Source organism: Brassica napus, chromosome A3, assembly GCF_020379485.1.
Source record: "Brassica napus cultivar Da-Ae chromosome A3, Da-Ae, whole genome shotgun sequence".
NCBI classification, from domain to species: domain Eukaryota; kingdom Viridiplantae; phylum Streptophyta; class Magnoliopsida; order Brassicales; family Brassicaceae; genus Brassica; species Brassica napus.
Window position 1 is genome coordinate 34,526,159 of NC_063436.1, and position 144,179 is coordinate 34,670,337.

Here is a 144,179-nt window from a genome sequence, read left to right on the forward strand (position 1 = left end):
TCTTGAGTCAAAGTCTGCTTCCATTGCAGGATCAGTGACCAAGATTGGACAGGCTTCCATGAATCAAAACTTAATGGTGGTTGCCACCAAGTTCTGTTCACTTCTTTTTGACCTATATCCAAGAGTTCTTTGCGAAAGCGAGCCTTGAAGATTGCCGCCTCCAAGTCCCGTTTCGAACTCTTTTATTTGAGTCTTTATGAATCAAGCCTTAATGGTTTTAGCCACCAAGTCCTGTTCAGACTCATCCTAATTAAACAATAGATCTTTCTTATATTTTTTTATTTATTATTATTTATTATTATTATTATTATTATTATTATTTTTTATAACTAATCTAGGGTCGAAATCTAGAGAGAGAAAATGTGATAAATAATCTAAACCAGGCGTTACCTTCCAGACCTATCTGAAGAATCCGATCCCATGTATACCAAGCCCCAAGACAAGCGGTTATGTCAGGTTTAGTGTTGGAAATCAGCTTTGGTTACTCCATACGGTTCAAGGCAAGTGTGTAGTTGATAGGTTGATCTGCTTTAGCATCTTTAGTGCTATCTGCAATCAGTAAATCTAAAATGGTGCTAAAGATTGGTTAGATATTCATGTTTAAACCAATATAAGATTATAGTCCCTATTTTCGATAGCTAAGCATAATTTATTTGAAATTCCTTTTTACGTAAGAATAAAATAAATTATATCAGTAAATCTCCCCCCAGACTTAAATTACACTGTCCCAGTGTAACTCAGCCGGAGTTATGATGAAAAGTGTATGATGTACGAAATGTAACAAGTAGGTAAGATACATCTGACCGGGTTAGATATCGATCGATGGGTAAGTGTTACATCGATCGTCGTGTGGTTGCCTATGTCGAACGATGTCGACGTCTCGTCGTCGGTCGATATTCAGGTCCTCCTACTTGGGTCTCCTAAATCTGAAAGAAATAAAACGAAAGAAATTAAATGCTAGCTAATAAAACCAAAGTAAAATACCTAATAGTGGGTTGCCTCCCACTCAGCGCTTGGTTATAGTCATTTAGCTTGACTGTGGTAGTGATTGGCTATTGGGTGGAGAAGCAGCTGCTTGTTGGAAAGCAAGCATCCACGTCATCTCTGTGCATTCTAGACCAAGATGCAATGAAACTTTTTGTGGCCTCATCATTTCTTGTCCATTTGTCATCCATCTTCCCAAGTACATTGGAGATGTTCTGTAGCCTTTCTTGAATGTTGTCAATGCTGACCTGGTGCCAGCCTATGTTGTCATAGGCGTATGCTGAAAGATCTGTCAGTTCCTTTTGCATTGACTCCACTGTCTTGTGTATCAGCTGCTCGCTGATTGTTGTAGACTCGGCGTCGATCGATGCAATTATGTGTTCGTTGGTAGATCTCGGTATCGATTTTGCCTTTGTCCTGTCGATCGATGCTGATATCTGATGTTGAGCTGCGAGTTGCCTCTAAATGGCTTTGACTTCTTTCCGTAGCCATTCTGCGTGGTTGTCTAGTCCACTGATTTTGTTGTCGAATGGAAAGTAGATGTCATCGCAGCGTTTGTCAAGTCGTTCCTCCATGTTTTCTAGAGCAGTGTAGATCTTGGATGTGATCTTGTCAACTTCTGCTGCTGTGTAAGGAAGTAACTCCACAGGTTTCTTTCCATCGATCCAGGGTCCTCTTAGCCTGTCGATCGATGCTGATTTTTCCTGCAAAAAACTTTGATTAGTAATGTTCTCAATATCCTTTTGGGCATCAAGTAATTGACTAGACAATTTTTTAAATCTATCATGACTGGTGATATAAAACGGTCATGCATATCCTCGTAAGTCCTCAGCCTCTCATTCATTGCTGAGACTTTGGCGTCGAGCGATATGAAGGTGCACATGTCGATCGATGTGGCTGGATGTTGGTCCTTCTTGCGAATGGTGTCCAGGTCTTGCTGTAGTAGCTCGATTTTGGTGCTTAGCCAGTCCACGTTGTTGTTGAGAGGGCAGTAAACGTCGTTTATCCTTGTGTCGATGTATGAGACTTCCCATTCATCCTTGTGTTGTGTTGAGCATCGCGGTTCTGGAAGGGTCTGAGCTGTAGGAAGACTGACGTCGATCGATGTTGCACATGGTGCGTCGATCGATGCTGAGGTCGTAGCTTCCTTCTCAAGTTGCTGACGTAAACTATCAATTTCTGTCCTCATTTCTGCCATACATCTGAAAAGCTCATTGTAGCCTCTATCCAAAGGCTGATGTGTTTCATCTACCAGTGTTTTGAGCTCCTCTCCCAGTTTCTCCTGAGCTCCACAAATACCAAACACCATTTCATCGATTTCTTCTTTGGTGTAGAGTTCTGGTGCCAGTCTTGTGAGTGTGAAGGAAGTGGCATGTTCTGGAAGACAGATGTGGCTCTCTTCAAAAAGAGATGCTCTTTCCAGTATTTTCCTGATGTTGTCCTTTGTGACAGGTATCATCTCACCAGCTGCGCTTCGTGCGTGTCCACGCTCATCTCTGTAGACTCCATATTCGTCCCTTTGTTCCCAAGTGAACTTTCTGGCTCCATACATGTCGAAAACGCGGCTCCCACATTCATAGCGTCTGTCGATCAACGTCGGGTTATCCATATCGATCGACGTTGGTGTTACCATGTCGATCGATGTCTCCATTATACCGTTGATCGATGCTTGCCCTTTTGGTTGGCGTAATAGATCTGGGTTGGTCTCTGTTGTGGTGACTCCTGCGTGGTTATTGGGATTTGTTAGAATGACGTCTGGAGTGCCACGTTGCTGTGAGAACAGGTTTTCAGGTCCATTGGTTACTTGAAGGATGTCTGCTATGTCCTCTCTGGACACTTGTAAAATCCTTCCATCCATTGCACGTGCATTGCCATCTGGATCCCTGAAAATACCAAATTCATCAGGTGTTAGAAAACCGTAATCAATGTTTGCATAATTATTTTTTTTAGAAATAGAGATATTAGGGTTTAGAGTAGTATCGATCGATGTAGATACAGTTACATCGATCGATGGCAGAGTAATTTATGCAGGAACTTGTGTTCTTGAGATGATTGCTCTTCATGGATTTTTCTGTTGATGTAGAAGGAAGAGTGTTCATCTTATTTGCTTGTGTGTTTGCTCTGATGTGTGTAGGTGGTTTCGGAGGTGAAAAACGATTTATATAGGTATCAATATTCTCCTGCTCCTGAATTTTCGCTGCAGCGTGAATATCGATCGATGTTCCTTTTGGTGTGTCGATCGATGTGAGCGGTTGTTTTGCTGGACGAGGGTGGGTATCGACCGATGTGGAGTGCACAGCGTCGAACGATGTTGGAAATGTGTTGGTGAAATTGTGTATTTCAAGTCTTTCATCCTGCAAAGACATTTCTATTGCACGTTCTTTCCAGTAATCCTCATCGTATTCCTCGGTATGTTCCTCATGAGGTGAAGTAATTACATTGTCAACTGCAAAACTTTCATGGAAACCACTGTCTGCCCAACTGCCTATGGAATAATCATCATGTCCTCTCCTGGTTGGAGGTTGGAAGGCAAAATGTTGGTAGCAATGATTAGGTGAAGCGAAATGGTCAAGTGGGTGCATTACGTCGAGTGACGTGTTGTTGTGGTCATCGGTCACCATTGACACATTGGAATCGATCGATGGAAAGGTTGGGGTGTCGATCGATTCCGAGTACTCTGTTTCGTACTCCGATTCATACTCTGCTCCACAATGGCATGCGCCAATGAAGCCAAGTTCTTTCCCATAATCCACAGAATTAATTACCTTTCTCTTAGGTCGGATGGGATCGTAGTGGATGTTTGGGTCTATGAGCGTTAGACACAATTTGTTTTTGTTCATGTCACATACAGCTCCTACTGTAGCTAGGAAGGATCTTCCAAGCAGAAGTGAAGAGTTCCAGTTAAGCTCGATGTCTAAGACATGAAAATCTACAGGGACAAGGGCATTACCAATCAGTACCTCCAGATCTCTTATGATGCCTCCGGATCGTTTCTCTGAAAGATCCACGAAGGTGAAGGATTCTGTTGAGGGTTCGATGGTCAAACCAAGCTGGTCCGCCATGATCCTAGGGAGGATACTAACCGATGCTCCTGTGTCACACATTGAATGGGGAAATTCAACACCCTTGACTATGCATGGTATTGCAAACTTCCCAGGATCACTCTTCTTCGTCAATGTGATCCTGTGTTTCATCTTTCCTCTGACTTGACGAAACATTCTCCTAATGTCCTCCTCAATTACCTTTGTTTCTCTGAAGAACATCCACAACCGGTGTGTGAAGTAAGCTTCATCAAAAGGTTTTTCGATTGGGATTCTGAGGACTCGTTTAGTGAAACCATCCATCTCCTTATCGTTAGCTTCCCTCTTAAGGTTTATAGGAATCTTCTCCTTCCTTTTCCTTAACCTTCTCCCTTCAGATTCTTGTTCTTCTTGAATAGGTTCTGTTGAACTATTTAAAGGTTGTGTGTTGGTTCGGGTGGGTTTGCTAATGGTTTAGGTGGTGGTCTGAGTGCATTGATATAATCATTATCGATTGAGGGTAACCGCACTCGGTATGTCAGAGGTACCTGTCGATCGATGGGAGGTGTGTTGTGACGATCGACGTCGGACTCACTCTGTCGATCGATGGTTGAGTTAACCGATCCGATCGATTTTTTCATAGAAAGGGGAGGGTGGGTGAGGATGCTTAGCTGCAAATTATTCATGAGTTAGAATTCGAACCGTATTGCATTCAGTCGAATCGCCAGATGACGTCGATCGATGTCTGGAGTAATCCGTCCATCGATCTTCATCATGGTCTGTCGATCGATGCGAGTTCATCGACATCGGTCGATACCATTGGGACCCGCCGAGACTCATGGAGCTTTCGATTTCGAAATCTCCTTCCTCAAGGTTTTCATTTCTCACCACTTGCCAGAATTCATCATCTATGATGGCATTTACGTGGTGTTTCCCTTTGTCGGCTCCTGCTTCTCTAGCAAAAGCTTCTTGCCTCTTAATAGTCTCGCCCGTCTGAATTACTTGGGTTTCAAGTTTTCTCACCTGAGTCCCTAAGGTCTCGATTTTGGTGTTCAGATTGTTGTAGGCAGAGTCTATCTTACCGTTGAAATCCACGGTGATTTGTTGTTGTCCCAACAGTACTCGATCAAGCATTTCTTCGATCTTGCTTTCCTGAGTTTGGGGTGGTGGATTTTGATAGTAAGAGTTCGAGTAGCTCTTGCTGTTGTTGAAGGGTTTTTGAAATTGTGAACTTTGGTTACTTCTTTGGCCATTTCCAAAGAAGTTTCTGTTTCCGCCCTGGTTTCCAAATTTTTGGAATCCGGTACCTCCGATGTAGTTCACATCTTCTTCTCCTTCAGTATCTGCTACTTCTCCTTCAGCTGAACATACTTGCTTCCTAAGAAGTTCGTGCACCACATCTAGCTTAGCTCTTACTTCGTCCATCTGTTCCTTCCCGATAGAGGCTACAGACTTCTTCCGTTCAGAGTCAGTGTTTTTGGTGCTGCTGCTGTTAGCAAGGTTTTCGATAAGTCTCACAGCTTCCAATGGATTCGGAGTAGTGAAGTTTCCTTCACTCGCCGTATCAAGAGCCATTTGATACTGTAAGGCGAGACCTCGGAAGAAAGTGCTTAGCAGCTGCACTTCATTAAATCCGTGGTGTGGACAGTCTCGCTGGAAAAACCTAAATCTAATCCACGCATCTTTGAAGGACTCTCCAGCCTTCTGCGAGAATGTGGAAATTTTGTTCTGAAGTTCTTCAGCGCGCGCCTCATCGAAGAAGTTTCGTAGGAAAGCATTTTTGATGTCGCTCCAGGATGTTAAAGATCATGTGGGTTGCTGCCTAAGCCAGTGCATCGCTTCTCCATTCAGCTTGTATCTGAAAAGCTTGCACAACAAGTAATCTTCGGGACTCCTTCCATCCGAATGGCAGCGATTAGATCCTCGAACCATTCCAAATGGTCCATAGGATGCTCGTGCGGTAACCCAGAGTAGGGTATCTGCGACACGAGAGTGTAGTATTGAGGCTTCAGCTCGAAATTCTGCTTCTGGATCTCCGGAAGTCGAATCGCTGATCTGTTGGAATAGTACTCATCTGGGCGATTGTAGTCGGCCAGTGGTTTCGATCGAGCGTCCTCATCTACAGGTTGAGCAGCTCCTGTAGCATCAGCATCAGGGATTACAGTTCCCTGAGCATCTATTTTCTGACCTGTTGCATTACGCATATGACCGGCCTGGTCATACAGGTTTCCGTTCTCATCCCGAGTTAGAATAATAATGTTTATCATTTTTGATGACACGTTATCGATCGACGTACGCGGTGTAGTATCGATCGTTGTCGACCGACTGGGATCGATCGACGATGACCGTCTGGTGTCGGTCGACGGTTGGTTGTGCGTATCGATCGACGACGAAGTGGTTGCGTCGAGCGATGTGGAACGTTGACCTCTACGGATGGTGCGTTCCAAATGAGCAGGATCGTCTGAGAACAGCAAGTCTTTCTCCTTGTTGCTTCTGGTACCGCTGGGCATGCACCTGAAAAGACAAGAAAAAGAAAAATTATTAGAAAAGGGGGTAAAGAAAAGAATAAGAACTAATAAAACTAAATCTAATGGCGATCAAAGCTCCCCGGCAACGGCGCCAAATTTGATACCACTCAAATTACCCTAAGGAGTGTTACTCTCATCAAAAGAGGTTCAGATGTAGTACTTAGGGATCGAATCCACAAGGAGCTAGGGAACAATTAAATCTAGTGTTTATTAATTCTAAAGGTTGTAATGTTTTAAATAAAATAGCAATAGTAACTAGCGAGTAAATGATAAATGTAACTTAGGTTGGAAATGATATTAGATGCAGGGCCACTATTCAGGTGTTGGAGATTATAATTCCTATAGATGCCTAACTGTTGCATGCATGATATATTAGAGCTCATTCGCTTAACTCAGTGATCAGCTGTCGCATGTACCACTGGTTAACAGACTAGATCTTGTGTCTCACCGGTTAGATGCAGACACAAGAGAGTGTCGATCGATAGTCTATTAAGACGTCGACCGATACACTTTTGCCAACATCGATCGATTGTCAGTTGAGGACATCGATCGACGGGTTCTAGCCAGGCCTATGCGCGAGTATGAAAATGCTCTACTAAGATCTAAATTGGCGGTTAGCCCTCTCTAGCAATCCTAATATGATAGATAGATGTCAGGATGGGATAACAAGGGTGCTTGAATATGCAATCCTATGATCATGTTCTAGTTAGCTAGGCTAAAACAAGCAATGAATACAAATCTATCATGAATATCACAACAAGGCAGATCTATAGTTTGGGGCTAATCCCACAAACCTATCTGAACCCTGGATCTAACAGTTGAACTACTCAGACATAGCAAAGCAATTCATATCAATGGATAAATAGAAACTCATAGAATAGATGATAAGAAAATGAAACAAGGAGTTCCAATCACTAGTGATCTTCTCTCCCAAATGAAACTTGTAACACAACTAGGTCTAGAAAAGAAAAAGCTCTTTTTGCCGTCAAAAACTTAGGCAGTATATATTTTACTAGGTTAAAAACTCGTCAGGGCATTTTGGTAATTTGGCTTGGCTTTGGTTTTTAAGTCTGCTGAATCCAAAATGTCGCGTCTGGTGTCTCGACATCGATTGACGGTACTTGTGTACATCGATCGATATTAATCTTCATCTGTCGAGGCATTTCTTGATATCGATCGTCAGCACTGATGCGTATCGATCGATTATTCTTCCTCTCGTCGACCTCTAAGTGGTCAGCTCGGGTGAAATGTCCTATATGCTCCAAAATGCTCCAAAGTCATAGCTTTACTCCGAAATGCACCTGAACCTGAAAACATACCTAGAAGAGTAGAAAACATAGATATATATATATAGTAAAATAATAATATACCATGGATAAAAATGGGTCAAATCCAAGGTATATCAATCTCGTTATTCCTCATAATCTTCATCATACTCCTCTGTATACATGGTGTGTGTTGCCATAGAGGGAATGTAGTAGTCGTTTTCCCATTCTCCTTGACAAATATTGACCGATTTTTCTGCTTCTGCGTCGGTCGATTTTGGTTGGGCACTGTCGATCGATGTTGCAGTGTGAGTTTTGATCGACACTGAGTATTCTGTCTCGTACTCGGCTCCACAGTGGCAAGCTCCAATGATTCCTGGATTATTGATTCTTCTGGAGGTCTTCTGTGGCTTCTTGACTGGGATATGGTCGTAGTGTGCATTAGGATCGATGAGTGTTAGATGCAAACCGGTTGGTTTGCAAGTTGCACACTGCTCCCACTGTTCACAAGAAGGCTCTCCCAAGTAATAGAGAAGAGTTTCATTTCAGCTTGATGTCCAAGACATGGAAATCTAATGGATTTAGGGCATTACAATTCTGCACCTCTAGGTCTCTCACAAGTCATCCTGAGTTCCTCTGGGAACAATCCACAAAAGTGAATAATTCCTGTGAAGGCTCCAGTTGAAGACCCATATGGTCTGCCATAATCCTAGGTGGGATGCAGACTGATGCTCCTGTGTCGCACAAGGCATGTGGGAATTCAATACCCTTCACCATGCAAGGTATTGCAAATTACCTAGGATCTCTCTTCTTCTTCAATGTAATCCTCATCCTCATCTTTTCTCTAGCTTCACAGAACATTCTCCTAATGTCTTCTTCTGTCTCTCTGGTTTCTTTGAAGAACATCCACAATCTGTGGGTAAAATAAGTTTCATCGAATGGCTTATCTAGAGGAATTCTAAAGACTATTTTTTGGAAAATTTCCTTTTCCTTTTCATTACCCCCTCTCTTCAGATGCTTCGCCACTTTTTCCTTTCTTTTCGTTAGGGTTCTTCCCTTAGGAACCCTATCAACTTCCATAGCATCCACTTCATCATCTGAAGGTCCGATGGGTTTTCTGAAGGTTTGGGTTTGGGCCTGAGTGCATTAAGACGTGCAACATCTATCTCTGGCATCTGCACTCGGTACGTAATAGGTGCTCGTCGATCGATAGGTGCTGGAGGTTATCGATCGATGACGGTCTCCTGATGTCGATCGATGGTGGGGTCAGAATGTCGACCGATGTTTACGTAGACATGACAGGGCGGATGTGGGTGTTTTACTGCGAACTTCTCGTGAGTCATGATCCTCACGGCTTTGCAAGATGCGGTTGATTCCGTAGGAAGTAATGAGCAGATGTACTTCATTGAATCCATGGTGTGGACAGTCTCTCTGATAAGACTCGAATCTGATCCAAGAGCTTTTGAATGACTTTGCAGGCTCCTGAGTGAATGTAGCAATCTTTCTTTTCAAGTATTCAGCACGCGCTTCATCGAAGAAGTTGCACAAGAATGCATTCTTGATGGCTCCCCAGGATGTCAGAGATCCTGGTGGTAACTGCTTAAGTCAATGCAAAGCATCTCCAGCAAGTGAGTACTTGAAGAGCTGGTAGTCTTCAGAGACTCCTTCGACTTTAATTGCTGATATAAGATCCTCGAACCTCTCCAGATGGTCCATAGGATGCTCGTGAGATAACCCATAGTAGGGTGTTTGTCCCACGAGTGTATAGTATTGTGGCTTCAACTCGAAATCCCTCTGAATAGTGGGAGAACGAATGGCTGATCGGTTGGTGTAGAACTGATCTGGACGAATGTAGTCAGCCAACGTTATGGTTCGTGCAGCCTCATCTACAGGTAGAGTAGCCTACAGGTAGAGTAGCTCCTGTAGCATCAGTATCGGACTCAGGGATTGCAGCCCCTTGAGCATTTATCCTCTAACCTTCTACATTATGTAGATGACCCTCCTGGTCATACATGTATCCTCTATCATCTCGTACAAGTATCAAAGTGGCAACCATGTCCCACGGCTCAGTATCGATCGATGTTCGGACTGAAGTATCGATCAATGTCGGATGGAAGATGTTAGTCGACGGAAGATGAGTGTCTTTGGTGGATAGTGGTGAGCGACTATCGGTCGACAGGACTAGTGTCTGGGTCGATGGTGGTTGCCAGAAATCGACAGATGAATAGGTGGTGTTATCGATCGTTGAGGAGCGAGCTTCTTTGCGGATTCAACGCTCTAAGCTTGCAGGATCTGGTGAGAAAAGTAGTTGACTTTCCTTGTTGCTTCTAGTACTGTTGGGCATGTACCTGAAAATCCATGAAAAAAAAATTTATGTCAGAAACTTAAACAAAATTAAATCAATATGCGATCCAACCTCCCGGCAACGGCGCCAAATTTGATATCACTCAAATTACCCTAAGGAGTGATTTGTACTCTCTCAAATAAGAGGTCGAGTTGTAGTACTTAGGGATCACATTCACAGGGAGCTCGGGAACCTAATGGATCTAATATGATTTATTAAATAGGAAGTTTTTAAGATTTAAAATGTAAATTTTCAGTTTTGGTTGAGCAAGTAATTGCTCGATTGATTGGTTGAGGTTTTGGTGCTTAAAAGGAAATAACTAGACTTAGGGTTTCTATTCATGAAACTTAGCATTATAATCCTACAAATGCCTAATGAGTTGCATGCATGATAATGTAAAGCTCAACTATCAATTCAACAAGTCCATCAGCTATCGCATGATTGAACTTGTCTATTAACTAGATCTAATAACCCAAACAAATGTGTTCAATCAATCGTAGTATCGATCGATGATCCTAAAGGGATATCGATTGATACACCTTTTGCTCCGTCGATTGATTATCCAATATGAATGTCGATCGACGCGCTTCTAGTTAAGCTTTATGTGCAGGTTGAATAATGCTTATTTAGCTCACTAGATCAGCTCTCGCCTTACTCTTAGCAAGAAACTTAACTCAGTTATAATGTTTTCAGGATGAGAATGAAGCTCTCGCTTTTATCTATCAATCCTAGGACAAGTTCTTGGTAGCTAATCTAGAAACATGCATTAATGAAAAATCCTAATGAAAATTACCACAACTCAGGAATCTATAGTTGGGGCTAATCCTTCATAACCTATTTAAACCCTAAATCGAACAGTGAAACTACTCACACATGGCCAAGCAATTCATGAAAGCAATTAGGTTAGGAAACTTCATAGAATAGTAAAATAGATATTAATAGAGTTTCAATCACAAATTATAACTTTGGATCTTCTCTCCAAGCTATCACAATCCTAAAACCTTTTGCTGAAAGTAATAAAACTAAAAACAAAACACTTTGCCTCTAACATGGTCGCAACACTTATACATTTAGGTTTAAACTCATCAGGGGTAATCTTGTAAATTGGTGGAGACTTGGGCTTCAAGTCGGCTGTGACCAAACGGGCTTTCTGCGCGTTTCGCTGTCAATCGATGTTCAGGTGTGAACATTGATCAATATTCCTCCTCTAATATCGACCGATGGTCGAGCTTGATGGTCATCTCGGGTGCTTACTCTAAATATCTCCAAAATACTCTAAAATCATCACTTATCTCCAAATCACTCCTGATCTTGTAAATATAATAAATAAACTCTATAGTAAAAACACCTATAAACAATGAATGAAAATGGGTGAAATCCATGGTCTATCAACTCCCCCACACTCCATCACCGGAGATTCTTATGGAAAGTTCCAAAACATCCTGAATTTACCCTAGGGATCCCATCTCTCCTTGAGCTGCATGCGACTTTGTCCTATATATTCTGTTCTTCTTTTCTTTTCTTAGCTACGCAATTTTTATTCAGAAAAACGAGACTCTAGAGGATTTCATCTTTGCAATTAGCTACAATGAAAGGGAGAAGGATCAACTCTCTCTCTCTCTCTCTCTCTCTCTCTCTCTCTCTCTCTCTCTCTCTCTCTCTCTCTCTCTCTCTCTCTCTCTCTCTCTCTCTCTCTCTCTCTCTCTCTATTTATTAGAGAAGAATCAATGAATCATATTTGTTATTTTATTGCAATTGTATTTTATGTTTTCTTCATCGATGATATCAGTGGTGCCACTGGAGAGCTTTTCCCTTCATGTGAAGAGAGACCAGACGAACCTTTCATTTTGGTGAATTATTATTGTTGGAGAAGAATTTTTCACATCGGTAACTCCATTCCATACGTATTGTTCCGTCAACATTGGAAACCCGACCTTTGTTAAGTGAGATGATAACACAATGGGAAGAGGCAGGTGGTGTTCTAAATCTGGTGGAGCATTTTTATTTGTCTGGTCCGATGAAGATACGCTTGTTGTGTGCAGAAGATGGGAGGTACCAGTGGATTGACTTTGTTATCCTTGGGGAAGTCGGTGTAATCGGTGAAGTGTTTAGGATTTATGAGATCATCGCTTTGATTTATGCGATTTCTCCACCTAGATCATTTAAGATGTCCCTATGATTGTTGAGATTCCGATGAGTGAAGTTCTTCGAGTTTTTTTGTTCATCTCTTTGATAGCGGTTGTTTGTCTGGTGTCCATGATTCGGTCCTGAGAAAATTGTCACTGCTCTGATACCACTGTGACAGGAAACCTAGATAGATATCAAACACAGACGTACAAGATGATCTCAAATTTTAGAAGGATCTAGTTGAAAGACTTGATTCGTAATGCGAAGCTCTTGTATGAAGTTACCAAAGTAACTCTAAAGAAAAGTAAGAACTTGAAGAAATAGTTTATTGATTGTGTATTCTTAAACTGTCGTATGGCTACATTATATAAGAGAAGAAATATTAAAACTAATTAGGAAAATAAAAGAGACAAAACCAACAAGAAAAAGAAAAATCAAAATAAGTTCAGATAATGATGAATAAGCTTTGTGACTTATCATGTCACACTCTTTGTTAAGTTCAACTTAAAACCAATTGGCGGTAAGTGGAGTGGCCCAAATCTCTTAGATGTTATTCAAATCCGTTACATAATGTGAGATCTTCTCTAATATCCTCTCTTAAGACAATGGTGCGTATAACCATTAATTTCGCATAATCCATCATAGACTCCGAGAAATTGCTTTATTTTCTAACAATCTTTAAGACACCGAGCCTTCTTTATGCCATCAATTTGTGGGATGATCGGACTATTTTCCGGGACGGATTGATGGGTCAGGGTTTGGGTCCACTTTGATACCAATTTAACTTTCAACTTAAAACCAATTGGCGATAAGTAGAATGGCACAGGTCCCTTATATATATTATTCAAATCCCTTACATATTTTCGATGTGGGATTTTATTCTCTCTAACAGTCTCCGCCGGATCTGGCCCTCATCTGCCGTCTTCCTCCACCCTCGGCGCTTCAGCCATTCCCTCAGCCATGTCCTTCGTTGTCACGCTCTACTCATCTGTTGTCCTCCTCCATCTTCTATCTTTTTCAGTTGTCAAACTCTTCCAAATCAGTATATTCTTTCTTGTGAACCAAATCAATATATTAAATGGAAAATGACACTAAATCAGAAAGTTAGACATACCTTTGGAGTAACCCAATCCAGACCCTTCTTGGATACCTTACTACTGTGAAGAAAAATCTGAGAGTGAGAGATAAAAACGAAAAAATTATCTATGAGTCGAGATAAAGAAATATGCGAACAAGAAGGATGAAGAAAAGAATGAAGAAGAAAAGATAGAGGAGAAGATGAAAAATAAAAATAAAAATAAACAAATCAATTAATAGTGACCCTGGGATCAAGCTTAGTCAATGGAATGGTAAGTATGGTCCTTCATGCTTTTCCATATTAGCCAATAAATTTTTTGGATGACTTATTGTTTAGATTTTACAATAATTAATGTTTAAATTTTTAAGTTTATACTTTATGTCAATAACTAGAAGTTCAAATTTTGCAAAGACTAATGGTTAAATATTAAAGTGATATTTAATTTCAAGAATTAGAAGTTTTAATTGCAAAATACCAATTATCATACTAATGGGGTTCGTATATAAATTAAGGTTTGGAAATGAACAATAGGGTTAAGGCTTATATTAAAAATATTGTGATTATTTCAAAAATATTATATTTATACTATTATTTGAGAAGTGAATTTGTTAATTTGTCAAGTTCTGCGTGATTTTAGAAAAATTTATTTGTTAATTTATTTCTGAAGTGAATTTGTTAATTTGTCAAGTTCTGCGTGATTATAGAAAAATTTATTTATTTGTCATGTTCTTAGGATATGATATTGTATTTGGAATCATCAATTTAAATTTATCTTATTAATTGAACTTAATTAAATATGTAGAAAACATAATTATGATATACATCTAACTATTTTGCTCGACTAAATGTTTAAAATCATATTTGCTATAAATATATAACATAATATACATCAATCAATCTGTAAAAGGTTTTAATTAGTGAAACTCTATCACATATAATAAATATACTATATAGTGTTCGAAATTTAATCATTGTGTGTCACTGTTTCTCAAAGAGAAAATATATATACATGATGGATTGGACTTCACTTTATTGATCAAAACTTTAACGAAGCTTTACTTTAACAATAATATTATTATTATCAGAAGTTTTCGGTAATCTGCAGGATTATGGAACAAAATAATAAGTATATGTTCATGATTTCGGTAATCAATTATTTGGCTGAGATCGTTTTAAAATGAAAGATAACTGGAATTAGTAATATAGTAATACAAATCATTAGCCAATATAAATAACGGTTTAATAAAAAAAATTAGGATTAAATGTAGGAGAATTGCATCCTACAACCATCAACCAAATTATAATTAGATCGAGATCCGCGCTGTGCGCGGATAATATTTGAAAAATTTTCGTAATAAGTTTTGAGATTAGATTAAATTATTTTTTTATAATAGAACTTCTTTTATAATTGACTTTTGTTTTGTTTTCGAGTTGTATATAAAGTTTGTAGTTTAATTTTTTTTTTATCAAACACAATTGCGAAGAGATAGATGTTTGGGATCCATATATTTGCAAAATAATTATACTTGGTTCATTTAAAAAGTTAAAGACACGTTAAATTAGTCAAAAAAATGTCTATGGAATTAGCCCATTAGTTAAAAACAATATAGTTTGCTCAATAACAAAATTAAGCCCACATTTTTTTTCCGGGAGGTCAACTACTTTAACGTGTCTAAAATAAATTAACCACTATAATTTATTTTCGTCTTCTCTTTCGGTCGTTCTGTGGAATCAAAACAAAATTGGCATCAATCTTTATCCATCCTTTCGATTTTATCAAGGTTTCGATGATCAAATTTCGGTCGTTCTGTGGAATACAACATCAAATTTGAGCTCTCCATCAAGGGATGCAAACGCCGTTCTGCAAAGTTTCTTCTTCCTTTCTTCTTTTTTTTTTTGCGAATGAAAAATCGACATCAAGGGATCAATTCACCGAATCAAAACCGTTCAATCTATCACCAAAGTCAATCGATCTTCTATTTTGAGGTTAGACTCTTTAGATTTTTGATTGTAAACCTTAATATTCTCCGATCAGTCAAATCTAAAATTCGTTTCTATATATTTCTCGTATTGATAGATCTCTCACCTCTACTTATAGATTCCTTCTGTTTGATGTTTACAAAAAAAGTTTAGACAGTAGATGGATATAAAGTTTGGGTTTTGTAGCCTGAGACAAAATTGCAGTTGTTTGGTAGTCTAAGATGTAACTAAAATTCTATTGAGGTTGTAGTCATCTCAGAGTTCTAATATATTTGTTATTATGTGCCTATGTCATATATTTGAGTGATTGTCAACAGATATCACCGAGGGGAGAAGGGATTGCAATGGAAAAGATAAGTTTACTCGCTTTTATATATATTTTTTTAAAATTAGGTCGTTCTATTAACTTGTATAATCAGCATTGAGAACCCTTTGTTTATGTTATTGAATAATGGAGTTTTTATTTTTTCTGGACAGGTAGCAATAAGTTTAATCTTATAAAGACATAATCAGGGTAGAAAACAAACCTGAGAAAACATAATCAAAAAGTAAAGTGCTTTCACCAAATATGTATACCCTTCCACGTTACATCAATATATTTCTTACAAACACTCATGATTTTCCTCTTGTTCTGTTTTTGTTTTAAATTATGTATTCTTCTCAACTTACGCTAACAGATCAAACTCATATTTCGTAAAATATTGGTTAGGTTATTGCAGAAGATTGGATAAAGGAGATACTGCAAATTATTTATTGGAATAGTACACAAAACCAAGTTCAAAAATTAAGGTTAGTAGTATCTTCAATGTGCATGAATTGAGGAACCGTGAAATAAACAGTAGAATCATTATAGGGTTATTGGTTTAGGTAGGTCCAAATACTTAGATTTAATTATGGAATTGACTGCTTTGATATTAAAAGATAGTGATTGTTGCATATCTGGTGTTGGTTTGATGATTTAGTATTGGATGATTTTTTGAAATCTCTTTGATTAAGGATTAGTTTGAGTTGATGATAAACAATATTTTCTTTGGGATCAAAACATGTCTATCAGAAACATGTTATTTGATTTAAGACATCTATTAGGTTCATAGAATAAAGTAGAGCTGCTTGTGTCCGGTAAAACAAAAAAACAAACTGAATTTATTTAGGCTTCAAGTAGGAAATTACTATGAAAAATAAAATCAAATGTAGTCGAGCCAAAACAAAACAGTAGCACTCTGCAACCTAATGAAACAAAACCAAACTCAAACAAAACAGTAGCACTCTGCAATCTAATGAAACAAAACAAACTCGCTTTAGCACACTTCCATCACTCCTCTCTGTTTTCAAGGTTACTGAAAACTTCTTTGAAAACAACATTAGTACTTTTCCTTTGTGGCTTCCCTCTTAATACGTCCCTAGATTGCTTCTCTGGATAGTATGGGATAGATCCTTGCTAGAACGAATCAAAGACTCAAGCTCTACAAGGTTGTGGATCGATTGGTGACACAAGAGGCTGCGGAAAGGCTCCTTGATACTCCTAAGTGACTAGATCGGATATGACACACCGAGATAGACACTCTTGGGTTGTTGGATAATACACACCAACAAGAACACTCAACAACTCGCGAACAAGCAGTAGAGAGAACAAAAGAAAGGTTTATGATAAAAGATAATTGATTGATAAGAAGGGTTTCAAAGTACACTTATATAGGAGAAGTTGGAACAGGCTCCAAGCTTCTCGAAAACTAGCAAGAGAGTAAAGGCACATGCTCTCTTGGAAATAGAAACAAGTGACAAGTTTGAAAACAAAAACATGAAATGAAATACATAATATAACATAAGGTTGATCCGGGATAAGGTTGGATCGAGATCATCAACTAAGGGATTTGAGAAGCAAATCTATGGCCTCGTTAAAAACCTATCTTTGGAAAACCCATTGGGACAAAACCAAAGATAGGGAAAAAGAGCACGCATAGATTGCTTGCTTAGTTGATGATCAGCTTGATGGTGAAGTAGCTTGAATGGTGATAAGTGTGTCTTGGTTGATCAAGCTTCTACCAAGACATTCCTCTTGCTTCCATGACATCTTAACCAATCCTCCAATAACTTGCGTGAGCTTCCTTGATCTTGATCGAGTCATAGGTCCTTTAGGCAAGGCTAGGACATCTCCATCAGTTGGCTTATCCAGATCCTCATCATCTCCATTAGCTAGTTGGTCCATGATCACATCATCCCCTCCCTCTTGAAAAGGATTTGTCCTCAAATCTGGCTCATCTGCAGCAAAAGGGATCAAGTCAGTAACATTGAAGCTATCACTTATGTCGTACTTACCTTGCAGATCAAGTTTGTAGGCATTGTCATTGATCCTCTTGGTGACTTCAAAAGGGCCATCAATCCTCTGCATTAGCTTAGACTTCCTCTCTTTTGGAAACCTTTCTTTCCTCATGTGAACCCATACTTGATCTCCAACTTCAAAGATCATCTCACGCCTTCCCTTGTTGGCTTGTTTGGCGTATTGCTTAGTTTTCTCTTCTAGATTGCGCTTAGCTTGCTCATGAATCTGCTGCACCATCTCAGCTTTCTTTTTTCCATCCATATTAACTCTTTCACACTCAGGTAAAGGTATTAGATCCAAAGGTGAGATGGGATTGAACCCATAAACAATTTCAAAAGGAGAAAACTTAGAAGCAGAATGCATAGCATGATTGTATGCAAATTCACAATGAGGTAAGTAATCTTCCCATGATTTCAAGTTCTTTTTGATGAATGCACGCAGGAGAGTCCCTAGGGTTCTATTAACTACTTCAGTCTGTCCATCAGTTTGTGGATGACAAGTAGTAGAAAACAATAGCTTAGTTCCTAGTTTAGACCACAATGTTTTCCAAAAGTAGCTAAGGAATTTAGTGTCTCTATCTGAAACTATAGTCCTAGGCATTCCATGCAAACGTACAACTTCTTTAAAGAACAAATTAGCTACATGCAATGCATCATCAGTTTTATTGCAAGCTATGAAATGTGCCATTTTAGAGAATCTATCAACAACCACAAAGATAGAATCCTTTCCAGTCCTAGTTCTAGGCAAACCCATAACAAAATCCATAGATATATCATTCCAAGGATGAGTAGGAATAGGCAAAGGAGTATACAAACCGTGGGGTTGAACTTTAGACTTTGCAAGCTTGCAAGTTGTGCACCTTCCACAGATTCTCTCCACATCTCTTTTCATATGCGGCCAATAGAAGTGATCCTGCAAAACTTTAAGGGTTTTTGCTATACCAAAATGACCCATCAAGCTTCCTCCATGGGATTCTCTGACAAATAGATCTCTCAAAGAGCAATTAGGCACACATAAACGATTGTCATAGAATAAGAATCCATCATGCCTAAAATAATGTCCAGAAGCATACTTAGCACATGATTTATAAGCTTCTTGAAAGTCAGGATCAGATTCATACATTTCTTTAATCTGCTCAAAGCCTAGCAACTTAGCATCAAGAGTAGTTAAGAGGACATACCTTCGGGATAGTGCATCAGCAACTATATTCTCCTTACCTTGTTTGTATTTGATCACATACGGAAAGGTTTCAATGAATTCTACCCATCTAGCATGTCTCTTGCTGAGCTTACTTTGTCCTTTGAGATACTTGAGAGATTCATGGTCGGTGTGAATGACAAACTCCTTTGGCCAGAGATAATGCTGCCAAGTCTGTAGAGCTCTCACCAAGGCGTAGAGTTCTTTGTCATAAGTGGCATAGTTGAGAGTAGCTCCACTGAGTTTCTCACTGAAGTAAGCAATAGGTCTTTTATCCTGCATCAACACAGCACCAATTCCAATTCCTGAGGCATCACATTCTATTTCAAATGTTTTAGAAAAATCAGGAAGTATGAGAAGAGGAGATTGAGTAAGCTTCTCTTTAAGGAGTTGGAATGCGGCTTCTTGAGCTTCTCCCCACTTGAATCCTACATCCTTCTTGATTATCTCAGTTAGGGGAGCTGCTAGAGTGCTGAAATCCTTCACAAAACGCCCATAGAAACCTGCCAGTCCATGAAAACTCCTTACTTCTCCCACTGTAGTTGGACTCGGCCACTCTTGTATTGCTTTGATCTTTTCCTGATCCACCTTTACACCATCTGCACTTACAACAAAACCTAGAAAGACCAAGTTATCTGTGCAAAAAGTGCACTTCTTTAGATTGGCATATAGCTTTTCCTTTCTCAAAACATCCAAAACAGCCCTAAGATGTTCTATATGATCTTCTAAGCATTTGCTGTAAACTAATATATCATCAAAGTACACAACAACAAAGATGCCTATGAAAGACCTCAGAATATGATTCATCAATCTCATGAATGTACTAGGCGCATTGGTTAATCCAAATGGCATAACTAACCATTCATACAAGCCATGTTTAGTTTTAAACGCAGTTTTCCACTCATCTCCTTCTTTCATCCTAATCTGATGATATCCACTTTTCAAGTCTATCTTAGAAAAGATGCAAGAACCATGTAACTCATCAAGCATATCATCTAATCTAGGAATAGGGTGGCGATACTTTACTGTTATGTTGTTGATTGCTCTACAATCAACACACATGCGCCAGTTCCCATCTTTCTTTGGCACAAGGAGCACTGGAACTGCACAAGGACTCAGACTCTCTCGGATATGACCCTTCTCCATCAGCTCCTCTACTTGTTTTTGCAATTCTTTAGTTTCAACTGGATTGGTCCTGTATGCTGGACGGTTGGACAGTGTAAAACCAGGTACAAAGTCTATTTGGTGCTCAATCCCACGCACTGGAGGTAATCCAATGGGGCTATCATCTGGGAACACATCTGCATACTTCTGTAAAAGAGAAACTAGTTCACTCGGATGATCCGGTGTGTGATCAGTAACTGTTAGAAGAGTCTCTTTAAACATAAGCAAGATAATAGAATTTTGAGAGTAGAGAATTCTTTTGATATCTCCCTGTTTGGCATAGAGGCTGTGATGCTTGTCATGATCAGGTTTGAGATCAATCTTTTTCTCTTTATTTTTCTGAAGCTGGAGTTGATCTTCATGAACCTCTTTAGGAGATAAAGGCACCAGAACAGTCTTCTTTCCGTTGAATTCAAATGAGTGTTTGTTGGTGAAGCCATCATGATTCACACGTCTATCATACTGCCAGGGTCTTCCAAGGAGTATATGACTGGCTTCCATTGGCAACACATCACACAAGACTTCATCTTCATATCTACTAATGGCTATAGGAACCAGTACTTGAGTAGAAACTCTCATCTCGCCCTCTTCATTGAGCCGCTGCAATCTGTAGGGTCTTGGGTGTTTCTGAATTTTCAAACCCAATTTCTTCACCATAGTCTCACTAGCTACATTGACACAACTTCCTCCATCAATAATGAGACTGCACACCTTTCCCTGAACCATACACCTTGTGTAGAATAGATTCTCTCGCTGCTCAAGCTCTCCATTCTTGGCTTGCAAATTCAAGAGCCTTCTTATCACCAACAACCTTCCCTTCACGGGTTCTACTTCACTTTCTTCTTCAGACTCCTCATGATCAGACTCAAACTTCTCTTCCTCTGATTCATATTCTCCATTCTCAAGAAGAATCATAACCTTTTTGTTGGTGCACTCATTGGCATAATGCCCACGCCCTTGACATTTGAAACACTTAACATCTCTAGTTCTTGAACTAGTGATTTCAGCTTTGCCTTTGTCTTTGCTGTATGTGCTGCTCGGCTTAGGCTCTTCTTTCTGCTGAGGCTTGCTATCCTTTAGATAGGACGTTTTCTCCTCCTTAGAGTGGTGGAACTTAGTAGATCCATAGCTGCGTGAGTTACCCTTCCTCTTGAGCTGCTGCTCCACCAGAATAGCTTTGTGCAACATCTCTTCTATTTCCACATAGTGCTGCATCTCCACATTGTCTTGTATCTCACGGTTAAGTCCTCCAAGAAACCTTGCCATAGTAGCTTCTCTATCCTCCAAGATACTAGCTCTTAACATCAGCAACTCCATGTCTTGGTAGTATTCTTCAACAGTTCGTGTTCCTTGGGTAAGTCTTCGCAGCTTTTGATGTAGATCGCTGTGATAATGGCTTGGAACAAACCGTTTGCGCATGAGTGACTTCATTTCGTGCCATGAATCAACCAGATTCTCTTGGTTAAGCCGTCTAGTAGTTACAAGCTGATCCCACCAACTCAATGCATAATCATAGAATTCAGTTGCTGCAATCTTGATCCTTTGGGCATTGGAGTAGTGTTGGCAATTGAAGACAAGCTCGATCTTCTTTTCCCATTCCAAATAGGCATCTGGATCAACCTTGCCATGGAAGGATGAAATCTTAAGCTTAAGTCCTGAAAGCTTGTCTTTGCGTGACCCCCTTCCATCATGTTCACGCCTCGATCTTCCTCTGCTCAGTTCAGAAGAAGAACTACTGCGCTCAGTTGGGTTGTGCTCAGTTCTATGGCGCGAGTAGTAGTTGTCGGTCTCTTGTGAACCCGCATGCTCTTGCCGTACTGGAGTAGGTCGGTTTCTTCTAGACTCATTGCTATGTCCCTGGCCAGTAGCTTGCCTCAACTCTTGTCTCATCTCCTCACGTAATTCCTTCATGCTAGCCTTGAGCATATCAGCCATAGTAGAGATCATGGTCTGATTCATTTGCTCGGTCATTTGATCTCTCAGCATCTTGTTCTTCCTTACTAGCTCGGCTTCTTCTTCTGATTCTTTCCCCATTGGTACCTAGAATCAACAGCAAAACTCAACCAGTAAATAATTCAAATTAAACTGATCGTAATCAGTAGATGATCAAGAGATTTTAAACTGAAATAAACTGGCGGTAAAAGAAAACTTGATTATCAAGCAACGAGAATTCAAATCGACAACAAGTAAATCACAATAGAAACGCGATCAGGGTAGGTTTGTTAATCAGATTTCGACGACACACAAGTAGATCTAGTTGTTATAGATGATTTAAAACAGATCACTCAATCAGTCAGATTCAAACAAGAGATTAAAATGAGAATATGAATCGATAATCGATCGGATCTAAAAGCGCGAAACCTAGATCTATCAATTCAAAACTTCTTAACAATTTGATCGACACAAAACGATTAGATCACACAATCAAACAACAATGGTTTACAGATCAATCAATGGATATTGCGAATCAAAGAACAGATCAGTTGAAACAAAACGGATCGATCTAAAACTGATCAAGAAGATGAACAGGTTAAATCGAAACAAAAGAGAAACGAGTACTTCCCTAACCAGAGATGCTCTGATACCACATAATACGTCCCTAGATTGCTTCTCTGGATAGTATGGGATAGATCCTTGCTAGAACGAATCAAAGACTCAAGCTCTACAAGGTTGTGGATCGATTGGTGACACAAGAGGCTGCGGAAAGGCTCCTTGATACTCCTAAGTGACTAGATCGGATATGACACACTGAGATAGACACTCTTGGGTTGTTGGATACTACACACCAACAAGAACACTCAACAACTCGCGAACAAGCAGTAGAGAGAACAAAAGAAAGGTTTATGATAAAAGATAATTGATTGATAAGAAGGGTTTTAAAGTACACTTATATAGGAGAAGTTGGAACAGGCTCCAAGCTTCTCGAAAACTAGCAAGAGAGTAAAGGCACACGCTCTCTTGGAAATAGAAACAAGTGACAAGTTTGAAAACAAAAACATGAAATGAAATACATAATATAACATAAGGTTGATCCGGGATAAGGTTGGATCGAGATCATCAACTAAGGGATTTGAGAAGCAAATCTATGGCCTCGTTAAAAACCTATCTTTGGAAAACCCATTGGGACAAAACCAAAGATAGGGAAAAAGAGCACGCATAGATTGCTTGCTTAGTTGATGATCAGCTTGATGGTGAAGTAGCTTGAATGGTGATAAGTGTGTCTTGGTTGATCAAGCTTCTACCAAGACATTCCTCTTGCTTCCATGACATCTTAACCAATCCTCCAATAACTTGTGTGAGCTTCCTTGATCTTGATTGAGTCATAGGTCCTTTAGGCAAGGCTAGGACATCTCCATCAGTTGGCTTATCCAGATCCTCATCATCTCCATTAGCTTGTTGGTCCATGATCACATCACCTCTTTATCCACAATCAAAACTTTCAAACCTTTCTTCGAGGTAACCCTTGAAATGGCAACATAAAGCTGTCGGTGAGAAAATACTAGCCTTGGAAGAAATAATCCCACCTCAGACAATGATTGTCCTTGACTTTTGTTGATGGTTATTGCAAAAGCCACTGCTAAAGTCAATTTTCTTCTACGCTTCTTAAAATGAAGTCTTTTATCTGTTGGAGTGATCAACAATCTTGGAATATAAGCGATTTCACCAACCTTATTACCAGTTAAGATCCTAGCTTCCACCATAAAATCCATAAGTTGAGTTATTTGCATTATTGTTCCATTCATTAAACCTTCGTTAGGATTAATATTCCTAAGCATCATAACATGACAGCCAGTCTTCAATCTTAGACTATGGTTTGGTAGACCAGAAACTTTAATGATGTTTAGGAAGTCCGAACTGAGGGCCTCTTGTTGACTGAAGCAGTATCAGATGGATCTATACTGTCAGAAGAAGTATAAATCATTTCTTCTCCTGGTGAAAAATAGCGAATTTAGGATGGAATTAGTGTCCATAAAAAAATAATGAACATACATGTAATTAAATAAAACATTTGCCTTACCATCAAGTGTAGATAGCATATGATCGTTAATCATATTCACATCTTCATTAGTTGGACATAAGATTGCTCTCAGTTGGAAAAATTTAGGATCTTTAATTCCTCTTAGTGAATCAGTGTCTCCATAAATGGCATGACAAATAGTTTATGTAGGATCCTTTGGGTCCATAATTAGAAACTCTTCTAGAATATCAATTAAGGCCTCCCTATCATTAGCCTCTGCTATTTTGTCATCTCCAACAGCCAGAATCCAGTCAGAAAACTCTTTCAAATCTTTTGCCTCTTCATCAGTGATGTTGTTTGCAGACAATCGCATATTCTTAGTAAGTTTCAGAACCTTGCAATGTTCCCAGAGATATGATGAATTCATGGCAGCCAACACAATCTCAGCCCTACTACCTCCAGTAATCACAGAAAGAACTTGTCGAAAATCACCATCAAACACAATAACCTTCCCACCAAAAGGCTTATTATGGTGATTCCCCATCAGATCCCTTAAACTTCTGTCCAAAGATTCAAAACAATACTTGCTCATCATTGGTGCTTCATCCCAAATGATTAGAGACGCCTTGATATACCATGATTTTCACATGTTTTTATACATGGTATATAAAGGTTTTAAGATGTATTAATCATGTTTTAGAGTCTTTTCAAAACAAATACATGTTTATTCACCTGATTAAAGGAAATGATACTTTTGGGACATTTTGGAATTCTTTTACGCAAGGAAAATCGATCGACGCTTGAAGAGCAATATCGGTCGATCATAATCACTTACCATCGATCGACATACATATATGTGCATCGATCGATACCCAATCACACGGATGAAATCGCAAATTAAAAGATTTCATTTCCCAGAAGATCTATTATTTACAACTTAAGTCCCTAGCCGCCTGTTAGGCTATATGCACACTAGGGTTTTGTATCATTTCTAGGCAGACACTTGCAAAAGACCTAGTTTTGGATAAGGAGCATTTTGGCTACCATTAGGAGAGCTTAGGATTGGAGAGATAGATCTGAGACTGCAAAACAGAGAAGATCTTGAACTCCTTTATTTCTATTACTCTATCTATTTGTGTTTGATACCACTCAAATTACCCTAAGGAGTGTTACTCTCATTAGAAGAGGTTCAGATGTAGTACTTAGGGATCGAATCCACAAGGAGGTAGAGAACAATTAAATCTAGTGTTTATTAATTCTAAAGGTTGTAATGTTTTAAATAAAATAGCAATAGTAACTAGTGAGTAAATGATAAATGTAACTTAGGTTGGAAATGATATTAGATGCAGAGCCACTATTCAGGTGTTGGAGATTATAATTCCTATAGATGCCTTACTGTTGCATGCATGATATATTAGAGCTCATTCGCTTAACTCAGTGATAAGCTGTCGCATGTACCACTGGTTAACAGACTAGATCTTGTGTCTAACCGGTTAGATGCAGACACAAGAGAGTGTCGATCGATAGCCTATTAAGACGTCGACCGATACACTTTTGCCAACATCGATCGATTGTCAGTTGAGGACATCGATCGATGGGATCTAGCCAGGCCTATGCGCGAGTATGAAAATGCTCTACTAAGATTCTAAATTGGCGGTTAGCCCTCTCTAGCAATCCTAGTATGATTGATAGATGTCAGGATGGGATAACAAGGGTGCTTGAATATGCAATCCTATGATCATGTTCTAGTTAGCTAGGCTAAAACAAGCAATGAGTACAAATCTATCATGAATATCACAACAAGGCAGATCTATAGTTTGGGGCTAATCCCACAAACCTATCTGAACCCTGGATCTAACAGTTGAACTACTCAGACATAGCGAAGCAATTCATATTAATGGGTAAATAGAAACTCATAGAATAGATGATAAAGAAATGAAACAAGGAGTTCCAATCAGAAGTGATCTTCTCTCCCAAATGAAACTTGTAACAAAACTAGGTTTAGAAAAGAAAAAGCTCTCTCTACCGTCAAACACTTAGGCAGTATATGTTCTACTAGGTTAAAAACTTGTCAGGGCATTTTGGTAATTTGGCTTGGCCTTGGTTTTCAAGTCTGCTGAATCCAAAATGTTGCGTCTAGTTTCTCGACATCGATCAACGGTACATGTGTACATCGATCGATATTGATCTTCATCTATCAAGGCATTTCCTGATATCGATCGTCAGCACTGATGCGAATCGATCGATTATTCTTCCTCTCGTCGACCTCTAAGTGGTCAGCTCGGGTGAAATGTCCTTTATGCTCCAAAATGCTCCAAAGTCATAGCTTTACTCCGAAATGCACCTGAACCTGAAAACATACCTAGAAAAGTAGAAAACATAGATATATATATAGTAAAATAGTAATATACCCATGGATAAAAATGGCTCAAATCCAGGGTATATCAACTCCCCCAGACTTACCCTTTTGCTTGTCCTCAAGCAAACATACAAGCAGTCTCTCTGAAAGAGGTTTGAAAATATTTGGGAACTTAAGATTTTAAAAACATAGAAATCTTTCCTCAACAATTTTGCAACCACATTTAAACAGTCCTAATCACAAAAGCACACTATGCAATATCCTAGCTTAGCAACCATTTCTAACATAACACAACTCATCAATTCACGTCTGACATCCCCTCTACTGATTTCATTTCTTAGCATAAATATAAAGTGAATGATTTACCTTGGGAGTATCGATCACAGGATGCAAGGATTTCAGACAGGTTTCTGGAGCTGCAGGTAAAAGTTAGTTCCTAGTTTCTCTCTCTCTAAATTTCTCTCTTGAGTCAAAGTCTGCTTCCATTGCAGGATCAGTGACCAAGATTGGACAGGCTTCCATGAATCAAAACTTAATGGTGGTTGCCACCAAGTTCTGTTCACTTCTTTTTGATCTATATCCAAGAGTTCTTTGCGAAAGCGAGCCTTGAAGATTGCCGCCTCCAAGTCCCGTTTCGAACTCTTTTATTTGAGTCTTTATGAATCAAGCCTTAATGGTTTTAGCCACCAAGTCCTGTTCAGACTCATCCTAATTAAACAATAGATCTTTCTTATATTTTTTTATTATTTATTATTATATATATATATATATATATTTTTTTTAATAATAGAACTAATCTAGGGTCAAAATCTAGAGAGAGAAAATGTGATAAATAATCTAAAACCAGGCGTTACCTTCCAGACCTATCTGAAGAATCCGATCCCTTGTATACCAAGCCCCAAGACAAGCGGTTATGTCAGGTTTAGTGTTGGAAATCAGCTTTGGTTACTTCATACGGTTCAAGGCAAGTGTGTAGTTGATAGGTTGATCTGCTTTAGCATCTTTAGTGCTATCTGCAATCAGTAAATCTAAAATGGTGCTAAAGATTGGTTAGATATTCATGTTTAAACCAGTATAAGATTATAGTCCCTATTTTCGATAGCTAAGCATAATTTATTTGAAATTCCTTTTTACGTAAGAATAAAATAAATTATATCAGTAAATCTCCCCCCAGACTTAAATTACACTGTCCCAGTGTAACTCAGCCGGAGTTATGATGAAAAGTGTATGATGTACGAAATGTAACAAGCAGGTAGGATACATCTGACCGTGTTAGATATCGATCGATGGGTAAGTGTTACATCGATCGTCGTGTGGTTGCCTATGTCGAACGATGTCGACGTCTCGTCGTCGGTCGATATAAAGGTCTTTCTACTTGGGTCTCCTAAATCTGAAAGAAATAAAACGAAAGAAATTAAATGCTAGCTAATAAAGCCAAAGTAAAATACCTAATAGTGGGTTGCCTCCCACTCAGCGCTTGGTTATAGTCATTTAGCTTGACTGTGGTAGTGATTGGCTATTACGTGGAGAAGCAGTTGCTTGTTGGAAAGCAAGCATCCACGTCATCTCTGCGCATTCTGGACCAAGATGCAATGAAACTTCTTGTGGCCTCATCATTTCTCGTCCATTTGTCATCCATCTTCCCAAGTACATTGGAGATGTTCTGTAGCCTTTCTTGAATGTTGTCAATGCTGACCGGGTGCCAGCCTATGTTGTCATAGGCGTAAGCTGAAAGATCTGTCAGTTCCTTTTGCATTGACTCCACTGTCTTGTGTATCAGCTGCTCGCCGATTGTTGTAGACTCGGCGTCGATCGATGCGATTATGTCATTCTCAGTGAGTTGCCGTTGATCAATTTTGCCTTTGTCCTGTCGATCGATGCTGATATCTGATGTTGAGCTGCGAGTTGCCTCTGAATGGCTTTGACTTCTTTCTGTAGCCATTCAGCGTGGTTGTCTAGTCCACTGATTTTGTTGTCGAATGGGAAGTAGATGTCATCGCAGCGTTTGTCAAGTCGTTCCTCCATGTTTTCTAGAGCAGTGTAGATCGTGGATGTGATCTTGTCAACTTCTGCTGCTGTGTAAGGAAGTAACTCCACAGGTTTCCTGCCATCGATCCAGGGTCCTCTTAGCCTGTCGATCGATGTTGATTTTTCCTGCAAAAAAGTTTGATTAGTAATGTTCTCAATATCCTTTTGGGCATCAAGTAATTGACTAGACAATTTGTTTAAATCTATCATGACTGGTGATATAAAACGGTCATGCATATCCTCGTAAGTCCTCAGCCTCTCATTCATTGCTGAGACTTTGGCGTCGAGCGATGTGAAGGTGCACATGTCGATCGATGTGGCTGGATGTTGGTCCTTCTTGCGAATGGTGTCCAGGTCTTGCTGTAGTAGCTCGATTTTGGTGCTTAGCCAGTCCACGTTGTTGTTGAGAGGGCAGTAAACGTCGTTTATCCTTGTGTCGATGTATGAGACTTCCCATTCATCCCTGTGTTGTGTTGAGCATCGCGGTTCTGCAAGGGTTTGAGCTGTAGGAAGACTGACGTCGATCGATTTTGCACATGGTGCGTCGATCGATGCTGAGGTCGTAGCTTCCTTCTCAAATTGCTGACGTAAACTATCAATTTCTGTCCTCATTTCTGCCATACATCTGAAAAGCTCATTGTAGCCTCTATCCAAAGGCTGATGTGTTTCATCTACCAGTGTTTTGAGCTCCTCTCCCAGTTTCTCCTGAGCTCCACAAATACCAAACACCATTTCATCGACTTCTTCTTTGGTGTAGAGTTCTGGTGCTAGTCTTGTGAGTGTGAAGGAAGTGGCATGTTCTGGAAGATAGATGTGGCTCTCTTCAAAAAGAGATGCTCTTTCCAGTATTTTCCTGATGTTGTCCTTTGTGACAGGTATCATCTCACCAGCTGCGCTTCGTGCGTGTCCACGCTCATCTCTGTAGACTCCATATTCGTCCCTTTGTTCCCAAGTGAACTTTCTGGCTCCATACATGTCGAAAGCGCGCCTCCCACATTCATAGCGTCTGTCGATCGACGTCGGATTGTCCATATCGATCGACGTTGGTGTTACCCTGTCGATCGATGTCTCCATGATACCGTCGATCGATGCTTGCCCTTTTGGGTGGCGTGATAGATCTGGGTTGGTTTCTGTTGTGGTGACTCCTGCGTGGTTATTGGGATCTGTTAGAATGACGTCTGGAGTGCCACGTTGCTGTGAGAATAGGTTGTCGGGTCCATTGGTTACTTGAAGGATGTCTGCTATGTCCTCTCTGGACACTTGTAAAATCCTTCCATCCATTGCACGTGCGTTGCCATCTGGATCCCTGAAAATACCAAATTCATCAGGTGTTAGAAAACCGTAATCAATGTTTGCATAATTATTCTTTTTAGAAATAGAGAGATTAGGGTTTAGAGTAGTATCGATCGATGTAGATACAGTTACATCGATCGATGGCAGAGTAATTTCTGCAGAATTTGTGTTCTTGAGATGATTGCTCTTCATGGATTTTTCTGTTGATGTAGAAGGAAGAGTGTTCATCTTATTTGCTTGTGTGTTTGCTCTAATGTGTGTAGGTGGTTTCGGGGGTGCAAAACGATTTATATAGGTATCTGTAAACCTAGTTAGGGAGGGAATATTCTCCTGCTCCTGAATTTTCGCTGCGGCGCGAATATCGATCGATGTTCCTTTACTGGTGTTGATCGATGTGAGCGGTTGTTTTGCTGGACGAGGGTGGGGATCGACCGATGTGGATTGCACAGCGTCGAACGATGTTGGAAACGTGTTGGTGAAGTTGTGTGTTTCAAGTCTTTCATCCTGCAAAGACATTTCTATTGCACGTTCTTTCCAGTAATCCTCATCGTATTCCTCGGTATGTTCCTCATGAGGTGAAGTAATTACAGTGTCAACTGCAAAACTTTCGTGGAAACCACTGTCTGCCCAACTGCCTATGGAATAATCATCATGTCCTCTCCTTGTTGGAGGTTGGAAGGCAAAATGTTGGTAGCAATGATTAGGTGAAGCGAAATGGTCAAGTGGGTGCATTACGTCGAGTGACGTATTGTTGTGGTCATCGGTCACCATTGACACATTGGAATCGATCGATGGAAAGGTTGGGGTGTCGATCGATTCCGAGTACTCTGTTTCGTACTCCGATTCATACTCTGCTCCACAATGGCATGCGCCAATGAAGCCGAGTTCTTTCCCATAATCCACAGAATTAATTACCTTTCTCTTAGGTCGGATGGGATCGTAGTGGATGTTTGGGTCTATGAGCGTTAGACACAATTTGTTTTTGTTCATGTCACATACAGCTCCTACTGTAGCTAGGAAGGATCTTCCAAGCAGAAGTGAAGAGTTCCAGTTAAGCTCGATGTCTAAGACATGAAAATCTACAGGGACAAGGGCATTACCAATCAGTACCTCCAGATCTCTTATGATGCCTCCGGATCGTTTCTCTGAAAGATCCACGAAGGTGAAGGATTCTGTTGAGGGTTCGATGGTCAAACCAAGCTGGTCCCCATGATCCTAGGGAGGATACTAACCGATGCTCCTGTGTCACACATTGAATGGGGAAATTCAACACCCTTGACTATGCATGGTATTGCAAACTTCCCAGGATCACTCTTCTTCGTCAATGTGATCCTGTGTTTCATCTTTCCTCTGACTTGATGAAACATTCTCCTAATGTCCTCCTCAGTTACCTTTGTTTCTCTGAAGAACATCCACAACCGGTGTGTGAAGTAAGCTTCATCAAAAGGTTTTTCGATTGGGATTCTGAGGACTCGTTTAGTGAAACCATCCATCTCCTTATCGTTAGCTTCCCTCTTAAGGTTTTTAGGAATCTTCTCCTTCCTTTTCCTTAACCTTCTCCCTTCAGATTCTTGTTCTTCTTGAACAGGTTCTGTTGAACTATTTAAAGGGTTGGGTGTTGGTTCGGGTGGGTTTGCTAATGGTTTAGGTGGTGGTCTGAGTGCATTGATGTAATCATTATCGATTGAGGGTAACCGCACTCGGTATGTCAGAGGTGCCTGTCGATCGATGGGAGGTGTGTTGTGACGATCGACGTCGGACTCACTCTGTCGATCGATGGTTGAGTTAACCGATCGATCGATTTTTTCATAGAAAGGGGAGGGTGGGTGAGGATGCTTAGCTGCGAATTCTTCATGAGTTAGAATTCGAACCGCATTGCATTCAGTCGAATCGGCAGACGACGTCGATCGATGTCTGGAGTAATCCGTCCATCGATCTTCATCATGGTCTGTCGATCGATGCGAGTTCATCGACATCGGTCGACACCATTGGGATCCGCCGAGACTCATGGAGCTTTCGATTTCGAAATCTCCTTCCTCAAGGTTTTCATTTCTCACCACTTGCCAGAATTCATCATCTATGATGGCATTTACGTGGTGTTTCCCTTTGTCGGCTCCTGCTTCTCTAGCAAAAGCTTCTTGCCTCTTAATAGTCTCGCCCGTCTGAATTACTTGGGTTTCAAGTTTTCTCACCTGAGTCCCTAAGGTCTCGATTTTGGTGTTCAGATTGTTGTAGGCAGAGTCTATCTTACCGTTGAAATCCACGGTGATTTGTTGTTGTCCCAACAGTACTCGATCAAGCATTTCTTCGATCTTGCTTTCCTGAGTTTGGGGTGGTGGATTTTGATAGTAAGAGTTCGAGTAGCTCTTGCTGTTGTTGAAGGGTTTTTGAAATTGTGAACTTTGGTTACTTCTTTGGCCATTTCCAAAGAAGTTTCTGTTTCCGCCCTGGTTTCCAAATTTTTGGAATCCGGTACCTCCGATGTAGTTCACATCTTCTTCTCCTTCGGTATCTGCTACTTCTCCTTCAGCTGAACATACTTGCTTCCTAAGAAGTTCGTGCACCACATCTAACTTAGCTCTTACTTCGTCCATCTGTTCCTTCCCGATAGAGGCTACAGACTTCTTCCGTTCAGAGTCAGTGTTTTTGGTGCTGCTGCTGTTAGCAAGGTTTTCGATAAGTCTCACAGCTTCCAACGGATTCCGAGTAGTGAAGTTTCCTTCACTCGCCGTATCAAGAGCCATTTGATACTGTAAGGCGAGACCTCGGAAGAAAGTGCTTAGCAGCTGCACTTCATTAAATCCGTGGTGTGGACAGTCTCGCTGGAAAAACCTAAATCTAATCCACGCATCTTTGAAGGACTCTCCAGCCTTCTGCGAGAATGTGGAAATTTTGTTCCGAAGTTCTTCAGCGCGCGCCTCATCGAAGAAGTTTCGTAAGAAAGCATTCTTGATGTCGCTCCAGGATGTTAAAGATCATGTGGGTTGCTGCCTAAGCCAGTGCATCGCTTCTCCATTCAGCGTGTATCTGAAGAGCTTGCACAGCAGGTAATCTTCGGGGACTCCTTCCATTCGAATGGCAGCGATTAGATCCTCGAACCGTTCCAAATGGTCCATAGGATGCTCGTGCGGTAACCCAGAGTAGGGTATCTGCGACACGAGAGTGTAGTATTGAGGCTTCAGCTCGAAATTCTGCTTCTGGATCTCCGGAAGTCGAATCGCTGATCTGTTGGAATAGTACTCATCTGGGCGATTGTAGTCGGCCAGTGGTTTCGATCGAGCCTCCTCATCTACAGGTTGAGCAGCTCCTGTAGCATCAGCATCAGGGATTACAGTTCCCTGAGCATCTATTTTATGACCTGTTGCATTACGCAGATGACCGGCCTGGTCATACAGGTTTCCGTTCTCATCCTGAGTTAGAATAATAATGTTTACCATTTTTGACGACACGTTATCGATCGACGTACACGGTGTAGTATCGATCGTTGTCGGATGACTGGGATCGATCGACGATGACGGTCTGGTGTCGGTCGATGGTTGGTTGTGCGTATCGATCGACGACGAAGTGGTTGCGTCGAGCGATGTGGAACATTGACCTCTACGGATGGTGCGTTCCAAATGAGCAGGATCGTCTGAGAACAGCAAGTCTTTCTCCTTGTTGCTTATGGTACCGCTGGGCATGCACCTGAAAAGACAAGGAAAAGAAAGATTACTAGAAAAGGGGGTAAAGAAAGAATAAGAACTAATAAAACTAAATCTAATGGCGATCAAAGCTCCCCGGTAACGGCGCCAAATTTGATACCACTCAAATTACCCTAAGGAGTGTTACTCTCATCAAAAGAGGTTCAGATGTAGTACTTAGGTATCGAATCCACAAGGAGCTAGGGAACAATAAAATCTAGTGTTTATTAATTCTAAAGGTTGTAATGTTTTAAATAAAATAGCAATAGTAACTAGCGAGTAAATGATAAATGTAACTTAGGTTGGAAATGATATTAGATGCAGGGCCACTATTCAAGTGTTGGAGATTATAATTCCTATAGATGCCTAACTGTGGCATGCATGATATATTAGAGCTCATTCGCTTAACTCAGTGATCAGCTGTCGCATGTACCACTGGTTAACAGACTAGATCTTGTGTCTCACCGGTTAGATGCAGACACAAGAGAGTGTCGATTGATAGTCTATTAAGACGTCGACCGATACACTTTTGCCAACATCGATCGATTGTCAGTTGAGGACATCGATCGATGGGTTCTAGCCAGGCCTATGCGCGAGTATGAAAATGCTCTACTAAGATTCTAAATTGGCGGTTAGCCCTCTCTAGCAATCCTAGTATGATAGATAGATGTCAGGATGGGATAACAAGGGTGCTTGAATGCAATCCTATGATCATGTTCTAGTTAGCTAGGCTAAAACAAGCAATGAGTACAAATCTATCATGAATATGACAACAAGGCAGATCTATAGTTTGGGGCTAATCCCACAAACCTATCTGAACCCTGGATCTAACAGTTGAACTACTCAGACATAGCGAATCAATTCATATCAATGGGTAAATAGAAACTCATAGAATAAATGATAAAGAAATGAAACAAGGAGTTCCAATCACAAGTGATCTTCTCTCCCAAATGAAACTTGTAACAAAACTAGGTCTAGAAAAGAAAAAGCTCTCTCTGCCGTCAAACACTTAGGCAGTATATATTCTACTAGGTTAAAAACTCGTCAGGGCATTTTGGTAATTTGGCTTGGCCTTGGTTTTTAAGTCTGCTGAATCCAAAATGTCGCGTCTGGTGTCTCGACATCGATCGACGGTACATGTGTACATCGATCGATATTGATCTTCATCTGTCGAGGCATTTCCTGATATCGATCGTCAGCACTGATGCGAATCGATCGATTATTCTTCCTCTCGTCGACCTCTAAGTGGCCAGCTCGGGTGAAATGTCCTTTATGCTCCAAAATGCTCAAAAGTCATAGCTTTACTCCGAAATGCACCTGAACCTGAAAACATACCTAGAAGAGTAGAAAACATAGATATATATATAGTAAAATAGTAATATACCATGGATAAAAATGGGTCAAATCCAGGGTATATCAGTGTTCTATGTTTCATTTGAGTTTATTTCACACCATCATGACTTTGTCTCTCATGAATATGTTTGAGTAAACCAATTGTTAGATTTAGGTTTCTCACCATGGTTGAAATTATGTACTGCTAATATGACTATTAAAAAGGTGTTTTGATTGTTCTTTCATTGCTTATGAACTTAATGCTAAAATTAAGATTGATCACCTTCATTTTAGATCTTAGGATTAATTGAGTCCAACTAACCGTTTCCCCTCAATACCTGAACCCATTTGCGTGATCTAACTAACTCAGGCGCAACGACAGTTGGTCTGAGAAGGTTAGAGAACAAGTTAAACTCGTTCGCAAAGCTCGCTAGAATAACCGTCGATCGACGCAACTATCGTTATGTCGGTCGATCGTTACAAAGATGTATCGGTCGATGTACATAATGTCACATCGATCGACACTCTCTCGAGATCAAAACACGACAGTTGAGATCCGAGATCTAGCGAAGATAACTTATCCGGTTAAATCAATGTTTAGTTCAAGAACCATTAAACCCTTTAGTCTAAACTAAGTGCATACATTTTATATCCTTGATAATTTCCTGAATCTAGCTGCTTTCCCAATCTTGAAACCACTTCAATTCAATCTACTGAATCACTATTGTTTTCGATTTATCATTTACTGCTTTTAAAACTATTAAAATCTTTTAGTCTATCTTCATTTCTAATTATTTAAGTCTGTTGAGTAATCCTAGAGTCTCTGTGGATTCGATCCCTAATTACTACATCTGAACCTCTTTTGATGAGAGTAACACTCTTTAGGGTAATTTGAGTGATATCACGCCTCCTTTATCAAATTAGCTTTATCTGATCCATGAGGCAATGAACATGTAGTAAACTCATCCGGATTGATTGGAATGCTGAAACGTGAATGAGCAGTCCTACCAACTTGTAACAATAAATAAGCAATTCCACTAGATGTGGTATTAAGAACTATATCTCCCCTACACCTAACCGCAGCTGCTAAAATTTGCCAAAGAAAGGTTTTTACAGGGCCACCAAACCCATAAACAAAGAACATTCCACCTCTATCTTCAGAAATAGCACCAATGATCTCATCATATATTAATCTTTGTTCGACAGTCATCTTTAGAATATCTCTATCATGAGTGGCTTGCAATTCATCAAGATCGTAATTTAGTTCATCCAAGATAAAAACATTTTCAATCGGTTTGAATTTGGGAGGCAGCTTAGGCATAGACTCATATACTGATAGTGAACTCCCATTCCTTTTCATAAGCTTCTTAATCTCTATAAGAGCATATAGTTTCTTGTCACTGTCACTGAGTATAAGTCGTGCAAAAAATTGAACACACAAAACTTTATGTTAATGAATATGAACCATCTACATATACCAGTTTCAAATTACATGTAGATGAAGGAAGAACATAAAGTTAAACTTATAGAAAAAGATATGAATATCACAATGTATATGAATATATGATATTGTACATGGCCTATTCAAAAAGCATACTTCGATTATACTCTATATCTTCAGATAACAGTTCCCAAGTTTGTTTCCAAACAACATCTGGTTGAGACAGACTATCTGACAGAAGCATTAGAACAAAAAGACCACGAACAACAGCTGCAGAACTATCATAACTACGCCTCACTAAGTCATCTATATACTCCTGGTCATCATCTAAAGATTCCTCGGGCATAACATGCCTCTTTGTACGTCTCATAAACCACCCCTTTGTAGGTTTTAATATCATCATAGCTGGTCGGACCTCTGACATAGTTTAACAATACTCTCAGATAATAAGCATTTTCTTGCTTACGTGGGCCATAGTTAATTCTTCCAACGCTGAAGCCTTGTTTCCTTTTAGTGAACTTCTTCTGACTTTTGGAATAGGTGTAATAGTTGGGAATCTGAATATAGGTAAGAGTCCGAGCGAATGCATCAACTTCATTCAGCTTAAACCAAGCCAAAAACATAGTGTTCTCTATTAGTTTTCGACCAACATCCTTCAGTTTGTCCTTCCCTCTGAAGATAATGTTTTGTTTCCCTGGTAGATGCCATTGAAGTATCTCAACTGCTGTGGATCTATAATGTATTGGAAATGTAAAAATCGTCTATGATCCTTCACAAGTAGAAACATATCTACAAAAAACATAGATATAGAAGTTAGGATATCAGAACAAAAGTATAATAATCTATTAATGTCATCACGTTAGACATCATGAATTAGTAATTTACCTGCAATCAAAGAAATCATTTTTTTCATTTTTTTTTTAATCTCTCCATCATTCCCTGTAGCTGAGAATGATGTTGCTGAACTCGGTATTGTATGATTCGCACATATTGAGGCTGAGACTTGTGGGCCTGGTGGTTCAACAACTACCATAACACGGTCCGCTCCTTTATTAATGTATTTAAATAAATACTTAATAGAACCAACTTGGTTGCACCACTCTACATTAATAGAACTACTAATAATCGACTGCTCGCGTCTTCTATAAACCGGAAACCCATCCTTTTTCACTTTAGTATTCTCTGCAAATGGTTTAGGAAACATTTTCGAACACTGCCCATTTTCCATACAGGGAGAGTTCATATTAGCAGTTCCACACAGACCATGAATCATCATATCCTTACAACATTGTAAAGATCTGGATCAGATGATTTACCTGGGATCTCAGCTGATATGATTCTATCAATATCTTCTGTTTTTGGAAATTTGGAGGAAGGATGCATAAAGAGGAGAATGTGAGCATGTGGCAAGCCTCTCTTTTGAAATTCAACAGTATACATAGCTGAAATAAAAAAAACACAATAAGAATATTAATTGTTTGCACATGATCCAATCAATATAAAGTTTATTCTGAAATTCTCATATAACCAGACATACTAAGATTATAACTATATTAAAAATGAGTCGAAATTCAATTTACATGTAGATGTCTTTCCGAGAATATTTTTTTGTCAAATCATTCATCAAAGAATCAAGTTTCATCTTAAAGATTCGACAAATAATTTCCGTTATGTCATATGAATTCAAGCCCCTTTTCTGAAGGAATCTTGTAATTTCTGGCCATTTCGGATTGCATGTAAATGTGATGAAAAGGTCTGGAAAACCAAAATGTCTGAAAATGGCCATAGCATCCAAGTACATATTCTTCATGTATCTTGGACCCCCTGTGAAAGTAGCTGGTAGAACAAATTGTTGTCCTTGTTCATTCATGTCCAAGTTCCCAGCATTCTCAGACTGTTTAATAGAGTCATAACTATCCGAACGCAAACATGTCTGATTAAGCTTCAAATACCTCAGTCTGTTGGACTCGATAGTAGTATAAGCATCCATTATGAATTGTTGAAATAACCTCCTTGAATAAAGTAGAATGTGTGACTCATTTTCACGCTCTTGCATCCGAAAAGCAAAAAACCGCCTCATACTGATAGTATCTTTTTTGAGTTTCTTTGAAGCTTCTGTGACACCTTTTTTATACTAATCCTGAAACCATCCTCACCATAAACAAATATTAGAGGATATTGTAGTGCTAGATAGGAGATGTGAACCTCATCAATCCTGGTAAGTCGTCCAGACTTATGCTGTAGAACAATATCACGCTTATCCATTCCTAAATTAAAATCTCCAGGAATCAATGCAGCAACCTCTGATGTTGTTGCCATTTTATATGTCCTACCATCCTTGTCACTTTTACTGACAATTCGCATATGGAAACTCTGTTCAGGATTCTCCACAAATGTCTCTCTAGCTGATCGAAACTGCAAAACATATGGATTAACATCATTCAACATCTTCATAATAGGTTGAATAATTTCCTTCTTCAACCCATCTTTCTTACTGTCCGAGGAGGTCTTTTTTGATATGCTGGTAGCAGACAAAAAACAACAACCATTTAATCATACATCAGAACTATAGACAAAAAGAACATATATTATTAGCGAAAAATTAGTTACCTCAGAGCATTAAATCTATTTTCAACTTTATTCTCTGTGTCAACAATGTATAGCTATCCAAACTTGGCATAGCCTCCTTCAGGTGGTGTTAAACTTCCCATCAGATGACAGTTTTCACCGTGAAGCTGAAACATTTGTGGTCCTTTTCCCTTGTTTAGAGATTTCTCTACCTTTCCACCAAGAGAAGTGAAAGAAAAAACCATATTGTATGCTCTAGTATTCCTTTGAAAAAGTTTGCTAAGCTTATCACTTCCTGTTAGAAGGTTCGTTAGAAGCTCAAGGGGTTTCTTTAAATATGGCAACTGAACTTGTCTTGGCATGCAACACAAAGTAAATATACGTTTTTGTCTAGATTTACTCTTGTTTATGCGTTCACCATATCACATGATAGATCCACAATGAACACAAGTGTGCTCTGTGTCACCCTCATCAACATAATCTGTTAAATTATAAGAACGTAGGTTAGGAAAACATCTTCCACAGTCAAAATATAACTTCAGTAATTAAACTAACCATCTTCTTTGGGCGGCCTTGTTTTGACTTTTTTCTTCACTTCAGAGAAAGTTTTTCTAAACATGGCTGCCAGTAAACTAACTCGTTCAGATTGGTTGTCTACCTATGGTTCCTCATCAATAGATTGTTTGCCATCTGAATGATCAGTACCAGAGCTTTCCTGACTACTACACTCGATGAATTCTATATCTTCCACTTGCACGAGTAAATCTGCAAAACATATATAAAATAGCCATAGTATCAGACATGAAATTGTGGTTTAAACATATTAGTAGGAAATACCTTCATTAAACGAATCATCATGTGGACCGTTATGTTCTAATTGATCATTTTTGACATTGATGAATCTCTTGGCGTTTCCTTGGTATTTGTGTTTAGTATTTTATGAATTGGTGTTTGTTGTCTTTCAAATGTAAGCTGATTTGGGCATGATTCAATGTAGGTACCCGACATGCCTGCATCGCAAAACAACAGAAGCTCTAAGGGAGATAGAATTGTAGCAGTATATAAGACACGTCATGGTAAAATCACAGACTATTTGGTTAGTATTTTTATCACTATGGCAGTATATAAGATATACATCTATGTTGTCTATCAAAAGTGGACATTTCTGAATCTCTTGGCATATCTCTGTTATTTGAGTTTGGCATATTAGAGATTGGTGTGTGTTGTATTTCAAATGTGAGCTGACTTGGACATGATACAGTGTAGATAGCTGAGATTCCTGCAGAATAAAATGAATTAGTTAATGAAAGTAAAAACGTATAGGCATAGAAGACACTCTTTTGTTTTATCTTTGAATACTCTGGTAGTAAAGAAGATGTACATTTAGTTAACTGACTCCTTTTCTTTTGATTAGGACTATCTTTGCTTTCTTTATAAGGAAACACTACACATTTAACAACGCATATGTGAGTTGAATGGAGTAATAAACTTAGAACATCAACATAGGCATAGTTTAGCATAGATATCTACCTAGCTTGTTTTTAGGTTTAGACATTGTTACTCGTGAGTGAGACATTTATGGGTAGTTTTTACTGGTAACATCATTCAATAGTCTTGCAAAAACTGTACTCAAGGAGACATCTTTAGTATGGGAGGAAACGCGGATTCTTTGTTTAGACCATGATTGTGAAGGTTTCCAACGACCATCAGCTCCAAGTGGAGCAACATGCTTTCTTTTCATAGGTATGCAGAAAACTCTTTGTATTTAACTATACTATACAATAAAATAAGGTTTACGGCTCTGAGAAATTAGTAGATCACCTTAACTTCAATTCTGATAGGTTTACAATTGTTCAGTGACTGCTGCCTATTATGTTTCTAAAATGAAAAATTTCTCTTCGTGGGTTGATAAACGAAATGTTCTGAAGTAAATGTATAGGCGGGATGATGGTAAATTAAAATGAGAATTACTTCAGTTAAGATTCTTTACATAATTGATAATATAATATCTTTTTAGATCGCAAAAACATATAATTGTAGATACAATATTACAGTAAATAATCTATCTTAACAAAATTGTTTACTATTTTTTTTAAATTTTGTAATATTCTTTACGTTTAAAAAATATTTCTATAAATGTTTGTTTAATATTTTATAGTGCTATAAACTTTAAGTTATTTTTTTTCTGTACAGGATATTGGTGTATCATGAAGTAACAAATGCTCGTTGGGTTTCAAAAATGGATTCCAACTACAGCACATGTCAAGTAAGTTTCCACCTCTCTCTCACGCGTTGTATAGTAAACACATTTAAATATGAATAAGAGCTTGATCATTTTGAATACACTTAAGAAATGAATGACATCTCTATAAAGACTCATATTTATTAAAAATCATCTTTATTAGAACTCATGATTATTGAAAAACCACTAAAATCCCAGACTGAAAAGAAACATATAATAGAAAAATAAGAAAACATGCAACCAAATCCATAAACCCACGCATCCTTTAACTACTCCTCCACATTCTTTTCCACTTTGATTATCTTAGAGCATTGTTTCTTTGAAGTAGAAGACAGGTCATCAACTTCATTGTCTCCTTTTCGTTTAGACAGTGGAGTAGAAGATAAACATGTGTTATCTTCACTTTCAATGGTGATGTAAGATACCTGAAACAAAGATCATATAAGAACATTAAGTTCACCAATACAAAAATGCTTAATCTTATATATTAAAAAACAGAAAACAAAAAATTACAAACCTTTCCTGATGAACGATTATATGAAACAACATTAGTCAATGTATCTTCAGTATTCTCTTCGTCAGACTCAGATATTATTTCATCAGCAGACCAAGTCTTGCCAATGCTAAATATATGAGATCCATAGTCAACATTGTCTTTGCTCACATAAACACCAAATTTGAAAATCTTTCCAATTAACTCGTTAATAGAGTCAGGTATATCTTCAGGATCCTCAACCTAAATAGTAATATATATACAACATTATAAAAACAAAAAACAAAAACAATAATATAACAGTGTAAAGATACCTTATTGATACCTCTTCTAGAGAACTATCTAAGAGCACTTCAGCACTTACTCCAACAATAGGTTCAACAATAGTATCAAGCAATATCACCTTAGTTTCACCAGTGTCATCCTTTATTAATGGATGCAGCTGAAACCGAAATCATAAATAAAATAGGTAAGTCAAATAGATTATAAGCATTTTCGGGCTTTTAAGATGTAAGGAATATACTTAGGTGCAACATTGGTAACTTCATGTTTGCATGAATCGCAATACCACAAATATTTCACAGGCAAAATATCCTTCTTAGCAATGTTGGTCACCTTCTTGAAGTGACACTTAACACAACCAAAATAATATCATGCCCAGTATGTATCTATTGCATACAATGTTCCCTTAACAATGCATTTTTCAATCTATAGAAATAATATTAGTGTTAGTAAATGCCTAGACTGGTTTGCTAAATTTAGGGATTAAAAAATGAACCTCAGTTGCCATTATGATATCCAAGACTGTTCTATCTAGATAAACAAACCACTTATCTTGTTGGCGTTTGTTCCCTTTAGGTTTTACAACCTCACCAGTACTAGTTGTGAGAGCAAGCTCATCATTTGGCATCCTAAATCACAAAAAAAAACTTTGCATAAGGACGTTTAAAAAAGGTAGTTATGAGATTAGAATAAAACGTACAGTCTTTGATAATCTTGCACATCAAATCCAGGTGGATTGATCTCCAGAGTTGAAGTTTCAAATGAATTTGTTATCTGAACTTGTCCTACATCAAACCAAATAAATTATCGCAATGAATGAAAATCCTATTTTAAATATATACTTTTCATATGTTTAGTAAATATCTTACCCTTGTAAACATTGATTTTAGCAAACCTCAGTAAGCCGAGAAAATTTTGATTCACTTGACCAACTTTGTATGCATACAAAAGGTGCTCAGCAAAACGACCCCAAAGACAACATGCGATTTGGTGATTACTGATAGTATATGAAAAATATAAAGATTATTACACCATGTTTTGATATATATGAAATGTCTGTATGTGGAGAGGTGATTCAAATAAACTTACTTTGTATCTGTCAAGGTAAGCTCCAGCTTCTTGGTTTCTTTACCTTACACTGGCACGACCTGCATTTCCCCAATATCTATGGCTTGACCAATAACATCTACAAACATATGAACAAAACCCTAAGATTAGTTTATATAAAGAGAAGCATATACATTTTCAACGAAAGCAATTATGAAATACCAATAAGAAAATTGAGTCAAGTGCTCAGGTACTCTTAATGAGGGAAAAAGTGATCTAGCGTACTCTCATGTAATCCGCCATACTCTTATCTGTTTTCCTACTCTTCAACTCGATGGTCAAAGTCGAAAGTGCCCCTCTCTACTTGACCAATGAAAACCCTCTCTACTTGACCAATCAAAACGCTCCTTTACTTGACCAATCAAAAAAAGCGTGGTTTATCTCTCTCTCCTGTCCAGGTGGATTTTCTTAATTAGTTTTAATTTTTCTCTCTCCTCCCTAATTGTCTCTCTTGACGGACGGCGAAGAAAGCGAATGAAAGCTAGAGCGATCATTCGGAGTTTCTATTGTAAGGGAGATTGCGGCGAGCGTGGGTGCTGTAATTGACCCCCAACCCAGGTCAGATAAACTTCAGTTAAAGCATTGTCTTGCTCTGTATTTTATAACTCAATCCCATCATAGTGGACTCGAATGAATGAACTCAATGCGGCTCGTTAGGTTGGGATTTTTAGACAGTAGATTTCGAATATATGGGTCTTTGTGTTGTTAATTGAGAGCTGTATGGTGTGTTTGTAATCAAAGTCAACAAGAAATGTCGGGAATCAAAGCTGAAATCCAGAATTAAAAGGGTGAAACTGGTAGACAATAAAAGTGTAAATAGGTGAAACTTTACTGTTGAGAAAAAGTGTAAACAAGTATAATTTAGTAGGACTTTAATAGCAAAACTGTATAACTAGGATTAACTTTAATTGTATACTTTTATTTGGTACAACAGATAATGGGTTATTCTTCTACAAACATACACTTTGACTATGATGGACAATATGCGAAATCTGGAGATGATTATGAATGGATTCCAAGCGATGGTCGTTTGTATGGTATATCCTTTAAGACATCATCATTGGATGAGATCACTTATTCCTGTTTGAAGGAGAGGATATGCAAGAAGAAGAGCATAGATCCGTGTTTAAAGAGGATGAATCTGAGTTACATTCCACTGGTAGTAGAACCTAAGAGGCAATCATATATTTTGGATGATGAAGATGTGTATGTGTATCTGACATCAGTGGATAAAGAGGGAAGAAGAAGTATTTTGCATGTAGAGGTCATCGAAGATATGGAAATAGTTCTAGTAATGGAGCAACAATCAGTAGTTGAGAAAGAAAGCTCATATGGTGGGAACTATAGTGAGCTTGCGAGTGGATTACCCGAAGTTGAAGGTAATCAGGGTGCACTCACTCTATTTCCTCGCATTGAAGAAGCAGAACTATATCTGCCGGGGGCTGAACGGGTGGAGAATGTTGTTATAAATGGAGAAGCCGACGAAAGGGGCATTAATGTTGTTAATGGAGAAGCCGGCGAAGGGGGCATTAATGTTGTTAATGGACAAGCCGGCGAAGGGGGCGTGGACAGTGAGGGAGACGTGGATAACTCTATGGGTGTTCGTCCTAGTTCGTACTATGTTGAGCTCCCACGTGTTGCAAAAGAAAATCCAGTGGTTAAAGAGTGGGAAGATGGTTTGGGTCTTCAGTTGTTTCAAGAATTTGAGAGTAAAGAAGCTGTGAAAGATATTATTGATAGAGCATCACAGGAGAACTGTTTCGGAATCAGTATTTGCAACTCGGACAGGGGTCGATATGTGGTGAAATGTCGGGGAGCTGATGAAGGTTGTAAATGGAGTGTGTGAGCAACAAAGATAAATAATTCTGAAGCGTTCTCGATTAGAACATACAGGAATATGCATTCATGCTCTCGCGTAACTTTAAGTACTGGAAATAAAAGGAAAGTTACACCAAGATGTGTTGCAGCTATAGTGCACAAGGATTATCCGGGACTATATGAGACACCAACAGCGAAAATCCTGGCCGGTCTGGTGCAAAGGAAAGGCTATTGGATAATGGTGAAAGTTTGGATCCTGAGCCATGGCAATAATTAAACAACCACCTTCAATAGTCTTCAGGAAAGTTGCATCCACAGTGATGACTTTCCTCATGTATTCAAACCCTTCAATGGAGGCTCCCAGCGCAACAAATAGGTATCTGAACCGGTTGTCTTTATCCACTACCAAACTTGTTTTTGTATCCGGGTTCGCCTTCTCTAACATATACAAATAAGCAGGCAATATTCTATATCCCTTCTCGGGATCACCATGAATATCCGCAACAGCTAGTTTTTTTCCTCTCAAACATGTCGTATACGACGCTGAAAACTGTTATACCGGATTCGACGGAATTGGTGTTTGTTTCAGACATAAATCCAAGTCTGATAAAAGCTGTTGCTGAAGTGTATCCGATGTCTAAACATGGGTATTGTATCTGGCATATATCACACAATGTGAAAGGTCATGTCAATCATGGCAGGGACGAGGTTGCACTACTATTCCGAAAGGTTGCATGTCTTTATTCAGAGCCTGAGTTTAAAAAGCAGTATGACGATTTTAGGGAGAGGTATCCATCGTGTGCTAGGTATCTTGATAAAAGTGTCGAAGTCGAACGGTGGGCGAAGTGTCATTTCCCCGGTGCTAGGTACAACATAGACACCTCTAATTGTGCGGAGTCTTTGAATGCGGTATTTGAAAAGGCGCAAAGGATGTCTTTATTGCCTATGATTGATACAGTTATTGAGAAAATGTCTGAGTGGTTCAACAGACATAGGAAGGATGCAGCAGAAGGACCGTCATCTCGAAAATTGGTTCCTTTGGTGGAGAACAAATTGCATAACAAAACACCGAAAGGTTCTAAACTTACAGTGACTCCGCTGAACACTTTTCAGCTTGAATACAGTGTTATTTGAGCAGACGGGAAGACTTATTCCGTGGATTTGCAACATAAAACGTGCAGTTGCAGGAAGTTTGATATAGATAAATACCCATGTAGACATGCAATAGGCGCTATCATTAAGTGTTTGAAGCATGATAGACCATTACAGTTGAGTGACATGTACGATTTCATTTCGAAATATTACTTCATTACACTGTGGGCCAAAGCGTATCGAAGGACTATATATCCACTCCCTCATATAACTCATTGGATGGTTCCAAAAGAAGTCGCGGCGGCGAAGTGTCCTCTACCTCCAGACTACAAGAAAAGAAAGGGAAGACATCAGGAAAAAAGGCATCCTTCGGCGGGAGAAAGTTGGCCCCGTCCCCGTCCTAATAAGTATATCCCGAATAGGGGTCTGGCTAGCTATTTCAACTGCTCGCAGGGAACTGAAGGAACTGAAGGAACTGAAGGAGCTGAAGGAACTGAAGGAGCTGAAGGAACTGAAGGAACTGAAGGAGCTGAAGGAGCTGAAGGAACTGAAGGAACAGAAGGAACTGAAGGACCTGAAGGGACTCAAGGAACACAAAGCACTCAAGGAACTGAAGGACCTGAAGGAACAGAAGGAACTGAAGTGTTATATGAATGTGAACCTTAGTGAAACCTGATTAAAGTGATTTCGTTTTATGTTTGTAAAACTTGGTGAAACTTTCGTTATGTAACCTTTCGTTAGTTGATGATTTATATTACAGTTGCGATGACATAACTTATCCATGTTCTAGGAAGATGACGTGATGTATTCAACATGTTGTGAAATCCGAAAAAACTTCGAGTGAAAAAATTATAATCTGGAACACATTTTCTGTCGAATGGGAAGGGAATACATCATTGTTAGCTATATTTTTTGTATACACTACCTCGTGGGATTAGAAAAGTTACATATGTCACGAAATCAAATTTTATTCTACATGAGCACATCTAAAACGTTGATAGAAAATAGAATATATCAGGTATAACCATAAAATCAATCATCTAAGTACAGTAAAACCAACAAAATCGGAAAAAACAGAAAAGTAAAACTTTAAAGGTTTTTGTATAACTACAAACTAAGTGAAACTATAAGCACGAAAATCCTTCACCAAAAAATCCCGCCCCAATTTTTTGAATTTTCCCACCCATTTTTTCGATTTTTGACTTTCCACAAAATCGATGCGGAGGCGACGTAGACGTGTATTAAACCCGCCATTTACCTCAGCCAATCTCTCTCTCTACTATTCAATCGCTCTCTAGATTTCTCTCTACAATCGGTCCCTCTTCTTTCTAGATTTTTAGGTTACTCAAAATCATGACTCATCCAGACAAGGAGTATAGGCAGATGAAGGCTTGGAAGAGAGACACCAACATGCTTGGCTGCGTGGCGGATGCCGAGTGTGGGATTCCGACCAGATGCCCTTGTGGGGGGACAATCATCAACGAGGTGTCTCGGAACCTGAAGTATCCAACCGATTTTGATACTTTACCGGGGAGAAAATACTTCACTTGCAAAAATTATGAGGTAATCTATGAAAAACGCCCAGATTTTTTATTTATACTTTCGGGTTTTGATACATTCCCGTTTTACGTCTAGAATGATGGCTTCCATTTCCGTTAACCATGGGTCTTCGGAGTCCAGGAAGAGGTTGAAATGTTAAGGAAGCGTGTGGATGCGATGGCTGCAGAGATTGCTGAACTGAAGTATAATCTAACCCGTCAGAATCCCACCACTCCATGAGATGCGTCCGGTCCATGACATTACTCTACTATCTGTTGTTGTTGTTTGCTTGAGATTATGTTCTTATGTTGTTGTTGTTTGCTTGAGATTCTGATTAACTAAGACTCTTCGTATTTACTAAAGTTTCCCTATTCTCCCTCATTCACGATCTACGAAATATCATAAATTAACGAAGTTACACTAAGTTGAAAGTGAAACTTACTAAAGTTTCCCTATTCTCCCTCTTTCACGATCTACGAAATATCATAAATTCACGATGTTACACTAAGTTGAAAGTGAAACTTACTAAAGTTTCCCTATTCTCCCTCATTCACGATCTACGAAATATCATAAATTAACGAAGTTACACTAAGTTGAAAGTGAAACTTACTAAAGTTTCCCTATTCTCCCTCTTTCACGATCTACGAAATATCATAAATTCACGAAGTTACACTAAGTTGAAAGTGAAACTTACTAAAGTTTCCCAATATATAACATAAGTCTTAAATACCAGTCTTCAACATGAATATCCTTCAACATCAAACAAGAAAGTCATACAAACTGAATAGAGTTCATCCACATTAAAACAACCACATACGGAATTCACTCGATCTTCTTACCTACTTTCTTTGTCTTCGGCTTCTTCTGCTTCTTCTTAGCTGGTGCCTTCTTTTTAGCTGCTGCCTTCTTCTTAGCTGCCTCCTTTTCAGCTGCTGCCTCGTTCTCAGCTGCTGCCTCCTTCTCAGCAGCTGCCTTCTTCTTAGCTGCCGCAGCTGCCTTCTTCTTAGCTGCCGCAGCTGCCTTCTTCTCAGCTGCTGCCTCCTTCTCAGCAGCTGCCTTCTGCTGCTTTGCACCTCTGGTCCTCTTCTCTGCTGTCTTCTCCTCTGCTGCCCTGCTTCTTAGCTGAATGGGACTCCTCACATTATCACCACGCTCCACCTTAACCTTTTTTACAGGAACTGCTTCTTTGCCATCATCTTTTCTCGACCTCTATTTTTTCGTGTTTACAGACTCTGCTGCCTTAGTCTTTAATTTTTTCTCGGCCTCCATAGCATGTGCATACTTCTCCGCATCATCACCATCCATGTCAACATCACCATATTCCCTCTGCACATTCTTTGAAATATCGAGAATGGCATCTTCAACATTATTGTCACTACCATCCTCTTCGTCTGGCTCGTTATTGTCACCACCATCGTCTTCCTCCGACTCCTTATCCCCACCCACATCACCATCCTCTTCCTCCGACTCCTTATCCCCACCCACATCACCATCCTCTTCTTCCGACTCGCTATTTTCACTACCATCACCATCATCTTGGACCGCCGGATTGTCACTTCCGGGAATACTCAACCTAAGAATTTTCACCTCCTCTTCTAGAAGACCTAGCTGCGTAGACAATGAAGTGACTTTTTCCTTCACTCCCTTCATAGCATCTCGAACTGCATCTCGGACTGCATTCATAAGCCGACCTTCCATCGCTTTTAAAGCCTCAGCTCCAAGAGTAGCTCCAGTAGCCTCCACCGAATCTGCATGAGCCTGACCAGATTGTGCATTATTCGATGGTCCTCCGATAGGATTGGTGGGACCTTCAATCTGACCTGTGCGAGACTCAAAATCCATGCGGAACTGTTCTTCAAAGAAAACTTGTTTCTTCCCTTTCCGTATTATCTTCGTCCAACGATCAACTGCTGCATCATCGGCGTCATCGGCCCAACAACTCTCCTTGTCCATTCCTATGGTTTCCAGAAGTTCCTCCTCAGCTGCTGTTGCTACCAAGATACTCTCAATATCCTGTGGTAAAAACACAAAAAAGACTAATTACCTTAGTTTCACCAAGTTTTCATAAGTCTCATAAGTCCCTTCTCCTCAATTCGACTACACATAAAATATCAATTACCTTTGTATTATTACCAAGTTTATCGTTCACAGCTTTCAGACTGAATTCCTTGGTTCCACTTTTCCGTTTGTACTGCATCTTGCACATCCGCGGGCAAACCACTGCTTGCACCATTCACATCTTCTCGGAAATGGTTCCTCAAGCATGGAATTGCCTCAAAGGCCAACAACTACCAACACACAACAAAAAGACATTAACATCAATTAAACAACTATGTTGAAGAGAGCTTGAGAATATCTCCAGAGGGATAGGAAAGCTTGTAAAAACTCAACTCGTCGCCGCAACCCCGTCGCATTTCTCCAAAAAGCTAGAGACATCCTTCAAGTTATGTTCGAATGCATACCGCCCCCAAGGAAACGTTACACACGCATCTAGGTCATCAACAACACTCAGGAAGAAACTGTCCACAGGTGATGCTCCCTCACCACTCTTTCGGCCTCCGACAAGGATGCTAGCTAAGAAGAACAGAACTGTCATCTTCTTACGATCCTCAGATGGCTTTGATTTCATTGCCAACAGCTGCTTCTCCAGGTCAGCGTATGTTACCCTTCTCCCTCCAAAATACTTGCTCATGAATGTTGTACCACCCAACCTCTCATGGTTGGGGGGATACTCATGGCAGTATAGACCAGAAATGAGTCCTAATTCTCTAAGAGAATATCGGATTGGGACGCCATTAACAACAAACCATAACTCATGCTTCTTCGCAACACAAGCTGATCGCAAAACGAGAACCCACATTCCCATCCACTTCTGCTTTCGGTTTTTAATATGGAAGAAATGTTGGAATTGTGGGTGCTCTATGAACCATTCCACCTTCTTCTCTTTCAGGATCGTTTGAATAGTTCTTATCGCCGTGTCAATGTAACACTTTCCTGAAAGCTTTAAAGACTTTTGATATTGGCTTGAAGGAAAGTGCAACGTCAGCGGTAGCATGCCCTCTTCTTCGTCATCTACAACCTGCACTCAAGTGAGAACCGGATCACGTACGACATCTTACAACCATCAACATATAGTTTCACAAACTTTGACTTAGTTCAGCAATCACTAACTCTAAATTCCACTTAGTTTTCCACACTTATCTAATCTTTCAAATCATCTACGTAAAAGTTTTCAATTTCAATACTTACCGAATCTGCATGCGACTCAGTTTCATGTTGTCGTCCAAATGGAATTATCGCCCTTTCATCAGCTTCTTCGTCGTTTCTTCGGGGCTCTATTTCGTCTCCGACTTCCTTCTCTTTTTCTCCTTCGTCTCCGACTTCCTTCTCTTTTTCTCCTTCGTCTCCGCCTTCCTTCTCTTTTTCTCCTTCGTCTACTTTTCTTGATTCCTCCCCTTCATTTTTCTTACTTGATTCTTCCTCTTCACCTTTTCCACTTGCATTTTCTTCGCTTTCATTTGCATCTCGGGGACTTTGGTCGGTTCCTGGGGCGACAAATTTGTCGATAATCCTTGGGTTTGCTTCATCTCCGGAGAATGAACCCATTGCCATTTCATCTCCTACTACACTACTCGAGCCGTCTTCTTTTGCCTTCGTATCGTCTCGATTCATCATGATTTGGGTTTTTGATTGTCGATTGAGGATTCGAATTGAGTAGGGTTTTCAGAGAACTCGAAATTAAATTCTACAGCTATTCACTTAGTGGAGTACTTAGTGAGAGGAGGGGAAACGTTTTCGGGAATTCAATTTCTGGAAGTGGATATCCGATTTGTTTGGGTCGGTTCTGGGTCCGGGTTTGGATAGTCCTAGGTAGAGTTGTAATTATGGAAGTTTCTCTTAGTTTCGTTGTCTTTTAATAAATTTTCTGATTTAATTAAAGATATATTAAATTCCAAATCCGGTCAGTTTCGGGCAGGAGTATCTCAGCTCTTTTTTTTCCGGGCAGGAGTACCTGCGCGTTTGATTCGAAGCCTTGAATCAAGGCTTCCATTCGTGATTTCTGAAAAAGTAGTTAAAGATAAAAAAAACTATCATCATTTTTCAAGGATGAATTAGTGACGTTGGAGTGACTTGTGATGGAGATTTTGTATTCATGGCTCGTCGGTTTATACTTTCCGCCAGAAGGAGTTACAAAGAAGTTCTCAATGAACCTCCATTGCCCAACCTGAAGCTTCTTAAAACGAGGAAAGAAGATTCTCTTATAGGTATAATGAATCTTAACACCCTACATTAAAATTATAAAGAATAAAATTAGAACAATTAATCACAACCTTTTTAAAACATGAATTTTAACAAATAGACACACTTACTGTCCTATCTGCGAGTATGAACTGAAGAGAGTCTCCACCAGCGTAATTAGATGGTTGTGACCATGAATGCAGAACTTTGACTTCAACGAACCAAGTTGTTTTAAATGGTTTAACATTGTTCAACAAACTTATTTGGCTTGATGTAACCATAGCCATTTGTGTCTCTTTTTTTTGTTTTCGTTAGAGATGAAGAATGTATTAGGCGGAATAAGCTGTTTTATAGTGATTTGGTATTAAAGAATAGGTTTAATGAGTATACCATGAGGATATTCTGATTTCCTTTTTGTATGAGATAGAATATTTTGATTTCCATATATTTTAGGAGCTGTTATATGAAGTTAAGTTATGTAATCTTAAAAATGCTAGATAGAAACTTGATAAATACGGAGCTCGGAATATAAGGAAGGATATCTTCAAAATTAAAAGGAATTAAGTTGTTAGAGATTATAATGTTTGGAGGGCACGTTAGTTAAATTTTTTTGAATCTATTCTTATTGAGGATATAATATAACCTATGATATTAGATTATATGTATATAATTAATAGAAATATAAATAATATAATATTGCAAAATCGATATGAAGTGAAGTATCGCTTCATAGACTTCGGCTTTATGTAATGTCAATGATGATCATGATGTAAGATCTATTTGATTGAAGCTTATATGCAGACAATATTGTGTTCATAATTATAATTTTAAATTTGTTCCAATGTTTCGTATGGCTGAAGATTGAAAAAATGTAAAACGAATTTGATTTCTTTTTGTTGGCAGGTAGTGATCGCAGAAGACAAAAAACAACAATTTATATAAGCATGATCGTCAATCAGAGTTATGGTATTATAGGACTTGTATACTAACATGATCGTCAATGCTGTTATGGTATTATGGGGCTTGTAGTATAAGAAGAGAGGATCATGTATAGTATCATGAAGATAACGTACCGGTTATTATAATAGTAGACAACGTGCCGGTTTAGGTAGTTTAATGAACCAAAGATGATCGATGATAATATTATTACTATGTTGGTTTAAATTAAGTTGTAAGTTAAGTTGATATATCCAAGGAACCAAACACATTTACATGTCCAAACACGTGCTATTCTAAAGGGAGTCCAAAAATAAATGAGTACTTTGAACAGGTAGATTTTTTTTAGGACTCTAAATTACTAGAGTAGATTCACTCGCTACCTAAAAGCTCTCTTTTTTCAATATACACTGTACACATTATAGATTATTGTCATATTGCCCCCATATTCAACCGGTGAAACCTACTACAAAAAAAATTAAATAAATAATTAATTAATGTAACAAGTAAAATATGTGGCCATGTTGTATTCACTCACACCTCTCAAGATAATTAGATAGCTTTCAGGAAGACAGAAGATGAACGTGGTCTTTCATTATGCACACATCTTCTTGTACTGAATTTCTTCTCATGAGAAGAACAACGATGAAGACGTATACGGTGAGCAGACATTAACAACTCTTTCATTTCTTTTCCTCCTTCTCTTAAATCATTGATTCTCACATCATGCTTTTGTTTTCATACTTTGTTTTCGTTTCTTTTATTTTAGTGATCCAATGGTGAAGAATAACAACGGCGGACCGGTAAAAGTGTCGCCATATCAGAAAAAATGAGAAGAGATGAAGATAATCTCTATATGGTAGTGAAGAATAACAACGGTGAACGAAGTGAAGGTGTATCAGCATGTTTGACAAAAGAAGAATTAAAGAAGATGAACTTTTCGTCTATACTATATTCGGGAAAGGAATAGTCTAGTATATATTCTTTAGTGTAGTTATTTATATAAAATTACTATACTATTTGGGATATATCTATACTATTCCTTAAAAATGTAATCATCTTTATATTTACAAATTTGATAGTTTTCTTCTATGTCATTTTGTGTAATTGATTATAATATGAAATTCATACTATATTGGTTTAAGTGTAATGATTAAAACCAATTTTGGATAGATGACAAATAAACTCTTATAATAGTGTACTATACTACATTTCTACACTATAAATAATATTTATATTGTATAAATTAAAATTACATAATTATGTATTATTTTAGATTTTGATATTTGGATTTAGAGTTTATATTTGAGTTTAGGGTTTAGTAATTAGTGATTAAGGTTTAGTATTTAGAGTAATAGCGGTCAGTTTGAGGTCAATATTAGATTTTGAGATTTGGGTTTAGAGTTTAGGGTTTAGGGTGTATACTTGGGTTTAAAGTTTAGTGATTAAGATTTAGGGTTTAGTATTTAGAAGGCCGGGGTTGGGATTTGGGTTTAGTGAACATGTATAGTTTCATTTGTCGATTAATAAAGAGTGTTCTATTTTGCTCACCAATATGTTTTATACTATTTATTTTATTCCATTATATTTGAGTTTAGGGTCTATACTTGGGTTTACGATTTAGTGATTAGTGTTTAGAGTTTAGTATTTGGAAGGTGTGGGGTTAAAGTTTGGGATTAGTGATAGCAGTTTAGGGTTTAGTATTGAAAATGTGCCTTCAAGTGTCCGATATTGGAAATTTTTTTATAGATTGTATTTGAATTTATAGGTTCCTGCCTAGGGTTTAGATTTACTAAGTAAAGGTTTATGTATAGTAAACCATATTATATACATTCTATTTGAGTTTATGCTTCCTTTATTAGGGTTTAGTTTTACTAATCAGTGGCGTATCTTGTATTATTGTATTTTTCGGGTGGGGAGAGCTTATTGTTTGCATTTCATACTATGGATACATCACTAGATAAATTTGATTATTTGGAACATTTGTTTACTATACTGTTTAGACTATATGAAATAGAAGATATGCAACATGCTAACCAAGTAAGTGTGAGTGTCCAATATTAGAAAACAATTTGTAGATTGTATTTGGGTTTATAAGTTTCTGTCTAGGGTTTAGATTTACTAAGTAGAGGTTTGTGTATAGTAAACCATATTATATACATTCTATTTGAGTTTATACATCTCTGATTAGGGTTTAGCTTTATTAATCAGTGGTGTGTCTTGTATAGTTTTCAGTAGAGGTTTGAGTGAGATACAATAGTACATGCGTAACCGAGATAGAATAGTATACACGCAATCTGGTAAGCATTAAATTCTAAATTCTTCATGCATTAATCTTTTTTTATCTGTGTTTATTAATGTGGTAAAAAATACAAAAGTCACATAAATTGTGGGTCACATAAATTTGTGTCAACATCTCTCTTTATTATTTGTCACCGATAAATACACATATTTCACATAGACGACGTGAACTTACCTTTTTTCCTTCACCTGCTACTTGTAAGACAAAGGATTATAACCGGATGAAAGAAAACACATTTGTTACTTCCCTAATTATGTCAAAATCATTTACCTGCACTTAATTAAACTAAACTTACTTAGATATCTCTCAAATTCTCCCTTAGATGTATGGGTGAATTCATATATTATTAGAGAAAGAGATGGGTAAGCCTTGCAAGCGAGCTTCAAAGCAACAATCTTGCTTGTACAGTATTTTCCTATTTCCACAATTTAAAGCATCAACATATTTAAAAAGACATATACAAATACGAACTCTAAATCACAAAAGCCAATTTGAAACAAGAACAGAGGTCTCGTTAATATTTTACTAAGATGAGAATCTCTTTTGTCGTCTTCGTGTTTGTTACCATTTATATACAAAAATCAAACTCCGTTGATTTAAAATATTTGTCTGCTTTTAATTTCGGAGATTCTAATTCCGATACGGGTGATCTCGTCGCTGGCCTTGGCGTTCATCTTGACCTTCCTAACGGCCAAAATTACTTCAAAATTTCTTCCCAAAGATTCTGCGATGGACGTCTTGTCATAGATTATCTAAGTAAGGTTTTTTCAGTTTACTGTCTCCTTTTGATAAATCTTCAACATGTTACGTTTCATATAAACGATAGTATCTATCTTTACACAAATTTCACTAATTACTTTCTGACAATATTCATTACGTAGCACAATTTATATTTTTTATTTGTTAATAGCCAAATCGTAAAGAGTATAGTATATATAGTGTTTCTAAAAGCAAAAAAAAAAAAACAGATTATTACGTTTGGTTTTAACAAAATGATCTTATCGTAAACACATTTTATTACTTCAAACACACGCGGAAAACACAAAACTTAACTACGTTTTTCCATTGGTATCTTCTTGTTCCTAATTTGGAAGAAAGCTTGGCTACATAAAAAGAAACCTTCAATTGATTTCATATAGTTGGCATGTTTCATTGAAATATTTAAGAAGTCTTTACTTTTCTACCTAATATTTCTCATAAAAGTCATGTCCAACTTTCTTCCGTCGGGTACCACCAAACTAATCATCCCCATAAAATAAAATAAAAAACATTTTTGTCAAAAGAAAATAAAGCTTATGATATCTCGATAAGCCTTCATTACGAAGCAACCCGAATCAATCTCGAAGCAACCTAGTATTATATATATATATATATATATATATCTAAAATTAGTTTCGAAAACATATGTGTACAAAAGAAATTTAAAACTTCTATTCTACAATATATTGTTTCTACGAAATAAGGTTTTACAGGTTTGAATACTACAACCCAGTATTTCGAGCGTCTTCTAACGTCGTCATGGTTGTTACAGACACTTTTATATTTTTGTTTTTGTTTTTTAGTTATATTTCTTATTCAATATATTAAAAAGAGCTATAAGTGAACTATTTCTATCGTTCGCTTATATTACTTATATGACTATTGTTTGTTTCCAACCCTATGGCTCCCACTGTAAACAAGCTCTCAGTTGTTCTCTTCATCTTCATCTCCTTTTTGTCGTCAACTCTCTCTATAATCCTAAAATACCCGGCAATCGTCAACTTTGGGGATTCAAATTCCGATACGGGTAATCTTATCTCAGCGGGGATTGAAAATGTTAATCCACCGTATGGCCAGACTTACTTCAAGCTTCCCTCAGGACGATATTGTGACGGGCGCCTTATTGTAGATTTTCTATGTATAAACAATTTTTTACAAATGCTAACAAAACGTTGTTGTTCTTCTGAAACAGCTATTTCGATTTGGAATTCACATCATATCAACTGTTTTGATGTTTTGCAGTGGATGCAATGGACATGCCGTTTCTAAATCCGTATTTGGATTCACTAGGTTTACCGAATTTCAAAAAAGGGTGTAACTTTGCAGCAGCCGGATCCACCATTCTTCCCGCAAACCCGACCTCTGTTTCTCCCTTCTCCTTTGATCTTCAAATCTCTCAATTTATTCGGTTCAAATCTAGGGCACTTGAACTACTTGCTAAAACAGGTGGGGCTAATTTGAAAATGCTGTTGGTGGGATGTTAGGTGTCATACTATATGATGTATAAACAAAGCAGAGTTTTTTTTTTGATAAATTTGACAGGAAGGAGATATGAAAAGTACTTGCCACCATCTGATTATTATGCAAAAGGACTATACCTGATTGACATAGGCCAAAATGATATTGCTGGTGCCTTTTACTCCAAGACTCTTGACCAAGTTCTTGCCTCTATTCCTTCCACTCTTGAAACTTTTGAAGCTGGGCTCAAGGTAAAATCATTATTTCGGGTACAAAAGAAAACTCTGAAATAATTAAGATGAATTTAATTTTGTAAAACGAAATATAAGATATTTCAAAGATGAATTTATTATTACTATATGGAAAACTAAATGTATATTTTTTTCTGATAAAAAAAATCATATGAAGGTAAAGTATGTTTTACAGGAGACTAAAAGTTTAACAAAAAATCATAATATCTAAAATATTATTTGATAAGTCGGTTTCATATGTGTTGCACTCACGTTAGTTCTTATACTGGTTAATTACAGAGATGTCTTTAATAATTTTAAATTTTTACATCTAAATACTATTACAATTTTCTTATTTAGTAATTTTTAATTAAAATTTTAATTTAATAAAAGTTTAAAAGCAAATCACAAAATTAATCAAAATGTTATTCTATTGAGAACAAAAAATATTATAGTTGAATTCAGATAAGTAAATGCAATTCAATATATCTAAGTGATCACAAATACGACTATATATAAATTCACATGTCTAATTAAAATAATATAATATTATAATATAAATTATAAAATAATGTTAAACTAAAAATAAAATATCAATCAATCATTGTAATATATTTATTTTATTAATATATATTCATGCATGAGCACGAAAAAATCATCTAGTTTTAACATAATTTTGATAGAGTATATACACATTTGGTGAAAGTAGATATGTTATATTTATATTACACGATTTTTATATGACAATGTCTTGTTTGATTAAAAATTATGAAAAATCACGTTGTTGTTTCACCTATCCATTTAATAGGCTTTAATAAAATTAAATACTAATTACTTCGGCAGAGGCTGTATGAAGAAGGAGCTAGAAACTTTTGGATACACAACACAGGACCGTTAGGATGTTTGGCTCAAAATATTGCCAAATTTGGGACAGATTCAACAAAGCTTGATCAGTTTGGATGTGTTAGTTCCCATAACCAAGCAGCCAAACTGTTCAATCTTCAACTACATGCCCTCTCGAACAAATTTCAAGCCCAATTCCCTGATTCAAATGTTACTTACGTTGATATTTTCTTGATCAAATCCAATCTCATCGCTAACTATTCTCAATACGGTAAGAATTTCATCGCTATATAATCTCCATATCAAAAAGTTTTGATCTAAAAATCTTGAAATTTTTTGTTAAGTAACACGTTTTGGTTGTTTCAGGTTTTGAAAACCCCATAAAGGTCTGTTGTGGAACTGGTGGAGCACCTCTAAATTATGATAGCCGCATTTCGTGTGGCCAAACTAAAGTCTTAGATGGGACAACAGTAACGGCCAAAGCATGCAATGATAGTTCTGAGTACATAAACTGGGATGGAATTCACTATACCGAAGCTGCAAACCATTTTGTTTCAGATCAGATCTTAACTGGGAAGTATTCTGATCCAGCTTTTTCAGATCAGATGCCATTTCTTCTAAGCATAAAACTTTAAAATGTGTAATAATTTGTTGTTTCATTAATTGTTTTTGTTCTCGGTCATAGTTATACATATACAGTGTTCAAATAAACCGATTTACCAATAAACTTTAACTTAAAAAATCAAGGTATAGCTGGGTTGGTATATAAATATAAGAGAGTGAAAAAGTAAGCTACTTCCTGAAGACATAATCATAGAGTAAAAGAAAATAAGCGACTCCTCTCGAATTTCTGATAGGTTTATCTTTAGGAAACATTTGTTGGAAACTCATAGGAAATTGCCAACCACTGATGTTTGTCGAAAATTCTCGAATTCTTGACGATCATCAGCAATTCCCAACAACTGTCCATCGTCAACAATTGACTGTCTGGAATTTCTGACCACTGTCGATCATTGGAAAATCCTAACAATCGTCGACCATTGGGAATTCCCGACCACCGTGGTCGGTCGGTAATTCCGACAGTAGTCAGGAATTCCGACCACTGTGTTCGGTCGAGAATTCTGAACACCATGGTCCCTCGAGAAATCCCAACCATCGTGTTCGTCGGGAATTACCGACCACTGACCACTGACGTCTTTAATTAAAATATTTGTTTTTACATTAATTATTTTAAAAAATAATAACTAAATGAATTATTTAAATATCAATTAAAACGTAATTAAAATTAATTAAAAGTAGTTTATATAAAAGTTTTTAAATTAAAAACAAAAAAACTGGTCCCCAGAATGCTGCCTCACCTTATACTGCCTCACCTTTTCCATGAATGTTTGGGTTAGAATCTTGTTTTCCTACAGCTAAATATCAACAATTTAACATTATCGGATTTCATAGCATAGGAATCAAAATAAGAAAAATGATTTATTCAAATCATCTTACATTTATCTAAATATTTGATGTGTAAAACCTAAATGGAGATGGTGACAGAGGAGGCTCTTGATGTAGAGGAAGCTCCTCAAGGTGAGGAGGATGTAGAGATAGTAGGGGAGAAAGGGCGTCAGGGCCAAAAAAAGAAGAATGGTAAGATCCATGCTGCTTTGATGGGCGGGAATGCGAAGAAGAGAGTTGTCCAATGTTTTGCATCTCCAAGGAAGAGGGTTATGGCAAAGCATCTTAGCAAGGTGGGAGAGAAGGGTCCAGCTCTCCAAAAGAATGTGCCTACGAAGGCTAAACCAGATCAGGTTTAGGTTTTTTGGCGGGTGTTTTCGTTAATCTAAATTTATGAATAAGTGGTGTGCTTCCTATATTAAGTTGCCTCTGATTATGTCAGAGAGATGGAATAAAACTGTTGGTTTATTTAACCATATTGAAGCTCTGCTCTGTTTTGTTAGTGAGTCTCTGGTCTGTGTTTTTTTTTTTATGGTTTATGCATTAGAATATTGGGGTACTGTGAGTAATATTTCAAATTATTTATGTATATTAAGATGCTGGCGGTTTAAGTTGATAGTTGAATGGACTGGTGTTTGGATTAGCGGTCGGATCTATCTGTGGAACAGTATCTCGGTTTGGTATTAAAACGCTTTTGATGACAGGTTGTTGGAGATAAACATGAAGCTAACTTGGGCTTTAAGTTATACCAATTCTAATGAGTTTAGGATTAGGATAGTTTCCTAATGAGTTTAGGAAATATGATATCTATATAAAGAGTTGCAAGAGTGTTGCATACCTTTGAGAGCTAAGAGAGTTTGTGTTTGAGAAGCTTATGGTTTTTGAGTGTTTCCTTAAGAGAGTTGAATAAAGAGAGTTCTTTATTTGAGTTCATACGCAAACCCTAAAACTATATTTGGTATCAGAGCAAGAAAGCGATCATGGGAGATATAGTAGCGGTCAAGACAAAAGAGGAACGAGGGCCATCGTCGATCTCTTGCCCTATGCTGAACACAACGAACTATACGGTGTGGGCTATGAGGATGAAACTTCTTCTCAAAGTTCATAAAGTATGGGAGGTTGTGGAGAATGAATCAGACGCAGTGGACGAAAACGACATGGCAACGGCGCTTCTGTTTCAGTCTGTTCCAGAAGCCCTAATTCTGCAAGTCGGTGAGCTGGAAAGTGCAAAGAAGGTATGGGATGCCATTAAGGCTCGACACATAGGAGCAGAGAGGGTTAGAGAAGCAAGACTATAGACCCTTATGGCTGAATTTGAACGTCTCAAGATGAAGGAGAACGAAAGCATCGATGACTTTGTTGGGAAGTTATCTGAGATCTCATCAAAATCAGCAGCATTAGGAGAAAACATGGAAGAGAGTAAGCTGGTTAAGAAGTTTTTGACAAGTCTACGAGAAAGAAGTATATACATATCGTTGCATCACTCGAGCAAATCCTTGACCTAAAATCAACTAGCTTTGAAGATATCATAGGACGTTTAAAAACCTATGAAGAACGTATACGAGAAGAAGAAGGAGAGAACGAAGACAACAATCAAAGCAAACTGATGTACGCTAACATGGAAACACAGTCAAATTGTGATTACCATGGTGAGTACAGAGGAAGAGGACGAGGAGGACGAGTATATTACAGAGGACGGGGACGTGGTGGCAGATCATATTGGGATAGCAGGGATCCGACCAAGGTTACATGCTTCAGGTGTGACAAAATAGGTCACTTTGCAGCCACTTGTCCTGACAGATTGCTCAAGTTGCAGGAGACACAAGAAACTAGAGAAGATGAGACACAAGAAGCTGATGGCTTAATGATGCACGAAGTAGTATATCTCAATGAACAAAACGTGCAACCTAAGGTGTTTGAGTCAAAGCATGGATGGGGACAGAATTTGGTATCTCGATAACGGCGCCAGCAATCACATGACAGGAAACAAAAGCTACTTCAAGAGTATTGATGAAACTATTACAGGGAAGGTAAGGTTTGGTGATGATTCAAGAATCAACATCGAAGGCAGGGCTTCTATCTTGTTTGTCACACAAACCGGAGAAAAGAAGCTACTATCTAATGTCTACTACATTCCGATTGTAAAGAGCAATATTATTAGTCTTGGCCAAGATACGGAAGCGGGTTGCGATATAAGGATGAGAGAAGACTATCTAACATTACATGATAAAGGCGGCAATTTGATAGTAAGAGCAAAAAGATCAAGAAATCGCCTCTACAAGGTACTGATGGAGGTAGGCAACACAAAGTGCTTGAAGATGGAGGTGCAGAGTGATTCCGCGAGATGGCATGCGAGGTTAGGTCACATTGGTCTTGAGTCAATGAAGCTGATGATACGAAAGGAACTGGTCCTAGGAATACCTAAAATCGCAGTGGAAAAGGAAACATGCGAATCTTGCTTGTTAGGGAAGCAAACACGTCAAGCCTTTCCCCAAGCAACCACTTATCGAGCAGAGGAAAACCTAGAACTCGTTCATGGAGACCTATGCGGACCAATCTCGCCAGCTACAGCAGCAGGGAATAGGTACATATTCGTACTTGTGGATGATCACTCTCGCTATATGTGGACAATCCTTTTGAAAGAAAAGAGTGATGCCTTTGAAAAATTCAAGAGCTTTAAGGCAATGGTGGAAAAGGAGGCGAAGACAAACATCAAGACGTTTCGAACGGACAGAGGTGGAGAATTCACATCTAAGGATTTCTATGAGTTCTGTGAGGCTGCAGGAATTCAAAGACACTTATACGCTCCTTACACGCCACAGCAAAACGAAGTAGTAGAACGACGCAATAGAACCTTGTTGGAGATGACAAGGAGTATCTTAAAGCACATGAGCATACCTAACTATCTCTAGGGTGAGGCGATAAGGCACGCTACGTATCTCATCAATAGGGTGGCAACACGGACACTGAATTCTCAGACACCATAAGAAGTGTTCAAAGGTCGGAAACCAAGCGTAAAGCATCTGAGAATCTTTGGTTGTATCGGCTATGCAAAGGTTGATGCACCACACCTCCGGAAACTGGACGATAGATCTAGGACTCTTGTTCACCTCGGAACAGAACCCGGTTCCAAAGCTTATAGACTGCTTGATCCAAAGAGTAGAAAAATAGTAGTTAGCAGGGATGTTGTGTTTGACGAGCACAAAACATGGAAGTGGAATAGCTCTGCTACAGAAACAGAGGAACCAGGGGAGTTCAGAGTTGAGTTTGGTGCTTTTGGGAACCAAGGTTTGAGAGACAACGAGGGTGGAAAATAAACAGAGGAACATGGCGATCACAATGAGACAGAAGAGGATGAAGTGGTCGAGGGTACTAATGATCTCGATGAGCTTGAGACTGCGAACAATGAGGACACAAATCTTCGACGATCAACAAGAATCACTAAGCCACCAAGCTATCTGAGCGATTACGTGTATCTAGCGGAAGTTGAAGGAGAACGTCTTATTCTCCTTATAAACGAGGAGCCATACGACTTTGAGGAAGCTATGGAAGAAAAGGTGTGGAGAGATGCTTGTGAAGATGAGATATCATCTATCATCAAGAACAAAACGTGGGAATTGGTGGATCTACCCAAAGGAGTAAAACCAATTGGACTAAAGTGGATATTTAAGATCAAGCGCAACTCAGATGGGACTATAAACAAGCACAAATCGAGATTAGTAGCAAAAGGCTATATTCAGAGACATGGTATAGACTTCGAGGAAGTTTTTGCACCAGTTGCACGCATCGAGACTATTAGACTCATTATCTCTATCGCAGCTAGCAAGGGATGGGAAGTGCATCACTTGGATGTCAAGACGGCCTTTCTCCACGGGGACTTGAAAGAAGATGTATATGTCACGCAACCTGAAGGTTTTGTGGTTAGTGGAAGCGAGACTAAACTATAGAAGCTGAGAAAGGCTCTATATGGATTGAGACAAGCTCCAAGAGCTTGGAACGAGAAGCTAAACAAAGTTCTAGAAGATCTTGGATTCACCAAGTGCTCGAAGGAACCTTCGCTATATCGCAGACGAGGAAAGGATTCTCTTCTATTGGTGGCAGTATACGTGGATGATTTGCTCATAACAGGATCAAACAAGACTCAGATAACCGATTTCAAAAGAGAGATGTCTACTATTTTCGAGATGAGCGACTTAGGGCTATTAACATACTATCTTGGAATCGAGGTCGTACAACATGAAGCAGGAATAACTATACATCAAGGGAGATACGCGATAAGGATACTTCAAGAAACGGGTATGGAGGGGTGCAACTCGACTCAGGTGCCAATGGATATGGGTTTAGTGCTATCAAAAGCACTAGGAGAAGAAAGCGTGGATGAAAAGGAATTTAGGAGAAACATAGGGTGCCTACGGTACCTATTGCATACGCGACCTGACCTTGCGTTCAGTGTCGGTCTTCTCAGCCGGTACATGCACAACCCGAAGACATCACATGCGGCTGCATTAAAACAAGTGCTAAGATATCTGAAGGGAACCACATCTCAAGGACTCACTTTCACCCATGCAAATAAGATGGAACTAGTTGGGTACTGTGACAGTAGCCACAATATAGATGAAGACGATGGAAGGAGCACCGCAGGTCACGTGTTCTACTTGAATAATTGTCCTATCACTTGGTGCTCCCAGAAACAAGAGACAGTAGCTCTATCATCATGTGAAGCTGAGTTTATGGCAGCAACCGAAGCTGCTAAGCAAGCAATATGGCTTCAAGAACTCTTGGATGAGATCATGGAGACATCGAGCAAGAGGGTCATGATCTGCATAGACAATAAGTCAGCAATAGCACTCACGAAGAATCCAATGTTTCATGGACGCATCAAGCAAATTCACAAGCGTTATCACTTCATAAGGGAATGTGTGGAGAACGAACAAGTGGAAGTTCAACATGTACCAGGCGTGGAGCAAAGAGCAGACATTTTAACTAAGGCACTTGGGAGAATCAAGTTCAAGGAGATGAGAGAGTTAGTTGGACTTCGAGACATAGTTAACTTCAAGTTTAAAGGGGAGAATTTTGGAGATAAACATGAAGCTAACTTGGGCTTTAAGTTATACCAATTCTAATGAGTTTAGGATTAGGATAGTTTCCTAATGAGTTTAGGAAATATGATATCTATATAAAGAGTTGCAAGAGTGTTGCATACCTTTGAGAGCTAAGAGAGTTTGTGTTTGAGAAGCTTAAGGTTTTTGAGTGTTTCCTTAAGAGAGTTGAATAAAGAGAATTCTTTATTTGAGTTCATACGCAAACCCTAAAACTATACAGGTTACATGATAACTGTTATGGTATGATGAATGAATTGAGCTATGTTGGTATGAGGCTGCAGCATTTAGATTTATACAGGTTTGTGGGAACCAAAATTCGCACTGTCGATTTCCGTTTAAATAAGGAAACTAGGAAAACACTAATTTCTCAGAGGTCCCGGATATCTGCTAAAGCAATCAGAACACGAGATAACAACGACAAAGTATAAAAATCGTAAAAGAGAGGAAAGTAGATCTTATTCCGAATCTGCGTATGTGCGTTTACAACAAGGTATAAGTCTGGGCTCGAGAGCTGTCGGCGAGATTCCTAGTTCTAGCAACCCTAAGACGGCTAAACCTAATTGAGTCGCAGCTCGAAATAACAAAAACGGAAGGTTGCCTAATTGCTCTAAGTGCTAAGTTTTCTCTGAAAAAGTCCTCTTCCATGCCTCTCGCCTAGGACTCCGTATATACTTGCTCCAAGGTCGGTTTACGCTTTTTACTCTTCTGCCCTTAAGCCGTATAGCATAAAATGGAGATATTCCATTTTTCCGATCTTCGTAATTATCCTCAAAATTTCATATTTATCCGCGGAAACTTGACATTTATACTTCCTTGCGTGCCAAACGTAAACCGTGCTACGGTTTACGGGCTTTTTGGTTAAGAAATCGTAGAGTGGGCCTCGAGTCGTGTTTTAGGTCTCTTTGGGCCGTCTTCCGACTCGAAGCGTTTACTGCGACTTCTTTTGATAAATAACGAACTTTCCGCAGTTTCAATCCGCAAAGTTTGATCGATGATTTAGAATAGCGGAAAACATGAACTGAGTTTGCTACGGTCTTCGGGAGATAGCATCGAAGGTTCGACAAGAATGCATGGACTGGTGTCGTATCGATGTTTCGGAAGAGCTCGGTCGCTTCGTAGCGACCGAGTGGGACGGATGCTCGGTCGCTACGTAGCGACCGAGCGGGACGGATGCTCGGTCGCTACGTAGCGACCGAGCGGGACGGATGCAGCGACCGAGCTTGGCCGAGCTCGTTCGCTATGTAGCGACCGAGCGGGACAGACGCTCGGTCGCTACGTAGCGACCGAGATTTCGCTCGAGCTCGGTCTTTGTTGCTACGTAGCGACTGGATAGCGTGCATGTGCGGTAGTTGCGCAATGACCGAGCTTGGTTTGTCCACTTTGAGCCTTCAAGGATACTTCTTCATAAAAACTTCGTATTGGTTAATTTTTACGAAAATCATATTTTTCTTTTACTATCTTTTCAGAAATACGATTTCCGAGGGTTTTCGGGTGTTAATTCTGTCATGACCGTTTTTGACCCCAACAAGGTTTTACATAATTTATGAGGTTTGTTTCTGGTGGAGAAGAAGGCGTTTTGCCCATCTATCTGGTCTGTGGGTTATAGGTTATCACGTGGCCTCTGTTGGGTGTTCTGATAATGTGGAGAATCTCGCTGAGGTAATGAAGGAAAAGATTATTGTTTTTGATGGTGTTTCCGGAGAGAGACTCACTTGTTACCCTCAGTTTGTGTTTTGTTTAATTATGGTGGTTATGTGTGATGTTTTGGGTAGATTTCGTAATTATTATACAGGTATTTCGACACTGATATCAGTATGGTTGGGACATGTTGTTATGGTTTTTGAACAATGTTTATTAGTTAAGGGGAACCGTGAAAGGGCTATAGATGATACTGTTGTTTGCATTAGTGTCCAGTGCTATGTATTACTTAGGTGGGATTTGGTAACGAAGCGTTGTGGTCTGGCTTTATTTGTTTTGATGCTCTACATAAGGCAGGGTAGGGATTTTTTATTATCGTTTCAAAGGAAATTAATACGGTTAGTCTATGACAAGGTGATGTCAAGAGGCTTTACGTGTTTGAAGGCAATAACATTAATGGTCTATTTCCTCAAGTGTGGGAGTGGTATAGTCATTTGTCAAGGTTATGACTACCGTTACGAGATGGGTAGGATAGAACCGAAAATAAGATTAAAAAGAGGTATGACACTATTATGTTCCGAAGAGCTGGGAACTCTAGATGGTTTGGGTGTAGCGATGAGTATCGTTATTGATGAAGGTTTCTACTCCAGGATTAATTCAATGTTGAGCATGATTATTCTGATTGATGAAATGGAGGCGTATACAAAATAAAATTGTGGGTTTGCATAATAGTGATGGTAATTGGGTAACATCGGAATCTGAGGTAGAAGGAGTCACGATAGATTATTTTAATGACTTGTTTGCAACGATACCACCATCGGGCTTTGAAGATTTTTTAAGCGAGGTACCCACTTTGATTACAGAAGATCAAAATAGGTTTTTAACTTCTTGGGCATCAGAGGAGGAAGTGAGATCAGCTTTATTCATGATGCATCCTGAAAAGGTTCCAGGACCGGATGGAATGACGGCTTTATTTTTTCAACAATCCTGGTCGATTATCAAATCAGATATCACAAGTATGGATAACGAGGTTTTTAGGACTGGATATTTGGATGAGAGGATAAATATGACCAATATTTGCCTCATTCCAAAGACAGTGAGACCAAGTAGAATGACGTAATTGAGATCCATCAGCCTATGTAATGTGGGTTATAAGATTATTTCGAAGGTGCTTTGCCAACGGCTAAAGAGGCTATTACCACAACTTGTATTAGAAACACAATCAGCTTTTGTCTCTGGAAGACTGATTTCAGATAATATTTTAACTGCGCAAGAGATGTTTCATGGATTAAGAACGAATAATTCATGTAAGGAGAAATTTTTGGCTATAAAGACAGATATGAGCAAAGCATATGATAGAGTTGAATGGCCTTTAATTGAGGCGATGCTACTAAAGCTGAGTTTTGCACAAAGGTGGGTATCTCTGATAATGTCTTGTATTACGTTGGTACAATATAAAGTTTTGATTAATGGTCAACCAAAAAGATATATTGTACCAAATCGAGGACTTCGTCCGGGTGACCCGTTATCACCTTATTTGTTTATTTTGTGTACTGAGGCACTAATAGCGAATATACGGAAGAAAGAAGAGAAAATTTTATTAACGGGGCTAAAAATAGTGCGTGGTAGTCCGGCAATTACACACTTATTATTTGCGGATGATAGTCTATTTTTCTGCAAAGCCAATAGGCAAGAATGTGAGATTATTCTACAGATTTTGAAAGACTATGAGAGAGCGTCGGGGCAACAGATTAATTTTCTGAAATCTTCCCTCCAGTTTGGACATAAGGTCCCAGATGCAGCACGTTTAGAGGTACAACAGGTTTTGGGCATTACTACAATTGGTGGTATGGGTACATATTTGGGGATTCCTGAAAGTCTTGGTGGCTCTAAAACACAGGTTTTTGGTTTCCTTAATGAAAGGGTTAATAATAAGGTTTATAATTGGACAGTTCGATTCATAACGAAAGGTGGAAAGGAAGTTTTAATTAAAGCGGTGGCATCTCCTATGCCAACTCATGTTATGTCCTGCTTTCGTTTACCAAAAACGGTTACAAAAAAACTTACCAGTACGGTGTCCCATTTTTGGTTAGGTGGTAGCGGCAATACAAAACGTATGCATTGGTTTGCATGGGATAAAATGTGCAAAGATAAAGCGGATGGTGGTATTGGTTTTCGAGATATTCAAAATTTTAATACGGTTTTATTAGCAAAACAGCTATGGAGGTTAATCGATAAACCTGATTCTCTTTTCGCAAGAGTTTTTAGAGGAAGATACTATAGGAAATCTGATCCTATGGATCCAATCATATCATATTCTCCCTCATATGGGTGGAGAAGTATTACGTCAGCTAGATCTCTGGTTAATAAAGGGCTAATCAAAAGAGTGGGAAATGGTTCAAGCATTTCAATCTGGAATGATCCTTGGATCCCTGCTCCTCGCCCGAGGTCAGCAATACCAAAATGTCCGAATCAATATTTGAATCCATTACTTACGGTGGAAGATTTAATTAATCCAGTCGATCTTTCTTGGAATCTGGATTTGCTCAAAGTATATATTCACCAGGATGATGTGGATATTATACGGAGTTTAGCCATTAGCCATAATCCAAAACCAGATTCATATGGTTGGCATTTTACGGATCACGGTACATATACGGTTAATCAGGTTATCGAACAGATAAATTATTTCCGGATATGGGAACTCAGGATAGAGTTTTGGGGCCAGACACTATACCACTTAGGTCTCATTCTTGGAAGCTTCAATGCTCACCAAAGTTGCAACATTTTGTTTGGCAGATACTTTCAGGTAGTCTACCGGTAACTAAAAATCTTCATTCACGGGGGATAAAATGTGATATGCAATGTCAAATATGTGGCGCTGAGGAAGAATCTATTAATCATGTTCTGCTTGAGTGTCCAATAGCACTACAAACTTGGGCTTTATCCAATATTCCTTCATGCCCAGGATTTTTCCCCACCCTGTCACTTCTCACAAATATGGACTATCATTTCTAGCGGTTACCCAAGAAACCAGATTTGAATTATTTTACATGGATTTTGTGGTATATTTGGAAGAATCGAAACGCTAAAGTTTTTAAGAATCAGACAAGGACCCCTTTTGATATTCTCTGGACGGCGGAGATAGAAGGTCTTTTGTGGGCTGAAGCCCAGACAGATGAGTCTAGAAATCGTGAATCTCTACATATTGCAGAGAACTTTTTTTCACATGGCGTCAACAAGTGTTATATAGATGGAGCATGGAAGGAACATGATCCATACACGGGGCAGGGATGGGTCTACAGAAAAGGTGGATCAACTGATACTATGATGGGTGCAATGTCTATTCACAGGAGTCTATCAGCTTTACATGCTGAATGTGAAGCTTTGATATGGGCGATGGAGTGCATGAAGACCCTACAAATCTCAGAGGTGGTGTTTGCAACTGACTGTTCTCAATTGGTGAAGATGGTGTCTACACCGACAGAATGGCCGGCGTTCACTACACACATGGAGGAGTTTCTGCGATGTAAAGAATTCTTTCTTAAATTTACTATCCAACATATCCCAAGGGTGCAAAATACTCTGGCGGACAAGCTGGCACGAGGTACTAGGACTTCGCTATCTGCTATGGTTTATGTGGACTCAGTCCCCTAAGATGGTTCTCGGATCAGGAATCTTCTTCTTTGTTGTAAAAAAAAAAACTAAATGGTTTAATTGATCTTTATAACAGATTTCACACTAGTCAAAGTTTGTTATAATGGTTATATAATAATAGTAAATTACTATAATACACCTTTCTTTTTAAATATTTCGTATGTTTGGTAGGATATCCCGCAAAATACTGCAATTATAATCAATTTGAGCATAGGAATCTTACAAGGTGGCAGGTACACATCTAAGATAAATTCTCCAAATCGTTACCAAGTACAAAGTATTCGTTTATGAAAGTCAAATTTACAAAAGCCTCAAAAGTGGATAATCTTCAAGTAGCTCCTTTTCTGACAAAGTGTCCTTCTCATTCTGCGGTGTCCATAGTACTTCTACTGCCTGCAACATTTGTTTTTTACACCATTCATTTGCAAGATTAAACTTGTTTGCATGGTTATACAAACTCATAGATAGACTCTTATCACTATTTTGTTCCTAGGTACGAGCCAATTTTCTGTAAGGCTTCCTTTAGATCCGCAGTTCCATTTATTGGCTGCAGTTTATGGATACCCTCTGCAGCTACCAAGATGGTTACATGAACATACATGACAATATATTCGTTTTTGGGGACAGCCTTCTAAATTCAATACCCTATCCTAGTATACACTGTGAATTTTTAAGTGTCCCACAATATATTCATTGCTGAAACAGCTAGCGGTCCAAATTTTTGAGCTTTGTCTCTTTACGCTGTTCACGTTAACAAGCGTCTCCTCATCGAATTTGCCCTGTTATTCAATGGAGATTTGATTAAATTAGTTCTCTCCGCCTTTTATACTCCGTCTCACATCAATCTGAAAATAAATGATACAAAACAGAGTGGTTAAGTTCTGTATCTATGCCCACTAAATGCTCCTAGAGATACTAGCCATGCAAAAACTGGTGAATATATCAATCATGGGAGAACCAGTGGACTTACTGATGAATTACAAGAGATGCAATAGTCCGGGTACCTCAGCAAAGCCAATGTTGCCTCTGTTCGACAAAAATTGTTGAAGAAAAACATTTAGGAATCACACATTTCACAGGTCAATGAGAAGCATCAAAAAGGTAAAAGCAAGAAAGTTAGAAAGAAAAAAATGATATTTATCAGAGATATGTCTTACTCCAGCTTTTACATATATTAAGCACGAGAAAAAGATAGTCCGTAATAAGTCGGATTGACATTTTTCACTAAATATGATAAACACCACAAAGTTAAATAAAGAGAAAAAGACCAAAATAGCACTAAATCAAGTTTTTGTTACCAAACTAGCACTCAAGGCCAAAAGTCACAAAAATAGCACTCAAGGGGTGGAATTTAGAGTTTAGAATTTAGGGTTTAGGGTTTAGAGTTTAGGTTTTAGGGTTTAGAGTGAAAAGTGAGGTTTTGGGGATAAGGTTTCAAATTTTAAAAAATAAAAAAAATTTAAATTTTTCAAAAGATAAAATGCTATTTTGGTCATTTTAGTTTTTGAGTGCTATTTTTGTGATATAAACTTAGAAGGTGCTATTTTGGAGATTTGCCCTTAAATAAATCTCAAATGTTTTAAAAGCCATTGTTATACATTGTTTGTAATCCAGTCAGAGCTGCATTTCTAACATTGTTTGTATATGTTACCGGTTAAAACATAGCTGAGACCCTCCGATGTGGATGTATCATCATTTTCAGCAAGACGATTGAAGGTCCTCCCTAAACCCAGCAACCCCACCTGAAACGATACATAAACAAATTATTACTCACAAACTCCGTATTCGGGTGAAGTGTTAGATCATTCAACTGTAGGTAAATAGTTCCAAAAAAAGGAGTGGAGAGGTGACATGTAGTTTAAGGACACTAGTTTTCTGAGTATCGGTTAAAGTGGAACCTTGTGAATGGTCTGATAGGAATCCAAACACCACAATAAAGGCTGCAAAACCAACCAGAATCAAAGAGAAGCTCGAAAATCCACCAAAACCAAATCCAACATAGAGACCTCCACTGAACGGAGACGGTCTATAGTACGGAGCCGAGTACCTCGCACTAGGATCCGATGTTCTCAGCACAGAATAAGAGGGGTAGGAAGAATAAGCAGAAGAACTTCACGATGGGAAGGAGTTACCGCCGATTTTACCACCAGAGGCAGCAAAGGCCGAATTAGGATCATAAAACAAAAGCAGACCAAGCAAAACCGTGGCCATAGCGGGTTTCTTCAGTGAATCTAACGTTTTCTTGATCTGAATTGCGATTTGGTCAAATGAATTCTTCCATATCTGACAAGGACCCGAATTGGATTGTTTGTATTTGATGGCGATTTGGAAATTAAACAAATTTGATTTGAGGTGAGGTTTTGAGTAGAAAAGAGTGGTATGATTCTGACGCCCTCGCGTATATGTCAAAGGCGGACTCAATCTAAGCAAAGAAGAAGCAGTGGCCATAATTAATTGTTGGATGTGGCCAGGTATGGATTATCTAGCTAGGGTTTTATGTGGTGAGCAGTGAAGAACATTTGGGTCAAAAGAGAACAATCATCCTTTATTCCCTAAATCAAATATGAAAATCCGATATGTCCCTTCTTTTATTAATTTCTGAGTTTATTTATTTTTTAAAAGACGTAAATTATTGCTAAGATTTTAAATTGGGTAAATTTGAAAAATATACCATTTATGATTTAGAATTTGAAAAATACATTTATTTTTTAATTTTTTGATAACTACATTTTCCTACATGTGAAAAGACATTTTTATCTTAATTTTAACTAAAACTAAAAAATTTAAAAATAATTGAAAATTGAAACTACTATGTTTGAGATAGGTATATTCCTCAATCCAATTGAGTCAATCATATGATTCTGTTAGCATTTTATATTAGATCAATATTGATACTTTAATTTGATATACATTCAATCTATGATTGAATTATAGATTATATTTTGATATATTTTCTACAATGATTATTACTTGTTTTTGTTTGTATTTGCCATACCCAGATTAAGGTTTCAAAACCTCATTAATTTTGAAGAGTTCTCTAAGAGTGAAATATTATTGTGTTTTCTTTTCTATTCGTCCATCCTTATAGCGGTGGTTATTATTTAGTTAGTTTAAACTTTAATTTTTTTTTTGAGAAGATTTATGTTATCTTCTACATAGTCGAATTTTTGTTTTGCTTGGCTATTTTTGTTGTGATTGCAGTCCCATATTAAATCAGATCTCCATTTTTGTGGGAACCGAAATTCGCACTGTCGATTTCCGTTTAAATAAGGAAACTAGGAAAACCCTAATTTCCCAGAGTTCCCAGATATCTGCTAATACCACATGCCAAGCAATCAGAACATGACAATAACAACGATAAAGTATAAGAAATCGAAAAGAGAGCAAAATAGATCTTATTCCGAATTTGCGTCTGAGCGTAAAAACAAGGTAAGAGCCTGGGATTCGAGAGCTATCGGCGAGATTCCTAGTTCTAAAACCTTAATACTACAAAAACCTAGTTGAGTCGCAGTTCGAATATCAAAAACGGAAAGTTGCCTAAAATTGTTCTAAGTGCTAAGTTTGCTCTGAAAAGTTTTTCCTCCATGCCTCTCGCCTAGGACTCCTTATATACTCGCTCCTAGGTCGGTTTACGCTTTTACTCTTCTGCCCTTATGCCGTCATAGCATAAAATGGAGATATTCTATTTTTTCCGATCTTCGTAATTATCTTCAAAATTTCGTATTTATCCGCAGAAACTTGACATTTATCTTTCCTTGCGCACCAAGCGTAAACCGTCCTACGGTTTACGGGCTTTTGGTTAAGAAATCGTAAGTTGGGCCTCGAGTCGTGTCTTAGGTCCCTTTGGGCCCTCTTCCGACTCAAAATGTTTATTACGATTTCTTTTCGATAAAGAACGAACTTTCCGTAGTTTTTACTGTAAAGTTTGATTGATGACTTAGAATGGCGGAAAACATGAACTGAGTTCGCTACGGTCTTCGGGAGATAGCATCGAAAGATAGACGAGAATGTATGGACTGGTGTCAAATCGACGTTTCGGAAGAGCTCCGTCGCTACGTAGCAACCGAGCTTGGCTCAAGCTCGGTCGCTACGTAGCGACCGGTTAGTGTGCATGTGTGACACCCCCGATCTGGTCTTAGTATAAGTTGACTCGACCAGCCGTGCAACAATCAAACAAGAACATGCACAACCGATCACTCGTAACTGAAACCAAACCGAGAAGCCACAATGTGTACATAAACGACTAACCCGAAGTTCCCGAAATAAATCTAGGTACCTTAGGCGAACCGCCTAAGTACATATATCCTATTAGGTATAACCCGAGGCTTTACAACCTTAAGAGTAATACCCAATAGTTGGTTCGTCCGGACAAGGACTAATATCATTTTGAATCCGTACTTTAAAAACATTCTTTATACACTGTATACTTATTCATTTAAAAGAATCTTACAAAATCTTATAGATTAACCTTGAGGTTTTCGGTCAACAAACCTTATAGATAAAGTATATCAAAACGACTGCAAGGATAATACCGCTGGCTAATGCCGTTCTTTCCCGTCCTAGAGTAAAGGTCTCCCACCTACTGGTTACCTGCATATCAAATGAGTCATGAGTAACTAGTTTACTCAGTGAGTCTAATCCCACACCCAAACACATATCAATAGTATCCCGAGCAAGCGACACCATTTGAATGCAGTGGAATTATATTCCATAATTAATATAATTATAAGGCCTCTCAATCCATCCATGTGAATCTATCTTAAACATCACCTCCACGATACCCGCCAATCACTCATACTCTTAATATATATATATGCTAAACCCGGAAAACCACCAAGGCTGACAGAGCCTAACGGGGAATAAATATAACCATCATCTCCATCAGATATTCCAAGATAGAACATCCAAAGCTGCATGCAGTTACACAGCCTCCAGGGTGCGACCCCATCATCGTGTCTTCATGACCATGATCCATATCGCATGACCAATTCACGGCAATGCGGGACTTTCGGGAGAGTGAGTATACAATAAGACTTCACATGATTCACACTTATTAATAGAATACTTATAGATTAGTACTTGAGAACAAGTACTAAGGCTCAGGATAACCTCAAAAAATTATTCTTATTAATTCTTAAGTATTTAAACTAGATAAATACTTCATATATAAATATAGATCAAGGGATAATACTTAATCAATCAACCATAATTACTCCTTAATTAATCCATGATTAATCCTTAATTAATCAATGATTATCCTTTAATTAATTCATGATTAATTCTTAATTAATCAACCATATTCAATATGCAATCATACATACTCATTCATAATTCATTCATCATCTATCTAGACTCACCTTTAAATCCATGAGATTAGCTAAGGAAGACTAGACTCGAACTCAAGCTAATCACACTTCACTTCTGGATCACTCTCGGTTCAGAACCATCACAAGGATCCGGCTGATCCGAATACTCTCCTTGGCCATCTGAATTCACAACATAACAGTTGGAACATAAGGTTCACTAGTCTGGTTCAAGAAGAAACTCAACTCAGTTCATAACATTCCAGTTCAGTTCTCTCATATCAGTTCGGACAGATTGATACCATGTTCAGCTCGGTTCAAGCTTTAACAATTTAACTCGGTTCATATCAGCTTAGTTCATGCTCAGCTAACTCCGGTTCTAATCAGTTCCCAACAGCTTAACTCAACTATACTCAGACGACATCAGTTCAAGACAATTTCAGACCATAAACAGCTCGGCTCAGATCAGATCAGAACATACTCAGCTCAATTCAGTTCTAAACAAGATCAAATCAGTTCGGTTTAATTTCCATAATTCTTATCAGTTTGTCTACTGGTTCTATGAGACTGATTAAATCATAAACCAACCAAGACTGAAGAGAACAAGACCTTAGACAACTGATCCTGACAGGTTAACCAACATACAGCAATTGGTTCTCATCAAAACATGGCTGAATCAAGAAGCTGAAGCTTACCGGTTTTACTCAACTAATTAAACTTAACTGGTTGTCTCTCTTCAAGCTAACCACAAATTAACCTGATCAACACCACAAGAATCCATGGTTGGATTTATTCAGAATTTATCTCCAGTGTAGGCAAACCAACAAAACTTCTCACAGAAACTGATCCACAACCATCTTACCGATCAAAATCAAAGGCTGAAGAACATGGGTGATTCTCTACTTCAGGACGCCAAATCTTCAGCTCTTTAAAACTCCAAAACTCACTGATTAAATTCACAGAAGGGTGAGAAAGGGTCGTCCATGCTCACTTCTCTTCTCTGATTTTTTTCTGAATTTTTGCATGAGTTTTTCTCACAGATTTTTCTCTTTTCTTTCTCTCTTTCTCTCTGAAATTTTCCCTGGTTTTTCTTGTGAACAGGACGTCCAGAAGAGAGAAGAAGGTATTTTATAGCATGAGGGGTTGCTTCAGCTGAGGGTTTACTTAAACCAAAGCAAGTTGCTATCCTTTTCCTCCTTTGAAGAAATATTATTTTGTTTTATTAAACAAGCAACCAGCTTGTGACTTTCATGTGACTTTAGTGAAGCAAGTAAGCAGGTAGGTGCATCTCATGTGACTGATTTACTGAGAAAGCAAGCAGAATAGTTGGTGAAGGTATTAGACTGGTTGGAATTTAGTTAAGAAATTTAACGACAATTTCAGACAGTTTTCGACTAAAATTTCTCATCCTTCGAATCTCGTCTTGCTTTCAACTAAGCTTGCCTAGCTTAAATAAAATTCGACCAACATTATTAACACTCTACCAGAACTATCAATGAGAGCCCTTCGACCACAAGACAGTCTCGTCGAGGTATCAATTCACCGGGTTGACTTTATTTTTAAATCTGATCGACCAACTCCAAACTGGTCGAGCGGAGTTTTTCTCGACCAAAAATTACTTGGCTCGTGAGGGTTATTACATTCTTCCCCCCTTAAAAGAATTTGTCCCCGAATTCTCAAAACATAGCTGTGCAGACTTTTACTGAACACTGGAGTATCTGCAAGAAGTTTAAGATAACCAACTCTGAACTTATCCTCATCTGCCCGTGTCAAAACAACTGATGGTTCCCCAAATACAACTTTTACAAATTTTTCCTTTTCTCCAATCTTCTGATATGGTGCTCACCTATCCGCAAAGGACCTTTAGGATAGGCTAAATAGGGTTACAAGTTTTCTGGTCTCAGCAGTTCTATCATAATGGGTCTGATATAAGATTACGCAAAATCGGCTCACCAATAGCATAACTAAAAGTTCCGGTCAACAGATAACCATTTCAACTCTGAACAACTCGGTACAGACCAAATAACAGATTTGCGGATTTCCCCAACTTTTCTAAAGCAATTCTTTCTTTTCTGAGCAAACACTTTCACGATAACCAATTCTTCATCGAACATATATAACTTTCATATATTGCGGTCTACATACTTCCTTTGACATCGTTGAATCTCTGAATACCATTACTTCTGAAACCTTTCTATTTGCTTTCCTCCAGTTCAATAACATGGAAATATGGAACGTCAGGTGATGTGCCGTACGTGAAGGTAACATCTCCAGTCTGGTCAATGTTAACTTGATTAACCATGCAACAATCAAACAAGAACATACACGATCAATCACACCAACATGATTCGGACCAGGGGTGCTACTCTCAAATACGCACACTCCCAATCCAAGAATGATTTCACTTACTGTATTCTTTACACTTCTGATCTATCTGAAACACTCTTCATAATCTTATAACTGCTACTAGAACTCGATAAGAACCACTTGGTGAAATCCCTAGGCTGTTGCAGTGAATCCAGGTTCAACAAGAATACTAAACATGTTACTTTTAGATGTCGACTATCCTTTCAATGCCTTAAACACATCTTCATCTTCCCTGATTATCAGACTGTCTTCTACTCTGTTCCTTTTCATCTTTTACTTTTTAAACGATCAAATTACTAGAGTTCACTTCTTCACCTTTTCCCAAAAGTTCTTCAACACGCCAGACTGATTTGAGTGATACTCTAACACTTAGTAGTATACCATTGTAGGCCAAAAATAACTGGTCCTCTTCAAAAGACTTCTTTCCTTAATATCCTAATTGAGCTCGGTAACTAGATAGCCAATCTCACTCTAGATAGAAACAAACCGCTCTAATGGAAGTACTAAGGAATAGGGATGGGATACGAAGGCATACCATAACTCTAAATGGCAGCCAATACTTCCACGAATAAGAACAGTGTACCTGAATTGACTAAAGTGAATCCTTCCTAAAACAATGACACTAACCGAGAACTACATCTATGTGTTGTTCCCGCATCAAACACAATATGGGCGGAAAATTCCGTCCATAGGCAAGGTCTCATACGACACCTTAATCACTCCTTCACTTATTTATTTAATCATTCATAAATTGTTAAAATGCACACAACACGCAATGGGATAAGAAGCAAACCTGTGATTGGACCTTTTCAGAGGTTTTGACGGTCCAGGCAACTATAAAGCGTAGGCTCTACCCAAATAGCCAAACACTTAGTTAGTGACTAATGGTAAGGAAAGCGAACAAGTTTAACAAGCGGTACCCTAGGTAAAGGTAAAAAGATCGGGTAACTTCATGGGCCATGGTAGGATAACCTCTGTACTCATTACTAGGACCACCGAAGCGCGAATGACGCAAGCGATCGAGGATTTTATATACTTGAACAATCATCACCTTACTCTCCTTGCCAGCCAAAACCAAAACAACTCAGGGTCCTCGGTCTTGATCTGATGAAACTTCCAACAAAAATTATCTCCATCGACTTTTATGATTCATTACTTGAAACTGACCTTCTATCTGAATAGGTTGATCGTTAAATAATCTGCATGACTTGGTAAACTTCTAAAAACGGCTTCTATAGAATTCATGTGATCCTCCACCAACTCCTCATAGCTCTTAAGCTCTATAGTTTGGGTTACTCTGAGATTAATGGCTAAGTCACAATAGTACATCTTCATGATCTTTAGCTCATCCTCCAAACCATAATGGATGAATCAGACTAACTTGACTTCGAAATCTTGGCGGAAACATCTCACTGTGCGAACTCCATATCGGTCTCATGTTTTGGGTAGAAAACACTCCATCTTGAACTCTTGAAAGAAATCCGCCTAACTTGGACTAACATTTCCCAAATGATGCTTGACGCTTAATCACCAACTTACTGTATCATTCTTGATGATGTATGGTTCCATATCCTTCTTGCAATCTTCTGAACAATGAGCCACGTTAGTTGTTCTTCTCCTAGTGTTGCATTCGAAATCTTCCTCTATACAAAATCTACATCGAATGGTTTAGTACTTGTCGGTGTTGTCCCAACTTCTTTATCTTGTTCACAAACTTTAAGATGTCTTGTTGCAATGGAATGGTGCTGGTGCGTCCATCGTGTTGTACTACAGCTGAACTATCTCCGCCACCAACGTTAAGCTTGAAACAAGTGCTGAATCAATCAGGCTACTACGTCTCTGGTTCTGGTACGTTTGGGCATAAGCTGGATTGAAATGAGCAGCCGAAAGAATAAGTCATATGAAGTCGGATATTCTGAACCGGATCATCACCAACAACGTCAACTTTGACTTCAATAAAACCTGGACCGAAGATGTAATAGATGTGTCAACTGTGTCTCATATATCTTTGAATATCGATATCCACACTAGAAATTGTAGGAACCGCAGGAAAGCATGATGATACCAACTCCGAGCATGATGGTAGCAAACTCGAGCACGTCATTAGCTCACCCGAGCATGATGATAATGGATTGAAGCATGACCGGATTGAACCAAAACATGACGATAAAAAACCGAATCATGACGGTAGAAAGCTCAATCATGACTGTAGGAATCTCGATCTTGACAGGATCAAAATTGGTAAGTACACTCCACTCCGTCGAGCTTGTCTTGATGCATCTCGTATGAAAGATAACAGTAAGGTAACTACCCATGACTATCTATCCTAAGATGAAGGAACCAGCCATCACATCCTAATTATCCTTGCGACTCATTTTGACTCAAAAAACGTTTGAAACAAGTCTCATTCAAGCATCGTATAACCATGCTCTGATACCACCTTTGTGACACCCCCGATCTGGTCTAAGTATAAGTTGACTCGACCAGCCGTGCAACAATCAAACAAGAACATGCACAGCCGATCACTCGTAACTGAAACCAAACCGAGAAGCCACAATGTGTACATAAATAACTAACCCGAAGTTCCCGAAATAAATCCAGGTACCTTAGGCCAACCGCCTAAGTACACATATCCTATTAGGTATAACCCGAGGCTTTACAACCTTAAGAGTAATACCCAATAGTTGGTTCGTCCGGAAAAGGACTAATATCATTTGGAACCCGTACTTTAAAAACATTCTTTATACACTATACTAGGTAATAACCCGCGCCTTGCGCGGGATGTGATTATTAGTTTTCGTTATTTTTAATAAAAAAGACAATAAATCTGTTTAATCTGGATATTGGTTAGGTTTTACGTTTTTTTGTTTTTAATCTTCTAAAATATAACTATTATTTTAAATTAATATTTATTTTAGTTTATTCGGTTAAAACATTTGATTTTTTGGTTTTTTCGGATAAAAACCTAAAATTAATATTATATGTTTATTTTCATATTATGAAGTTTAGATAGTTGTCATGTCGAACCAATAGTTTCATATTATAGTTTTTAAACAGATAATAGTTTAAGAAAAAGAAAAGAAAATTATTAAGACAAATCATTTCACTACAATTTGGTCGGTAGTGAAAGAAACATTAAGAAAAAATATTTCAACTTTCAAAAAAATTAGATACTTCAACTGTGGTGAATACTTAGTTATAAGATGCTCACATCAAGGTGCACATGTATGTTTATGTAAAAAGTATATAAAAATAGTTAAAAAATATATAAAGATATTGTTAATTAATATTAAATGACATTTTTGTTCAGAATAATACATGAAAGATAAAATAAAAATTTATCTAAAATAAAAAAGACCTTGACATTAGTCATTTTTTCATCAAAAGAAAATAAAATTATATTCGTAAATAGGGGTGGACACATATCAAGTATCTGGATATTTGGAAGCATTCTTGTCAATTCGATCTTTAGCCACCTAGATATTCGGTGACTCCGATATCCGAAATGTTTTAGAATTTTAAAGAATATCCGATTTGATTCGTAAATAAAATAAAATTTTAAAAATAATTTAATAATAACATTTTATTACAAAAATAAAACATTATATAACCTTTTAATTTTAGTACCTAATATAATAAATTTATATTGTAAAACTGATATAAAGTATAATATATATAATTCTTTTCATATATGTATATATATGCATATAACATATCGAATTAGATATATGTTCCTAAAAATATTGGTATTAGTGATTTTCTTCTTTTTTGGATATTGTATTTTAGTATTTGATTTGTTTCGTAAAGTTTCAAATATCAAGATTTTTTGGTGTAAATCAAAACGGATAACAAATCAAATCAAAATTTATGAATATTTTGCTCAATTTTATCTGTAAACAATAAAAATAATATATATATAGTTTGGCTTTTGATTCGTTATCTATTTTTATTCGAACCGAAAAATCCAGAGTTTTATTGGAACTATGTATGTGAGTTTTATATTAAAAAAATCACAAAGTACATAGTGTGAACACATTTATGACTATAGTGTGAACGCGTTAGCATATTTATTATCAAATTATTGTGAGGCTGCCACGTGTCTATTATAATGTGAATGCATTTATTACAATGCTTCTCTTTTAATATATAAGGGATACTTATTCATTTAAAAGAATCTTACAAAATCTTATAGATTAATCTCGAGGTTTTCGGTCAACAAACCTTATACATAAAGTATATCAAAACGACTGCAAGGATAGTAAAACTACCGCTGGCTAATGCCGTTCCTTCCCGTCCTAGAGTAAATGTCTCCCACCTACTGGTTACCTGCATATCAAATGAGTCATGAGTAACTAGTTTACTCAGTGAGTCTAATCCCACACCCAAACACATATCAATAGTATCCCGAGCAAGCGACACCATTTGAATGCAGTGGAATAATATTCCATAATTAGTATAATTATAAGGCCTCTCAATCCATCCATGTGAATCTATCTTAAACATCACCTCCATGATACCCGCCAATCACTCATACTCTTAATATATATATATGCTAAACCCGTAAAACCACCAAGGCTAACCGAGCCTAACAGGGAATAAATATAACCATCATCTCCATCAGATATTCCAAGATAGAACATCCAACACTGCATGCAGTTACACAGCCTCCAGGGTGCGATCCCATCATCGTGTCTTCATGACCTTGATCTATATAGCAGGACCAATTCACGGCAATGCGGGACATTCGGGAGAGTGAGTATACAATAAGACTTCACATGATTCACACTTATTAATAGAATACTTATAGATTAGTACTTGATAATAAGTACTAAGGTTCGGGATAACCTCAAAGAATTATTCTTATTAATTTTTAAGTATTTAAACTAGATAAATACTTCATATATAAATATAGATCAAGGGATAATACTTAATCAATCAACCATATTCAATATGCAATCATGCATACTCATTCATAATTAATTCATCATCTATCTAGACTCACCTTTAAACCCATGAGATTGGCTAAGGAAGACTAGACTCGAGCTCAAGCTAATCACACTTCATTTCTGGATCACTCTCGGTTCAGAACCATCAGAAGGATCCGGCTGATCCGAATACTCTCCTTGGCCATCTGAATTTAAAACATAACAGTTGGAACATAAGGTTCACTAGTCTGGTTCAAGAAGAAACTCAACTCAGTTCATAACATTCCAATTCAGTTCTCTCATATCAGTTCGGTTCAAGACAGATTGATACCATGTTCAGCTCGGTTCAAGCTTTAACAATTTAACTCGGTTCATATCAGCTTAGTTCATGCTCAGCTAACTCCGGTTCTAATCAGTTCCCAACAGCTTAACTCGGTTATACTCAGACGACATCAGTTCAAGACAATTTCAGACCATAGACAGCTCGGCTCAGATCAGATCAGAACATACTCAGCTCAATTCAGTTCTTAACAAGATCAAATCAGTTCGGTTTAATTCCCATAATTCTTATCAGTTCGTCTACTGGTTCTATGAGACTGATTAAATCATAAACCAACCAATACTGAAGAAAACAAGACCTTAGACAACGGATCCTGACAGGTTAACCAACATACAGCAATTGGTTCTCATCAAAACATGGCTGAATCAAGAAGCTGAAGCTTACCGGTTTTACTCAACTAATTAAACTTGACTGGTTGTCTCTCTTCAAGCTAACCACGAATTAACCTGATCAACACCACAAGAATCCATGGTTGGATTTATTCAGAATTTATCTCCAGTGTAGGCAAACCAACAAAACTTCTCACAGAAACGGATCCACAACCATCTTACCGATCAAAATCAAAGGCTGAAGAACATGGGTGATTCTCTACTTCAGGACGCCAAATCTTCAGCTCTTAAACACTCCAAAACTTACTGATTAAATTCACAGAAGGGTGAGAAAGGGTCGTCCATGCTCACTTCTCTTCTCTGATTTTTTTTCTGAATTTTTGCATGAGTTTTTCTCACAGATTTTTCTCTTTTCTTTCTCTCTTTCTCTCTGAAATTTTCTCTGGTTTTTCTTGTGCAACAGGACGTCCAGAAGAGAGAAGAAGGTATTTTATAGCATGAGGGGTTGCTTCAGCTGAGGGTTTACTTAAACCAAAGCAAGTTGCTGTCCTTTCCCTCCTTTGAAGAAATATTATTTTGTTTAATTAAACAAGCAACCAGCTTGTGACTTTCATGTGACTTTAGTGAAGCAAGCAAGCAGGTAGGTGCAGCTCATGTGACTGATTTACTGAGAAAGCAAGCAGAATAGCTGGTGAAGGTATTAGACTGGTCGGAATTTAGTTAAGAAACTTAACGACAATTTTGGACAGTTTTCGACTAAAATTTCTCATCCTTCGAATCTCGTCTTGCTTTCAACTAAGCTTGCCTAGCTTAAATAAAATTCGACCAACATGATTAACACTCTACCGGAACTATCAATGAGAGGCCTTTCGACCACAAGACAGTCCCGTCGAGGTATCAATTCACCGGGTCGACTTTATTTTTAAATCTGATCGACCAACTCCAAACTGGTCGAGCGGAGTTTTTCTCGACCAAAAATTAACTGGCTCGTGAGGGTTATTACAGCATGTGCAGTAGTTGCACAATGACCGAGCTTGGTTTGTCCGTGTTCCGATTGTCATACTCGAACCTATCCGTAATTGGTTTGGGTATGTTTCCAATGGCTTATGTTTGATCTAAATGGAATTCGAATGAAACTTCATCTCGAAAAAAATATGTTGCGGAGAGACATACTTGTATATTGTGGAGATTTGGACGTTAACTTTGTCGTAACCGTTTTTGACCCCAACAGTTAGCCCCCCAGCCCGTTAGAATCGTGGGTTTCCAGCGAGATTCTAACACGCGGTATGGCGAGTTCAGACGAGATTGGTGTATTTGGGCGAAGTTTATGTCAGAAAATCTGCAAGTAAATAGTAATTCCTCATGCCTATAAGAAGGGAGGTAACTTCTTCACAATCTTTTCACTTGCTTGTTCTCATAAAGATTTTCTTTAAGAAAAAAATTCTTTCTTTCTCTCTATCCTTTTCTTCTTGTTTCCCAAAAGAGAAATATAAAATGTCGAGTAAGAAAAGGACTTCAAAGAAAGGATCTTCGTCCGCAAGCGTTCATGAAGAGCTCCTTGTTCCGAAGATAGAGTTCGTGCCTCATTCGGTAGACCCAGCCGAGAATGAGGCATGGTGGGTTGCGTGTTACGGTTCGATCACTCCTCCCAAAGAGAAGTTGTTCCCGGTTCTGACCCATCGTTCAGTTCAGGAAGGGGTTTCAAGCAGGAGTACCGACGAGTTTCTCGAGATCATGCGGTCGTTCTACCATATTCCAGACACGGTGGAATTCCGGGTTCCTCGTCAAGGGGAGCGCGCTAGTAGCCCCCCGGAGGGTTACTTTACTTGTTACGAAGCGTTCGTAGTGCGTTGTCGCTTGTGGTTCCCGATTCCCGAAAATATCGTCCGCGTGTTGGACCGTTTCGAGGTGGGGATAAGCCAGCTGAACTCGCAACTTGCTCGTGATCATGCGAGGGCTGTCCGCAAGGCGGAATGGAAGGGCAAGAGGGAGATCGTCAACGTGATGAAGACTCGTGCCTCTCAACTCCAGGTCGAGTATGGGAACCTCAAGGACGCCTTTACCTCAGTGGGCGATTTCCGTGAGTGCCGTGGTTCAGTCGGAAGTCTTTGGAAAACGCGAGCCGACGACTACGTTTTCGAGAAGGAAATTAGTTTGATGAAGGGCGGCATGAACGAACATGCTAACGTTGAGGCGCTCATTCCCTCGATCGACGGGAGGATCCAGGGATTCTGGGATCCCATCCCGGTTTCTCCTGATACTGAAGAGGTCGCGACCGGGTTTCCCGATGATGGCGAGTAAGTAGATCGTCCTGCGGATGCGTTTGGAGCTTCGATGTCCGAGGACTTTTACTTTGGACCTTGAGAGGTGGAGTGCTCATTGAGAGGGAGGTGTTTGTTTATTTGTTCTACGTTTGTGGCCGAATGTGGCCTTTATTTCGAGAGATTGTATGGGCCTATTTTGGCCGTTTCATCGTTTACCAGGACTGGCCGTTGGTGGCTTTGAATCCCTACCGCTTTACGCGGTTTTATATACATGATGGGTATTTTATTTCGAATTGTTTTGAGTAAGTTCGTAGTAAATATGAGTTGTCATCTCATATTCAATTTCGTTGAGACGTTCAACTTATTCTTACGATTTTCGGGAACGTTAAGAAGCGAACGGAGAGACGACTGAAACTTCTTACAGTGAAGGATCGATTTGATTATGATGTAGACATATCAACCCGAACATTATTCATTGTTAAGTGTTGGGTTGATGGATGTATCTGGAGGGTTCGTGCTTCTACCAAAGGGGAATCCCCGGCGTTCTATGTTTGTATTTACGAATCAAATCATACATATTCTACAACTGAGCGTTCTAATCGATGTCGAAATGCAACACCAGATATTTTAGGAGAGTTGTACAAGAACTTTCTCGGCGACGTTGGTCCGGCCGTTCGCCCTACGAGTGTTGGAATAGCTATCACTAAGCAGTTTGGTGTAAAGGTAATTACTTTGGTGTAACTGAGTTATGTTTACGAAACAGCTGAGTAATATGTGTTTCGTAGCGGCTGATATATTTACACAATGCGGCCGAGTTATATTAAAATAGTGTTGAATTAGTTTTACGTTGTGACTGACTTAATTGTATGATGTGGCTGAGTTATGTGTATCGTTTTTCATGTGAACAGATGAAATATTGGAAATCTTACCGGACGCTGAAATTTGCAAGGGAAATCTTTCAGGGAACACCTGAGAGTGGGTTTGAACGCTTGCCTTCTTACTTATACATGATAATAAGGGAAAATCCGAGTACAGTTGCGCGTCTTCAAATCGATGAGAATGGAAAATTCATGTATGTGTTTCTTGCGTTTGGTGCGAGCGTAAATGGGTTTCCTTTCATGCGCAAAGTTGTGGTTGTCGACGGTACGTTTCTTAATGGTAGATACAAAGGGACGCTTCTCACAGCACTAGCTCAGGATGGTAACTTTCAGATTTTTCCAATAGCCTTCGCAGTGGTTGACACTGAAAATGATGATTCCTGGCATTGGTTTTTTACGCAACTAAAACTTTTGATTCCTGACGACGAGGGTCTTGCGATAATTTCGGATAGGCATAACTCGATTGGGAAAGCAATTACAAATGTGTATCCGCTTGCTTCTCGTGGAATTTGCACGTACCATCTATATAAGAATATACTGGGACGGTACAAAGGAAAAGATGCATTTCTTCTGGTGAAGAAAGCGGCGAGATGTTTTGGGATGTCTGACTTTACTCAGATTTTCGAGGAGATTGAAGCGATTAATCCAGCACTCCACGGCTACCTCCAAAGGGCTGATGTCCGACTGTGGACGCGTGTTCATTTCCCGGGCGAGAGGTACAATTTGATGACTACGTACATAGTGGAATCAATGAACAGAGCATTGTCGAATGCTAGAGGTCTTAACATTGTTCGGATATTATAATCGATACGGGTTATGATGACGAGATGGTTTGCTGAACGAAGAGAGGATGCCAGATCGCAGCGAACCACGCTTACTCGTGGTGTGGAGAAACTACTACATGTAAGTAAGCCTTTAAAAAAATTAGTCAGCCTTTAAATTCATAAGTCAGTCTTTACAGCTCTTAAGTCAGCCCTTAAGATGTACTAAGTCAGTCGTTTCACATTAATTATATATATTTTAATAGGGTCGTGTAACTGCCGCCAGAGATTTGGCGGTACAGAGGATTGATGATCATCACACTGAAGTTAAATATGGATCTTCCGGCGAGTCTTTGCATGTTGTTAATTTGGTAGAGCGAAAGTGCACATGTCGCCGTTTCGAACCCGAGAAATTACCATGTGTACACGCAATCGCAGCGGCGGAGCACATGAATGTTTCTCGTATATCCTTGTGCAGTCCTTACTATACCAGCAATTATTTGGTTAGCGCATACGCTGAATCGGTCATGCCGGTTGATTCAGCGCAACCTGTTCCAGAACTCGTGGCTAACCAATGCTGCTTGCCCCCGACTGTACGTCAACCACCAGGCAGACCGAAGAAGAATAGGATGAAATCTGCTTTAGAAGTTGCACTATCAAACAAACGTCCTAGGAAAGAGCACACATGTTCTCGATGTAGACAAAGTGGTCATAATGCGAAAACTTGTCCGATGTAAGCAAGTGTTGTAGGGATTTTCATGTTTTTGTATTACGGCTTAGTTTATGGTTTTAATGTTTTTGTATTACGGCTGATTTGTTTATTTTCATGTTTTTATTACGTCTGGGTTGTTGTAGGGATTTTCATGTTTTTGTATTACGGCTTAGTTTATGGTTTTAATGTTTTTGTATTACGGCTGATTTGTTGATTTTCATGTTTTTCTTACGTCTGGGTTGTTGATTTAAATAGTTAATACTTATGGCCGGGCTGTTATTTTTCATGTCCTTTGGAAAGCATCTCAACGACTCTGATATGCGTAACGGCTGGGTTAGTGTTAACATGGGCTGAGTTTTTGTTTACTAAGGCTGAGTTACCTTTTTAACGGCTGAGTTAGTTTGAATTAGTAGTATGAAATAGGATGATTTGATCCTATTTTTCTTATATCATTATGCGAAAACTTGTCCGATGTAAGCAAGTGTTGTAGGGATTTTCATGTTTTTGTATTACGGCTTAGTTTATGGTTTTAATGTTTTTGTATTACGGCTGATTTGTTGATTTTCATGTTTATTCTTTAAAAATTCCCGCCAAAAAAAAAGAAAGGCCGTCAGACGACTGAGTTTCACACTGCCAATAAATAAGACTTTCAACTCTATATTTTTACACATTTTCTCTGTCTATCTAAATCAATTTCACCCCTGAGAGAGTAAATGGAATTTTTCCCTCTTCTTGAATTGCCTGAAGAAATTCAGGCGGTAGTGGTTGAACGTGCGGCACATAACTCCATCCAAGATCTCTATGGCCTCAAAGCATCGTCGAGGTCGATGAAGGCGTTAGCAGAGCGGCGTGGGGTTTACCATTTCCTCGATGTTTTATCAGTTCCCTGGGGACTCAATATGCCTTCTGAGTTGTTGAAAGCTTGCTACGATGAGGGAAATCCAAGCACGCTTTATATAAAAGGTGTACAGTTTTTCTACTCCTTGGACCTTCATGAAGAAGGGCTTTCTCTCATGAAGCGTGCAGCAGATGCTGGATATGAGCGTGCTGTGTATACACACGCAATGACTCGAGCAATCTTTGAGGGTGAAGGGAAGTATTTTGATGGTATTCCATTTGAATCTGTTGACAGGAGCGGTAAACTAGTGCGCTCTATTAAATGGAGTTGGGGTTTGTGGCATGGTGACTATTTTCGCGACCATAAGGTCATGTTCATTTGCTTTTTTATGTCATCGTTCTACAGATGCCAATGTGCAAATCTTGTGCAGCGACAATGTCACTGCTTGTGGTACATTGATGTCACTAAGGATGATAACATGTGTAACCGCTGTTTCTGGATCAAAGAGCTCGGCTTGTTCTTACGTGATTTTGAACCGATAAGCCTGTTAAGGGACACAAGGATGTGGTGAAGATGTAATGTATCGAAACTTATCTTTTATGTTATTTGCTATTCCAGTATGTTGTATGCCGAGACTAATATTCTATGGCTAAGTTGTTGTTTTCTAATATTTGATTAAATGCTATTTATAGGCTGAGTTAATTGTTTCGTTGGCTAAGTTAAATATACTTGAAGACTGAGTTAATGGTTCCTAAGGCAACGTAAAATCTATTTGGAGGCTGAGTTAATTTTTGTAAGGCTAAGTAAAATCTATTTAAGGGCTGAGTTAATTGTTTCCAAAGCTGAGTTAATTGTTTCTTAGGCTAGGTAAATGGTATTTGAAGACTGAATTATTTGTTTTTACAGCTTAGTTAATTTAATTTCACGGTTATTAAATGATTTGATTAAAACATAGGACTGAATTAAACCAACCTAACAAGAAACTCCATTAAAGAAAATTTTATTGTCTCGATAGTATAAAGGTCTCGATATTTGTTAGAACCTTGACTTATTTTCACACGCCTAAAACTAATTTTGATTTATTAAAATTCACGTGAAATCCCAACCGTCGCGAATCATGTTTCGACTGAGTTGGCTGAATTATATCTTACTGGCCAATTAGAGTCGAGGAAAACATCGAAAAACTCATGGCAACTGAATTTGATCACGCGCATAATAATGGTCTCGATTTACACTGGTCTGGATAAATGAACCGTCTTGCTGATTTATTGTTAGTTATAATACATGAGTGCTTGCCGTATCCCTATATGTAAAGACATACTAATAATGAGTCTCGATATTATCATGGCAGCCAAAAATTCTCACACGCATAATAATGTTATTTTCTGATATTTGATTAAATGCTATTTAAAGGCTGAGTTAATTGTTTCCAAGACTGACTTAATTGTTTCTTAGGCTAGGTACATGCTATTTGAAGGCTGAATTAATTCTTTTTACAGCTGAGTTAATTTTATTTCACGCAAATTTGATTTATTAAAATTCACGTGAAATCTCAACCGTCGCGAATCATGTTTCGACTGAGTTGGCTGAATTATATCTTACTGGCCAATTAGAATCGAGGAAAACATCGAAAAATTCATGGCAACTGAATTTGATCACGCGCATAATAATGGTCTCGATTTACACTGGTCTGGATAAATGAACCGTCTTGCTGAGTTATTGATGCATAAAAACTGATTTGTGTTAATTTATGTCACGACTGAGTTATATGAATAGGTAGAAAATAAAACATGATGTGTGTTACATAGTACATAAAATCCGGTCTTAAAAAACATAAAAATAAAAGAGAAGTTGATGACATGAGATTAATCATCCAGCATCCATTTTTCATGAAGCTTACACCAGTCAGGGTCGATGACCTTCACAGCTCCCAACTCTGCTTCGGCTTCACAATGCTGAGCGGTAAGTGTCTCCAACTCAGCCACGAGGTCAAATTTGCCTTCGGCCTTGATAATGGCATCAAGGAATTCCATGCGCGCAGCAATAGAATTTACTTTGCTGGAGGCGTCGTTCCATTCAGATTCAGATTGCCTTTGTTCCTTGGCCAAGCGGAGAAGCGCCCTGTAATGCTCCGTCGTTTCCATTTTCCCTTTGTTATAACCTTCAACAGCATCCGCGCCATAGACATCCTCCATAGGACGTTTCATCGATCTTTTTGATCCTTCCATTGCCACTTGATCACTTAATGAGGGTTTGGATTTGTGGCATTGTGCGCTTTGTATTTATAGATAAAAAATGATCTATTGGAGTCGTTTGGAAAGCATCTCTTCGACTACGAGATAATTCATGTCCTTTGGAAAGTATCTCTTCGACTACGAGTTAATTGTTTCAAAGGGCTGAGTTAATTGTTTCAAAAGCTGAGTTAACTGTTTCTTAGGCTAGGTAAATGCTATTTGAAGGCCGAGTTAATGGTTCTTAAGGCTAAGTAAAATCTAATTAAGGGCTGAGTTAATTGTTTATTACTGGAAGTTTTTAAATGCCAAGCGTGCCCTTTATCCACATTATGAGGCTAGGTAAATGCTATTTGAAGACTGAATTATTTGTTTTCACGGCTGAGTTAATTTAATTTTCTGGTTATTAAATGATTTTATTAAAACATATTGACTTATCAAAAGACTGATTTACGGTTTCGGTCAGGTTATCGTTTACATAGGACTGAATTAAACCAACCTAACAAGAAACTTCATTAACGAAAATTTTATTGTCTCGATAGTATAAAGGTCTCGATATTTGTTTGAACCTTGACTTATTTTCACACGCCTAATAAAGGGCGGCATAATTGATTGAAGCGACTAATATTAATTTTGATTTATTAGTTCAGATAACCACACAATATATAAGAATTATCTTTTTTATTTTAAAATATTTTTTAGATTATAGATAATTCTTATTATTGTTAGTTATAATACATGAGTGCTTGCCGTATCCCTATATGTAAAGACATACTAATAATGAGTCTCGATATTATCATGGCATAATTGATTGAAGCGACTAATATTAATTTTTATTTATTAGTTCGGATAACCACACAATATATAAGAATTATCTTTTTTATTTTAAAATATTTTTTAGATTTTAGATAATTCTTATTATTGTTAGTTATAATACATGAGTGCTTGCCGTATCCTTATATGTAAAGACATACTAATAATGAGTCTCGATATTATCATGGCAGCCAAATATTCTCACACGCATAATAATGTTATTTTCTGATATTTGATTATGCTGAGTTAATTGTTTCCAAGGCTGAGTTAATTGTTTCTTAGGCTAGGTAAATGCTATTTGAAGGCTGAATTAATTCTTTTTACAGCTGATTTAAATTTATTTCACGCCTAATATTAATTTTGATTTATTAAAATTCACGTGAAATCCCAACCGTCACGAATCATGTTTCGGCTTGAGTTGGCTGAATTATAAATAAGGTACTGAGAACAATCGGACTCTCAACAGTCAATTATTACACATTTTCTCTATCTCTCTAAATCAATTATAGGCTGAGTTAGTGTAGATGGAATTTTTCCCTCTTCTTGAATTGCCTGAAGAAATTCAGGCGGTAGTGGTTGAACGTGCGGCCCGTAACTCCATCCAAGATCTCTTTGGCCTCAAAGCATCGTCGAGGTCGATGAAGGCCTTAGCAGAGAGGCGTGGGGTTTACCATTTCCTCGATGTCTTATCCGTTCCCTGGGGACTCAATATGCCTTCTGAGTTGTTGAAAGCTTGCTACGCTGAGGGAAATCCAAGCACGCTTTATATAAAGGGTGTACAGTTTTTCTACACCTTCAACCTTAAAGAAGAAGGGCTTTCTCTCATGAAGCGTGCAGCAGATGCAGGTTATGAGCGTGCTGTGTATACACACGCAATGACTCGAGCAATCTTTTGGGGTGAAGGGAAGTATTTATCTCGTATTCCAATAGAATCACTTGACAGGATCGGGAAACTAGTGCGATCTGTCAAATGGTGTTGGGGTTTGTGGCACACACCCGAGTTCAAAGAAAGAATGGCCCTGTTCATATCACATATTCTTCCAAAGTTCTACAGTTGCCAATGCGGAAATCCTGTGGAGCGAGACTGTCCCTGCTTGTGGCACATTGATGTCACTAAGGATGACAACATGTGTCCCCACTGTTTGTGGCTCAAAGAGATTGGCTTATTCTTACGTGATTTTGAACCGGTTAGCCTTTATAGGGACACAAGAAAATGGTGAAGATGTAATGTATCAGAACTTATCTTTTTATGTTATTTGTTATTCCAGTATGTATGTTATTTTCTGATATTTGATTAAATGCTATTTAAAGCCTGAGTTAATTGTTTCGGTTGCTAAGTTAAATATATTTGAAGACTGAGTTAATGGTTCCTAAGGCAACGTAAAATCTATTTAGAGGCTGAGTTAATTGTTTCTCAGGCTGAGTTAATTGTTTCTCAGGCTGAGTTAATGCTATTTGAATACTGAATTATTTGTTTTCACGGCTGAGTTAACTTAATTTTCCGGTTATTAAATGATTTTATTAAAACATACTGATTTATCAAAAGACTGATTTACGGTTTCGGTCAGGTTATCGTTTACATAGGACTGAATTAAACCAACCTAACAAGAAACTCCATTAACGAAAATTTTATTGTCTCGATAGTATAAAGGTCTCGATTTGAACCTTGAGTTATTTTCACACGCCTAATAAAGGTCGGCATAATTGATTGAAGCGACTAATATTAATTTTGATTTATTAGTTCGGATAATCACACAATATATATCCCTATATGTAAAGACATACTAATAATGAATCTCGATATTATCATGGAAGCCAAAAATTCTCACACGCATAATAATGTTCACGGTTTTCGATACTGGAATATGAACCGCAACTTTTAAAATAATTCTGATGCTGAGTATAACAAAAATTCGAGAAGGTTGAATAATATAATACATATTTACAAAGCCGTGTTAAATACGAAACTTTACATCCCTACGACTCTGATATGCATAACGGCTGAGTTAGTGTTAACAGGGGCTGAGTTATTGATTAATAAGGCTGAGTTACGTTTGAATTAGTGTTAACAGGGGCTGAGTTCATTTTTACTTAGGCTGAGTTACGTTTGAATTAGTGCGAAGTTTTTATACTATAATTCATGTCCTTTGGAAAGCATCTATACAACTCTGATAAGGCTGAATTAGTGCGAAGTTTTTATACTAATGTGGTCGAATTTTTAAGAAAATAAACAAAATCTCATTCAAAAACCGAAATTATCAGGTCCAAACTCTTCAAACATGTCGACAAGAGCAAGCCAAACTCTAGTTATCATCCACTCAGGCTTATCGCCACCCTGCGCCCAACACCTTTTCAACCATCGCATTTGAGATCGAAACATCGTTCTGGCCACCAGATTGAAATGCGTCCATACTAAAAAATTATGTCTCGGATCCCAAGTGTTTCTCCGCTAAAAGAAGAAGATAACAGAATATTAGAAACCCAGCGTTCCTTTAAACATATAACTGCTGTTTAATGGAAAATATATACATAATCGGTGCTTACAGCGAGTATAAGAAACCAGTGTTCCTTAAAATGTGCGGGGATGAAGCGGTATGTCGGCCACTCATGAACCCATCATTCTCGAAGAATATTTGGGATCGCCTGCAAAAGATCATGTAAAAACCTAAACCACGTAACAGAGGTTTTGTCAACGTAGACCCCTGGACCAGGGTTTAGAACCGGGAGGTTTTCCCGATCTGCAGAACTTAGAATGGCATTCACACTGCTGGCGAACTTTAATGACCAGCCAGGAACAATCTCCATATCCATATGGTTTAGGTTTTTATAAAAGTGAATGATATTGGAAAGAGAATGAAAAGGGAAATTGGACATATATAGAGCCCAATGGAAATGCGAATAGTCGCCAAATTCAAAGAATAAAAATTCCTAGTTGCTATCTTATTTCCCCGCCAAACATCAACATTTATCAAACATGGCGGCCGAGTTATATAGCCTATTACGGCTGATTTAATATTTGGGATTTAGGGTTTAGGGTTTAGTATTTAGAGTTTAGGTTTGTTTATTTAGGGATTTTATGTTTAGGATTTGGAATAACGGTGTGATAAATATAACAAATAACATAAATTTAGTCTTAAAATGCGTTGTATATAGTTTAGGAGAGTTGTATTATGATCACACTCTATATCTACATGTAAGGTTTTAAGTAATTGTAAGACAACATATACCTCAAGATCATGATCGATTCTAAACTCGTTAATTCAAGTATATCTAAACTCGTTAATTCAAGTATATACAACGTTCGGTTGATTATATATTCACTTATTAGGGAATGTTATAACATTTTTAATTATAAACATATCAATGATTTTAATTCAGGGTATGGTTTGAGGTTTGGCTGAGCTATATCTAACGTAACGACTGACTTAATAAAATAAAACAACATTAAACAACTTAAGGTAATTGGAAAGTCTGATTGAAAATAACAAACACAGATTCATTTGGAAAGCTAATTGTTCTCCGCCCTGTTTCCTCCTTCATCGAGGATCTCTGCCGCCATCTTCAACCGTAAACCTTGAATATTTTTATCGTTTATCCCAGCAAAACTTACACCAAGCGCTAGACACTCCACAAACTTCAACGCATACACCCCACAATCGCCAATCTGGGTGTTTTGCGGAGTGTACCTTTTGCTCATCCTCCTGAATGAGAACTTCTTCCTACTCGGGGTTCGGAGATTGGCAGGAATGTTTTGATTCAAAATATCGGGAAGCATAAGTGTTATCGGTTTAAACTCTTCAAGCATTTTCGAAGCACTTTTGGCTGTTACCTCTCCAATGATTGAATCATAGCAATCAACCTTAACCTTCTTCAAATCCACGTGAAAAGCTACCCAGTGATTTCCGCCGGTTGGAAGACATCCGTACAAGTGATCCACGTGTTCATACCACTTCAAGTTTGTTTGAAAGTTACAGGGAAGCTTACCGTGTACAAGATTTTCATAACCATTCCCTGTGAACTTCATCATATTAGGTTTTATCTTGAACTGCTTGTAATCGTCAACCCACTTCTTCAAGAACCAAGGATCAATGAAGGCAATTCGCTTGGTCCAGAATGGGGTGGGATCTCGCATGGACCTCTTAATGAGGACGTTAATATACGCAGAGATATGCTACACAATAAATATTAACAAGTCAGCCGTAAACAAATATATAAGTCAGCCTTAATAGAAGATAGAAATCAGCTGAAATATAATGTAAAACTCTGTCGTAATTATAGACTTACATCATCAAACAACCATCCATATTGGCTATGCGGCCACGGTCTTTCAAGGATGAGTATGCTGTAGAAGTCACCCTCACGAGCGGCGGATCTTACAACTCTTTTCTTTGCTGGTGCTGGTGGTTTGGGTGGAATTCTCGAGATGTGTTGCATAAGTTTATCCAATACAATCGGATCAACAGGTGCTAGAGGGTCATATATTGCTGATGAAGGCTCAACATTATTCTTCATGCACGTCGTTCCATTGTCTCCAATGTACGGAAAAACTGGTCTTGAAGAACCTTCAGACAATGCAAACCCTTGTGGAGATAATTTAACCGTTTTCTCCCGATATTCCTTTACTATAGCAGATCTAATCAATTCCTGACTCGCCATAGGCGACTCCGGCAAGATTTCATTCTCCTCCGCAAGAACTTCGTCGGTCATTACAGCAAATTCACTGTCCTCTACATAATCTTCAACCTTGCATCTTTTTTACATTGGCACGCGGTGTAGTTATATTCTTTCTCTTCTCATTATCGGCTTCTTGATTCTTTAACTCAGCCAGTTCTTCATTCATTAACTCAGCCTGTTCTTGATTCTTTAACTCAGCCTGTTTTTCATTCATTAACTCAGCCTGTTTTGGTTTCTTTAACTCAGACTGTTTTTGCTTCATTGAGGGAGCCGCTTTTCTCTTAGCGGCAGCTTTTTCCTTCTTCTTCAACACAGCCTCTGCTTGCACAGCTTTTTTCTTATCATCTGCATCCTCATCCTTTATAGTACGGTTGCGCGTGGAGCGGCGACGTAAGTCTTCAGCCTTAGTTGCCTTTGCAGGAGAAACATATAGGAAATCAAGAACATTAGCACCCTCATCTTCAGCATGTGTTCCAAACTCCTTAGCCAAAGTTTTTTTCATCCCTCTCTCCTTATCAAGCTCGTTGGACAAATTGTTCCTAGGTCCCATATCCTTTCCAGGGGTTTCAGCTAACAGTGGACTACAGACAGACTTCTGCTGGGTATTAGGCTGTGGTGATGACAACGGTTCAGGTTGTTGGTCGGCGGCGACGTTTGAGAGGTTTTCTTTGTTTTGGGGATTTTTTCCTATCCCCATAACTTTCAGACGCTCCTCCACTGCAACTTTCACCATGTCATCTATCGACTTCTGGTCCACCAATAGTTTTTTAAATTGCGCGTCCATCAGATCAAATTTTCTGGAAAGTTTATCCAGAGTACTCGCAATGGCCATCAGACTCGTGTTGTTCCCCGAATCTTTATTACCTTCCTCTTTGCTTGAACTCTTTCCCGTTGCAGCAGCTTCACCCTCATTGGTCTTAACTTTATTCTGCTTCTTTGTGGGTGGCTCAGCTTTCTTCTTCTTCTCGTTACCCTTCCCCTCCGCATTTCCATGCACTTCCCAAAAACCTTTTACAAATCTACCTGCATGTATGTCTGTTATCAAGTTAACGAGTTGTGGGTCGTCAGGTTGACACGACCATTCAGGCAACAACTCTTCGATTGACTCCTTCGAAACCATTCTCCTAACACGCACCTGTAACACCAGGTCATAATATAACTCAGCCACCAAATAAACACAACACTCAGCCATTAAGTCTAATAAATCAGCCATTTAAGAAATCAAAACGCAGCGTTACACCTTACCTGGCTATGTTGTTTTATCTCGGCAGACAACAAGTTTTCGAAATTTGCACGAGTACGCTTTCCACCCCATCGTAAAAGTGGAACGTCTTCATTATTCACCACTCTCCCAAAACACTCGCCAAAGCAGACGATGGATTCATACGCCCAAATCAATAACGCATCCTTTAGGCCGCTTAATGTGTATGACCCCCTGTCTGGAGCCAACGTTTTAATAGAGTCAATGAGAACTTCGTATGCAGTCCGACCCCATGGATACGACTTCATGGCTTCATCGTCAAACACTCTTTTGGCACTTTCAAATGGCACCCGAGAATTTTGATGCAAACAATAAAGTACCATGTGTTGAAGAACTAATAGCCCTAGCCATTTACGCTCTTCAAATGTCCAACTCGGGCAGATCTCTATTGAGTTCTTCAGTTCATCCAACGTGGGTCCCCTCCCAAGCGACACCTTCAGTTTCGCCCAAAACGGTTTGTATTTATCAGGATCAGGTTCAAAACTTTCTGTTGGGAATGAACCAGTGTTTAACCCAGTTATCTCACCAAATTCTACCAAGCTAAACCTGATAGGCTCATCAACCACCAGACTCCATATCTCCTTCCTATGTACTCGCAGCTGTCTACATAGTAGATAGTGTACTGTTCTACCAGACCACACGCTTCGGCGTTCAACTAGCCTAGCAACTACTCCAATGGGAGAGTTCACCAGTGCTTTCCATACATCTTCTCCTAGTGTTTCTAAAATATGAGGTAAATCTCGTGAACGAAAATTGTGATTAATGTCTTTATTTTCTAGGTTAGAAGACCCTACAGGATAAAGTCTTGGAGGGTAACCCCGTGATTTAACATCAGAAACATCCATCTGAACAAATAAACAAACAATAACTCAGTCACGACATATAACAATAACTCAATGAATATAACAATAACTCTGCCACAACATTAAAATAACTCAGACACAACATAACAATAACTCAGGGAAAACATAACAATAACTCAGGGAAAACATAACAATAACTCTGCCACAACATAACAATAACTCAGCTACAACACAACAATAACCTAATCACAACTACACCCTAACTCACTCGAAACATAGCCCTAACTCACTCGAAACAAAACCCCAAATCAATATTTAACGTCACGACATCCTACCGAAAAGACGAACTTGTAGATATGAATGCGGCGAAGACGATTTCGTACAAACGAACGATAACGATAACGATAACGGAGATCTCACAGTTATTTTTAGGAAGAGGAAGTAAACACAATGTCGACGGCGATTTCGTATCCTTGCGGTTCCTTCTCCGTTTCCGACAATGTTTTTTTTCTTCTAATTGTTAGTTCAATCAATGTTACTGGTTGATGAGACTATCTGAGCATAAAAGTAAATAAAACTAACCAAAGACTATTTATGTCATTTACCAGAGGTAACAAAACATTCTCGCTTTTATCAATTTGATTTAACGGCTGAGTTATATATTAATAAACGCATAGTTTTGTTTACATACGACTGAGTTAAAACAACTTAAAAGTTAATAAAGGCTGAGTTACATAACACGCGAAAGCTGACTTATGTGACAAAACATGACTAAACAGAGAAGTAGTAGTAGCAAAGTATCGCCATTCCAGCCACACAAACAACCACATTCCTCAAACACCGACTCTCACTCAAACATTCGCCTCCTTTTCTCTCAGATTCTGTCTTTACTCCATTCGCCAACCGAGCAACGTTAACTCGCAACTCCGAGATGTCTCTATTCATGCCATTTATCACTGCCTTAATATCTTCAACCTCTTCCACCAAGCACTCATCCGCCCATTTGAATAAATGACTCTGTTTTCACCAATGTAACCAGATCTAAGTATTACGTTTCCGAACATGGGAAATAAGAACCAGAACTAACCTTATGATATCCTTTTGCACAGCAATAGTACAATCTTCCTGGATTTGTTTCGCTTCCAGATGTAAAAATGTCAGATGGTGCACCACACCAACACTCTTTCGGCGTTCCTCTTTCCGTATTCCTACGTCGTCTGTAATAATTTCCTGAGGTGAAGGATGAGGAAGACATTGTTAAAATAGATTTCAAAGTCCTTGGAAACTAAAAATTGTTTTACTTTGTAAGAAGAGATACGACATCACAGATATAATACTATTAAATATATAAAATACAATATAATATCAGTGTCTCGATATTGTAAATGAAACATATATATAAAAACTCGTAATAATGAGTCTCGATATTATCATGGCAGCCAAATTTTCCCACGCGCATAATGATGGAACTTCCCATATACCGCCTCTTAAAATTAAATCGATGCTGGGTTATTTAAATACAATGATGACTGAGTTATTTAAATACGATATGCCTGACTTATTTAAATAAAATGATCGCTGAGTTATACCTTAATTATATTAGATATGTGGCCGAGATAACATTCACAAACAGAAATAATGCGTTTCAAAATACAATTACGGCTGAGTTATTGAAACAAGTTATGGCTGAATTATATAAAATGTGTGGCCGAGATTACATTCAAACTAGTTGCGGCTGAATCATTGAAACAAGTTATGGCTGAAATAATGAAGTTCAAAATACAGACACGAAAAGACTTTCAGGAACCAAAATTATCTGGACCAGACTCTTCAAACATGTGGCAGAGATCAAGCCAAACGCTGGTTAGCATCCAAGTTGGCTTCTCGCCTCCTTCCAACCAAGTCCACCTCAAATGGCGCATCTGACAACGAAATAGACTTCTGGCCACAAGATTAAAATTACGCCAAACTGTCAAATGATGCCTTCGATCCCATGTGTTTGTCCGCTACGGCAAACAAAAAATACAAAGATTACAGACCGATGGTATATATTAATATATATGAACAAATGTCGGGTCTTACAGCGAGTTGAAGAAACCAGCGTTCTTTAAAATGATCGGGAATGTCGCAGTATGTCGGCCATGCATGAACCATGTAGTGCTGGTTGTGTCAAGCAAGTCACACGGACCAGGGTATAGAACAGGAAGGTTTTCACGATTTGCAGAGCTTAGTATCGCAAAAACACTGTTCTCTAACCTCTCTGAATTTTCAGGAACAATCGGCATGGCTTTTGATGGGGATAGAGAGATATTGTTTAGGTTTTTTCTAGAGAGATAAAGGCGTAAGAAAGGGTATTAAAGAGGGCACTATATATAGAGAAACATAGAACGTGAAACGGCGGGAATTGAAATTTCTCAAAATTCATTTATCTTATTTCCCGCCAAACGACAACATTTAACAAACGTGGCGGCCGAGTTATACAGCCTATTATGGCTGATTTAATATTTGGGATTTAGGGTTTAGTATTTAGAGTTTAGTTTTGTTTATTTAGGGATTTTATGTTTAGGATTTGGAATAACGGTGTGATAAATATAACAAATAACATAAATTTAGTCTTAAACTGCGTTGTATATAGTTTAGGAGAGTTGTATTATGATCACACTCTATATCTACATGTAAGGTTTTAAGTAACTGCAAGACAACATATACCTCAAGATCATGATCGATTCTAAACTCGTTAATTAAATAAATAAGAGACGTTCGGTTGATTATATATTCACTTATTAGGGAATGTTATAACATTTTTAAGTATTAACATATCAATTATTTTAATTCAGGGTATGGTTTGAGGTATGGCTGACTTTTATCTACCTTAACGGCTGCTTTATGAAGACGAATCGGCTGACTTATTAAATATTTTCCTATCTTAGGGTATGGTTTGAGGTTTGGCTGAGCTATATCTACCTAAACGGCTGTTTTATGAAGACGAATCGGCTGACTTATTAAATATTTCCCTATTTTAGGGTATGGTTTGAGGTTTGGCTGAGCTATATCTAATGTAACGGCTGCGTAATTTAAACAAGGTGGCTGAGTTACGATAAACAAATCATAACTTTAAGTCAAGTACAAAATATCTAGCCATAAGTCATACAAAACTCATCTTCATTCATCGCCAAACGACCCTACCAAACTACAACAACTTCCTTCATTGAAGACATCTGCTGCCATCTTTATTCTCAGACCTTGAATATTTTCATCCGATATCCCATCAAAAGCTACACTAAGCGCTAGACACTCGACGAACTTCAATGAATACACTCCACAGTCGCCTCTCAGGTTGTTTTGTGGAACATACGTTTTGTTCTTCGTCTGAATACAAACTCTTTCTTGGTAGGGACTCGGATATCATCAGGAATAAGGGCATTCAGAATCGCAGGGAGAATACGAGTAAGCGGCCCAAAGAAATTTAGCATTCTCAGATCACTTTCGAGTGTTTGCTCTCCAACGATGGAATCATAGCAATCAACCTTCTCTTTATGCAGATCCGCGTGAAAAGCCACCCAATGATTGCCGCCAGTATTAATCACTCCGTACAAGTGATCTACATCTGTAAACCACCGCAACTTTGTCTGAATGTCTGTGGGGATCAAACCGTTTGATAACCCTTCGTAACCACTTCCTTTGAATTTGACCATTTCCGGTTTGACTTCGAACTGCTTATAATCGCGAACCCATGATTCAAGGAACCAAGAGTCTATAAAGGCAACGCGCTTGGACCAAAATGGCTGGGATCTTGTTTGGACCTTTGACTGAAGACTCTAATATAAGAAGCAATATGCTGCACAGATAATATATAACTCAGCTGTACCATACTTATAACTTAGCCGTAAAGTAAACATAACTCAGCTGCATACTTACATTTTGAACCAGCCATCCATATTCTTTGATGGGCCAAGGTCTTGGAGTGATGAGGATTCTGTAGAACTCAATATCCTCGTGAGCTTCTCCATGTGGAATTTTCCTGATAATTTAACACAACTCAGTCTCTGCAAAATCTTTTTATTAGCTAAAATCAACGAAATGGTGCAAAAGTCCTTACTCGTGTGGCTTTAGGTGTTGCAAAAGATTATCCCTTTTAACCGGATCAACAGGTCCTAGGGGATCATATATTGCAGGTGAAGGTTCAAAACCTTTTCTCATGCACGTCGTTACATTGTCTCCGATGTGGGGAAATGGTACAGAAGGACCAAATTCCGCACTCATTTGAGACCCATCTGGAGATAATTGAACAGCTTTCAGCCGATACTCCTTTATTCTTCCACACCTTTTCCTTTCATCTTCCTCCACATCAGATTCCGGCCACAGTTCGTCTGAATACTTGGTGTTCTTAATTTGCTTAGTCGGAATGGGTATTCTTATTGTACCACTGCGAGTCCTTTTTGAAGTAGGAATATCCTTCTTTGAGTCAGCCTCTTCTTGCTTCTTCTTCTTCTTTAAATCAGCCTCTTCTTGCTTCTTTTTCTTCTTTAACTCAGCCTCTTCTTTCTTCTGCTTCTTCTTTAACTCAGCCTCTTCTTGCTTCTTCTTCCTCTTCAACTCAGCTTCTTCTTGCTTCTGCATCTTCTTTAACTCAGCTTCATTCCTCTCCAAATCAGCCGCTAAGTTATTTCTTTTCCCTAAGCCCCTGCAACCGCGTCCGAATGGTGGTTCCTTACCAGGAGAATCAGAGACCAAATCAGCATTTGTTGCATCGGCATTACCAAACGCCGAATCCAAGTTCTTTTTCACCCAGCAGCCTTATCCCTGACAACCTTCGAATTCAGCTTTGATCCCATACCTTTCGCATCAGCTTTAGCAATATCATATGCCAGATTCTTCTCAGATTGGCCTTTATCAGGGGTCTTTTGCGGTTGACTGTCTTCGGACTGTTTATCAATAGGGGTCTTAGATGCAGGTTGACCACTATTGGAGTCCGGCTGTCGGTTGTCTTCTGAGACCATCACGTTTTGACCATCAGGTTGACCACTATTGGACTCCGGCTGTTGGTTGTCTTCTGAGACCATCACGTGTTGACCTTCAGGTTGACTACTATTGGACACCCCCAAAACTCTCAGACGCTCTTCAACTGTAGTTTTCACTGTATCTCCAATGGTATCCAAAAGGCCTTGGGAAAAATCTCCAAACTTGGTGTCGTATTCTGTTAATCTCGAGTCAAATTTTCGGTCCAACTTCTCGAGATGAGCAACTATGTTCAGCAGAACCGCTTCGCTACGACCCTTCTCCTTTGCACTCTCCTTCTCCTCTACAACAGCAGTTTCACCCTCATTGATTTTCACCTCCTTCTGTTTCTTACCTTTCTTCTGCTTCTTTGAGGGTGGCTCAGCCTCTGACGAAACTCCAGCCTTCGTTTTTTTGTTCTTCTCATTCGATTGCACATAAAAATCTCTAACAAACCTATCTGCATGTATATCTTTAATTAGGTTATCAAGTTGTGGGTCATCTGCTTCATCCTTCCACTGAGGAAACAGCTCTTCTAGACCCTCCTTCATCACCATTTTCCTCACACGCACCTACAACACAAAAACATAAATCAGTCATTAAAATTAACAACTCAACCATAAAATAATCCAATAACTCAGACATTACATTACAGGATTCATATGTCTGATTTAAACCTTACCGTTCCATGATCATTCATCTCCTTAGCTATTGTAGTAGCAAGACTTGCACGAGTACGACTTCCACCCCATCGCAAAAGCGGAATTTCGTCTGGATTCACTTTTCTGCCATAAAGCTCTCCGAACACTGTGACAGATTCATACGCCCAAACCAATAACACGTCCTTGAAGCCGTAAGGGTGTACGACCCTCCTTGTGGATGCAACAACTTGATAGAATCAACAAGAAATTCATAGGCAGTCCGACCCCAAGGATAAGTCATCAGGGCGTCATCATCGAATACTCTTTTTGCACTTTCAAAGGGTATTCTACAATTATGATGCAAGCCATAAAGTCCAATGGCTTGAAGAAACAACAGCCCATACCATTTCCGCTGATCAGCACTCCAGAATGGACACTCCGTTAAAGCTTCTATAAGTTCATCAAACTTGGGTCCGTACCCAAGCGGCACTTTCAACAACTCCCACAACGCTTTGTAATTCTCTGGATCAGGTTCAAAACTTTCTTCTGGCAGTGGATTTGTGTTTAAACCCGTGATCTCACCAAATTATATTAAGCTAAACCTGAGAGGTTGATCAACAACGAGAGACCAAATCTCCTTCTTATAGACTCGCAGCTGTCTACAAAGTAGATAATGTACGGTCTTACCAGACCACACCAATTTGCTCTCAGCCAGTTTAGCAATCAATCCAACAGGATACGTCTTCAGATTATCCCACACATCTATTCCAATTGCTTGTCTAAGTCGAGGGATCTCAGAAAAATGGCTATTCGTATTAATGCTTTTGTTTTCAAAAATAGAAGCCCCTTCAGGGTAAAGTCTTGGAGGGTAATCCCTTGCTAGATCTTCGGAAACATCCATCTGATAAAAAAAGACATATATAACATATCAGTGATAAATCAGAAGAAAGACATAAAATAAACAAGCCACAAAACATAACTCAGCCATCATTACATAAATAAATCAGTCTCAAAGAATACTAAATCAGTCACAATTACCTTCTATAAATCAGTCGTTAAGGATCCTAAATCAGCCGTAACGAATACTAACTCAAACTCAGACAAAACATATATCTAACTCACAGCATTAATTATACTCACTCAAATACTCGAAAAACTCAGAGCAAAGCCTCGAAATATACCAGAGAATACGATTACGGAGATTTGAGGAGACAACCAATCTGAAGAAGAAGCTTACGGACACACGATTTCAGAGAAACGGACACTAGAGAAGAAGATTACGGAGATTATTTCAGAGAAGCCGCTTTGCCGAGAAGAGTTGTAGTGAACACGATTTCGAAAACAGTTAGGGTTTAGTGGGAGAATAGTCTCGGAGAAGTTAATGATCGTCGTTTGATTTTCCTTCGTGTTAAGTGACGTGGTATCATTACTTCTGATGTGGATTTTCAAATTAAAATTAATCACAACTAAAAAAAATAATAAAGGGCTTAAACAGTAATTTACTAGGGTTCTAAAAACACTCTAGTCATTTTCAAAAGATTTGTATTAGTCTAGTCATTACCTCACTTTTTTGTATTAGTCTAGTCATTTTCTCTATAAGAAATTACATAGTAGTGGGTTGCCTCCCACTCAGTGCTTTGTTATAGTCATTTATTTTGACTTTGGAGGTTGTTTGTGGCTAGTAATGATTAAAGTGACCACTTGGTTGTATGCAAGTGTCCTCTTCATCTTTGCTCATCTGGAACAAAATGCCAATGAAGCTTCTTATGGCCTCATCTCCTCTGGTCCGCTGATTCTTTAATCTTTCTCTAGCAACCTAACTTACGTTCATCCTATGCTGAAGATCCCCAATGATGTGTTGTTGTATCCCAAGTCTGGCTTATGTTGATTCTGAGATGTCCTTCAACTCTTGGTAGAGATCTTCTTTCAGAAAATCTTGAGAGAAAGTGATCTCATTAAGTTTATCAGGTAATGACTTTACAGTAACCAGATTGTTTCGTAGTTCTGCATAGTAGCTGTCGATCGATGGTCGAGCCCTTCTGTCAATCGATGGTGACGGTTCTGTTTGAGAATCGCGTTGTCTCTGAATCGTGTACATCTCCTGTTGCAAAGCGTCCAGGCGTGTGGTCAAGAAATCTACACCCTCAAGCCGGTAGGTTAATGTTTGTAGCTTATCTCCGAGTGGTGCGAGTCGAGCGTCGATCGTTGCTTGGATGTGAGCGTCGAGTCAATGTTTGAGTGCGAGCGGCAATCAATTTTGATCTTCCTGTGCCGACTGCATGTTTTTTTTCTGAAGCATGTCTATGTCTTGCTTCATCTCATCCGTATGTGTGGTCAACCAGTTGTATCTGTTGTCGAACGGGTAGTAGACATCATCAAGCCTCTTCGAATGATAATCATCTGAAGTTCTGATAGCTCGGTAGATCTCTGCTACTAACTCATCAATCTCTGTTTTGTTGTAGTTGTTCTGCTCTGGCACGGTCGGTATGGGTACCTTTGTGTTCTCCCAACGAGCTTTCCTCTTCCTATTTTGATGAAGTGTGGTTTGTCTGGATTCGAAGTAACTGTCGATCGATGGTGCAGATGCGTCGTCGATCGATGGTGGATCTTCTGATATGTTCTTTAGGTTGAAGAAGTTACTGGATCCATTCATGGCAATTATTTCAGCTATGTCCTCCTTGGATATGTGGAGAATGCGTCCACCCATTGCTCTCGCTTGGTCTTCTGGATCCCTGAAAATACCAAATTCATCCGGAGTTAGATAACCATAATCTGTATTATCTTTGACTTTTACCTCAAGAGGTGGTGTTTGATGATCGTCGATCGATGGCTTGGTGTTGCTGTCGATCGATGTCGCCCTTTTCTCTGCAAGCGATGTATGGAGAACTGCTCAGTCATCCATTTCTAGGCCACAATACTCAATAGTCTTTTCTCGGTGGTAGTCTTCGTCATTCTCATCAGATTGCATCTCCAGTAATTCAGTGTGTACTGCAAAGCTCTCATGAAGGCTATCATCTGCCCAACTGCCAATAGAATAGTCGCCTTGTCTGCTGATCGTATCACCGTAGTAGTAATCAGTCGATGTCTGCAGCTGGGTAGCAACGTCAAAGCTTGGATAGCAGTGTGCTAGCAAAGCAAAAGACTCATTCGCAGGACTAGTGTCGATCGATTCCTTGGAGTAGGTATTGATCGTCGGTGGGATGTCATTCTCGATCGATGGTGGAGTACTGCTGTCGATTGCTGCCTTGTATTCTGTCTCGTATTTAGCTTCAAATTTGCAGTAGCCAGTTGCTATGAATCCTGAATCAACTCCAGTGTTGGACGTCTGTGACTTGACAATTATGACTGGATCATAGTAGATACCCGAATTTATCAGTGGTATACCCAACTGATTAGTCTGCATGTTGGAAACTGCTCCTACAGTAGCCACGAAGGCTCTCCCAAGTAGTAGAGAAGGACTCATGTTCTGCTTATTTTCTAGGACATGGAAGTCAACTTGAACAAGTGCATTACCAATTTGCACTTCAAGGTTTTTGATGATTCCTCTTGAGTTCCTCGTAGAATAATCCACAAGTGAATGGATCTTTTAAAAGCTCGATCTTCAGACCCAGATGGCCTACTATCGCCTTGGGTAGTATGCTGACTGATGACCCTGTGTGTGACACCCCCGATCGTAGTTGACCGGAAATGACACGGTTGATGTTCCTCGATGGTCGATCCGAGGTTCTCAGAAAACTTCTGATCGCCTTAGACCAATAACCAAAGAACACCAACGCTCCTATCAGATATCACTCTAGGCTTTTCAACCCAAAAAAGCAATACTCGATAGCTAGTTCGTCCGGACAAGGACTAATATCATATGGAACCCGTACTTTAAAAACACTCTTTATATATCATTCAAAAGCATCTTACAAAATTTGTTATAAATTAACCTCGAGGTTTTCGGTCAATAAATCTTATAAATAAGAAATATCAAAGCGCCTTTGTAAGGATAATAAAACTACCGATGGCTAATGATGTTCCTTCCCCTCCTAGAGTTAGGTCTCCCACCTATTGGTTACCTGCATCACAAATGAGTCATGAGTAACTAGTTTACTCAGTGAGCCTAGTCCCGCACCCCAACATATATTAATAATATCTCAAGCAATCAAATTCATTTGTATGCAGTGGAAATATATTCCATAACTAATAAAAAAATACATATATAAGGCCTATCATTCCATCGATGTGAATCTTATCTTAAACATCATCTCTACGACACCCGCCATTCACTCATACTTATTATATATATATACTAAACCCGGAAAACCACCAAGGCTAACCGAGCCTAGCGGGGAAATAAATATAACCATCATCTCCATGAGACATTCCAAGATCAAACATCTAACGCTGCATGCAGTTACATGGCCTCCAGGGTGCAACCCCATCATCGTGTCTTCGTAATCTTGTTCCGTATCGCAGGAACAATTCACGGTAATGCAGGAACTTTCGGGAGAGTGAGTATACAATAAGACTTCACATGATTTATACTTACATATTCAATACTATACATATGTATTAGTACTTGAGAACAAGTACTAAGGTTTGGAATAAACCTCTATGATCATTCATAAATATTTATTAAGTGTTTACACTAAGTAAACACCTCACCTATTTAATATTGATCAAGAGACAAAGCCTATCAATCATCTACATTTAGTACGATCAATCAAGAAATATTTATTCTCTACTCATTACTCATCTATCTAGACTCACCTTTGATTCCATGTGATTGGCTAGGGAAGACTAGACTCTAGCTCAACTAATAAGACTCCATTTCACTCCTGATTCAGAATAAGATCAGTCAGGTTGATTTCAACAGAAACTCTACTCAGCTTAGTTCAAAGCAGTTCAGTTCGGTTGAAGGATAATTCAGTTCAGCTAAGCCTTTAAAAAAATATCTAAGAGTCATAACTGAACCAAAATCAATCCACTTACAAGTTTAATAACTAATCAGAACAGGAAGCTTAACAAATCAGTCCATTTGTTCCAAACAAAACCTCTCTGAACTAGTAGCTATCGCTTACCGATTTCCTCAAGCTTTAAGATGAACTTGGTTGATATAAACTTCAAGCTGAACACACGTCTAACCTGATCAGGACAAGATACCCATGATAGGTTCAAGATCATAAACAAACCAAATCGTTTTGGTTACCTAACAAGAACTGAAGCTCAAGCAAAACTGATCTCATCAAACCCATATATTCTTACCGATAAAATCCAAGGCTAAAGAACTTGGGTGATTCTAAACTCTTGGACACCAAACTTTTAGCCCTTAACCACACTAGAACACACTGAATAAAGTCACAGGATGGTGAGAAAGGGTCGTCCAAGCTCACTTCTGTTCCCTGATTTTTTTTCTGAATTTTCAACTAATTTTTCTCACAGATTTTTCTCTCTTCTTTCTCTCTTTCTCTCTGAATTTTTCTCTGGTTTTTCTTGCAGTAACAGGATGTCCAGAGGAGAGAAGAAGATGTTTTATACCATATGGGGTTGCTTCAGCTCAGGGTTTTCTCTTTACACAAAGTGGTAGTTTGGAGAAACATGTGGCAACCAGCTTCAGCACAAGCAGCTCACCTTTCCCTTACAAGAAGAAAGCTGCAAGCAGCTGAAGCAAACAGCTTGTGACCAGCATGTGACTTCTAATGAGCAAGCAGGTAAGCAAGTAGGTGCATGTCATGTGACATAATTACTGAGAAAGCAAGTAGGCTAGAAGGTGCAAGGCATGTGACTGTTCAGAAATAATTTTAAGAGTTTTGTCGATATTTTTCGGACTGTTTCGACTAAATATTTTTCATCATTCGAATCTCGTCCTGCTCCGAATAAACTCGCCTAACATGAATAAAAATCGACAATAATAATTAACACTCGACCAGAACCATCAAGAGATGGTTTTTCGACCAAAAGACAGCCCGTCGAGAGATTAATTCACTGTGTCTATTTTTATTTAAATTCTGATCGATCAATCTTCAAACTGATCTTAAAGAATTTTCTCGACCAATATTCTATCTGCTCGTGAGGGTTATTAAATTCTTCCCCCCTCAAAAGAATTCGTCCCCGAATTCTAAAAACGTAGTTGTACACTCTTTACTGAACAGTCTCTGAAAGGAGTTCTGGATATTAGATCTGACATTATCTTAATCTGCCCATATCAAAACAACTCATGTCGATCCCTTGATTCCCCCAACCGATCCTTTCTTTTCTGAGCAGCCACTTTCAAGATAACCAAATTCTTTACTCTGCACAATTCCTGTCAACTGCGATCTGCATACTTTTTCTAACAATCTTGTATCCGTAGACTATTACTTCTCAACCTTTTCTATCTGGCTCTCCCCCATAAAAACAACATGAAATTTGGAACGTGAGGTGATGTGCCATACGTGAATGTAACATCTCCAGTCTAGTCAATGTTAACTTGATTAACCGTGCAACAATCAAACAAGAACATGCACGATCAATCACGCCAACATGATTCAGGGGTGCTACTCTCAAATAAACACACTCACCCATTCCAAGAATGATTTCACTTACAGTATTTTTTACACTTCTGATCTATCTGAAATGCTCTTCATAATCTTCTAACTACTACTAGAACTCGACATGAACCACTTGGTGAAATCCCTAGGCTATTGCAGTGAATTCATGTTCAACAAGAATACTGAACATGTTACTTTTTTAGATGTCGACCATCCTTTCAATGCCTTAAACACATCTTCATCTTTCCTGATTATCAGACTGTCTTCTACTCTGCTTCTTTTCATCTTCTACTTTTTAAACGATCAAGTTACTAGAGTACACTTCTTCACCTTTTCCCAAAAGTTCTTCAACACGCCAGACTGATTTGAGTGATACTCGAACACTTAGTAGTATACCATTGTAGGCCAACAATAACTGGTCCTCTTCAAAAGACTTCTTTCCTTAATATCCTAATTGAGCTCGGTAACTAGATAGCCAATCTCATTCTAGATAGAAACATACCGCTCTAACGGAAGTACTATGGAATGGGGAAGGCATACCATAATAACTGGCATCCCGTACTTCCAAATAAGAACGGTAGACTTGAATTCACAAAAGTGAATCCTCTCTAATACTATTACATCGCTCAGGAACTACAACCATGTGTTGTTCCCGAATCAAACACAATATGGGCGGAGAATTCCATCCATAGGCAAGGTTTCTTACGACACCTTGATCACAATTCACATAAGTTTTTTTTATTTCAATCATTCATAAAATTTTAAAAATGCACACAACACACAATGGGATAAGAAGCAAACCTGTGATTGAACCTTTCAGGGGTTTTGACGGTCCAGACAACCATAAAGTGTAGGCTCTACCCAAATAGCCTAACACTTGGATCAAGACTAATGGTAAGGAAGCGTGAACAAGTCCAACTACTGGTACCCTAGGTATAGGTAAAGGAACCAGGTAACTTTATGGGCAAGGGTAAAATAATCATCCTTACTCTTCACAAGGGAATCACTGAAGCGCATTGATGCAAATAATCAAGAATTTCTCACACTTGGACAATCCCGACTATGCTGTCCTGGCATGTCACCACCATAACAACTCAGCCTCCTCAATCTTGATCTGATGAAACGTACACCCAAAATCATCCCAGCGACTTAATCCACTGATTTAAAATAATCTTCGATCTTCACTGGTTGGGAATTAAACGGTCTGCAGAATTTGGTGAACTTCGTCAGCAATAACTTCTTTAGTATTCGCGTCATACTCTAACATCTCCTCGAAGCTCTGAGACTCCATGGTCTTTTATCTACTACAAAATTCTTGGCTAAGTTCCCAAATATTTTCCTTCTGATCTTTGGCTTATTCTCCAAACCATAATCAATGAATGAAATTCACTCGACCACATATCTTGATGCTGAAATTGTTGTATATGATTAACTCAACCTGAACCTCCTGGCGGAAACATCCCACTGTACCAACTCCGTAAACTGAATCTTCAATCGGTCCCATATCTTGTGTAGAAAATTCTACTTTATGAACTCTTGAGATCTGTCCAACTCGATCTCACCTCTCTGAAGTAATTCTTGACTCTCGACCAACAACTCATCGCGTTCATCTCCAAATAGCTTGCTACCAAATCCTTCATGCAATTCTCTGAACATTGGCCACGTCAATGTTTTGCTTTGGGTGTTTCATCCCAAATCTGCCTCAAGCCAAAGTACACCTCAAACGGTTTAGTGTTTCTTCAGTATCTTATGGTCCCACTACTTCTTTCCATCATAAGCTTTAATATGTCTTGTTGCCAACGGAAAGGTGCATGTGTGTCCATCGTCTTGTACTACAGTTGAACCATCTCTTCCTCCAACGCTAAGCTCCAAACAAATGTTGAACAATTCAGGCTTGTACGGCTCTGTTTCTTGTACGTCTCAGCATAAGCTGGAGACTTGAGAAGCTGGAAGAATAAGTGCATCTAGGTGATCATGTGTAGTCGCATCGCTCTGAATCGGACCACAAACAACGCCCACCTTGACATCGATAACACACGAGTCCGGAGATGTATTCGATGTATCAACTATGTCCCATATCTCTCTCTCTAAAGAATTGGCATCCCCCACTAGAATTCAAAAGAACGACAGGAAGGCATGACGTTACTGAGACTCTTAACAGGGCGGTAGTGAACCCCACCATGAGGGTAGCAAACTCAAGCATAAAGATAGTAACACCGGTAAGCACAGTCCACCCGTTCAATCTTGTCTCGGTGCTTCTGCTATGAAAGATCACGATTAGGTAACTACCCATGACTATCTATCCTAAAATAAAGGAACAAGCCAGCATATCCTAGTTATCCTTGCGACTCATTTTGACTCAAAAAACATTTGAAACAAGTCCCATTCTAGCATCGTATAACCATGCTCTGATACCACCTTTATGACACCCCCGATCGTAGTTGACCGGAAATGACACGGTTGATGTTCCTCGATGGTCGATCCGAGGTTCTCAGAAAACTTCTGATCGCCCTAGACCAATAACCAAAGAACACCAACGCTCCTATCAGATATCACTCTAGGCTTTTCAACCCGAAAAAGCAATACCTGATAGTTAGTTCGTCCGGACAAGGACTAATATCATATGGAACCCGTACTTTAAAAACACTCTTTATATATCATTCAAAAGCATCTTACAAAATTTGTTATAAATTAATCTCGAGGTTTTCGGTCAATAAATCTTATAAATAAGAAATATCAAAACGCCTTTGCAAAGATAATAAAACTACTGCTGGCTAATGATGTTCCTTCCCCTCCTAGAGTTAGGTCTCCCACCTATTGGTTACCTGCTTCACAAATGAGTCATGAGTAACTAGTTTACTCAGTGAGCCTAGTCCCGTACCCCAACATATATTAATAATATCTCAAGAAATCAAATCCATTTGTATGCAGTGGAAATATATTCCATAACTAATAAAAAAATACATATATAAGGCCTATCATTCCATCAATGTGAATCTTATCTTAAACATCATCTCCACGACACCCGCCATTCACTCATACTTATTATATGTATACTAAACCCAGAAAACCACCAAGGGTAACCGAGCCTAGCGGGGAAATAAATATAACCATCATCTCCATTAGATATTCCAAGATCAAACATCTGCAGGCAGTTACACGGCCTCCAGGGTGCGGTCCCATCATCGTGTCTTCGTGATCTTGTTCTGTATCGCAGGAAAAATTCACGGTAATGCAGAAACTTTTGGGAGATTGAGTATACAATAAGACTTCACATGATTTATACTTACATATTCAATACTATACATATGTATTAGTACTTGAGAACAAGTACTAAGGTTTGGAATAAACCTCTATGATCATTCATAAATATTTATTAAGTGTTTACACTAAGTAAACACCTCAACGATTAAATATTGATCAAGAGACAAAGCCTATCAATCATCTACATCCAGTACGTTCAATCAAGCAATATTTATTCACTACTCATTACTCATCTATCTAGACTCACCTTTGATTCCATGAGATTGGCTAGGGAAGACTAGACTCGAGCTCAACTAATAACACTCCATTTCACTCCTGATTCAGAATGTGTGGATACAAGATCAGTCATGTTGATTTCAACAGAAACTCTACTCAGATTAGTTCAAAGCAGTTCAGTTCGGTTGAATGATAATTCAGTTTAGCTAAGCCTTTAAAAAAAAATATCTAAGAGACATAACTGAACCAAAATCAATCCACATACAAGTTTAAAAACTAATCAGAACAGGAAGCTTAACAAATCAGTCCACTTGTTCCAAACAAAACTTCTCTGAACTAGTAGCTATGGCTTACCGATTTCCTCAAGCTTTAAGATGAACTAGGTTTATATAAACTTCAAGCTGAACACACGTCTAACCTGATCAGGACAAGATACCCATGATAGGTTCAAGATCAGAAACAGACCAAATCGTTTTGGTTACCTAACAAGAACTGAAGGTAAAGCAAAACTGATCTCATCAAACCCATATGTTCTTACCGATAAAATCCAAGGCTAAAGAACTTGGGTGATTCTAAACTCTTGGACACCAAAATTTCAGCTCTTAACCACACCAGAACACACTGGATAAAGTCACAGGATGGTGAGAAAGGATCGTCCAAGCTCACCTCTCTTCCCTGATTTTTTTCTAAATTTTTCAACTAATTTTTCTCACAGATTTTTATCTCTTCTTTCTCTCTGAATTTTTCTCTGGTTTTTCTTGCAGTAACTGGACGTCCAGAGGAGAGAAGATGATGTTTTATACCATATGGGGTTGCTTCAGCTCAGGGTTTTCTCTTTACACAAAGTCGTAGTTTGGAGAAACATGTGGCAACCAGCTTCAGCACAAGCAGTTCACCTTTCCCTTACTAGAAGAAAGCTGCAAGCAGCTGAAGCAAACAGCTTGTGACCAGCATGTGACTTCTAATGAGCAAGCAGGTAAGCAAGTAGGTACATGTCATGTGACCTAATTACTGAAAAAGCAAGTAGGCTAGAAGGGGCAAGGCATGTGACTGTTCAGAAATAATTTTAAGTTTTGTCGATATTTTTATGACTGTTTCGACTAAATATTTTTTATCATTCGAATCTCATCCTGCTCTGAATAAACTCGCCTAGCATGAATAAAAATCGACAATAATAATTAACACTCGACCAGAACCTTCAAGAGATGGTTTTTCGACCAAAAGACAGCCCGTCGAGAGATTAATTCACCGTGTTGATTTTTATTTAAATTCTGATCGATCAATCTTCAAATTGATCTTAAAGAATTTTCTCGACCAATATTCTATCTGCTCGTGAGGGTTATTATACTGTGTCTCACGACACACATGGAAATTCAATGCCCTTCAAACAACATGGCATATAAATTTCTCAGGATCACTCGTCTTCTTCAGTTTAATCCTCCGCTTCATCTTTTCTCTAACCTGGTTGAATATCCTATATATGTCATGTTCAGTCTCCTTGATTTCTCTGAAGAACATCTACAACCTGTGGGTAAAGTAAGCCTCCTCAAATGGCTTTGTGAAGCTATCCATCTCCATCTCATTTACTCCTCTTTTGAGATGCTTAGGAACCTTTTCCTTTCTTCTCCTCAAGGTTCTCCTCTCAGAAGTCTGATAAACTTGCATAGGCTCTGGTGCATCATCTGAATGTTGATCGAAGTTGTCTGCAATATGTTCTGAAGGTTGAGATGTATTTCTTAGTGCATTCAGGCGTGCTACATCTATCTTTGGTAACTGCACTCGGTAGGTCAGAGGTGGTCATCGATTTACGCTGGGTGAGTTGTATCAATCGTCAGTTGAGTCTGGCTGTCGATCGCGGCTGACTCTTGGTGTCGATAGATGTCCGACTTCTTGATGCGTAAGGATTTTGGTGGATGAGGGTGTTTAGCTGCGAACTCCTCGTGAGTCATAATTCTCACGGTTGCACATGATGCAACTTCCTCAATCGATCGATGTGGAGAACCTGATGTCAATCGATGTTTGTCTGTCTCCGTCGGTCGATGTTTGTAGCTTGGCATCGGCTTACACCAATGTGAACCGCCGAAACTCATGGAGCTTTCGACCTGGAAATCTCCCTCTTGAAGCTTCTCCTCCTTAACCACTTGCCAGAAATCATCATCCATGATGGCATTCACGTGGTGCTTCAATGATTCCTCCCCTTTACCTTTCATGAAAGCCTCCTGCCTTTTAATAGTGTCTCCTATCTGAACCACTTGTGTCTCCAGCTTCCTCACATGTGTGTTCAAAGACTAAAACTTGGAGTTCAGCTCTATGTAGACAACATCTATCTTTCCATTGAAGTTCACCACCAACTTCTGCTGACCCTCAAGAACTTGATCAAGCATGGACTCTATCTTGCTCTCTCGAGTCTGCGGTTGTGAATTCTGGTAGAAAGAACTTCCATAAGCTTTGTTGTTGTTGTTGTTGCTGCTGCTGAAGGGTTTCTCGTACTGTGAACTCTGGTTGTATCCACTCTTCTGACCACTGCAATAAGAGTTTTTGTATCCACTCTGATTTCCAGACTCTGATTCTGAAAGCCTGAACCACTGACAAAGTTCACATCCTCCTCTTCATCCATGTCACTGATCGACATATGATAGTTAAGATCATTAGATCTATTTAATAGACAAGTCCAAACATTGCAAACGCTGATGGACTTTGTTTAACTAAGTAGTTGAGCTTTACATTATCATGCATGCAACTCATTGGGAATCTGTAGGATTATAATCCCAAGTTTCCTGAATCAAAATCCTAAGTCTAACTATTTCCTTTTTAAGCACCAAAACCTCAATCAATCTATTGAACAAACACTTGTTCAATATAAAACTGCAATTTACTTTTAAATCTCTTAAACCATCTAGCTTAACAAATCATATTAGACTTCTTAAGTTCCCTAGCTTCCTGTGAATTCGATCCCTAAGTACTACAACTCGACCTCTTATTTGAGATAGTATAAATCACTCCTTAGGGTAATTTGAGTTGTATCACCTTCCTCTTGTGCTCTGTTACAAAGACCCGAGAGCACTTCACTACACAAGATAATTATATAGGGAGAGAGGGGGTCGCCTTGGTGGATCCCTCTGCTCGGTGTAACCAATCCTCTAGGCGAACCATTAATGAGGAAGGAGTATGTAACTGTTGAGATACACTGCATGATCAAGCCAATCCATGTATGGCTAAATCCGAGTCTCTCAAGCACATGAGAAATAAAGTCTCATTCAAGTCTATCTTAGGCTTTACTCATATCCGTCTTTACCGCCATCGACACTCTTTGCTCAGCCTTTGACGTCTTTAGAGTGTGGAGAACTTCGTGGGGGATTATCCCTGATCGCTCTTCCTGGGACGAAGGAGGATTGATTTTCAGAAATAATCTTCTCCAGAAGTGGTTGTAGGCAATGTTGGAGAATCTTGGAATATATCTTGTAGTAGACATTGCACAAGGCAATTGGTCTATACTCTGAGATACTGATAGACCATGGATTTTACCCACTTTTAGCCATGGTCTATAAGTGTTTTAATATATATTTACTACTATATATAAAGTATATTTAGAGTATTTACAGGTTCAGGTACGTTTTGGGGAAATATGGTTATTTTGGAGTCTTTTGAGGTGCAGAACTGCACAAACGTGTCCGATGTCTAGCCATGGATGGAGCCTTACGACCGTTAGATTGAGCTCAAATTTTGACACAAAATATAGATTTTAGTTAGCTTTCCAATGCCACCGGTTTGAGGTCAATCGGCATCATGTAGAAAACGTTATGCCCATTTTACTGAAGAGTGGTCAGTCTGCCTCGCAAGAGAAAGCTGTCGATAAGAAGAACATATGTCGATCGATGCAGATCTCTTGACATCGATCGATATGGATGCCAGAATGCGGGCCGAGCATATTTTATGATCGACTGAAGCACATAAGAAACCCCAAATTACCAGAATACCCTTGGACGACCAGAAACCCTATTTATATTATTTCTAAGCCATTGTTGACGGCTACACCCTATCTAAGCTTTCTTTGATTCTTGTTCTTAGTTAGGAGAGAAAGGATGAACTCCTTCAGAGTCCCCCTGGAACTCCATTGTTTTGGTTTTATTTATATTTTATGTTATTCATCTATTCATCTATGATTTCTGTGACAAATTTTATGTCTGAATAGATCCACCTGTTAGGTTTAGGGTTCAAATAGATTAGAGGGATTAGCCCCAACTATAGATTTGCTAAGTTGTGGTATTCATTATTAGATTTTTTTTACTGCTTGTTTTAGCCTTGTTAACTAGAACATGAACCTAGGAATTTGCATGTGTCAAGCATCCTTGATCATCCTGTCCTGAATCTAGTCTATCATACTAGGAGTGCTAGAAAAAGGCTAACCGCTGATCTAGGAGACTAGTGAGCATTATCAGCATGCGCCTAGGGCTTAGCTAAAAGCATCGATCAATATTGTCTTCTAATAATCGATCGTTATTGCAAAAGGTGTATTGATCGATATCTCTATAGGATCATCGATCGACACTTTCTTGTGATCAAAAGACTAACCGTTGAGATCCAAGATCTAGTTAGTTTACCAGTGAAACATTGCCATCGCTGATCACTGTGATTAAGGAATTGAGCTCTAATATATCATGCATGTAAATGTTAGGCATCTATAGGATTATAATCTCCAACACCTGAATAAAAACCCTAGATCTAGCAACCATCCTTCCATCAAACAAATGCCTGCCAATCTGAACAATTGTATTGTTCAACTTGTTTACTGTTTACTGCTTTAAACTTATTAGCCTTACTTAATCAAACTGATTAGATTTAATTGGTTATCTAGCTCCCTGTGAATTTGATCCCTAAGTACTACAACTCGACCTCTTATTTGAGAGAGTATAAATCACTCCTTAGGGTAATTTGAGTGATATCAAATTTGGCCCCGTTGCCGGGGAGCTTTGATCGCCATTAGATCTTGTTTAGTTAGATTTAATTTAGGTTTTACTACTGTTCAAAAAACCTGATAAAATTTTTTCTCTTGTTTCAGGTACATCCATATGAGCACCAGAAGCAATAAAGGGGATAGAGCTCTTACTAGCAGAGCTACTGGATTTAATCCATAAGTCTAAGAGGGCAGTCGACACCCTCCAAGAAAGCGATTGGCAGCGTAGAAATCCTAACGTTGATCGACATTGCTCACCTGACGTCGATCGACATTGCTCACCTGACGTCGATCGACACTGCTTAGATGAATGGTATCGTGAACCAAGTATCGTACGACACTATTCAACTTGTGTCAGACAACATTGTTCATCACGATACTGTTCACTCCAGTACTATTCATCACGGTACTGTCCACTCCGGTACTGTTCATCGAAGTACTGTTCGTCGAGGTATTGTTCATCTCGACACTATTCATCCCACGTTGATCAACGTTGTTCATCTCCCGTTGATCGACACTATTCATCCTGTGTTGATCGATACTAATCATTCCGCGTCGATCGATACTGTTCATGCAAACACTGTTCATCGTGACACTGTTCATCCGGGCACTGTTCAATCGAACACTGTTCACCTCGACACTGTTCATCCGGTGAAAAACAACACCACCCACTTAATATCGATCGATTCTCATTGCTAGACGTTCCGCCAGGTTGCATAATTGAGATGGAACCTATTGAGGAAAGGATGTACATGTCTAAGGCCTCACACCTTGATGTCCCTAAACATCAAAGACCACCTATCTGGACAGAAGAAGCTGTTCATATGGTTTCGTTCTCATTTTCATCCGGACTAAATCAGATCTCCAAAGTCAAGCTAAATGACTATAACAAAGCGCTGAGTGGGAGGCAACCCACTATTAGGTTTGTTTTAAATTTAGTTTTTTTTTTTCATTTATTATTGATTCTTTGTTTTCTAATGATTTCATGTTTTAAAAAAAAAACCATATGAACAGTCACGATGGTACTGTAGCAACCGCACTGTAGAAAAGGCACTGTAGCATCGATCGACACTATAGCAAATAAATCGATCGACACTGTAGCAGAAAATCGGGAATTACTGTAGCAGCGGCACTGCAGCTAGACATGTCCAATATGGTAAAACCAAACCGTACCAAACCAAACCAGATCCAAATAGACAATATGGTGTGGTTTTGGTATATACCATATAAACCGAATGGATATGATTTTATAAAAACCGTAGGATTTGGATATGGTTTGGTTTATAACCGATTAAACCGAATAAACCGAATAAAACCGATCAAAAGTAAAAACATGTAAATATGTACATATTTTATAACATCACATGAAAATCTATTTGTTATATAAGTTATTATTTTGTTAATAATTATTACCATATTTTTTATATTAATAAAGAATCATAATTTGAAAAACACTTAAAATATAATTAAATAACAATTCATAGCAACTGAGGCTTTTTATTTTCTAGTCTTCTTCTTTCAATCATTTTGCTTTCTTTTAGTATTGATTAAATTGAAGTGAAAGTTATAAATTTGATGGATAATAACTAGAAAAAAATCTTCACAACTTTTTTCTTATTTATAAACGAACAAAGTTTCACTCGAAGAAGCATGACTTTGATGAACACTAAATATGAAAGAGTGGAAAAACTTTTCGTTCATACTTCTATTTTGTTTTTTATTTTTATTTTCAAAATTTCGAGTTTTGATTTTAATTATATATTTGATTATTTCATCCGAAGGTATAAGCGTTTTTATTTTTTTTTGTTTTATTTAAAAATATAATATCTTTTTAATAAATGACTGCGATGACAATATGACTCTAAAATTTATATAATATGTTCTCAAACTAAATAATTATGTTTTGGTATAAAACCGAATAAACCGAAAACCGACGGTATATAAACCGAACCGAACCAAAGTAAATATGGATTTAGAATGCTAGTTATATTTTATTAACCGAAATACCAAAAAACCAAAAATACCGAACCGAAACCGAACCGATATCTGGATTGAACACCCCTAACTGCAGCAGTCACTGTTCATCGGAAAAAAATTGAATTGGTTTTATTAGTTATCTATTGCTAACTGTAGTGTTTTATTTATGTTAGGTAAAAGGAAAAGATCCGAGGAAGATGAGTTTGCAAGAGGATCGACGATGGTTGCGCAACATCGATCGACAAAGCATCACTAGCATCGATCGATCGCCACTTAAATGTGTCCATTGACAGAGCTTCAACAGTATTGATCGCCACTTAAATGTGTTGGTCGACACTTAAATATTATCTTTATGATTTATTTCCCCACCAATCTTAGAATGTGTAACACTGGAGATAGTGTTATTTAAGTCTAGGAGAGGTTCAACTAATATTGTGTTTCAGGTAGATATATATATATTAAAAAAAACACAGATCCCAGTGGACGAATGCTCAGTACATCGACCGATGAGACCAGCTCGATATCGATCGACATCACTTCAGATCCAACGATCGATTGTCTCTTCATTGTGTCGAATGATTGCTTTAGCCATCGACCAATGAGACCATGTCGCTATCAGTCGACAGCGCTTCATCAACAACGATCGATTGTCACTTCATTGTGTCGATCGACACTGAGCAGGTCATCGTTCTTACTTGTTAAAATATGTACTTATGATTAATTATTACCATAACTCCGACTAGATATACACTGAGGACAGTGTAATTTAAGTTTGGGGGGATGTTTACTGATATTAGTGTGTTCATGAGTCTTATCAAAATGTTTTCAAAAGATTTTATTAAGTCAAGAAGGGGATAATGAACTTATTAGATTTTTACTTGTTAGCTAACCACTTTTTAGCACCATTCTAGACATATTGATTGCAGATAGTACTAAAGATACTAAAGTGGATCAACCTGTCAACTATTCACACTTGCTGAGATTGTTTGAAGGAACCAAAGCTAACCTCCAACACTAAACCTGACACAACTGCTTGTCTTGGGACTTGGTATACATGGGATCAGATTCTTCAAACAAGTCTAGAAGGTAAAGCCTTGTGTAGATTTATCACCTTTTCTCTCTCTAGTTCGACCCTAGATTTATAGGTAGAGATATTTATTTTCAAAAAAAAAACAAAAAAACTAAAAAAAAAAGAAAAAAAGAAAAGAAAAGAAAAAAAAATATATATATAATAGGTGTTAGTTAAGTGGAATCCGAACATGATTTGGTGGCTACAACCATTAAGGCTTGGTTCATAAGGATTCCAACAAAAAGAATTCGAACGGGACTTGGTGGCGGCAATCATGAAGGTTCGATTCATATGAATTCTTGGATATAGGTAAAAAAGAAGTGAACATGACTTGGTGACAACCACCATTAAGGCTTGATTCATGGAAGCCTGTCCAATCTTGGTCAATGATCTTGCAATATAACCAGACTATGACTAAAGAGAGAAATTAATAGAGAGAAAAGATAGGAACTAACTTTTACCTACAGATCCATATACTTGTTTGAAAATCCTAGCATCATGTGATCGATATTCCAAGGTAAAGCATGCACTTTTATTTATGTTAAGAAATAAGGTTGGTAGAGGGGAATGTCAGACAAGATTTGCTAAGTTGTTGGCTAGGTGAATTTGGTTGCTAAGCTAGGATATAGTATAATGTGCTTTTATGATTAGGAATTTTTAGATGTAAATCGCAATATTGTAGAGATGATGATTCTAAGTTTTAAATCATGTGATTCTCTGCTGTTTTCAAATCTCTTTCAGAGAGACTGCCCGTTTGTTTTGCTTGAGGACAAGCAAAAGGTTAAGTCTGGGGAGTTGATAGACTATGGATTTAACCCACTTTTAGCCATGGTCTATAAGTGTTTTAATATATATTTACTACTATATAGAGTCTATCTAGAGTATTTACAGGTTCAGGTACGTTCTGGAGATATATGGTGATTTTGGAGTCTTTTGAGGTGCAGAACTGCACAGACGCGTCCGATGTCTAACTATGGATGGAGATCTTCCGACCGTTAAATTAAGCTCATCTTTTGACACAACATAAATTTTTTCGTTAGCTTTCTAATGCCACCGGTTTGAGGTCAATCAGCATCCTGTAACAGAAGTTATGCCCGTTTTACTGAAGAGTGGTCAGTCTGCCTCGCGAGAGAAAGCTGTTGAGAAGAGGAACGTTTGTCGATCGATGCAGAACTCTTGACATCGATCGATATGGATTCCAGAATGCGGGCCGAGCATATTTTATGACCGACTGAAGCCCAGAAGCAACCTCAAATTACCAGAATACCCTTGGACGACCAGAAATCCTATTTATGTTATTTCTAAACCATTGTTGACGGCTACACGCTATCTAAGCTTTCTTTGATTCTTGTTCTTAGTTAGGAGAGAGAGGAGGAACTCCTTCAGAGTTCTCCTGGAACTCCATTGTTTTGGTTTTATTTATATTTTATGTTATTCATCTATGATTTCTGTGACAAACTTTATGTCTGAATAGATCCATCTGTTAGGTTTAGGGTTCAACTAGGTTAGAGGGATTAGCCCCAACTATAGATTTGCTAAGTTGTGGTATTCGTTGATAGATTTTTCTTACTGTTTGTTTTAGTCTTGCTAACTAGAACATGAACCTAGGAATTTGCATGTGTCAAGCATCCTTGAACATTCTGTCTTGAATCTAGTCTATCATACTAGGACTGCTAGAAAAAGGCTAACCGCTGATCTAGGAGACTAGTGAGCATTATCAACCTGCGCCTAGGGCTTAGCTAGAAGCATCGATCGATATTGTCTTCTGATAATCGATCGATATTGCGAAAAGTGTATCGATCGATATCCCTATAGGATCATCGATCGACACTTTCTTGTGATCAAAAGACTAACCGTTGAGATTCAAGATCTAGTTAGTTAACCAGTGAAACATTGCCATCGCTGATCACTGTGATTAAGGAGTTGAGCTCTAATATATCATGCATGCAACTGTTAGGCATCTATAAGATTATAATCTCCAACACCTTAATAGAAACCCTAGATCTAGCAACCATCTTTCCATCAAACAAATCTCTGCCAAGCTGAACAATTGTATTGTTCAACTTGTTTACTGTTTACTGCTTTCCATATATTTATTTACTGCTTTAAACCTATTAGCCTTGCTTAATCAAACTGGTTAGATTTAATTGGTTCCCTAGCTCCCTGTGAATTCGATCACTAAGTACTACAACTCGAACTCTTATTTGAGAGATATCAGATATGCTGCGGGCTCTTGAGCTTTGGTATGAGGCAGACATGAGTCGCGTTAATTCCTCTAGGGAGAATCCTTGTCCGAAAGGCGTTCTGTATCTCTTCCACCAGGTCCCTCCAATACTATCCCAATGCGTATGGTAAAAGCTAGCCGAAAATCCATCCGGCCCCGGTGCTTTCTCTCCCTTTACTGCCATTACTGCTTCCTTTATCTCAAAGGCTGAGGGGATTGCTATTAATGTTTCATTATTCTCCGGAGTGATGATCGGGCATAAGGCGTATCGGACCGTGTCCTCTCTATCTCCAGGCTCAGTGGAATAAATCTGTTTCGAAGTAGTCGACCACGGTCGTTGAAATCTCCTCTTCCTTATACACCACATTCCCCTCACTATTTTCTAGAACCGAAAACGGGTTTGCCCGGCGTCTATTCTTTGTTGTCGCATGGAAGAAACCTGAGTTCATGTCCCCAAGTTGAAGCCAGAGCAAGCGACTCTGTTGTTTCCAAAAAGCTTCCTCCGCCAGATATGCACAGTTGAGTTTGCCGTTAATATCATGGATCAACGCCGTATCATTGCGAGTACTGATCATCGCATCTTTTAGTTCACCCTTCAGCTGTTTGATGAGAACTTTGCTGTTATGTTGTGGCGATCTATTCCATTCTGATATTGCTCGCCTTGTGGACGCTAATTTTTCCATGACGAGCGCATCTGAGGCTTGTGCCCAAGAGTCCCGGATAACTTGCTTAGCTTTGTCATTAGAGTTGAGCCTCCTATCATAGCGGAATAAACCCTTACGTTTCATTATTGTCGGGTCTATGAAGGACATTAACGGTTTATGATCTGATCCTTCATACTCAAGATATTGGCATCGTGCCGGTAGTTTTCCGCCCAAGAACTATTTGCCACAGCCCGATCCAGTCTACACCGAACAAGATGGGTTCCTCTCTGTCCTCTCCATGACAGTGGATCACCCTTGTGGTGAAGATCATAGAGGTCACCTTCCGAGAAGAAAGTACGAAGGTCTGAAAAAGATCCTTCTGATCTGTCCGTACCTCCTGTCTTCTCTTTGCTGTTAAGTATATCATTGAAATCCGCAGTCACAAACCATGGCTCATCTCTAGTCTCTGCGGTCACAAGGAGAGAGTCCCACAGTTGGTTTTGTTTAGTTTTGTTTGTGCTGGCATTTACGAAACTACCATAAAAACAATTTCCTTCATGCTCAATCATTGTATCTATTACATCTGCGTTAGAAGACAACACCGAGAGTTTCAAAGGTTGATTCCAAAAAAGAGCCAGCCCTCCCACTCTTTGGCCTGTCGGAGTGACGAGGTGATGATCCTCGTATCTAAGCTGATCACACTTTTGACGTACCACTTCATCAGGATTTTTGGTCTCACATAGGAACAAAATGTCAGGCCAAAAATTATTAGAGAGTTCCTTGAGACGACGAACTGTCCGGGGATTCCCCCGGACGGGATTCGAAAATCCGTCTTCCTCCTACTAGGCTTAGGAACGTTCTGCTGAGGGGTACATGATCTGGTGAATGGGAATTTCTCCCTGAGGCCATTGGCCTTGACGTTTCCCCCCTTCGCATTTCTTGAGGCTTTTTTGTTGCTGCTCGAACTTCCTCCGTATTCAATTGCTTCCTGCAAGAATGAGCAGTTTCAGATTTCCTCTTCTTTGCTCCCGTGCTCCGGACTGGTTTCGGGCTAGCTGCTACCTTTCTCCTTCCCGGTGGACGTTCAAGTCTCCTCTTAACAATCGCAGCTTCCTCTACGGGTGTAGCATTAACCAGACTTTCCACTGGTCCTAATCTTGACGTTACTGGCCCTCTTGGCAGGCTTGTAGAAGACTTCCTTTCTCCCAGTCGGGATGAATCAGGGAGTCTTTCTCGGGAGTTCGAGTTATGTTCAGAAATGCTATGTTCTGGCCTAACAGTTTCATCATGGGTGATGGGGCCTAGCCTTTGGGAAGCTGGAACTCTCTTAGGGGTACCCTTAGGAGCTACCTCCTGCTCTACAACGTTCATCAATAGGGAGGATCTAGCTAGTTGCAGAGCCGCATCTTCCATCTAACCCCTTTCCTCAACCTGTCTCACTCGTTCTTTACGCGCTTCTCGCTCAGTAGGGTCAGCACACTTGGTATATTGGAGCATGACATCTCCCACTTCTACTCTAGCTTCATTTAGTGTCTCATGTGGAATTGTTGAGAAATCATCTTCGAGAAGGGGAGTCCCCCTTTTATCATTTTCCGGATTGTTCTTAGAGATACTAGACCCATAATCTCTCACCTCTGGTATCCGTCCTTGAACTTCTCGATAGTTGCTTCTTGCAGGGGGGCCTGGGAGATTTCTTTGATACGGGTGAGAGTGCTCGCGAGAGGGACGAGATGATCTTATGTTATCATGTCTCGATCTCTCACTAGAATTGTATGTCCTACGCATTGTTCCTCTTTCTTGCCAAATTTTGGACTGCGGTTTATACTCTCTGTGTTGCTGCCTATGTTGAGGTTCGTTGTTGTATCTTCTAGGTTGTTCAGGCTCATTTTTTATTGCTGAGAATTGGAAAGCCCCCGGCTTCTCATCTCCCCTTCTCCTCTCCTCTGATTGTAAGGGGCCAATGCTAAAGATGCTCCTCTAATGGACCCAGATTCCTGAACTGATTTGTAAGCGGGTCTGTCTTCAATGGCTTCTTGGGAAGCCTTTAGCGGTTTTGCTTCCGCTCTTACCACCAGGCATTCCTTCAGCTCGTGGTCTAGCCGTAAGCATTTTGTACAATGCTTATCCAAGCGTTCGTAGACCAACCTTGTTATGACCTCATCACCATTATAATATTCAACAATTGAGGTAATGATCCATGGTAGTAAGCCATTGACATGAACACGCATTCTAGCTGAGAGACTGGTGATTTCCGCTTTCTCATATAGACTGTGAAGAAAGGGATTAGTGACCATACTTTTTGGACTGATTTATTTGTGACTCTCCCTATAAGAGTCAAAGAGTGTTTGCGCAGTAGTTCCGTATTGTCTGCTTGCGGGACTCTGACGCGGGCTGTACGGGGAGGTTGGTGCTCTCCCAGTTCCATGCCCTTTCCTTTCTCAGCAGCCGAAAGTCTTCGGTGTGCCATAACTGAGAGGACCTTATCTTCTTACTAGGCGGTCAAGTTGTTATAGCTTTTGGTTTCCCCTTTTACCTTCCGTTGAGGGATTCCCCTGAGAAATGTGGTAAATGATGCCTAAGTGTGACTCGTGAAAAACTCCCTAAGCATAGTACAAGGAACCAGTTATCTTATACCAGGATTCCCAAGTATACAGATTTGACGACGTGGTGGATTGCTTCGGTGTAGTTATTTCCCCTGTTGCCCGAACAACCCGAACGCAAGAGATCCAACACCAGCTTCAATATGCGACGACAAAGCAGCTCCGGTGTGAAGTTGAGGCAGAACGGCGGTCCCTCTGACCATAGTCGGAGGAAGAACCCGGTGGATTTTCCGGCAAGGCTATGTTCGGACCAGCAGATACTCCCAAACAGGAATGGGCCGTTTTTCGACTTAAACGTTTTTACGAGTTCTTCAAAAGAAAGTTTCTTGATACGATGTCGATTTAACGAGGAAGTTCACACTTCTCGTATAGTTTAGACAATTGTGGTGCTAAGTTAACTGTTTCCGTTTATACGATAACCATGAACTTCATTTGGGAAAAACGAGTCTTCGCGGTTCTTATTGTAAAGCTCCAATGGTAACTCCGATCGAGACGAAATGAGGGATTGATCCGTCGAGGTTCAACGGAAGGCATAAGGTCCGGTCCACGTCGCCTTACGGCGAGTCGGGAGGAGTTGGTCCAACTAGCCCATTCAGCGAGTTGGACGGCGCGTCAGGTCCAACTCGCCCGTTCAGCGCGGTCGGTCCAACTCCCCCGTTCGACGAGTTGGACAGTGTGTTCAGTGTGTTTGGTGAGTTGAACAGCATGTTCGGCGAGTTGGAATGCTTGTTTGGTTCTGTTATCCATTTCTCTCGAGTCTTTTGCTCGGGAACTTTTGTCGAGAGTGTGTCGAGAAATCTTTCGTACAAAAACGAAATTTTTGGACGTCGATTTCGAGATAATTGTTTTTGACCCCATCATAGCGCGTGCGACTCACATCCTCGTTATCTTCCCTTGGTTCTCTGCATGATTAAGAAAGCTAACAAGCGCTTCCGTGCATAGAATAAATATGAAAGGAGACAGAGGATCTTCTTGACGTAAACCTCTTCATGGACAGTATTTTTTCTTGGTTCTCCATTCATGAGAAATTTGTACTTGACCGAGGTGATGCATCTTATAATCCAGTCAATCCATATCTCTGAAAAACCCATCTTCCGCATGACAGCCTTAATGAATGATCATTCCATCCTATCATATGCTTTACTCATATCCATTTTTATGGTCATTCTATTAACTCTTCCACCTGGCTTGGTTCTCAGTGCGTGGAACATCTCCTGAGCTATCACGATGTTATCTATGATCTGTCTTCCAACAACAAAGGTTGACTGGATTTCAGATATCCATTGTGGAAGAACCTTCTTCAATCTTTGTCATAAGACCTTAGATATTATTTTATAGGTGACATTGCATAGACTGATAGGTCTAAACTGTGTCATCTCATTTGGCTTACTCGTCTTAGGGATTAAGCAGATACTGGTCTCATTTACCACATGCGCAAGTGTTCCTTCAAAAAGAAACTGGTTAGGCATACGAGTTAAGTCTTTTTTGACAATATCCCAAAACTTCGTGTAGAATAGGGCTGTTATTCCATCTGGCCCTGAGGCTTTTCCTGGGTACATAGCGAACAGCGCTAGTTTAACCTCCCATTCAGTTACTGATGCTGTAAGATCCTCATTTATTTCCCCAGTAATCGTTGTTCAGACCTCTGCTAATGCATCAGCTATATCCTCCGGGTTGGAAGACTCAAATATTTGCCTAAAATAGCTAGTAGCAATGGCTACTAGTCCGTCCTCGTCCTCCACCACATTTCCATTTTCATCTTTGAGTTGTGTGATCCTATTCCTTGCCCTTCTTTGCTTCACTAGCACGTGGAAGTATTTTGAGTTCCTATCATATTCCCTTAACCATATAACCCTACTTTTCTTTTTCCAAAACATCTCTTCTGCCTTAAAAGCATTAGATAGTTCCGTTATAACATCTTTTATTTTCTCGAAAGTAGCATCATCATTCGAATATATATCCTCCACCTTCATCTTAAGCTACTCCCCTAGCTTTTCTGAATTCACATTGTTTTGTCTCCTCCATTGGCTCAAAGCTTTTCGACAACTAGCAATATGTTCCATTATATTCGCATCAGAAGGCAGATCATCCATAAATAAAAGATCAAGTGGCTCAACAGTAAAAAAGTGATCAAATCCTAAGTCGGACTGAATGTTTTGCAACAGCAGAATCCTGTTTTTCGTCTCAGAAAGAAACACAAATCCTGGACGATGCTTCTGACACATCTCCGTAAGGCATCGAATTGTGAGGTCGTTTCTAATACACAATAAATGGAAATTCATGCATGTCAATCCTCATTACCCATTGCTTTATCCAATCGGCATCTAACAGTTGTCCCTCCTTATCTTTTCCCAATCCAAGAAAGCATATTCCTAGTAAATGGAAATTCCAGCATGCCACAATCACTCAGCATCTGCTTAAAATGCAAGAAGGAGCTATCAGAACGCCTTATGCCTCCCTCCTTTTCGCTATGATCAGTAATTTCAGTAAAATCACCTATCATGAACAAAGATCCATTTCGTGTTGTTGCGAAACGCAAGACGTTCTCAAACCTAATCCCTATGTTTTATATTCAACCTTCCTTGAAAACTTTAATGGCCGTCTTAAGTCAACATCTATGAGCATACGGCCCTCTGTTAACTCCATAGTGTCAATATGGCCAATTCTTCTGCCTATAGTTTTCAGGTTTGTGTTTCTCCACAGATGAAGAGGAAAACCAATCAACTGGACCAAAATGGAATAATCCATGGGTAATCATCATGAACGATGGGTTCCCAGCGAACCAACACAAACATGCAAAAGTTAAAGTCGAATGGGCTCTGCCTCAGAACATAGTTTAGATCCTCCTCAGTCGTGAAGTTGAACAAGAACTTCTCATTCCTTAGATCATTAGTCGTGATTCAGTCTGCCATACCCCATTGAGAAGGCATCATTTGAAGTAGCTTTTCCACGTTATGTTTTTTCGGGTTAAGGATCTTGGCGATCAAAGTGAGACCAAATTCGTTAATGACAGAAGAATCATCCCGATCTACCAGCTTAATTGGCTCATCATCATCTTTGTATAGAATCCCCTTGCCTTGAACATCCGCTTGATGAGCAGATTTCATACGGAACGATGACCCCATACAAAGATATGGAGCCAAATCACAGTAACAAGAGATATGAACAACTTGAAATGTTAACAATGACTAAGATCTGAGAATTGAAATCACCAATAAAGAATGTGATGGTAGATGGATAATAGATCCGATGCACCAAAGAGTGTAATTGTATATGATCGGTCTCGAGCGAGAAGCTTGTATAGAGAATTCAATAGCTTCTGTTGATTATACATCAAGGAATCTATACTATATTAAAAGGGATATATGAGCTCCATACAGCATGTCCACGTAGGACAATTAAATCGACCTATCATAATACAGTATTTTGCCACGTAATCAGTGGTTGCCTAAGTTGGGCTTTCCGATTTTTTTTATCTGTCGTGTTATATTATTGGCCCATGTAGCCCATCAGATTCGTGAGATGGACATCGGATACCTCGCCTCTTCATCTCTCCCTTTCTCATTTCTACGAACCCTAATTTCCAGATCGATTCGTTACCCCTTTTGCTCTTCGTCTTCTTTGTTCTGTTCCTTTGCTCTTCCTCTTCTTTGTTTCGTTTCACGATCTGACACACGAACAATCTCCTTCCTCCATCAGAACATGCTTGGAAGTTCGACCATCTCCAATCTCTTGAACAAACACTAACTTAGAACTCTCTGGTATTTTTAAGATTTACTATTCCAGCTTAATGTCTTTATATTTGGTTTAGAATCGTAAAGCTCTTCATCAACTTTCAGATGTTGTTGGCCAAGGGTCTGACCTGAACAACGTGTAGGATTGTGGTCAGTTTTTTCATTATCCCGTAAGCCAAAAAAACTCACCCATTTTTTTCCAAGTGCTTATCTGTAGTTCATCATCTATATGATATAACTTTTCAAATCTCATGTAACAGTACGGTGGTGGGGTATGTGCCTTTATAGGATGACGTAGCAGCAATGTTTAGGAGTCTCCTAAACTCAGATGATAAGACCCAGTCTGTCATGGTGGTCATAACTGTCAATACAAATATATTTGGAGGTCTGGTCATCTTTATCTATAATTATTCACCACAGTACTTTTCATACATATATATTTCACTTATATTTTACTTAATACCATAGTCTATGAAACCCACTTGATTCTGCAGATAACCTCTATCTGATCTCCATACTAGCAATCAAGTTTTATTTTGACACTGACCTTCCCGCCATCAAGGAGTTCACAACAAGGTTACAACTCATTCTGAGTTGTGCTTAAACTCAAATATAAATGTCACTAATCGTTTGATAATATATGTTGTCTACAGCTTGGGAGGTGCTGCAGGAGAAGTTTTCCAGTGTGCTGATACTATGGAAGAGATCAAAAAAGAACGAACATGTCTCAATTCAAGATCTACACCCTTTCATTTTCATCTCTAACGAGCAGGTAACACAGGATTCCAACATATTTTGAAATTTCTTTTTCAGCTTGAAAATATCATTAGTAAATGGTTACTCTTTTATTGTCGTTAAGACACAAGCTAATTTTATTTGCAAGCTCGGTTTGTCGAGGTCCTCCACCAAACTGGCTGGTCGTTCGTCTCATGGACCGGATGCAGCAGTAAGTCGGACAAATCTGGCACTTCTCTCTGTCACAACAAAAATGTTTCTCCCAATGATACCGGGGTGATCAGGTACAAAGATACCATACTCAACCCATATATAAGGGAACACCCTATAGTTAGATATACGTTAACATTTTCCACCTTTTTAACAGGTACCGTCTCGAACTATCAATTGACAATGACAACGGCATAGTGCTACGTTTGTGGTCTTCGACGGGGAGATGACCAAGCTCACTAAGCAACATGGAACGGCTCTGGCTCTTGAGGAGGTTCGTTTTTAGTTTTACACTTCATTTCACCTACATTAGAATTGTAGAAAACACTCTAAATATCTCTCAAACCTACTACAGATAAATGGCGGTGGGGGCGGGAACTACCAAGATGTCTTGAAGAGCTTGCTAGCAAGGAGTACGTTTTTCAGAGCTGTGTTACACCATACAATTTCACCCGAACTACCGTACCTTCACAGTGTCTATTGTCAGTGACAATAGCTTCTTAGACCCCCACTCCGAGGTTGATTAATTTAGGATTTCCAAAACATTTTCTTCTAACTAATTTAAATTGACACGTACAACTGTCTCAGAGTTGCTTCATCAACCAAACTCCAGTTATTGAAGTGGAAGGTCGACAACCAACAACTTCTGTAAGCAACACAGTTGCAGCAGCGAAAATAGAAATTGGAGGCGATGAATCAAGTCCACCAGGTTTTGAAGGCAAAGAGAAAAGCTGCAAACGCCCAGTGAGTGATCGTCTCAAGTCCATCAACCGTCCAGCATGTCCCCCTTTTAAATTTTCTAAATTTCTATGTTTTACCTATTTTGAACTTTGTTTCTTTTCCTTTTGTCTTTGAAAACTACTTCTCAATAGGAAGACGACCAATATCTTATATAATAAAGGCATCATTTACAGAATATTGCATATTATGAAAGTTCAACCTAAATGCATCAGTTCATGGTTACGTAGAAACATTGAAGTCACGTAAACATTGCATAAACTTCAAATTAGGAACACCAATTACACGACACATGGATTCCTCCTTCTCAAATATAGACAACGCAACAACACCGTGAGAGATACCCCACGAAAATTAGGTTTTGTCTTAATGGGGTATGATCCCATTTATATTGCTTTATACCATGGTTAAGGAAACAATTAAGTAATCAGACTAACTTAATTGTAACGACAAATCCATTTATACACAACTGTAATATTTCTAACTACATAAATTGTTTTTATATTTCAATGTAACTTTATATTTATTAGATATTTTGTAGCCAATTAAATTATGTAAATTACTGTGTAATTGATTAAATTTATATATTAAATTACAGTTTTCTAAAGTAATAACTTTTAAATATTACAGATTTTAATTAAAATTGGAGGATATATGCCTGAGATAGAGTGTCCACATAGTCGAAAATAATCGGCCAATGAGAAACTATATTTTGCCATGTCACCTCCTCTATTTGTTTTTACAAAATGATTCTTTAACTTTTTACTTAAACAATTATAACCAAAAATATTTTTTAGTAAAATATATTATTTATATAAATATAATTATATTTTTATTTACATTATAGTTTGTAAAACAATATTTTTGTGTAAATAATATCATAATTTTATAAAATACTAAAATAATTTGGGCTGGTTCAACTTTCACAAATAAAAAATATTTAAACTTAGAAAAGAATATATCAAGAATATTCTTTTTAGGAGAGAAAAAAATACATCGGAGACAAATCCATCTATGAAATCCCTCTATTTTAGAGAAAAAATAGAGGAATACATTAGAGATGGTCTAAGGCATGGCCGGCGTAAATGATCGACGTTGAAATTTCAGCTTTTCTTATTTTTATATTCTAATGTTTCAATATAATTTGAATATTCCCTTTATTTTATAATATAATGGTTTAAAAGTATTTTTTGTTTCACTATATAAATTGTTTTTATATTTCAGTGTAACTTTATATTTATTGGATATTGTGTGGCCAGTTGAATTATGTAAATTACTGTGTAATTGATTAAATTTATTTATTAAATGACAGTTTTATAAAGTAATAACTTTTAAATATTACAGATTTTAATTAAAACTGATTACATTTTGAAACAAATAGAGTAATATATAAACTAACTCTATATAGATATGAGGACAAAATTGTAAAATGGTCTCATCTTGAAATTTTCTCATTCAGTGCATTCCTAATTGGAAGGAGATAATCAACATCTAATATTATGTTATTCTCAGTATATTAGAAATGGTTGAACCGTAGAACAACAAATTAATTATGCCAAGCATAGAACAACAGAGAAGAGTTTTCATACCATCTAATATTATAATATTTCACTATATTAGTGGCTAAATAAGTTTTCTCTAGCACAAATACTCACTCAATTCTTGGAGTTTAAGCTTTTCTATCTGGTGATATTAGTAGTTTGATCCCAAAAAAAAAGAAACGGTCGAACTGTACATTATAATTGGAGAAAGAAAACAAACAAAAATCAACCGAAGACTTTTAAGGTATATGAAACAAAAATTAGAAATATCAATTCTCTGCAATTAAAGAATAAGGCAATAAAATTGTAAAAATACAAAATAAAACAAAAAATATACACAGAAAGAAAGATTTAGTAAAATAAAATCATAATATAATTTCTATAATTGATAGTGCTCAGTTACAGTAAAAAGTCTAAATTTACAACATACACAGTTGTCATACGCTTATTCTGAGTAATCTCTGGCTACAAGGTTCTGAAATCGTAACTCGAAACTCCATGGTATAGACCCAAAACAATGTGTACGTCAAAAGCTAATGTGTCACATAATTTTTTTTGTTATGTTTGGTGTAAAACACACTTTTTTTCTTACTTACATTATCTCTAAATTTGTCTGGTTGATACATAGCTTACATTGTTTCTCAAAATTTGGCATTCGTTTTACTACTTACATGAATGATATGTAACTCGCTAAAAGCATATATTATTGCGACAAAAAAACCCACATATTCATATATTTTACCCCGAAAATAACCGAATTAGCAATGTATCTTAAACATGTTCAGATATTTGTACTAAAAGTAACCATATTATCCAATTTAGTTCAAGTATTTTGTACTAAACTATCCAAATGTACCAATAATAACCAAAAAAAAATTCATTATATACACTTTTTGAGCATTTTTATTCACACTATCCTATTTTAAATGAGAACACACAAAATATTGAAATTAACTAATATAATTAACTTATGATTTTAAATTAAATTATTAAAATACTTATATGTACAATTGTAACTTATATTTTTAGATATATATATATATATATATAAATTTTAGATTTTTTCGGTTACTCATTTGGTTCTTGGTTTAGACCATATTGGGTTCTGGATCTTCGGATACATCAATTTAGGACCTATTCGGTTATTTACCACAGATCGGATCGAGTTCGGATGCCTGATTTTCGGGTTGATTTAGGTCGGATCTTTAGGTCTGGATATTTTGCATAGCCCTAATTTTACTATTAAAATATTTGAGTTATGACTTCATATAATTCATTTTCTTTCAAATGTTAAAAATTTGAATTATTTTGCTTAATAATTCATTATTTTTCAAATAAATATTTTTTTTTACATAACTCTAAAATCTCGGACTTGATTCTTCATATTTTATTAGTTAATTGTGTTACATATAATATAAATACTTACTTCAAGTTAAAAATAAATAAAAAAAAAATCAAATTTAAAAATTAGTTATATATAATTTAATATACAAAAATTTACTTACAAATAAACATGATAAATGTAACAAATTTAAATATTTTATCCGCGCGTAGCGCAGAAAAAGGATCTAGTGTAAGTAATAAGAGAAGGATTGATATTTCGAAGAAAATAATCAATCTAGGAAGCCAGAATCTCAAACAGGGGGTTGGTACTTGTAGAAGAAGACGCCAGCGAAACTGCTTCTCCGTTGCTGCAAATCCAAGGAGTGTGAGGTAGTCTCCCTTGTACAGAAGAGAAAGCTGTCGAGGGTGAGTGAAGACTGGATCGACATCGAGATCTATCAGATCTTAAAATCGCCATATCTGTCGCCGAAAGCTCTAGCCACTCTATCAATGGTTACTACCAATTGACTTCTCAACTCAATGGTTACCGATAAGACTTCTATCAAATACCAAACATAAAATATATTCTTCTTTCTTGGAAAAACAGTATATTGATAGGCTCATGCTTATATACGAACATAATTGAATGTATATATGTACTTATTAGTACTAACATGGTTTAATGTATCTTGTTTATAGGAAGACAAAGTATTTCAAGGTACCAAACAGCTACTATATATCTGGACTTGAGTGAGGTTCGGAACTGATCTAAGTCACCAAACCCACAAATGACGAAATTATATCAATCTTCTTTTGACTCTCACCCTATATACTGGAGCTACAAGAGCTTTACTTTGCCAAGCCTAGTTGAGACCTGCTTGCCTCTCCCACGTGAGATCAGCCGAGAACTCAGACAATGCGGATCTTGGATTTCCTTCAGCGATAGCCAAGTAATACAGGGCAGTTTCATCATCGACTTGCATGCTTCTCCTTAGAGATTCAATTAGCTTCCGCTTTCCATGGGCTGATACAGTGGACAGATGATTCATACCAGATGCAGATTGTTCTCTTTTTGGTCCACCTTCGAGGTAAAGCACGGCTACTTCACGTTTGGCGTACTTGTCTACCTCAATGTAGCAAGTGGTGTCAACGAGAATTTCAGAATTGCTTATTGGAATAAGCAGTCTGTCTCTTGAGTAAATCCCATGGTCGCTCATCATGTTGTTTAGTCGCTTTATGTCCATAACCTACATTGTTCAAGGAAAATCTCAACTTATGCTCATAATTCTAGCCATGGTAGACAAAAGAAAAACCATAGAGCTCCGAAGCTACAAAGTTTTAGAGCCAGAACCATATGAGATAAAATCCCTACAGGTCAGATAGGGGAACTTTAATGTGCTCAGAAAACTTATAAAGAAGGACAAAGTAATGAGATGGTAAAAAGCTTTTCAGGCCTAATAAATCCATATAATATAGCACTTTATGTTACAAACTTCCTTCAACGTGCAAGGTAAAAAGGGTTGATGACAAACTTCTTAATATGAGAGCAGATATTCAAAATGACCTGTTTGTATAAGTTTCTGCATTACAGCAGCAGAGTAGCCTTAAACTAAATCAGTCAAAAACATTGTAAATTCACAAGAAATTTACACAGGGTAAGAATCCAAGATTGAAATTACATCTTAGTATTAATTCATGCAATTATCTGGGTGAATCCAGAAGACAAAATTGAGATTCACATATTATTCTTACTTACGCAATCGAAGACGAAAGAGATACCTGAACGGAGTACTTAACGGCGAGGCTAGTCACGCTATCACCACGAGAGATGCGATGAGAGATGGCGAATTTCCAGATTCCGTTATCTCTCCAGAACGCACCTGAAGCCGGATTTCCCACAAGGTCCTTGATCCGCCATGGCGCCGTGAAAGCAGACGCCACCAGATCGTTCTCTGTGGCAACGGAGTTCCAAACTCTGCAAACGCAGCTCGCACGCGCTAGATCGGCGACGGTGAGCCTCTGGAAGATAAGGCGTAGTGTGTCACGGCATGTAAGTGCCATGAAGTGAGAATTCAACGGCGAGATGGTGGTTGTTGATTGATCGGAAGATCCGACGACAATGAGAGATTCGGTGAGGAAATCGTTTCCGTCGTTTTGATCGCAGCAACAGCAAACCATAGAGAGCAAGCGTGGAAGGATGTATGTCCAGAGTCTACTAACTCAATCTCCCGGACCCAGTCTATTTTTTTAATAAATTAATTTATTTTTAATGTCAAAATTAAAACATTTACTGTTTTTTCTCTTTTATTTTTTTTTTCCATCTGATTTTCATTGATAACTTGAAAAAGATACAAGGTTGAGATACTAAAGCCGGCGGAACACAAAGAAATCCCCGGAAGCTAAGCCCACAAGAGGGAAACAAGAACCCAAACAAACACGGGTGACATACCAACATCCAGAGATTAAACGAACCACCTACACTCCTTTTACAAAACACAAACCCAGCTATCAATGATAAAAGAACAGAGCTTTAATGAACTAAAACTAGCCGGAACTCTTGGCAACGAACTGAACAAGAGAGAGCAAGCAACGTAGAGGAATTCTTTATGGAGAGCAGAACTTCATTTGAACCACCTGTTCATAATGATAACACCCACACCACTTCAACGAAGTGAAGACATAAAACCAGGATGTAACAACACCCGCCAGAGCACCATATACTCAACCGCACCTTAATCTGGAAAGCCTCCATGCCTCAACCTCTTTCTATTGCTTCAAACGAAGCCACGAGGAAACCAGAGACCAAAGGAAGATTCAGATAAACACTGAAAAGAAAGACGGGAGAAGGCCTCCAATAAACTCTGAAAACCACCTACAACTCAAGGACCAAAACCTGCAACTGCTCACCATACACTCCCACGCCACTGCTACACCGTTGCAGAATCAAAGACCATCAAACACAAGTTCGAGAACACAAGAGTGCTTAACCACACATAATCCCTCGGCCAGAGGAAGACACAAAGGCAGAAGGACGACTGGGACAGAACTGAAGAACTCTCTCTGCTGAGACACCGAAGCATGAACAGAGAAGAAAAGCCAGCAGCCTCACTATCGTAGTGGACTCATCACTCCGGCCGGATCTGAGACAGAGAAGCACAGATCTAACAACTTGACAAATCTGTAACAACAAGAAACCCAGATCTACAAAAGCTTGATAACAAATCCGAAAATGAATCACAGATCTGTCATCAAATAGCTTTAAAAATGGTTAACAAAAGCAATCTAAGCCATCAAAAGCCAGAGAAAGTATACAAAAAGAAGTGTAGGTTTGAACAGGAAAGAACTAGAACAGCTAAACACAAGAATAAGGCTCCGACGGCAACGCTAAAGACGCGCCACCGTCGGAACCACCACAAATCAACCGGAAAAGAAAGCCTAGAGAGTGAAGGACTTTTGTCGACGTCTCTCTCTCTCCTATTTGTGAAAGAGCGGACTTTTGTGAAAGAGCGGATATATTTTTTATTTTTATTTTTTTAGAAATTTAATTTTCATATTTATATTTTTTTTGTAATCATATTTGTGTTTTTCTTTGTAATCATATTTTTTTTATAAATTTTTAATCAAAATATATTTTATAAGATAATAGCAATTTAAAAGTTGATTTGGCATAAGTTCAGTTCTTTGTAATCATATGCTTGTATACCCGTTTTTTGGTAATTATATTTGTCTGTTTTATCTCGATCCGCAGGTATAATGTTGGTTTGTAATTTTTTTGTATTTTATGTTTCTATAAATACGTAACAATATTTTTCCGTAATTTAAAAGATACCCATGCTATATCACCTATTTAAAAGATTAAGGAGTCGACTATATATTTAAATTACTGAAAACTAAGTGTTTTGCCCGCGATCCAGGCTTAAACATTTTCATAATTTTTGAAAAGTTCTTTGTACACTATATTCATTATATATTAAAATAAATCATAAAATAACTTAATATTATATTTTTAAGTATATAATTAAAAAATATGTGGTTCAAAAAAAAATTAAAAAAAAATTAAAAAAATATTTGATTATAATTTAATTATGTAATTTATGTTTTTAACTTTTTACTAAAATAATTTTTCAGATAACAATACAATATATATATATAGAGAAATTATCTTTTTTAATTATATTTTTAGATTTCGAATAATTCAATATTCTATTTTCAATTATATAATTAAGAATTTAATTTGATTAATATTTAGGTATATAATTCATGTTTTTAAATTTTTACTAAAATACTTTTTCAGATAACAATACAATATATACATAAATTATCTCTTTTTTAAATTATATTTTCAGATTTTGGATAATTTTTACTATTATTAATTTTAATCAATTATTTAATCAAATAAATTAAAATTTTGTTTTTATTTTTTAATCTAGTTATACATTTTATTTGATTAATATTTAGTTATATAATTAATGTTTTTAACTTTTTACTACAAGACTTTTTCAGATAACAATACAATATATACAGAAACTATCTTTTTTAAAAATCATATTTTCAAATTTTGGATAATTCTTAGGGCAATTGTCAATAATAGCATTTTTTGAAGTTTATGTCTCAAAAATAGCACTAGAAGGAGAAAATCACAAAAATGACATTCATTAAAGGGTAAAATATCCTTAATACCATTGGTTTAAAATTAAATAAACAAATAAAAATAAATAAAATAAAAATAAAAAATAAAAAATAAAAAAATAAAATAAAAAAATAAAATAAAAAGAAATTTTTTTTATAGTTTCAGATTACATGTTTTCAGATTCGAAATTTTTATAAATTTTTTTTGAAACTTTTTTTTTCGAAATTTTTTTTTTATTTTTTTTTCAAATTTTCTTTTTATAATTTAAAAATATTTTTTGAAACTGTTTTTAAATTTTTTATTTTTTATTTTAGTATTTATTTTTTATAAAATTTTAAACCCTAATTCCAAAACCCCACCCCTTAACTCTAAACCCTAAGGTTTGGATTAATTAACCCAAGGGGTATAAGTGTATATTTACCTCTTTAATGAAACCTATTTTTGTGACTTTGAGCCTTGAGTGCTACTTTGGGAACAAAAACTTGGTTTAGTGCTATTCTAGTCTTTTTCTCTAATTCTTACTATTATTAATTTTAATCAATTATCTAATCAAATAAATTAAAATTTTGTTTTTATTTTTTTAATTTAGTTATACATTTTATTCATTAAGGGTATAAACATTATTAACCACTCTAACTTTTAACGTGAGAGCTCGATTCCAAAAATTTACTTAAATTATCCTTTTTTTTTAATTATATTTTTAGATTTTGGATAATTCAATATTCTATTTTTAATTATATAATTAAGAATTTTATTTGATTAATATTTAGTTATATAATTCATGTTTTTAACTTTTAACTAAAAGACTTTTTGGGATAACAATACAATATATACAGAAATTATCTCTTTTTTAAATCATATTTTCAAATTTTAGATAATTTTTACTATTATTAATTTTAATCAACTACCTAATCAAATAAATTAAAATTTTGTTTTTATTTTTTAATTTAGTTATACATTTTATTCATCAAGGGTATAAACGTTATTAATCAGTCTAACTTTAAACGTGAGAGCTCGATTCCAAAAATTTACTTAGCAAATAATAGTATAGATCTTGAATTTTTAAGTAGCACGTATCAGTTTAATAATACTTCGCTTTATCAAGTTTTTGGATATTTTTTTTGTTGCCAACTCGATGTTTTAGTTATGTATATATTCTAAAAGTTATTAGTAGTTTTCACTAAACATAAAAACTGCTATGTTTATATCGAAGTTTCGATATGTAATAGATATTGGTGATTTTCATTAATAATCTGATTACATATTATTAAAAAGTTTAGATCGTAATGCTATATTAAAATATTATTAGGTGAAAAAATAAAACATAGGCTTTATAAACGCATTAGAACTCTAGTCAAAAGAAAGTGATCTGACATAAACCGTGAAGTAATATATGTATTCTATTTTCCTATGTTATTATCAAGTGTTAATATCAAAATACGATCAGGAAATAATTAATTAAGAAAAGTGGTTTCCTAGAATTATGAAATTGTTGTAAATAGAAGGTTTGAGAACTGAATGTTTATGTGTATTATTAATGATTAATGGGGGTTCCTTTATATAAAGATTACAAGATATATGGAAATTATACAAATCTTAATCCATTTAAATTTAGGATAACTACAAATACAAGGAAAAAGAATTAAGGTTTCCTTTTATCCTAATCTAGTAGCGGCCTCTCTCTCTCTCTCCAAAGTCGGCCGTTTCTCTCTTCTAGGGTTTGGGCCGGTTATGGGTCGGGACGGTTATGGACATCCACCAATGGATTTATAACACTCTCTCTTAGATGTCATAATCATACAGGATTGTAATACGCTTAATGTTGCCTTATTAATACCTTATCCGAAAATCCCAGTTGGACAAACCATGATGAAGGAAAAAGAGTACAACACGTACTACTCCTCCTGATGTGAAGTGGAGGTCCTGTCTACGCATCTGATGCGTGATCTTTCCTGAACATGCAGGTAGGAAGTAAACAAATCGGTCAAGTTCTTACTGAACCGTAATTTGACCACTGTGACCTCTCAGGTCTTTTCTCATGTCTTCTGACATCGTGTGTGCATGGTCAAGAAATGGACCTTTGCTGTCGACTATTCATAATTTGGTCGGACAGACTAAACATACTTATGGACAATATATACTGAACATGGTACCATGAACTTATAATCTCAAGTCATAAACCTATGTTCCGGTGTATCTTCTACACGGATGTGTACCAATGTCTTTGTCCATAGACCTTTCTTTATTATCATCATCAACCATATTCTAATTTGATCGATTCATGTTGAGTCATGGACTTCTTCTATACATGTTCATAATCTGTCTCATGAGTTTCCAAGATCATGACATGATCAATGATCATTGTTGTAATGAGTTTTATAATCTCTATCAAGTTATTGCTCTTCGGCCAAATACACTCATGGATCTCACATGTGGTCATCGATCTCTCTTGCCTTAGGCAATGCCATATTCGTTATTCATTGTAGTCCTATCCTTATATTGATGGCGCCCCATGACCTCTGTTGCCGTGGGTCATACCATGCATATTAGGTCATGGACCTCGGCCACATGTGTTTATGGACTACAATCATGATGGCTGATCTTTCTTTTTCACTAGCCATGAGGCCGGACACCCACACAGATTTTAATAGATAATATGTATCAACCAATTAACCTTTCTTTAGGCTGGTCTAGTATAAAGTAAACACAAGGAATTCAAATTTCTTTTATAAGTATATGGACTGAATTGGATTGTTCTTATACAAATCCTTTACATAATATATGCAGCTGCTTTGTTTCAGTCCATGAACAGCTTAGGAACAATGATGTTCTTTATCCAGTGATCCATATGCTGCTTACTACATCATTATATGTCAATCTAATTTCTTTCTTATGACCAGACCTTTGTCAATTTCGAAAATATGCAGCAGCACCCACCACATAGGAGTTTATCTCCTTATAATCTGTTCCATGGTCTCTGTGAGTATCCTTGTGTAACAAGCTATGATCTAATGCTGTTAGTAGGAAACATGAACACCTTTAGACCACGTGATCATGTATTATATCTCACGGTTTCTTTTCCCTCACAAGACCCATCTATTTCACTGGTTTATATCAGATGGCGTTTCTATGGCCAATACGCCTATCTCTTCTATAGATACTTTAAACCCCACGTTTATCTTTTCTTTAATCTTTATAAGTACTCTTTCGTGGGCTCATGATCCTCGCTTATATCTTTAAACTCAAGTGCTACTTTCTTATGTATCTTTATACAAATATATCTTTTATGTGTCGACACTTATATATATATGTGTGGTTCCATTTTGTTCCAGACATGATCTAATCGATTTGAGATCTTATTATCCAGGACCTTTATTACCTAGCAGCTTGGCGTCCCAAGCTACATGGTTTGATACCTTAGATGTTCAGCTGCGCAGCCTTATCTCAATGTCTGGTCTGGTTTCCTTATGACCTCGGATTTGTCTTATCTTTCTATGCACATTTTCTTTCCGAGGTTCCTTATCTTATGGAACACTTTGGTCTATCTTGTATAGACTCTGTAGCAACTTGATTGTATCTCTAGGACATCAGATTTCGTTTGGTGCTAAGCTGGTTATGACTTAGTCATTCTTTTCTTTTCTTTTCGGGTCAGTATGTCTGGCATCTCGATTAGCTAGCTTTGTATAATTTTCTTTTCTTTGGACGTCTTAAATCATATTCTCTAGTCCGAGGATCTTGCCAAGACAATGATGGTTAATACCATTCTATTTTACTTATCATTCTTTACCAGCCTATTACTTTCTCCTTCTAATGTTGGA

The 144,179-nt window shown here is 38.2% G+C and overlaps 8 protein-coding genes, 1 long non-coding RNA gene, 2 other non-coding genes and 1 pseudogene across 19 annotated transcripts; 6 read left to right on the forward strand and 6 right to left on the reverse strand.

Annotated features, from left to right (window-relative positions):
* Positions 1 to 5,634: 5,634 nt before the first annotated feature.
* Positions 5,635 to 5,740, forward strand: LOC125607755. Its single transcript, XR_007338825.1, has one exon. It is a non-coding gene; the product is annotated as a small nucleolar RNA R71 (small nucleolar RNA).
* A 9,127-nt stretch (positions 5,741 to 14,867) lies between these two features.
* On the forward strand, positions 14,868 to 52,691 carry LOC106379958. Of its 5 annotated transcripts, none has more exons than XM_048762464.1 (7): positions 14,869 to 15,332; positions 15,644 to 15,874; positions 16,036 to 16,115; positions 39,664 to 39,762; positions 40,279 to 40,409; positions 40,860 to 51,504; positions 52,382 to 52,691. In XM_048762464.1, the coding sequence occupies exon 6, from the start codon at positions 43,728 to 43,730 to the stop codon at positions 44,634 to 44,636; it is 909 nt and encodes a 302-aa protein (XP_048618421.1). In that variant the 5' UTR covers positions 14,869 to 15,332; positions 15,644 to 15,874; positions 16,036 to 16,115; positions 39,664 to 39,762; positions 40,279 to 40,409; positions 40,860 to 43,727; the 3' UTR covers positions 44,637 to 51,504; positions 52,382 to 52,691. The 5 variants fall into 5 exon arrangements, with proteins under 5 accessions (XP_048618429.1, XP_048618432.1, XP_048618421.1 ...); XM_048762467.1 differs by having other exon boundaries at positions 39,664 to 39,742; XM_048762472.1 differs by lacking the exon at positions 40,279 to 40,409 and having other exon boundaries at positions 14,868 to 15,332.
* Positions 32,445 to 32,550, forward strand: LOC125607751. The gene has a single exon (XR_007338821.1). It is a non-coding gene; the product is annotated as a small nucleolar RNA R71 (small nucleolar RNA).
* LOC125607259 lies at positions 41,178 to 43,033 on the reverse strand. Its single transcript, XM_048777155.1, has 8 exons — positions 43,016 to 43,033; positions 42,821 to 42,891; positions 42,553 to 42,680; positions 42,384 to 42,468; positions 42,180 to 42,312; positions 41,727 to 41,843; positions 41,426 to 41,644; positions 41,178 to 41,333 (listed from the first exon to the last, which is right to left on the reverse strand). The coding sequence occupies exons 1-8, from the start codon at positions 43,031 to 43,033 to the stop codon at positions 41,178 to 41,180; spliced, it is 927 nt and encodes a 308-aa protein (XP_048633112.1).
* LOC111199904 lies at positions 45,137 to 46,366 on the forward strand. The gene is made up of 2 exons (XM_048777156.1): positions 45,137 to 45,683; positions 45,747 to 46,366. Exons 1-2 carry the CDS (start codon positions 45,137 to 45,139, stop codon positions 46,364 to 46,366), a joined length of 1,167 nt encoding a protein of 388 aa, XP_048633113.1.
* LOC111199906 (uncharacterized protein At3g43530-like) lies at positions 48,062 to 50,911 on the reverse strand. The gene is made up of 5 exons (XM_048777157.1): positions 50,621 to 50,911; positions 49,644 to 50,318; positions 49,432 to 49,527; positions 48,467 to 49,252; positions 48,062 to 48,403 (listed from the first exon to the last, which is right to left on the reverse strand). Exons 1-5 carry the CDS (start codon positions 50,909 to 50,911, stop codon positions 48,062 to 48,064), a joined length of 2,190 nt encoding a protein of 729 aa, XP_048633114.1.
* A 2,507-nt stretch (positions 52,692 to 55,198) lies between the features above and the next one.
* On the forward strand, positions 55,199 to 58,688 carry LOC106382439 (GDSL esterase/lipase At1g54790). 2 transcript variants are annotated; one of them, XM_013822461.3, is made up of 5 exons: positions 55,199 to 55,472; positions 56,718 to 56,921; positions 57,018 to 57,184; positions 58,007 to 58,277; positions 58,373 to 58,688. In XM_013822461.3, the coding sequence occupies exons 1-5, from the start codon at positions 55,247 to 55,249 to the stop codon at positions 58,639 to 58,641; spliced, it is 1,137 nt and encodes a 378-aa protein (XP_013677915.1). In that variant the 5' UTR covers positions 55,199 to 55,246; the 3' UTR covers positions 58,642 to 58,688. The 2 variants fall into 2 exon arrangements, with proteins under 2 accessions (XP_013677915.1, XP_013677914.1); XM_013822460.3 differs by lacking the exon at positions 55,199 to 55,472 and adding an exon at positions 56,133 to 56,613.
* Positions 58,689 to 70,345: 11,657 nt separating this feature from the next.
* On the reverse strand, positions 70,346 to 73,175 carry LOC106379957 (annotated as a pseudogene).
* Positions 73,176 to 101,680: 28,505 nt separating this feature from the next.
* On the reverse strand, positions 101,681 to 102,611 carry LOC106378832. Its single transcript, XM_013818894.2, has 3 exons — positions 102,448 to 102,611; positions 102,267 to 102,369; positions 101,681 to 102,166 (listed from the first exon to the last, which is right to left on the reverse strand). The coding sequence occupies exons 1-3, from the start codon at positions 102,609 to 102,611 to the stop codon at positions 101,681 to 101,683; spliced, it is 753 nt and encodes a 250-aa protein (XP_013674348.2).
* Positions 102,612 to 103,132: 521 nt separating this feature from the next.
* Positions 103,133 to 104,888, reverse strand: LOC106378831. The gene is made up of 4 exons (XM_048777158.1): positions 104,675 to 104,888; positions 104,392 to 104,533; positions 104,029 to 104,218; positions 103,133 to 103,918 (listed from the first exon to the last, which is right to left on the reverse strand). The coding sequence occupies exons 1-4, from the start codon at positions 104,886 to 104,888 to the stop codon at positions 103,133 to 103,135; spliced, it is 1,332 nt and encodes a 443-aa protein (XP_048633115.1).
* Positions 104,889 to 130,959: 26,071 nt separating this feature from the next.
* LOC106382438 lies at positions 130,960 to 133,045 on the forward strand. 4 transcript variants are annotated; one of them, XR_001276881.3, is made up of 9 exons: positions 130,960 to 131,211; positions 131,290 to 131,354; positions 131,445 to 131,569; positions 131,679 to 131,760; positions 131,838 to 131,956; positions 132,044 to 132,203; positions 132,287 to 132,403; positions 132,485 to 132,647; positions 132,718 to 133,045. It is a non-coding gene; the product is annotated as an uncharacterized LOC106382438 (long non-coding RNA). The 4 variants fall into 4 exon arrangements; XR_001276882.3 differs by having other exon boundaries at positions 132,068 to 132,203; XR_002653503.2 differs by having other exon boundaries at positions 131,473 to 131,569.
* A 3,277-nt stretch (positions 133,046 to 136,322) lies between these two features.
* LOC125589872 (F-box protein At1g55000-like) lies at positions 136,323 to 137,968 on the reverse strand. Its single transcript, XM_048762491.1, has 2 exons — positions 137,511 to 137,968; positions 136,323 to 136,978 (listed from the first exon to the last, which is right to left on the reverse strand). The coding sequence occupies exons 1-2, from the start codon at positions 137,907 to 137,909 to the stop codon at positions 136,595 to 136,597; spliced, it is 783 nt and encodes a 260-aa protein (XP_048618448.1). The 5' UTR covers positions 137,910 to 137,968; the 3' UTR covers positions 136,323 to 136,594.
* Positions 137,969 to 144,179: the final 6,211 nt, after the last annotated feature.

What these genes read in the sequence shown, in the direction of transcription:
- LOC125607259 (XM_048777155.1), bottom strand. An exon ending in GAAATGCAGGTCGTGCCAGT is followed by an intron (nt 42,681 to 42,820) that starts GTAAGGTAAAGA and finishes ATATACTATCAG; the next exon opens with TAATCACCAAATCGCATGTT. An exon ending in TAAAATCAATGTTTACAAGG is followed by an intron (nt 42,469 to 42,552) that starts GTAAGATATTTA and finishes GGTTTGATGTAG; the next exon opens with GACAAGTTCAGATAACAAAT.
- LOC106379958 (XM_048762472.1), top strand. Translation starts at nt 43,728, where the DNA reads ATGGGTTATTCTTCTACAAACATACACTTTGACTATGATGGACAATAT.
- LOC111199904 (XM_048777156.1), top strand. Translation starts at nt 45,137, where the DNA reads ATGTCGTATACGACGCTGAAAACTGTTATACCGGATTCGACGGAATTG. An exon ending in GCATAACAAAACACCGAAAG is followed by an intron (nt 45,684 to 45,746) that starts GTTCTAAACTTA and finishes TTATTTGAGCAG; the next exon opens with ACGGGAAGACTTATTCCGTG.
- LOC111199906 (XM_048777157.1), bottom strand. Translation starts at nt 50,911, where the DNA reads ATGAATCGAGACGATACGAAGGCAAAAGAAGACGGCTCGAGTAGTGTA. An exon ending in AAGGAGAAAAAGAGAAGGAA is followed by an intron (nt 50,319 to 50,620) that starts GTCGGAGACGAA and finishes ACTTGAGTGCAG; the next exon opens with GTTGTAGATGACGAAGAAGA. An exon ending in CCGCGGATGTGCAAGATGCA is followed by an intron (nt 49,253 to 49,431) that starts GTACAAACGGAA and finishes TTTTTACCACAG; the next exon opens with GATATTGAGAGTATCTTGGT.
- LOC106382439 (XM_013822460.3), top strand. Translation starts at nt 56,376, where the DNA reads ATGGCTCCCACTGTAAACAAGCTCTCAGTTGTTCTCTTCATCTTCATC. An exon ending in TGAACTACTTGCTAAAACAG is followed by an intron (nt 56,922 to 57,017) that starts GTGGGGCTAATT and finishes TAAATTTGACAG; the next exon opens with GAAGGAGATATGAAAAGTAC. An exon ending in CGCTAACTATTCTCAATACG is followed by an intron (nt 58,278 to 58,372) that starts GTAAGAATTTCA and finishes TGGTTGTTTCAG; the next exon opens with GTTTTGAAAACCCCATAAAG.
- LOC106378832 (XM_013818894.2), bottom strand. Translation starts at nt 102,611, where the DNA reads ATGAGTGCGGAATTTGGTCCTTCTGTACCATTTCCCCACATCGGAGAC. An exon ending in CAACACCTAAAGCCACACGA is followed by an intron (nt 102,370 to 102,447) that starts GTAAGGACTTTT and finishes TTAAATTATCAG; the next exon opens with GAAAATTCCACATGGAGAAG. An exon ending in ATGGATGGCTGGTTCAAAAT is followed by an intron (nt 102,167 to 102,266) that starts GTAAGTATGCAG and finishes TTCTTATATTAG; the next exon opens with AGTCTTCAGTCAAAGGTCCA.
- LOC106378831 (XM_048777158.1), bottom strand. Translation starts at nt 104,888, where the DNA reads ATGGATGTTTCCGAAGATCTAGCAAGGGATTACCCTCCAAGACTTTAC. An exon ending in AGTGCTGATCAGCGGAAATG is followed by an intron (nt 104,219 to 104,391) that starts GTATGGGCTGTT and finishes TGCATCCACAAG; the next exon opens with GAGGGTCGTACACCCTTACG. An exon ending in AGATGAATGATCATGGAACG is followed by an intron (nt 103,919 to 104,028) that starts GTAAGGTTTAAA and finishes TTTGTGTTGTAG; the next exon opens with GTGCGTGTGAGGAAAATGGT.
- LOC125589872 (XM_048762491.1), bottom strand. Translation starts at nt 137,909, where the DNA reads ATGGTTTGCTGTTGCTGCGATCAAAACGACGGAAACGATTTCCTCACC. An exon ending in CCGTTAAGTACTCCGTTCAG is followed by an intron (nt 136,979 to 137,510) that starts GTATCTCTTTCG and finishes TGAACAATGTAG; the next exon opens with GTTATGGACATAAAGCGACT.